Consider the following 144,179-nt stretch of genomic DNA (forward strand, 5'->3'; position numbering starts at 1 on the left):
TTTGTAATAAAATTTGAATAAGTTGTAAAACTAACTAGATTTATGGTTTGTAATAACATTTGGTTTGTATTAGTGCCTGTTTCATACTATAACCTGTGATCGATCCAGTGCATGCAAGGGGTCATATTTATTATATTATTCCGCTATGATTATTTTATTATAATTTAGTGGCAAGTGACCCCCAAATATAGACCCCGGGTTTGGAGGGCGTCACAATTTTGACAGGAAATTTGCTGATAGTATAGTTGCTAAGGAGCATTATGAGCTTAAACGCGAGTATGCTGCGTTAGATCATGCGACGCAGGATTCCTCTGTCCGGGCAGCTTTTCAGTTAGATCCCCGGATTGAGTGGAGGTGGGCGGAGCCGGATGAGAGGATTTATCACAGACCTGCCGACGTATTCATTCCTGTGTGGTTGGAGCATCTCCGATCCGGGTGGAATCCGCACTGGCACTTGTTTCTCAAACATTTGTGCAAATATGAGTATAAGATATCTCCGATGCAGATAACTCCGAACGGGATCAAGTGGATGAGTTGGTTCATTGCTAGCTGTAATCAGTTTAAAGTGCAGCCCACCTTTAAGTTATGACATCATATTTTCCATCTTGTCCGGTCTAGCCAGTTTCCTCTGTAAGAACTCCGGTTCCGGGCCCCGGAGTGCGGGTATGGTGGTTCCTACAGGCCCGTGATTCAGCAGTCTTCGTTGAAGTATTGGAACGGGGAGTTGATCATGCTGAGGGGGTTGGACTTGTATTATCTTCCCCACATTGCTTCGGAGGGAGTCCGGACTCGGTTCCGTAGGATGTACTTCGGGGAGATGCTATCCGGTTAATGTTTGCGTTTTGTGAATGTCCGGGTTTCCAAATGACCCGGGACACTTTCATGATTCATAGAACTATGCATAGGCTAGGCTGTAAGTAGTTTTCCTTTTTACCCGGACTCCGTATATGTTTTCTTGTCCGTACTCGTAGTATGTTTCCTTCTGCTATGATTCTTCCTTAGTTTTGACTTGTGTTTTTGTTATTTTTTAGGTTTGCCGCATTTTAATCCGGACATGTCGTCTTCGGCCTATAGTGATGCATTGAAGGGTCTTGGGAAAGCTTTTAAGTTGCCAAAGAAAGCTGCTGCTACTGGGTCCGGATCTAATGCTTCTGCGGAGGAAGGATCCCAGAGCAATGCCGTTTCGAGGCCAGAGCCCGAAGTTGATGTGAATCAGTCTGCTCCGGAGCAGGATGCTGAGATTGATATTGGAGATGAGCTTGCTAATCTTGAGGACCTCGGTCCTATAGGTGAAGCTCCGGATGGTGATTCTGAAAGGAGGAAGAAGAGGCTCCGGACCCTGGGGACAAAGCCTCCCCGGGCTGAAAATTTTGAAACTGGTTCCGGGTCCGGGGCTGGTAAAGGAAAGGCTGTCGATGATGAAGATCCGGATGCTGGTAGTCCGGAGCTTGAGGAGAAAGTTGCCCATTTCATGGCTGGGATTCCTACTCAAGTTGAATGGAGGAAGATGAATCAGTCCGGATTCGATGCAACTATGAAAGAGTGCTCCCGGCTCTGGGGTCAGGTATGTTTTCCTCATGTTCTTGTTTCTTGTGTTGATTTGCCTTAAAATATTTTTGTATGTTTCTCTATTTTTTGCAGCTTGGTGGGTATATGGCTGGATCAGCTTCTCTGGCATACAATGAGCTTAAAGGTTTCCGGACTGCCATTGCTGATAAGGACTCTGAGATTAGTCAGCTCCGGGACCAGATAATTGTAAAGGACAATTCTCTGTCCGGATTGAACAAGCACCTGAATGAAGTGACCATCCGGGCTAAAAATGCTGAAAAGGAGGTTTCTGACTTGAAGTCTGAGTTGGATGAGCTCCGGAGGCAGATGTCTACTGTGCGTCCTGAAGCTGAAGTCATTGAAGAGTTCAAGAGGTCTGAGGAGTATGACAAAGCTCTTGCTAATGCTGGTGCTCCAGAGATAGCTCGTTGCTGGTTGAATACTGAAAGGCACATTAAGACTGATCCAGAGGCCAGTTGGGACAGCTTCATTACTGAGTTCATTAAGGAAAAGGAAGATATTGAGCTCGGACTAGGGGAGCCGGAGCCGTTCGACGACCCTTGCCCCAGTTTACTGCCTCCTAGTGCTCTGGAGTCCTGATTTTTCTTTGATTTGTAACTTTGCTACTGATTTAAGACTTTTGGTAACTTCAATTTTTGTAATATTCGTATTTTGCTCCGGACTTTGTTAGTCCGGATACTTTTTCCAATATTTGCTTTTATTGCTGTTATTTTGCTTTGCCGTTGTTGGTTGTTTTTGCCTTAGAAAAATTTTCCTAAGTAGAAATTGTTGTACTAGTCCTGACTGATAATTGTCCGGACTAGTGGTTAGCTTCATCACTTGGAAGTTAGTTCCAGGTGGAATGGTTTCACTAGTCCGGACTAGTAGATTGTCCGGATTAGTGGTTAGCTTTTTCACTTAGCAAATTAATTCTAAGTAAAATGGTTGCACTTGTCCGGACTAATAGATTGTCCGGAGTAGTGGTTAGCTTTTTAGTTAAAATTTGTTTTCTAAGTAAAAGTGGTTGCTCTAGTCTTGACTTAATAGCTTGTCCGGACTAGTGTTGGCTTTTTAGTTAGAAAATTAATTCTAAGTAAAAGTGGTTTCTCTAGTCCTGACTTAATAGCTTGTCCGGACTAGTGTTGGCTTTTTAGTTAGAAAATTAATTCTAAGTAGAAATGGTTGCACAAGTCCTGACTAAATGGCTTGTCCGGACTAGTGGTTAGCTTTTTCACTCAAAAAATCAATTCTAAGTAAAATGGTTGCACTTGTCCGGACTAATAGATTGTCCGGAGTAGTAGTTAGCTTTTTAGTTAGAAAATTTTTTCTAAGTAAAAGTGGTTGCTCTAGTCTTGACTTAATAGCTTGTCCGGACTAGTGTTGGCTTTTTAGTTAGAAAATTAATTTTAAGTAAAATTGGCTGCTCTAGTCCTGACTTAATAGCTTGTCCGGACTAGTGTTGGCTTTTTAGTTAGAAAATTAATTCTAAGTAGAAATGGTTGCACTAGTCCTGACTAAATGGCTTGTCCGGACTAGTGGTTAGCTTTGATAAGTATATAAAGGAAAAAAGCTTTTCATTAATCATTCATACAAAAGATAAGGAGAAATAAATTGGTTGCTTGCCATATTGGCTACAAGATTTTTGGTTGCTTTATTTGTTCTCCTACTGGTAGAATTTTCTTAGCCTTAGTCCATGCCAAGTATTTGGGACTTCTGAGCCATCCATGTTCAGGAGCTTGTAGGTTCCTGGCCTAAGGACTTCTTCGATCTTGTATGGTCCTTCCCATTTGGGCATTAGCTTCCCGGTGTTTGTGGGATCTGATGCTTCAGTGTCTCGAAGGACTAAGTCTCCAACTTGGAAGTTTTTGACTCTTGGCTTCTTACTGAATTGCTCTCTTGTTTTCTCCTTGTACTTCTCCATCTTTTATACAGCTTTGTCCCGGACCTCATCAATTAGCTCCATGTTTGTTCTGAGTCCTTCTTCATTTGCTTCTTCTTTAAATTTTATTGCTCTGTGGGAAGGAGAGCCCACTTCAATAGGAAGCATTGCTTCTGTTTCATAAGCTAGCTTGAATGGAGTTTCTCCGGTGCTTGTCCTGGGGCTTGTCCTGTTGGACCAAAGTACACTTGGTAGTTCTTCTGGCTATTTGCTTTTGCTTTCTTTGAGTCTTTTTTCGATACCTCGGAGCAGGATTCTGTTGGTTACTTCTACTTGGCCATTTCCTTGGGGATATGCCACTGCTGATTTTTTGTGCTTGATCCAATAAATTGGGGCCCATTGTCTGATACTAGGACTCGCGGTATTCCGAACCTCATCAAAATGTTGTCCATAAACTTTAGGCAGTCTTGTTGATTGATTGTCCTCATTGCTTTCGCCTCAACCCATTTTGTCATGTAATCAATAGAGACTAGCAGGTATCTGAGATCTCCTTTGGCCCGGGGGAAGGGTCCCATGATGTCAATACCCCAGACGGCGAAGGGGATAGGTGACAGGACTGAGGATGGTAGGATTGGACTGATCCGGGACACATTGCTGAAAAGCTGACATTCCTTGCACTTCTTGACGAACTCTATTGCTTCCTGATGAATAGTCGGCCAGTAGTAGCCTTGTCTTATAATCTTATGAGCTAGGGCCTTTGCAGACATGTGGTCTCCGTATATTCCTTCATGCACTTCTGACAAACAGTACTTTGCTTCTTCTGGGCTAATACATTTCAGGATAGGAGATGAGAAGGTCCTGCGGTAGAGTACTCCTTCTTCGAGGAAGAACTTGGCTGCTTTTGCTTTCAGACTTTGAGCTTTTCCTTTATCTTCTGGGAGCTCTCCTTTCTCCAAGTAGTTGATGAAGGGAGTCATCCAGTTGTGGTTACTTTCAATCTCCAAGACCTCTTCGGATTCAATAGATGGTTTGTGGAGTTCTTCGAAGTAAACTGAGCAGTCCAGATCTGATGAGTTCCGGACTAATTTGGATAGAATATCCGCTTCTTCATTTTCTTCTCTACATATCTGAAGGACTTGATGTTTCGGTATTGAGGCTAAGTAACTTTGAACCAGTGCTTGGTACTTAGCCAAGATAGGGTCTTTTGCTATATATTCTCCATTTGTTTGCTTGACCATTATCTGGGAGTCGCTGTAGATTTTTAAGTCCTGGACCCTTAGAGTCCTGGAGAGCTTTAGTCCTGTGATCAACGCCTCATATTCTACTTGGTTATTTATTGCGGGAAAGCTGAAACATATAGCTGTTTGAATTGTGAATCCTTCAGGACTCTTGAGTATGAGTCCGGCTCCCGACCTCTCGCTTGTTGAAGAACCATCTACTTTCAATGTCCAGGCTCCCGGACTTGTATCCTTTTCTGGCTCCTGATCCATGTCCATAGGTTCTGGCTCTTCTTCTGGAAAGTTGCATTCGATTATGAAATCTGCAAGTGCTTGAGCTTTGATGGCAGTCCTGGGAATGAAGCTCAAATTGAACTGGTTCAATTCCACTGCCCAATTGACAAGTCTTCCCGAGACATCCGGCTTGTGAATTATTTTTCTTAAGGGCTGATTTGTCACCACTTTGATCTCTCTTCCTTGGAAGTAGTGCCTGAGTTTTCTTGAAGTTGTGACTAAGGCAAAGGCAAACTTCTCCAATCTTGGGTATCTTATTTCTGCATCTTTGAGTTCTTGGCTTACATAGTAAACTGGTTACTATTTTTCGTTTTCTTCCCTGATTAGGGTAGCTCCTACGGCTTGTGCTCCTGCTGACAAGTACAAGTAGAGAGGCTCTCCTGGTTGAGGTTTAGTTAGGACTGGTGGCTGAGATCAGGTAGGACTTGATTTCCTCGAATGCCTTTTGGCACTCCGGAATCCAGTTTACCTCTTTCTTGTTGATTGCTCCTTTGTATAGATCAAAGAATGGTAGGCACCTCTCTGCTAGTTTTGAGACAAATCTCCTGAGTGCTGCTAGGGATCCTGCTAGCTTCTGCACATCTTTTTGGGTCCTGGGAGCTTTCATCTCCTGGATTGCTTTTATTTTCTCCGGATTGGCTTCTATGCCTCTGTTGCTGATCATGAATCCTAGGAACTTGCCTGCTCCTACTCCGAAGGTGCATTTTTCCGGATTCGGCTTGAGTTGGTTCTTCCTTAGTTTGTCAAAGCATTCCTTCAGATCTTCCACATGCCCTGGTATGGTTGTTGATTTGGAAATCATGTCATCGATATAACACTCCAAGTTCCTCCCAATCTGGGACTTGAATATCTTGTTCATGGCTCTTTGGTAAGTGGATCCTGCACTTGTAAGTCCGAAGGGTAGCATCACATAAGCATTGACTGCTCTGTGAGTTATGAATGCTGTCTTAGGAATGTCCTTCGGGTTCATCTTTATCTGGTTATATCCGGAGAAGGCGTCCATAAAACTTAGCATGATATGTCCGGAGGTGGCATCTATCAGTTGATCAATATTTGGGAGAGGGTACGGGTCCTTCGGGCATGCATCATTCAGATCAGTGTAGTCCACACATATTCTCCATTTGCCATTGGACTTCTTTACCATAACAACATTAGCTAGCCACTCCGGATATTTGATTTCTTTGATGATTCCTGCTTTGAGTAGCTTTTCTACTTCTTCATCAATGGCTTTTTGCCTCTTCGGGGCAAAATTTCTTCTCTTCTGTTTGACTGGTTTTCTGTTGGGGTTGACATCCAAGCTGTGCATTGCTATGGACTCATGCAGTCCTGGCATGTCTCTTGGACTCCAGGAAAAAACATCTCTGTACTCCCGGAGTAGGGACACTAATCTTTTCTTGAAGGACTCTTCGAGTCCCAACCCGACTTTCACCTTTTTGCTAGAATTTCTTTCATCTACCCGGACTTCTTCTGTTTCTACTGCAGCTTCAATTTTTTCTTGTTCTTTATTTGAAACAATCTGATGAATTCGGGCTTCAGAGTTCTTCTTCAGATAGAAGTTTGCTTGTTCAGATTTTTTGGTTGCTTGCATGGTAGGCCTAGCTTGGTCTGGGAGCTGATTTGCTTTGTCGACTACCATGACTTGGTTGCTTGCCGGTCCCTCCGGACTTGTTACATTTCTTTCTTGCTCCGGATCTGATTCAATGAGTTGTACTTCTTTTGTTGCTTCTTCCCTTGTCCGTAATCGGTGCTTCTTCATGCTTTGTTGCTTGTGAAAAACTGTTGCCTTCCTTTTGTTATCTTGATGGGTTTCTGCCATGACTAACCCCTGGGTGTAGCATGTTTCAGCAACTCCATAATCTCCTTTTATCTCCCCGACTCCTGTCGGGGTTGGGAACTTGATTTTGAGATGGGAGATTGAAGTTATTGCTTGCATCATTGTTAGAGCTGATTTGCCAATGATCCCGTTGTATGATGAAGGAGCGTTGATCACATAAAACTTGATTACATGGGTTACCTGGTTAGGAGTAGTTCCAAAAATGACTGGAAGATATAAAGTTCCTTGGATCGGGACTAAGTTATGTCCGAATCCATAGAGTGGGTCCTCCCGGTACTCGTTTGAGCGGACGCTTCCTAACTGCATACGATCCACTGTGTGCTTGAAGAGAATATTTACTGAGGAACCATTGTCTATGAGCATTCTCCTTACTTCATTATCAAAGATGTCCAGAGTGACAACCAAAGCTGCACTGTGATGTGGGTTGACTCCCTCGTAGTCCTTGCTGCTGAAAGATATCACTAGGTCTGGGAGTGATTGGATTGAGAGCACTTCTTCGCCAAAGTCCGGGCTCCGGGGTGGGGAGTAGGATCCACCTAGAACGACATTAACTACATCCTTTCCTCTCTTCTGCGCTTCCCCTCTGCTGTTGTCCCGGGCTAAGTACTTGTTCATGTTTCCCTTCTTCACTTGGTCCTCAATAAAGTACTTGAGTGATAAGCAGTTCTCAGTTTTATGGCCATAAGTCTCATGATAATCACACTGCCTATTGTAAGCCCTGCTCTCCGGAGGAGTTTGCATTGGTTTCGGAGGATAATAAAAAAGCTTGTCTTTTACCTCTTTCAAGATTTCCTCCCGGATCATGTTTAGAGGAGTCCAGTCCGGCTCCTGCTTCGGCTCCCGGGGTTGCATCGCAGGTTCTGGATCGCTGTTTGACTCCTTCTTAGGACCAAGTCTCTGAAAAACTGGAGTAGTTTGTTTTTCTTAGCTTTGGTTGCTTTGCTTGAACTTCTTATCCTGATGGTAACCCCCTTTCGGTCGGTCATCAGTGTTTTTACCCCTGGACCCCCTATTCCAGGTCATCCTCATTTCGTGGAGCACATCTGTTTCCTTAATGAATCTGGTAGCCATGGAATAAGCTGCTGCCAGACTTTGTGGCTCCTTATTGATTAGCTCCACTATATATCTTTCATTATGCTCTGGGTCCAGGTTTCTCCTGAAAATGCTCAAAGCTTCCCTCTCATCCAAACTTGAAACTTTATTGATTGCTTCCTGGAACCGGCGCATGTATGCAGAGAAGGACTCATTGTCATGCTGCCGGATTGTTTCCAGGTGACACATGTGCATTTCGTGCATTTTATTTACCCGAAATCTCCGAAGGAAGGAGGCTCGGAATTCCTTCCAAGAGTGAATGCTGCGGGAGGGGATTCTGCTGAACCATCTCTGGGCCCTGCCTTTAAGAGTTAAAGCGAAGAACCTTGATTTCGTTAAGTCGTTGTAGTAATATATCTGCGCTATCTGCTCAAAGTAGTTCAGGTGCTCCTACGGGTCTCCTAATCCATCGAAGGAGTCGAAGTTGTAATGCTTCAAGTTCCGCTGCCGGCGAATGACTTCCAAGGAGTGGCTGAATGGAGTTAATGTTTCTCCAATTTCCACTCCTGAATCTCTGTCCATCTTTCTCTGTAATTCATAGATCATGTATTTCAGGTCCTTCTGCCTTTCTTCTTCTTCATCATCAGAAATCAGCTCCGGAGTAGGGTCTCTCCAGGTTCTCTTACTTCTGGACTTAGCCAGTAGCTTTTCTTCTTCTAGCTGCATTCTCTTTTGGATCTTCAGCTCAAGCTTTTCTTCTTCTTCTTTCCTAATTTGCTCCCTGACTTCTTCCAACTTTCTCTGCTTAGCAGCTTCTGCTTCTTTCTTGCTTTGATCCTTTTTGCTTTTCTTCCCCTTGGCTCCAATTCGGTAAAACACAGAACTCTTCGATTGCTAGGAGTCCCCATACTCCTCCGATTCCTCCTCGAGTTCAGCTTCTTCTTGGAGCCGGGTCTGCTCCTGCCTGTATAGTCTGATTGCTTCTACTAGTTCATCGCTTGTAAGGTTGGCCATGTGCTCTTCGGCTACTGGAACATTCGTGTACTTGTACTGATTGAGTTCTATGAGGGTCCTGGCATCTCTGGTGTTTACAATTCTCTCCACTACGGGAGTGTGTAATGATTTCTCCTGGAATGTTTCTCTCTCGGCTCCTGGGTCAAGGGCTTGGGAGTGGTCCGGCTCCTGGACCTGAGCACTAGCAGATGGTCTTCCATAAGTATATTTACCTGGTCTTTCCATTTCTCAACAATACCAACAACAACTAACAACAATATGCTACACAAAGTATCGATCTAGGGTTGCTTTATGAAACTTGCAAAAACTACCCAGAATAACAACAAATACCAACAAATAGCTTCCTGGGAGCAGTTTAAACAGTTTCCTGGGACTACTCAACAATGTTGTAGAACGCAAATGCCATATTCAAGCTATAGCAAAAATGATTAAAACTAACGATAGCTCACACAAACGTGGCTTAAATAAACAACATTCATGCTTATGGAAGAGGTTGGTTGCTTGGGTTCTTACAAGTTTGAATAAATGAACTCTTTGAAGAGCTTGTTGATGAAGGTGAATCCAGGGGCACCGAGACCCAAGGATGGAGAGCCCCTCCTTCTAGCGCCAAATGATAACTCCTGGTGGTAGGGCCGCTCCTTCGATACCGTCCTGGATCCTTCGCCGCTGTAGCGGTGTAGCTGTGGTGGGGTTCCTACAAAGCAACACCGGAAGGGGGTTTGGGATCCCGCGGCGCCTCCTGCGTGAGAGTAAGAACTCGCTTTTGGGGAAGATGAAGGTAGATATGAATGCAGGGTGACTGTGTGTGTATATGAGCGTGAGAGAGTGATTAACCCCAAAACCTCACCTTCCTGGGCTATTTATAGCCCAAGGGTAGGGTTTTGGGGTTGGTACCTTTAAATCGTAGCCATTGGTTCTGGGAGTGGAGGACATCTGGCTGGAGTGGATGCTTTACACGTGTCAGTGCGGGACTGACTGAGGAATGTTCTGAGGATCCTCTGACACGTGCCCTGATTATTCACATGATTGATGTGTGACAGTTGTCCCCATCATGTGCTTGGGCCAACGTCTCACGTGATGGGATTTACCAAGGTTAGGCTTGCGGGACTAAGCTGGTTAGGACTCCTTCCAGGAGCTGCGTGGAGTTAAGAGTCTAGGAGTGGTCCTCCCAGGAGCTATATGGAGTTAGGAGCCTAGGAGTAGTCCTTCCAGGAGCTATATGGAGTTAGGAGCTTAGGAGTAGTCCTTCCAGGAGCTATATGCACTATCACGAACATTTCTGTCTCTCTCCGGAACAAAATTCAGTAAATATAATATTTATCGGTTTTATAACTGAAATCGAGCCGATTATAATTGAACCGGGGTTTTTAAATCAAAACCGAAACTGAATCTGAACCAGCGATTACGGTTTACGATTTTAGAAACTGGAGATATATGATTACGGTTCTGATTTTATCCGGAAATCGAACTACACCGGCCTCTCCCCTAGTAAAAATATATGTAAGGGATACGGTAGTTTGGTTGATCGGAGATTCATTCATGACTTTGTTTTGCCTATTTTTAAAATTTTTCATTTCATTTTTTTTAATATTTCATTAAAATAGTAATTTTTTTTTCTGAATAAAAATATATAACTAGTAATATATTTAAAAATAGAAAATGTAAAAATAATAATTCTAAAAAATTAAAAATCAATACAAATCTAATGACAAATTAACGAGCACAAAGCATAATATTAACAATGATATGAGTGCAAGGAATGATATGCTAGAATCAAGTTCTTGATTAAAAAAAGAAGGCTTCGTCTCAGCTTTTACACACAAACATATATTGTTCAACCTGCTATCTATTCTGCCTTATCATTGGTATATATTCCCAATGATAATATTGATTGAGAGAATATTCTAACTATCCTTAACAAAGTCTAAAATGCCCCTTATTATAGACTGGCACATGGTGCACATAAAGGATAACCACTTGGACAGAAACAAAAACACATAAGACAAAGTTTGTGTGCTAACTGTGATGAGCTGATACTGCATTACTCCCTCTCAAGATGAGCAAATGGAGAACCAGATGCTCCGAGCTTGCCAAATAGTTTGATGTGCTGCTTAACAGACAAGGTCTTTGTCATGATATCTGCAAGCTGAGAGTGTGAAGGAACATGATGAGTGATAATGGAGCCTGAGCTGACCTTATCCCTGATGAAGTGACAGTCAATTTCAATGTATTTTGTTCTCTCGTGTAACACAAGATTGGCAGCTATCGAGATTGCTGCCATATTATCACAGTGAAGGACGGTTGGAGTGATGGTGTCAATTCCCATGTCTTTGAGCAATGCAGCAAGACAAGTTATCTCACAAGTTGTTAAAGCCACGGAACGATATTCTGCTTCTGCCGTCGACCTTGTAACTACAGTTTGCTTCTTAGATTTCCATGAGATAGGTGAGTTTTCGAGGAGTATGCAGAAGCCTGATATGGATTTCCTAGTTGTGGGACAACTTGCCCAATCACTGTCACAGAAAGCTTGAAGCTGTATAGCAGATGAGTTAGCTAGAAGGATTCCTTGTGCTGGGTTGTTGAGCAAGTATCTGAGAACACACTTGGCCGCTTGTATATGAATTATTGTAGGCATGTGCATAAATTGGCTGAGGACATGAACTGGAAATGTCATATCAGGTCTGGGCACTATAAGGTATATCGGTTTACCCAATAGTCATTGGTATGGTTGCGGATCAAGTTATGCATCTCCTTTGTATGGATAAAGCTTCAAGTGGATGTTCATTGGTATCTTGACGGGTGTGGCATTTGACATTCCAAATTCCTGCAACAGGATACTTTTGCTGAGATATAAAGTAACCTGCATTAGTTTTGTCTATCTCTAAGCCCAAGAAATATCTGACATTGCCAAGGTCTTTCATGTGGAATGAGTTTGAGGGGAGCTTCCTGAGAGTGGTTAATTCAGACTGGGAGTTATCAGAGATGAGCATATCATCAACAAACATTAGTACAAGAGTGATAGTAGTGTCTTCTATATTTGTGAACAAGCTATAATCAGTTTTTGATTGTGTGAATCCAAGTTCCAATAACTTTTAGGATAATTTAGTGAACCACAACCTGGGGATTTGTTTAAGACCATATAAAGATTTCAGTAGCTTGCATACTAAATTTCAGGAGGCATGGTTTTGATTTGGGTCTTTGTTAACAATGATTCCACTTCCTAGGCCTGAGTATCCTTGGGGAAGCTTCATATAAACAATGTCATGGAGGTCACCATGCAAGAAAGCATTGGTGACATCCATCTGGACAGTGATCCTGTCCTGGATATCAGCCACTGCTAGAAGTGTCCTCACAGTGGTTAATTTGGCTACATGGGCAAAAGTATACATATAATCAATACCATACACTTGCTTGCATCCAAGCACAACAAGTCCGGCTTTGTGTCTCTCTACTGATCCATCTGAGTTGTACTTTGTTTTAAACAACCATTTGGACCCAATGGCCTTCTTATTGGGTGGAAGTGTTGTAATTTCCCAGGTTATGTTTTTTTTCAGGGCAACAAGTTCTCTGTTCATGGCCTTTACCCAGTGATAAGATTTAACTACTTGGTTGTATGTTGTCGGATCATTAGCATTGCTAAGGGAGGCTAAGAAGCAATTGAATTTATAATTTATGGGATGGTCTGCCACCTGAGCTATGTTGGCACATGGAGGAAGTGTATGAACATAGTCAGCTAGCAAGTTAGGTTATTTTGTGATTCTAGATGATTTTCTTAAAGTAGGCGGTTCTGGTGAATTTTCAGGTGAGGAAGGTTCTTGTGATGTACTGGGAGGTGAGTTTGTAGGGTGAGGTGTGTAGGAATGATCAGGTTCAATGTCACTCAACAAGAATTCATCATCAATAATGACTTGGTTTGGCTATATAGATGGGGAAGGCATTACACATGGAGTTGGCTGTATGTAAGGTTTAGGTGATGAAGGATTTAGTGGAAATATAGACTCATGGAAAATTGCATCTCTAGTGACAAATGTCTGCAAGTTAGATAGGTTTAACAGTTTGTAGCCTTTTTGGTTTGGTGGGTACCCAAGCATAACATAATGTACAGACTTGGCTTGAAATTTATCTAAGGTGTGGTTAGGATTGGCAACGAGGGTTAAACATCCAAAAGTTCTTAGATCATCATAGCTCACAGGTTCATTGTGTAATATTTCATAGGGTATTTTATGGTTGAGAGCTTGGGTAGGTAATCTGTTTATTAGGTAGGTGGCTGTCATAATTAATTCCCCCAAGAAAGACAAGGATATGCTAGACTGGAATTTTAAGCATCTTGCTATCTCTAACACCTGCCTGTGTTTTCTTTCAACCCTGGCATTTTGCTGGGGTCTATTAACACATGATTTCTGGTGAACAATTCCATGAGAAGCATAAAACTAAGTACAAAAGGAATCAGCAAACTCCGGAGCATTGTCTGACCTAATACACTTAATGGATTTGTTGAAGTGTGTTTTAACATAATTATAGTGTGTTTTAAGGCAAGAGAGGTAGTCAGACTTATTTTTCATCAGGAATAACCTGGTATATCTAGAGTTGTCAACCACCACTGTTAAGAAGTATTTAAACTGACCTCTAGTGTATACTCTATAGGGTCCCCAAGTATCAATATGCAGCAAATCAAAAGGCAATTTGGCATGTGAATCACTAAGTGTATATGGTAATTTTGCAAATTTTCCCATAGGACAAGTTAGGAATACCTCAAATTTGTTCGAGTAATTCTTGAGAGCAGGAATGTGTTTCATTTTTGAAGGAAAGGTGTGTCCAAGCCTCAGGCGCCACTTTGTAAACTCAGTAGTTTTAGCATATTTATTATTAGCTTGCACCATCTTCCCCTTGTTGCAACTACCAGCAGTATGTGATTGGTCTTGTAGATATTAAAGACCATTAGACAGTACCCCTGTGGCTAGCACTTGATTTGTTGTAGACTAAATAATGTCACAACCTGCAGCATGGAACTTGACTTTGCATTTGTTGTCATAAGCTAGCTTGTATATAGAGAGGAGATTGTGTTTGAATTTAGGAACCACCAGCACATTTTTTAGCACCATACCATTCTGCAGCACATCATCTCCCATATGAGTAATCTTTGAAGCGTCCTCTATTGGAAAATTGATAGTCATTGCAGTGTCAATAGCCCTAACATTGGAAAGGTTATGCACAATAGATGTCATATGATCACTTGCACTTGAGTCTATTATCCAAGCATTTGAGAAGACATTATTAGCCAAGTTGCAAGTGGCCATTCCAGAGAAACATGCTTCTAACTCTTCATCCGTTTCAGACCCTCTCAGGTGTTGTACTGCATTTCTGGAATCAACTTCAAGGTGTGGTCTAATTGTTGAGCTGTAAAATGTACTTCCGAGGGTGCTGAGTTTGATTGCACTGCGTTAATTGCTGTGGCTCTTGGCTGAGTTCTGTTATTTGACCACCTTGGTGGAGTTGCAGTTGTTACATTCTTTGGAGGAGGCTTCCTGTGCTTGAGATGCCACCTTGGGTACCCAACCACAGTCCAACACCTTTCACTGCCATGGCCCCTTCCACCACAAGCATTACTAGAGAGTGGTTTCTGATCTGCAGCTTTGCTATACATAGTTGCATATTCAACATCTGGTAGGCATAAAACATCTCTTTGAGATTCTTCCTGTTGAATGGAAGCACACGCAACCTCAATTATTGGTAAAGGTACATGCATTAACAGTTGACTCCTCATGGGGCCATACACTTCATCCAGTCCATTTAAGAATACAAAATGCCTCGACTCCTCTTTCTGGATTTTAGTAGCCTTCAACAGGGCCTTAACATCATCTCCAACATTAGTGACTCCTGGAAACAAGTTCATAGAGTCTATCTCTTCCCAAAGACTACTTAAACCAGTAAAATAATCATTAACTTTCATTTTGCCTTGTTTTAGGTGAAGCAAATCTTCGTTTAATTTGTATTTTCTAGATCCATTACTTAGTTGAAACCATTTTCCTAGTTGTGTCCAGATCTCATGTGCAGTGGTGACAAATTCAATGGACTTTTTAATTTCATCTAAGACATTATTATGTAACCAAGAGATTACCAGGTCATTGCAGGTGTCCCACTGTTGTTTAAGAGCCTCATCTATGGTGCTTCTTTCCACTGTTCCATTGAGAAATCCAAGTTTTCTTTTTGCTGAGAGTTGTATTTCAAACAGCCTTTTTCAAGTTCTAAAATCACCTGCACCCTGCAATTTTTCAACACTGATTGACAAGGGACCATCAAATGGATGTAAGAAAAGGGGGTTTTGCATGTCCGCATATGAAAGACGACCTCCATTTTCCATAACAGATGTTTAAAGCAAAGAATAGTTGTGAAAATAAAAGTAGATTTGGAAAGTAACATAGGAAGAAAGTGTGTGATATGCTGGACCTTTATAAACAAGAATCGAAATACTGCACTCAATAGTCTAATACCATATTAACAATGATATGCGTGCAATGAATGCTATGCTAGAATCAAGTTCTTGATTAAAAGAAGAAGGCTTAGTCTCAGCTTTTACACACAAACATATATTGTTCAACCTGCTGTCTATTCTGCCTTATCATTGGTATATATCTCCAATGATAAGATTGATTGAGAGAATATTCTAACTATCCTTAAGAAAGTCTAAAATAACCCTTATTATAGACTGGAACATGGTGCACATAAAGGATAATTACTGGGACAGAAACAAAAACATAAGACAAAGTTTGGGTGCTGATTGTGATGAGCTGATACTGCACTACATAATCAACTACCACGCTTCTATTCAGTACAGGTAACTAACTATCTTTTTGAGACCACAGCCTGCTCGACTTTCTCGGGTTCTGAGATTCTCGGCCAACAACTTGCTTTTAGGACACTCAAATGACAAATACTTTTTTAGAGAAAAAATTGTAGTACGAAATGAAGCTTGGATAAATTTACACTCAAATGATGTGCACAAGTATTTAGAAAAAAATGTTTGAACTGAATACAAGCAACATGGAATATAGCACTGGAGAGCTTGTATATTCAAACACTATAGAGTTATTCCACTAGTGAGCTCAATATGAAGACTTATGGATACTTTTTCTGCGTTCTGCGACCTAATTTGTTATTCAATATGATGACAATATAGTTTCTGTTTCTTATTTATATGCAGTGGAAGAAGATGAATGTACAAGAGCAAGGGCATGTTTGGGCACAACTTAAACCCGCAAAAACTTGTTAACGAGTGTTTTTCGACCTAACTTATAAGTTAAAATTTTAAATAATAAACTGATAAGTTGAATATCAGCATCGACGTATTTTTTCTAAACTTATTTTAATTTTTCGCTTTTTTATTAACTTAAATTTTAAAATATATATTTCTAAATGAATCTAATCTAAAATTTATGAATTAATATAATTATATTTAAAAATTAATTATTTTAATTTATTTTAGTAAAAAACCTGATTTATGAATGAAATTATCCAAACACTTATCTATTACTATTATATAAAAGACGAAATATTGAAAATTTTGTTACGGTACCTGTTTTTTGGTACACGCTAAATTTACCTAATTTCCCTTATATATATTTTTTAAAAACCTTATGAAAATAATTTTTGTAAATAATAGCTTTCGCCAAGAAAAATATGAAGATAATCGATAGCCATGTTAGAAAATTAGGATTTTAGAGCTTAATTTAATTATATTCTTGATGTTAATCCTAAAATCAAATGATTGGAAATTGTTCAATGATATTTGAACTTAAATTTTCATGTATGGTTTTAAGAATTTTCTTAATAAAATCCATAAGAATTGAGAGTTGAAAGTAGCTTGGAAAAGCTTGGAATTTTGAGAATGTTTTTCCCACATTGAAATAAATAAAGAGGGTTGTGTGCTTTATATGGTATTACCCACATGAGTAGTATACAACTACTAAGGTGTGTGATAGTCCATTGTGTTGTTGTGTGCTTCACGTGCGCATACAAACACGCGCGCGCCGCCGCCCCGCCACGCCACGCTACGCCACGCACCGGACCGGGTCGGGTCGAAGGGCAATTTGGGCGAATGTCTCGGCGTCTCGCGTACGCGAGGCGACCTGGGCGAGGATTTTATTTATTTGAGAATTAGTTTTAATTCGAATTTATTTATCGGTGACTGGATTATTATTATTATAATAAATTGTTGGGCTGGGTTTGATACTGAATTGGGCTAAGTCACTTTGTTAGTGGGCTTAGTCTAAATTCATTGAACCTGGACATGAATAAATAATCTGATCTGTAACTGATATATTGAATTAAAATTAAATCTGATAATAATATGGGTGTTAAGTGAAAAAACTGTTACAAATAATTTAAATTCAAAATCTGATCAGTTTTGATTTTTTAAATTAATGGTGCAGTTTAATTCAGACATTAAAGTGTGTCGAACAGTTTCATTTTTCCTCTCCTATAAATAGAGGCTAAAGTGAATGTATTTTTTACACCACACAACATTCTCTTCTCTTCTCCCTCTCTGCGTTTCTCTCCCAAAAACACAAGTTCGAAGTGCTGTTATTTTCTGGCGACAGAGGTGCTAGTCGAGGTGGAGGTTTTGTTGCTGTTGTTAACATAAACTCCGAGCTGTTTTATACTGGTGGAGATATTGCACGCATCCCAAATGCAGCAGGTAGGGGGCAATATTCTCTTCAAGAACAGCTAGGGCTTCGAGCAAGCCCTGGTGACTCAGCTGTGATCGTATTTTCTTGGCATTTTATATCTGTGTACCATTATTTTTTCAGACACGTTTGAAAGCTATGGTTTTGGGTACATCTTCGTTTTTCTCTTCGTTATTTCAGTTACTAATTTTATTTACATGTAGGCTTTGTTTTGTTAACTGTGGTCTTGGCCTGGACTTGCTAAATTTTATATATACTTGCCTCTATGTTGCAATATTTGTTAGTGAAATTTACAACATTCTTGAAGAGAATATTAGTTATTTAGAATTTAGCATAATGGTTAACGAAAGTGAGGTTATCGTTGGTGGTGGTAGCGGTTTGGGTGCAACTGCTGGGGCCATTGATTGGACCACCTATAGTTTCCCACAAGCTGTTGAACTAACCGGTTTACCGGAGAAATTTAACAGTGGCATTGGCTTTTCTCGCTGGCAGAAAAGGATGAAGTTGTGGCTGAGTATAAAGGGTCAGTGGCCGGTTGTGGAATATGAGAAACAAGTAGTGGATCAAGAGAAGGCTGACACAGTTAAGGCTTTTGCGAAGTGGGCTGAGAAGGATGGAGTGGCTAGGGCGGCCATTCTGGCAGCACTAACAAACACTTTGTTTGATGTCTATTCTTCTGATGCCTACTCCGCAAAACTCTTATGGGAGAAGCTGGACCAGAGACATAATACTGACTCACAAGGTCTAGAAAAGTATTCTGTGGTAAGGTTCCTCGAGTTCAAGCTGGTGGACAATAAGTCCATGACTGAGCAGGTGCATGAGTTCGAGATGATAGTGCATGCTTTGTAGGAGTCTGGAATGAACCTCCCGGAGAAGTTCAAGGTGATGAGTGTGATTGAAAAGATCCCGAAGTCTTGGGAAGCGTTCTCTCTCTCCCTGAAAAGACAGAAAGGAGAGATCACCTGGACCAACCTTATGCTGGACATCTCGGTGCAAGAACAACACAAGTCCAAACAGGGACATGTGATGCCAACTGAACATGGTACCTCGAAGGTAAACATAGCAACTGTAGAACAGAAGAGGAATGCTCTTGCTAAGATAACTAATAGTAATAAACCTAAGAGTGACAACGACAAGGCCAAGAAACCCAAGGCAAACAAACCATGCTGGTCTTGTGGGCAGGTTGGACACTGGAGTAAGGACTGCCCTACGAAGAAAGCGAAGAAAACCGAGGTAGCGCAAGCGAATGTTGTGCTTGGAATCGCAAGTGGGCCTGTAGTGAACATGATCGTTGGTGAGGCTACGACTTCTGAACCGACGTTGACCGGTATGTATCCTACAACCCTATGATATTTTCTACCTATCTGTCAAATTAATGGTTGATAGATAATGGAGCTAATGTACATATTTGTGCTGATATTAGTTTATTTGTATCTTATCAACAGAGTCATAGCCTGACTGTGAAGATGGGGAATGCTAGTGCTGCTCAAGTACATGGAGTTGGAAACGTGGATCTGAAGTTCCTTTCAGGACGTATTCAATCTCTGACGAGAGTGCATCATGTTCCCGACATGCATATAAATATAATAAGTGGAAGCTGTTTAGTTTCTAGTGGTTTTTAAATTTCGTTCAAATGTAATAAAGTAGTTCTTATTCACACTGGTACATTCTTTGGCAAGGGTTACTTGTCAAATGGTTTATTTGTTATTAATGCGGATCCTGTTTTGGGAAATTTGAATAATAATGTTATTCCTTATGTTAACTGTATTGAATCCTCGAATATATGTCATGCTAGACTAGGTCATTTAAACTTTGGTGCTCTTAAGAACATGATGAACTTAGAGTTGATTCCAAAACATACCATATAAAAGAATTCTAAATGTCAAGTATGTGTGTCTGCTAAACAAATAAGGAAACCTTTTCATAACGTTGTTAGGGATTCAGACTTGTTAGATTTAGTGCACACTGATATTTGTGAATTTGGTGGTGTGTTGACCAAGGACCAGTTTAGATACTTCATTACTTTTATAGATAATAGTAGTAGATACTGTTATGTTTATTTACTTAGACATAAGGATGAAGCACTTAGTAAATTTATTATATATAAAACTGAAGTAGAAAAATAAACTAGTAAGTTACTTAAAAGGTTGAGATTTGATAGAGGTGGTGAGTATACGAGTAATGCTTTTAATGAATTTTGTGCAAACAATGGTATAGTTCATGAAGTTACTCCACCATACACACCTGAGTCTAATGGGGTTGTTGAGCGAAAGAACAGAACATTTAAAGATATGATTAATAGTATGCTTATTAACTCTGGGTTGCCTAAATACATGTGGGGAGAGGCTCTAAATACGGCTTTCCATATTTTGAATAGAGTCCCTCTGAAAGACATGGATAAAACACCCTTGGAGTTATGGAAAGGCAGGATGACTAGTCTTAAGTATCTTCGTGTGTGGGGGTGCCTTGCTAAGGTAATTGTTCCTGAACACAAGAGAAAGAAACTAGGCCCAAAGACTGTTGACTGTATCTTTCTGGGCTATCTTGAAACCACTACAGCTATGAGATTTTTAGTGTTAAAATCTGACATAGATGGTATAGTGGCAAACACGATAGTTGAATTTCGAGATGCGACATTCTTTGAGGATGTCTACCCTATAAAGACTGGAATACCTGAAACGACTTCTGAGGAAGATCCTACTCACACATCAAGTTCTATTCCTGATCATGTGGAAAAGATGACAAATGTGGGGGCGGAACCTAGTAGTAGCTCTATTCCTAAGGAACTAGAGGAACCAAGGAGAAGTAAGCGTGCAAAGGTAGTCAAGGATTTTGGAGGTGATTTCATCACTTACAATATCGAGGATGAACCTTTAACTTTTCAACAAGCTATGGATTCTTCTGAGTCAAGGCACTGGAAGGGCGCTGTAAAGAGTGAAATTGACTCTATTGTTTCTAATGGAACATGGGAGTTGGTTGATCTCCCTCCTCGATGTTCTACTATTGGGTGTAAATGGGTCTTTAAACGGAAGTTGAACCCTGACGGATCAATAGACAAGTACAAAGCTAGACTGGTAGCTAAGGGTTTTAAGCAAAAGGAAGGAATTGATTACTTTGATACATACTCTCCGGTTGCAAGAATGGTAACAATCCGAATGCTTATAGCATTGGCTTTAGTCCATGGTCTTATCATCCATCAGATGGATGTAAAGACGGCTTTTCTTCATGGTGAACTTGAAGAAGAGATTTATATGGATCAGCCTGAGGGATTTGTTGCATCAGGCAATGAAAGGAAAGTATGTAAGTTGATCAAGTCCATCTATGGCTTGAAACAAGCTCTCAGAGATTGGCATATAAAGTTTGATGAAACTATATTGCCTTTCAGTTATAAGATTAATGAAAGTGATAAGTGTGTCTACACTAAAGTTAAAGGTAATGGGTGTGTTATTTTGTGCCTATATGTGGATGAAATTTTACTATTTGGAACCAATATTGAGATTATTAATGAGACTAAAGAATTCTTGAAAAGGCATTTTGAAATGAAGGATATGGGTGATGCAAGTGTGATTCTTGGAATCAAACTGATTCAGTCCACTGAAGGAATAACCTTGACTCAATCTCATTATATAGAGAAATCTATACTTTAGAAATATGGTTATTCACAGTGTAGAATTGCTAGTACACCCTATGATTCGAAAGTTGCCCTTGTCAAGAATACTTCAGGAGTGCCTGTGTCTCAGTTAAGGTATTCTCAGATTATTGGGAGCTTGCTGTATCTTGCTAACTGTATTAGACCAGATATTTCATATTCTGTGTCTAAATTGGCTAGATATACAAGCTGTCCAAACAGAACTCATTGGGATGCTCTTGATAGAGTACTTAGATATCTAAAAGGCACAATGTACCTTAGTTTACACTATAGGAGATTTCCTGGTGTGCTTGAAGGGTACAGTGATGCAAGTTGGATAGCTAAGAAGTCTGGTTCCAATGGAGTGACTGGATACGTGTTCATCTTGGCTGGTGGAGCAATATCCGGGAAGTCAAGCAGACATACTATAATTACTCGGTCTACTTTTGAGGCTGAGTTGTGTGCACTTGATGCCATAGGGACGGAGGTTTAATGGTTACACGAACTTATGTTTGCAATACCTGTAGTAAGCAGACCACTTCCTGCTATTGCTATTCACTTTGATAGTCGAACAACTATCGACTAGATTAGCAGTAAAAAGCATAATGCTAAAACCAAGAGACACATCCAAGTTAGACTCAAGTCTATAAGGGGTTTAGTGACTGATAGGATCATAGCTATAGAGTTCATAGGAACTCAGAATAATATAGCTGATCCTCTTACTAAAGGACTGGAACCTGTAGTGGTCCTTAAGTCAAGGTTAGGGATGGGACTGTCAACCCATCATAATTCATCAACAGTGGGAACCCAATACACATGAGAGGAGATCCCTCGAAGTGTATTCAATGGGTAATAACAAGCTGTAAGGATGAATTGGTAGTACCTTTGCTACATAGATGATACTATAGTATCTGAGTCTATCCCCTGTAAACCTAGAAGGTACTGACACTGCTAGAAAAGCAAGAGTGTTAAAACTCTGAATGGGGTCAAGTCATTTGACGAGATAGAGGCAGTATATCTCTGGAGATGCCCAGCTAAGTGAATGTAATTGTGTGGTCGCAATTAGAGGGTAGGGTTAATCCTTGAAGCATTCGACGAACAGGATCGAGACATGACCATTAATGTCTCAAAGCCGTAGATTGGCACCATAGCCTTTGACTTATCGTCGTCTATGGAATATGGTTATACTAAATGGATTAAGATTCAAGGTGAAACATTCCATCTGAATCCGATAGCCATTGAAGTAGAGGAATTAGGAGGGTTCAAACGCGGAAGGGTACCGACTCTGGAAAATAAGTCATGATGGGAAATTAATCGCATTTCTGTATAGATTTGTGGGGGATTGTTAGAAAATTAGGATTTTAGAGCTTAATTTAATTATGTTCTTGATGTTAATCCTAAAATCTAATGATTGGAAATTTTTCAATGATATTTGAACTTAAATTTTCATGTATAGTTTTAAGAATTTTCTTAATGAAATCCATATGCATTGAGAGCTGAAAGTAGCTTGGAAAAGCTTGGAATTTTGAGAATTTTTGTCCCACATTGAAATAAATAAAGGGGGTTGTGTGCTTTATATGGTATTACCCACATGAGTAGTATATAACTACTAAGGTATGTGATGGTCCATTATGTTGTTGTGTGCTTCACGCGCGCACACACACACGCGCGTGCCGCCGCCTCGCCACGCCATGCACTGGACCGGGTCGTGTCGAAAGGTGATTTGGGCGAATGTCTCGGCATCTCGCGTACGCGAGGTGACCTGGGCGAGGATTTTATTTATTTGAGAATTAATTTTAATTCGAATTTATTTATCGGTGACTGGATTATTATTATTAAATAAATTGTTGGGCTGGGTTTGATACTGAATTGGGCTAAGTCACTTTGTTAGTGGGCTTAGTCTAAATTCATTGAACCTGGACATGAATAAATAATCTGATCTATAACTGATATATTGAATTAAAATTAAATCTGATAATAATGTGGGTGTTAAGTGAAAAAACTATTACAAATAATTTAAATTCAAAATCTGACCAGTTTTGATTTTTTAAATTAATGGTGCAGTTTAATTCAGACATTAAAGTGTGTCGAACAGTTTCATTTTTCCTCTTCTATAAATAGAGGCTAAAGTGAATGTATTTTTTACACCACACAACATTCTCTTCTCTTCTCCCTCTCTGCATTTCTCTCCCAAAAACACAAGTTTGAAGTGCTGTTATTTTCCGGCGACGGAGGTGCTGGTCGAGGTGGAGGTTTTGTTGCTGCTGTTAACATAAACTCCGAGCTGTTTTATCCTGGTGGAGATATTGCACGCATCCCAAATGCAGCAGGTAGGGGGAAATATTCTCTTCAAGAACAGCTAGGGCTTCGAGCTAGGCCTGGTGACTCAGCTGTGATCGTATTTTCTTGGCATTTTGTATCTGTGTACCATTATTTTTTTAAACACGTTTGAAAGCTATGGTTTCGGGTACATCTTCGTTTTTCTATTCGTTATTTCAGTTACTAATTTTGTTTACATGCAGGCTTTGTTTTGTTAACTGTGGTCTTGACCTGGACTTGCTAAATTTTATATATATTTGCCTCTATGTTGCAATATTTGTTAGTTAAATTTACAACATTCTTGAAGAGAATATTAGTTATTTAGAATTTAGCATAATGGTTAACGAAAGTGAGGTTATCGTTGGTGGTAGTAGCGGTTCGGGTGCAGCTGCTGGTGCCATTGATTGGACCACCTATAGTTTCCCACAAGCTGTTGAACTAACCGGTTTACCGGAGAAATTCAATGGTGGCATTGGCTTTTCTCGCTGGAAGAAAAGGATGAAGTTGTGGCTGACTATAAAGGGTCTGTGGCCGGTTGTGGAATATGAGAAACCAGTAGTGGATCAAGAGAAGGCTGACACAGTTAAGGCTTTTGCGAAGTGGGCTGAGAAGGATGGAGTGGCTAGGGCGGCCATTCTGGCGGCACTAACAAACACTTTGTTTGATGTCTATTCTTCGGATGCCTACTCCGCAAAACTCTTATGGGAGAAGCTGGACCAGACAAATAATACTGACTCACAAGGTCTAGAAAAGTATTCTGTGGCAAGGTTCCTCGAGTTCAAGCTGGTGGACAATAAGTCCATGACTGAGCAGGTGCATGAGTTAGAGATGATAGTGCATGCTTTGAAGGAGTCTGGAATGAACCTCCCGGAGAAGTTCAAGGTGATGAGTGTGATTGAAAAGCTCCCGAAATCTTGGGAAGAGTTCTCTCTCTCCCTGAAAAGACAGAAAGGAGAGATCACCTGGACCAACCTTATGCTGGACATCTCTGTGCAAGAACAACACAAGTCCAAACAGGGACATATGATGCCAACTGAACAAGGTACCTCGAAGGTAAACATAGAAACTGTAGGACAGAAGAGGAAGGCTCTTGCTAAGAAAGCTAAAAGTAATAAACCTAAGAGTGACAAGGACAAGGCCAAGAAACCCAAGGAAAACAAACCTTGCTGGTCTTGTGGGAAGGTTGGGCACTGGAGTAAGGACTGCCCTACGAAGAAAGCGAAGAAAACCGAGGTAGCGCAAGCGAATGTTGTGCTTGGAACCGCAAGTGGGCCTGTAGTGAACATGGTCGTTGGTGAGGCTACGGCTTCTGAAACCGACGTTGACCGGTATGTATCCTACAACCCTGTGATATTTTCTACCTATCTGTCAAATGAATGGTTGATAGATACTGGAGCTAATGTACATATTTATGCTGATATTAGTTTATTTGTATCTTATCAACATAGTCATAGCCTGACTGTGAAGATGGGGAATGCTAGTGCTGCTCAAGTACATGGAGTTGGAAACGTGGATCTGAAGTTCCCTTCAGGACGTATTCTATCTCTGACGAGAGTGCATCATGTTCCCGACATGCGTAAAAATATAATAAGTGGAAGCTGTTTAGTTTCTAGTGGTTTTGAAATTTCGTTCAAATGTAATAAAGTAGTTCTTATTCACACTGGTACATTCTTTGGAAAGGGTTACTTGTCAAATGGTTTATTTGTTATTAATGCGGATCCCGTTTTGGGAAATTTGAATAATAATGTTATTCCTTCTGTTAACTGTATTGAATCCTCGAATATACTTGCCTTTATGTTGCAATATTTGTTAGTAAAATTTACAACATGCTCCTATCTTTTCAAAGCAAAGAAACAAAAACATGAAGTAAAACAACTACTCGGGGTTTAACTTGCATCTTTTGTGTTGTTTGCAAATTGATATAAATATTGTGTTAATAAAACTTAACATGGTGAACTTAGAAAAGGTTTTTTGTCTAAAGTATTGACGATATTGTCACTTGCAATCTTTAAAATTGAACTGAAAGTTCAGGTCTTAGAATAGCCAACTAAATAATATACATGGTACTAAAATTGGATGGTGAAAATTGCCGAATTATAATCAAGAGATTTGAACATTGTTGTTGGTGCCAGATTTTATTAGTTAATTGTCAATTAATTCTTCGTAAGGCACATAATTGATTTGATTTGTCAAATTCGATTAATTTTTGACGATCGCAGTTTGGTTGATCGGCCGATCATTCTAATTCTAATTGATATCAAAGTTAACTTCCTCTAATTCATATTGAATTCTGTATTATTATATTTAATATTCAAATCAAGTTTTCTAGAAATTTAAATTCTAATTAATATTGATATCTTTGTTATTCTAATTGGTACCAAAGTCAACTTATTCTACTAATTTAATTTTTATTTAATAATTTCAATAACAAACTTTACTAATAAATAATTTAATTATTATATAGATATTATAGATATTTATATCTAATACTATCAAAGTTAAATTATCAAAATAGAATTCAACTAGCTAAAACAAAATTATATATACTATCTGTCTGAGTTAAAACAAAATTATCATATTGAACCGGACTTTAAAAATATTTAAATAAAAATATGTCGTTCATTAGTATAATTGTCTTTTTCTAATATCTCTTATCAAAAAATCATGAACATATACCAGTATTAATATATTTATCATGAAATCATATTATTTAAAAAATTTAAAAGAGCAAATTTAAGATTTCAATTCAAATTAAATTTTTAAAAATTATATAATATTAAAAAAGATCTGTGCTTCACACGGGTTTTAAACTATTATAACTTATATGTATTTATCTACTTATCGTACTTATAAGTCGATTATCATTTTAAGTTATAAGTTATTTTAAATCCTGCAACTCTGCATTTTGTCAATGTAGAGTATAAAATCCAGATTAAGGGCCCATTGATAATAGCGGAACAAAATCTGAATGGGTTTTTGCTGGACCAATCAATTATTCAGACCATTTGGGTAGGTTTTTCTCCCGCCACATGATTCAAAATTACTGAACGACACTCTAAAATCAGCTGGACGAGTCGTGATAAAATTCTTCTTGGAATCATTCATATAATCTATTTTACCTATAACCAGACACTCTCGATACACACCAACTACTATTCTCGCGCAATTTTCTGGTTATCTCTCCTCCACTATCTATCATTTTTTTTCAAAATAAGAACATGTACTATTCGTTAATTCTGGGTAATAAAAACTGCTTTGTTGTATCATTCTTGTTACAATATAAAATTGTTATCTTGTGATGATTGAAATAAGTTTATTATATGGCTATTTAGATATTCAGCGCTTGGTTTGTAAAATACATGGTATTACAAAAGTAATTAATTTTTATAAGATTGATACAATTTGTTACTTTTATTTGGCTTTCTTGTTTTTGTCATTTAAAAAGTCCTACTTGTAGCTAGTAGTATAGCAGTATAGCACGGACCCACTTGTAATTACACAAGTAGAATATTACTATTATGTAATTTATTAAGGTCACTTGCAGGATTCTTGAATTAATTTTTTTATAATTATCTAATTAGACTCGGTGAGGAGTATATAACTTATAAACCGAGTTAGATGAAAGTTAATGTTGGTAAATATTTGTTTCCAGTATGCTTATTTTACAGTTTTGCTACATGTATTATGTATATCTCTTCTGCACTATTTTTTATTTGAGTCATAGGCTTGAACTAACTACCTATAAATGCTTCATGTACATTTTTATTCTTTTTTGACATTTAGGTATGGACAAATCGAACAAAATACAAATAATTCCAATGAAACCTAAAATAAAGGAAAATTACATTGGAGGAGTGAACTCATAACAAAAATATTTTTTGAAGCGTGTATTGAGAAAGTTATAACTAATGGTAGGTTGGGTAGTAATCTAAAACCACATTCTTGAGTAAAAGTTGGAGAAATTTTGAAGAAAACTCATGACTTAAAAATTGGTGCGAGACATATGAGGAATCGATATGATTACCTAAGAAATCGATATGTTGCTTGGTGTTAGCTCAAATCCAAGACTGGAAACTATTATAATCCGGTAACTAACTCATTCAACTTCACTGAAGAAGAACGGGATCAGTTTTCAAAGGTAATTTTAATAAATATAAAATTAATTTAATTCAAGTAATTACATTAAGAAAAACTTATACTATACTTTTGTCTACAGGGAAATAGGTTTATTTTGTAATATCCCATATTTTCAGATATTATTATTATTATTATTTGAAATTATTTATGTGATTTTTATGTGAATTTTAGTGAATTATCTGATAATTGGAGTTGATATTCTTTGAGTATTCTACTTTTTTTATATGTACAGAATAGAATATAGATAATTGTGACATTTTCTTGTAATTTATGGACTATTATATGAATTTATAATGTTTTGTGGATTTATTAATTATTTTCTGAATAATTACAAAACTATTTTTGTAAAGCCGGTAATCGTAAACTTCAACCATTTCTGCGTTTTTATAATCTGAAACTCTTCAGAAAACTACTTCCTAACCAAATCTAGATATTCTGAACATTTTCCGTGTTGTAACTTTTTCAATCCGGATTATAGTTTGACCCGTACGCGTCCCGGCGTACAATTTTTGATACGATAATCGTTTTGATAAATAAACAAAACCCGTATTCACGAAAGGCAGGATATTTTCATATAAAGTGTTTTATAAGAAGCCCGTTTTTAATAATTATTCAAATCGGGTTGGTAATTATCCAAAACAGATCATTTTTACAGTTACTTAGCGGCTAAGTAATCTATTTTCGGATCCGATATGATCCAATATGATAATCGTTACGTGTTTATACTGTATTTATATGAATCGATCCGTAATTTTGACGCGTGTTTATTTGTGTCTTTATCGAGTTACTCGTTTTATCTCGTTTTATGCATTGGAATGTATTTTATGTGTTTTCGGGATTATCTGTTAATTTAGGAATCATTTCTGTTTTTCAAAATAAACGGACATTCGTGTTTTTATTTTTATAAAATCATTCGTATTTTAAATACCCAGTATTTCTGCATTTTTGAATTATTCGCAATTTTTGGGAAATTTTGACATTAATTTTGTATTTTATTGCTTTTAAAATTATTTCCCGTAATTATTATTTTGGGGCTTAATTATTTGAATTTTAGGAATAAAAACACCGTTAATTTATTTTGGGGATATAATTTTTGTAAATATAAATGACTGTGTTATTTTTTATTTTATTCATTAAATTCATTAAAAATTCAGAAAATAAATCAAAAATCAAGAACACACTTTGGGGGTGAGATTCTTGAACCAACCTTTAATCACTGATTTTGATTGATTCCGGGAACCAAATCATGCATTCTACATATCAAATTAAATTTTTGTTTCAAGCTCTATCTATCCATACCAATTTCATGATCTGAGGGCAAGTATAATGAAATATCGATTTTTAGTTTATGTTCTTGAATTTCGATTCTGAAATATGATGATTGTTGATTGATTTTGATGCTATTGATAGCTTTAAAATGATCTGGAGAGTCGATTTGAGTACTTGGTTGAGTTGTTTTAGTTCGAAATTTATTAATCCGAGTTTTGGTTTTTTTGAAATTTTTGAATCGATTTTCCAGGTTAAACTGATGTTTTTGATTGTTCTTGAGGTCAGTATTAGATTGTACTTGTTGTAAGCTTCAGTTTGGTACCAAGGCCATGATTTTTGGTGTAGAAATGAGAGTTTTCGATGTTTATCGGGACCTCGCCGGATTTTGGTTCGTTGTTGGTCGGGAAATAAATTCCCGAGATTGTTTGGAGATGAGAACAGTAGAATCACGCTCCTGGAAGTTCAAGGAATGTTTTCGTATAGAAAAACAAAAGTTTTGATGTGTTTTGGAGGGGTTTAGGCCCGCCAGACCGTTGAACGGCGCCGACCGTTTTCTGGGCAATCCAAAATCCGGCAGGCCTGTTATTTAGCTCCCGCCCATTCAACCACCGACCACACCCTCGTTTGATCGGGTGGGGAAGAAGACCCCCAACTCAGAAATGTTTCTGAGTTTTTAAAAATTTTAAAAATCAAAATTTTATTTTAAAAATTTCCTAAAAATCCCTTTTAAATTCCAAAAATAATTTGGTTAATTATTTAATAATTAACTGAATTCTTTTAAATTCCCAAAAATTATTTCTTTTATTATTTTAAAAAATCCATATTTATTTTAATTATTTATAATTTATTTTAATTAATTATTTAAAGATTCAATTAATTGGTTAATTCATTTAATCAATTAATTTTATTTATAAGTAGTTAAATAGAATACAATTATTTATAATTAATTCAAATAAATCCTAAAAATTGTTTTTAAGCTTTTAAAAATTATATTTTTGCATTTAGAAATCAATTAATATAATTAATATTATTATTAGTTGATTTATTTCTATTTAATTCTTATTTTGTTCGTAATAAATAAACCGTTCGTCCGTTTAATACGAAACAATCGCGTCTAGACTCAGAAAAATATTTCCCTTTCATTAAAAATAAATTCGAAACCCAAACTATTTTGTTTCGAAAGGTCACTTGTTTTACAAGTCAGTTCTGAATCGCTTATTTATCTAAAAGTCGTATTTTTGACCCGATTTCAGTTTTAAACGTACCGAGTCGAACCTTTTGACGAACCAAGATATGTGTAAGATGAATTATGTGATACATGAATTATATGTTTACATGATATGTGAATTATGTGCGTATGTGAGTGAAAATTCTTGTGTTTGACTGTTATAATTATGTGCGGGCTATCATAGGGGTAGACGATAGAGTTTTGACGCGCAGTTCTTCGAGTAATTACCGTTTAGACGATTAAAATTGTATCTTTTAATTATAGATATGAGTCTTTCAAGACGATCAAGTCCAGATGGAATGTATGAAGACTAGAGTTGAATAGTATGGAATAATGGGTTGCAGCACTGCAAGAGCAGCATATCAGAGATTTAGTGAAGTAAAAGACGGTAGTGCCTTGAGATGCCAGACTGAGATAATTGCGTTTCTACGAGTGTGACTAACTGCTAAAAACCCAAAGGCAAGTATCCCTATCATCACTTATTATTCAAGTGATATTCATTTTGAATCCTATTATGCAAGTATTGCTTTCCTATTCTCAGTTCAATATAGATAAATGTTTTACATATCGCTGAATTCAATGCTTGTTATGTAAGAACTTTCTGCTATTCTATGTTCAGAATAGTTAAATGTTTTTACTCATCAAATTACTGGATTTATAAATATTTTGGATTTTGAGAAAAGTGATTTGGTTGCGAGTATTCCTGCCCAAGTGAATGGGGGAATAAAATTATTACGTGTGTCAATTATTATGACCCCTTTTCAATAAAAGGTTTTAAGATTGGATCAATACGTAAGTGACCGGGGCAGACGGTCCAGGGGAGGGCTATTTCTAAGTGTCATATGAAATGTTATGACACAATTTGTTCCACAGGCTGATATATTGCCTTTTTTTAGTACTCGTATTTTTGGGGACATATTTCTATGAATCATGACCTTTTGCTATCACATGGGCTGATCAACATGTGATAGTACGTCCGTCGGTGAATGATCCCAATCTAAATTATTATATTATTTTTGATAATCATAGAATAAATGATTTATCAACTATTGTGTTTTGGAATAATGGTGAAATGTAGTTTTGATTCAGTTTTTGATTTATGCTGATACTTACTTTGTTGTTAAATATCAAATATGGTATTAGTACAAATGATTGATGTTGACTTCAGTATGGGATGTTATCAGCACCAAAGTTCGTATTGATATCTAATTTGATATGACAAAAAAATAAGTATTAATTTCACGAGTTCGGTTTTGAATAATGTTTATGATTCAATCCATAATCATTGTTTCATGTTATTGTTGTTTACGATATTTCCGTAAACACTGTTTTACGAGTTTTATTCTCGTCAAGATTCAAAGTATTGCTGAAGCATTTCGCTCGAAAATATCAAAAAGAGTTTTGAATACAATGAGAAATAATTATCCTATTCTTTATTAAATTTATGTTTCAGCAATTATGATTTAAAATGTTCTGCGCTATTGCAGATGTCAATTTTATATCAAAACGACCCTATATATATATGCTATAATGCAGCTGAGCATTTCTTTCGCTCATACTTGCCTATTTTAAAATTTAACCTCCAGTGAGGATTAACTTGCGCTGTTTAGCCGCGTAATTCAAGGAAACAAAGAAGAAGCTTTTGGAAGGTGGTTGGTCCAGGGTTTGCGAACTAGTGTAAGTTTTATTGTAGAATGTTGTTTATATTATATTATATTATAGTTGTGTATTGTATTTGGGACTAGTATACTTCTTTTCGAAGTTATACTAGCGGGTTAAGTTTTAAGGTTTGGAATTATTGAAAAGAGTTTTAAAAGAAAGAGAAAATTTATTTGTGGAATTTGGATATCTTGTTTCTAGAACTGTAACCTTAAGAGATCTTGGATTAGTTTGGGGTCATAAATGATAAATATCTTCCGCTGGCATTTGTAAATTGATTAAATAGGTTATTTTGGGTTGAGGTTTTATAGTGATGACCAAATCTTCTGACCCCGAATTTGGGGGTGTGACAGGTTGGTATCAGAGCTGAGGTTATAGTAAACTAGAAACGAGAGTGTGTTGGAGTGTGTATAGCTATGTGAGGACGTTTGAGCTCATATTGAGTTCCTGTTTGACTATTGGATATAATATCAACGAGTAACTTAAGATAGGTGCATTCGTTTGAGATGGTTGTGCTGAGCTGGATGGAACTCCTGGCAGTTGCAAACTTCTATGGTGGAATCTTCCGAGGCTACTACGATTTGATGACGATGAAGATTATCGATATCCTTGGAATATGAAGAAGTGTCTAGAATAAGATGGCGAGTCAACTGAAGAGTTCAAACAGAAGATAAGTATTAAGACCTTGGCAATACCTTCTTTTTTTATAATTTCTTTTGACATCTCTCAAAAAGAAGTATCAGTTACATGATATATTCCCTAACACCCATTTATTCAATTTGTGCCAGAATTTTGTTCTCTGTATTCATTTCCTTCAAAAATATCAGCTTTGAAATCTTTTCAGTTTTATTCATTTGATTTTGGATTCCTTTGATATTCTTTTATTCTGACTGAGATGAACAACCCTAACTATAGAGGACACAAGGTATACCTGTCTGTGCGAAAGGAGTTGGATGGGACACCATCACTTGTGTGTGTTGTGACTACAAGGAGGTTAACAACCTTTAGTAGTGTCCTAGTTTGGGCACGCAATACCAAGTTCATTTGATCATATTGATCTCTCAATTATTCTTTTATTTCAACACTACTTTTTCTCAAATTTAGATTTTGGTCCCGTTCTGGTATCAAATTCTTTTCTTTTTGAAATTTCATGATTTTTATCATCCCAAAAATTCGAAGGTATTCCAATCAAGTTAAGCTGAGTTATCCTGGTCAAGTCAAAGCAGGGTTATGTGATGGAATTACCAAGAGCAACAGTGGACTGCGATGCGGTTATAATATCAGTGGCATATACCGAAGTTAATATGTTTCTTTACTTCTCTCTCTATCTATCTCTTTCTTTTATTTCTCTCTATCTTCCTCTCTATTCTTCTTTCTCGCAATCAGTAATAGTGATTCTATTGAGGAATTCGTCAAAGGATGTGGATGGAACATCAATGTAGAGTGAAGCTTTCGTGATAACTGTTCAGTGTTATTGGAAATTTTGGGAAAAGTTGCGTATTCAAGATTGAGAAGTTGGTAACAAGACCCTTAATGCTTTCTTCTGCTGATTCCGGGGACGGAATCCTTATAAGGGGGGTAGATTGTAATATCATATATTTTCAGATATTATTATTATTATTTGAAATTGTTATGTGATTTTTATGTGAATTTTAGTGAATTATCTGGTAATTGGAGTTGATGTTTTGGATGTTTATATATCATATTCTTTGAGTATTCTATTTTTTTTATATGTGCAAAATAGAATATAGATAATTGTGATATTTTCTGGTAATTTTTGGACTATTATATGAATTTATAATATTTTATGGATTTATTAATTATTTTCTGAATAATTACAAAACTATTTTTTGTAAAGCCGGGAATCGTCCAACTTCAACCGTTTCTTCATTTTTATAATCCGACACTCTTCAGAAAACTCCTTTCTAACCTAATCCTGATATTCTGAACATTTTCCGTGTTGTAACTTTTTCAATCTGGATTACGGTTTGAAAGGCATATGTCATAGCCTATTTGTTTATTCGAGGATTTAACTCAACTCAAATAAAGATGTAACAAGTAAATAGTGGTTCTATCGTCAGAGAGATCTCTCATAGTAACATATGTCAAAGGATTAAGTAACATTGTTCGTCTACAGACTTGATGACTTAATTCACTGGAAGAAGCTCAAGAAATTGATCAAGCCTCAGTGATATAAATCAAGATTGTGGATTTAATCAAGTGACAGAGATCTCGTCAGGGTATCAATTAATTACAAGGATTTAGTCTGAAGAAAATCAAGAGTATCAAAGTCAAGGCATGAAGAAACGTCACGGAAGTTAGTCACTCATGAACCAGACAGTACATCGAGTGTCAACATTGAAGTGATGGAATTGATTCGTAATTGACAGAGATTTTCAGAAGAATGGCTGCTGCTCAAGATTAGTATTAATTCTCTATTAATTAATTAAGTCATATAATTTAATTAAGAAAATAAATTATATCTGTAAAGATTAATTTATTGATTAATTGAATTAATTTATTAATTAATTCAGAATTAATATTAAGGTTTTTCAGAATTTAAATTGGATTAAAATCTATTTAAATTCAACAAGTCAATCTGAATGTACTAATATGACAATCGGTATGACAATTGATAGTCATATCGAAAGTCATGCTAGTACAAATAATTGTCTTGCCGAAAGTTACATTGGGAGGAGGATAGTCTTGCTAGTTCATTTGATAGTCCTACCGAAAGTCTTACCAGTTAAAAGGATTGTCATGCTGAGCCAAAAGAATTGTCTTGCCAAAAGTCTTACTGATTCAATAGAAGTGTTTTGTTGACAAAACCAACAGAAGCAGATCATTCAACAAAAAAAATAGAGTATTGAATATCATTCAGCAGAACACAGAACAAAAGAAACCTGCAGAGAATTTATTGCAAATTCACAGATCATTTATTTCTAGTATTTATTGTTAAATCCAATCCACTAGAAATACCTTTCTTCTTCTTGTGTAACTATCTAGCGGATCGAAATCCCTAGAACTTAATCTCAAATTGCTTTTAGCATTTGATATTTTTATTGCAAAAATAGAAAAAGTTCATGTCGAATTTATTCTAGATTTGTGATAATTGATTTGAGATTAATCCCTTGTAAACGATACCGTTGTTGTAACACCTTTCAAGTTTAATAATAATTTATTTAACTTAAATTTTGTTTCATTTTTTTATTCCGCATTTTATTCGATTAAACGGTATTGTTTGTATTCAACCCCCCTTCTACAAATATATTGAGACCTAACAATTGATATCAGAGCCTTCTGATTAACGTACAAATCAAGATCCTAGACTTTTGTGTTTCTTTCACTCTTTGAATTTTTATTTACTCAAAAATTCATAATGACTACACAAAAAGTTGGAACCGTTAAAATTCCACTATTCGATAAAGAAAATTATGTTATGTGGAAGAAGAAGATGCTATTGTTTTTACAAGTTGCAAATTCCAAATATCTGGAAGTGTTAAAGAAGGGTCCAAAAATTCCGATGGTTATTGAACCAGAGGTAATAGAAAATGATGTGGTGATTACCAAAGCAAGAACTTATGTGAAAGATCCTGAGGATTTTTCTCCTGCTGAAAAAGAAGAAGCCTCCCTGGATGCTAGCCTTCAATTAATTTTAGTAGATTCCCTTGATCCCTTGATGAATAGACATGTGATGAACTGTAAAGATTCCAAACACATCTGGGAAACTATTGAGGTTATTAATGAAGGCACAGAGGAAGTTAGGGAGAACAAGTTAGAAATCCTAACCTCTGAGTATGAATACTTTAAATCCAATCCAGGAGAAGGAATCACTGAAGTGTTTGAGAGGTACAATGCATTGATCAACAACCTGAACGTTAATGGTAAATACTATTCCATCAGGGAGGTCAACAAAAAGTTCCTTTTAACACTGCCAACTCATCTCGAACATAGAATCACTGCCATAAGAGAAGCAAGAGATCTGAGTGAGATTTCTTTGGAAAGGCTCTATGGTGTGTTAAAGACTTATGAGTTGGAGCAGATTCAGCAGAAGGAAGTTTACGGGAAAGGAAGAGTGGTCAGCATGTCTACTGCTCTAGTAGCAGATGAACAACAACAACAACCACAATATCAACAACAATCTCAACAGTCAGAAAGAATGGTACAGTCTTCTAAGGTTGAAGAAAATGTGATAGTAGAAGAATTTGATCCTCCTACTACAAATCAATCAGGAGATGATTTTTATTCCTTAGAAGAACTGGAGCAATTGGAGGATGAGTCAATTGCCCTGATTGTCAAGAGATTCTCAAATGTCAGATTCAAAAGAAATCCCAAGTTCAAGTACAAGTCCAACTACAACAGATTCCAGAAAGGTGGATCTTCATCCTCTAACACCAGCAGTGGTGGGTACAAAACAGGGATGGTTGATCGAAGATTCAACTGCAATGAGTTGGGACACTTTGCCACAGAATGCAGGAAGCTAAAACAAGGTAGGAAGAACTCTTATGATTCTAATCAGAAGAGTAAATCTGAAAGGGCTTACCTGGCAAAGGGAAGAAGCTGGGATGATTCTGACAGTGAAGATGAAGAAGTTGGGAATCTTGCTCTCATGGCTAGTGATGCAAACACCTCATCGTCAAGAAAAGAGGTAAAATTTACTGATGCTGAATTAGTTTATCATCTAGGAGGTTCCTTAGATTGTGCTCGTCGTGATAATGAAATGTTAAATCAACAAATCAAAGACCTTGAGAAAGAGGTCAATGAATTAAGACTTGTGCACATTAATCAAGATAAATTAAAAGAACAAGTATCTTTTCTAGAGAATAGAGTTGACTGTTATAGACAACTCGAAACTATTCTCAAAGACAAGATCACCGGCCTTGAGGCTAAGGTTAAAGCTTACTTTAATTCTTGTTCGAAGTCCAAAGAGTTTTACAATAAGCAAGCTGTTAATCAAACATCTGGAATAGGTTATGATTACAATGTTGCTATTGGAAAATTAGGCATAAACTCCCCTCCTCATGTATGTGCTAAAGGCAGGGAAGTACCACATGTGCTTAAGGGTGTTGATGAACCCCTCTATAAAGAATCAATTGCTGAACCATTTGATGAGACCTCATTTATTATTCAAGAAGAAATCCGTGCTGAAGATCATGCTAATGAGAAAGCTGTTTCCAAGTCAAGTGTGTCAAAGGTTCCAGTCAAAGTTGTGAAAGCAACTGAGACTAACTCAGACACACATGAGTTGGATAACACAAATGCCATGTCTATTATGCATAAGTTGCCTATTTTTAATTCCTCTCATAAAGCATGTGGTGTTCCTGATTGTATGTCTTGTGCTTTTAATTTGATGTATGCTTATTTTAATGGTAAGCATGTTTCTAATGATAAGACTACTCCTCGTCAGCATGTGAATAATAGGAAGCATGATAGGTCTAAGACTGATAGTCCTCCTAAAGCTAGAAAGGAGACATTTGTGCCTAAGCCTAAACAGAAATTTGTCAAGGCTGTTCACAAGGTCAAATGTCCAGTCATTGAGAAAGTTGAGAACATTAAAATTAAGAATGTTGTTTTGCCTGATAAAGGCCAATTTTACAAGTATGCCGGACCCAGCCAAGCTTGGGTTCCGAAGAAGGTCTAATCCATTTGTATTGCAGGGCATTAAACAGGTACAACCGGTAGTGTGGATTCTTGATAGCGGATCGTCAAGACATATGACCGGAGATAGAGCCCTGCTATCAAATGTGGTTGAGAAAGCTGGCCCAGTGGTTACCTTTGGAGATAACAGCAAAGGTTTAACGGAGGGATATGGCTGTTTGCTAGCTGGAAATGTTATCATTGAAAATGTGTATGTTGTGCAAGGACTTGAACACAATCTGCTTAGCATTAGTCAGTTCTGTGACAACGGCTACAATGTTTTATTCGACAAGCTGAAGTGTCAGATTCTGCACAAGAAAAGTGAAAAACCCTCCTTGATGGGAATCCGGAAAGGAAATCTGTTCGTAGCTGACATGAACTCTGGAAGCAATCCTGAAGTCAATTGTTTCTATACAAAGGCATCGTCAGATGAGAGTTGGCTATGGCACAAGAGACTTTCTCATCTCAATTTCAAAACAATGAATTCTCTTGTCAAAAGAGAATTGGTCAGAGGTCTGCCTCAGCTGGAATTCTCCCCAGAATGACTATGTGAGGCTTGCTAGAAAGGAAAGTCAAAGAAAGCAAGTCACAGAGGCACTGACACATCTTCCATAACCGGTGTTCTGCAATTATTGCACATGGATTTATTTGGACCAGTTAATGTCCTTTCGATGTCAAAGAAGTGTTACTGTCTTGTGATAGTTGATGACTATTCCAAGTATACGTGGGTTTTATTCCTTCGGTCTAAGGATGAAACACCACAAGTTGTGATTGATCATATCAAGTTGATCGAGTTAGATTCTAATGTCCCTGTTAGAGCAATAAGGTCAGATAATGGAACAGAATTCAAGAATTCACTTTTCAATGGATTTTGTACAGACAAAGGGATTACCAGACAATTTTCAGCTCCTAGAACCCCTCAGCAAAATGGAGTGGTAGAAACAAAGAATCGTACATTGATTGAAGCTACAAGAACGATGTTAAGTGAATCAGGTCTTCCAATGTACTTTTAGGCTGAAGCTGTCAATACTGCCTGTTATACTCAGAATCGAACTCTAATCAACAAAGACTTCATGAAAACTCCTTATGAGATTTTGAATGAACAGAAACCTTCTATCAAATATTTTCATGTGTTTGGTGTCAGATGCTTCGTGCTCAAGGATGGAGATGATCGTCGTGGTAAATTCGAGACAAAGGCATATGAGGATATTTTTGTTGGATATGGAAGAAGATCATACAGAGTGTATATCATTGATCAATAAAAAGTAACTGAAAGTGTCAATGTTACATTTGATGACACTAAACTCCCTAGTATCCAAACTGAAGATCCTTCTGAGAAACTGAAGTTTGATGATATGTCAGATTCAGAATCAGAACATGGTCAAGAACCTGAGGTTGTTGCTGGTGAAGAACCTGTTAATCATGATGATACTCAAGGTAATGGTGATGGAAACTTTGGCAACAATGGAGATACCACTGCTACTGACGGAGAATCTTCAAGTCAACATGGCAACAACTCAGGGGGAGATGCTGAAAGATCAACTAGTAGGACACAACATCCCAATGAATTTCAAAGCGATTCATCAAGATCAAATCTTCCAAGACAGACTGTCTGGAATAAAGCTCATCCTTTTGAGTTGATTATTGGTGATCCAGATGTTGGAGTCAGAACTAGACGTGCTACTCAAAATGAGTGTCTGTTCTTAGGATTTCTTTCTAAGATGGAACCTAAGAAGATTGAGGAAGCACTGACTGATCCAGATTGGGTGATTTCTATGCAAGATGAACTCAATCAGTTTGAACATCAACAAGTCTGGAAACTGGTACCTAGACCTACACACAAGAAAGCTGTTGGTACTCGGTGGGTATTCAGGAATAAACTAGATGAAGATGGTGTGGTTACAAGAAATAAAGCAAGACTGGTAGCTAAAGGGTATTCTCAAGCTGAAGGCATTGATTATGATGAAACCTATGCTCCAGTGGCTAGACTAGAGGCAATTGGTCAAGGAAGTTTTTCTGATGGTATGCCCATCAGGATATTTCTGGCATTTGCAGCATTCTCTAACTTTAAAGTTTATCAAATGGATGTCAAGAGTGCCTTTCTGAATGGAAAGCTGGATGAAGAGGTATATATAGAGCAACCTCCTGGTTTTGAAGATCCAGATCATTTGGATTTTGTCTACTTTCTTTTCAAGGCTATCTATGGACTCAAACAGTCTCCGAGAAAATGGTATGACACTCTCTCTGAATTTCTTATTGAAAATAGCTTTATTAGAGGTGTCATAGACAAAACTCTCTTTTCTAAAAAGCATAAGAATGATACAATATTAGTCCAAGTCTATGTGGATGATATAATATTTGGGTCTACTAATGATAATCTCTGTAAGAGATTTGCTAAGTTAATGTACAGTAAATTTGAAATGAGCATGATGGGAGAACTGAAGTTCTTTCTTGGATTACAAGTAAATCAAAGGTTAGATGGAACTTTTATTTGTCAATCCAAGTATCTCAGGAACTCCTCAAAAAGTACAATCTATAGGATTCTGCATCAGCAAGGACTCCGTCAACTACAGCTGTCAAGCTTGGACCATGTGAAAACTCCATTAAGGTAGATCTCACAAGCTACAGAGGTATGATTGGATCGTTACTCTATCTTACTGCAAGTAGACCAGATATTATGTATGCTACATTCCTATGTGCAAGGTTCCAAGCGGATCCTAGAGATATTCATCTCGTTGCTGTTAAACGAATCTTAAGATATCTTAAGGGAACACCAAATCTAGGTATTTGGTACCCTAAAGAATCTGGTTTTAACCTTATTGGATATACAGATTCAGATTACGCAGGAAGTGTTGTTGATAGGAAAAGCACCTCAGGGAATTGTCAATTCCTAGGTAGCAGACTAGTCTCATGGTACAGCAAGAAATAACAAACAGTTTCAAATTCAACGGTCGAGGCTGAATATATTGCTGCAGGAAGCTGCTGTGCTCAGATCTTGTGGATTAGGAATCAGCTACGGGACTATGGCTCTGTATTGAACAAAATACCTATTCTATGTGACAATACAAGTGCAATAGCCATCACCAACAACCCTGTGCAGCATACAAGGACCAAGCACATTGACATCGGGTATCATTTTATTAGAGAGCACGTCATGAATGGTACTGTTGAACTATTTTTTGTTCCAACAGAAGAACAAATAGCAGATATTTTCACTAAACCTCTTGATGAATCCACATTTACCAAATTAGTTGGTAAATTGGGTATGTTGAATAGCTTTAGTGATTAAACTTGTGAATATCTGAAATCTGTTCTTGAGTGAATTTACAAATGAATTTTTCATAAATGAAAAATTCATTTGCAAATTTATTTTATCATTTTCCAAAATTTCTTGCTTATTTCTATAAAATTTTTATTATCTTATCTTATTTATTTAATCAACTTGTTAATTTTAATGTCTCAGAATATTTTATTTTCTCTAAAAATATTTTTTTATGAATTTTATTTGCTAAAATTCAAAAGAAATCTATTTTTGGACTGAAAATATAATTATCTCTGAAATATTTTAATTGTGTAAATATTTTCTGCCATATCTATATTAGTATTTATTGTAGTTTTCTGTAATTTTGTTTATATATATGTTCTATTTTTGTTAAAAACTGTTTGTATTTGTTTTTGTTAAAAACAGTTTTTTTTTATTTTAATTATTAAATATATATTTGTTTGTTTGTTTGTGTTAAGTTTATACTTGAATGACAATCGGCAAGACAATTGAAATTGACTTGCTGAAAGTCATTTCAGTATATTTATATAAATATGTAATTTAGTTTATACTAGAATGACAATCGGCAAGACAATTGAAATTGTCTTGTTGAAAGTCATTCCATCACAAATACGTGTTTATTTTTAAATACAGTTTACTTTTATAACTGGCAAGATAATCGGTATGACTATTGATTGTCATGCCAGTAATAAAATTAATATCAGATATTTTATGATTTATTTTGTACTGGTATGACAATCGGTATGACTATCAGATTGTCATACCAGTTATATATTATTACTATTTTTTGTTTTGTCTTCTCAAAATGCATGGCATGACAATCGGGAAGACAATCTGTATGACTTTCCTCGATTGTCATACCAGTTGTCTTCTTAAACGTTTTTTTGTTTTGTAAATCATTCAGTTCAGTTTTTCTTCAAAATTACAACAGTCTTCATTTTCTCTCTTATTTCTCTCTCTCTCTATTCGATCAAAATCAAAACCCATCTCCATTGTCTTCCTTGCTCGAGTTTTTACTCAGCAAACTAAAACATCACTTCTGTTATATATATACACGTATATACATACAGAAGTGCTGCGATTTTTTTTTTTAAAAAATTCGATTTTTCCCTAAAAATCAGTTTGTGTTTGTTTGATTTTGGGTAATTCTATTTAATTTTGTTTGGTGTCTTGTGCGTTTTTCAAATCTGCTTTTGTGAGTTAAGAACTTTAACGAGATACATTTCTTTCCAAATTCTTCGAATATAATTGATTTAATTCGAATTATTTAATTAATTTAATTAATTCAAATTTTCTTAATATTATTCTTAAAATTCTGAAAGTGTGTATTTTATTATTTTTAAATGGCTCTCAATTTCCAAATTGTCGCACATAATCTTGTTGGTTATTTTAATCCAGATAAATGTGATGTTGAAAAATTTAAGCCGTGGATTAGATTTTTAAATGACCATTCGATTGTTAGCTCTGCTATTAAATCAAATGTGATTTTAAATGTTGATCTGCTCAGACTGATTTGCACAACCTCTACTGTGGCCGGTGATTTTAAATCTTTTTCATTCACCGTGGCAAACATACAATATGTGGTTGATGAAACAGTCGTCAATCGAGCGTTAAATTTTCCTATGGACAATTTCTGTAATTTGCCCTCTGAAAATGATATTTCAAACTTTTTCCATGCTATTCACTATCAGGGGGTGATTAATTTAACCAAGTTGTCTAAATCCAATTTGGTTTCTGAATGGGATATTTTCTTCGATACACTTTCTAAAGTGTTTGCCAACTGTACTAAATCCAACTTTCACAACATCACTTCCACTCTGCAGTATATTGGTCTTGCGGTTGTTTTCAATCAAAGGATCAATTTTGGCAAACTACTTTTACCCATTCTTTTGAGACGTCTCACTACTGCTTTACGTGATCATTCTACAAATCGTAGGGTCTCGTGCTACTAGGCTCGTTTTCTCATGCTCATAGCAGAACATATTCTCTCACCTGAGCATAAAGCCCTTTTTGCTAACTCCTCAGTAACCGAACCCCCTCCAGTAAGCAAAAAGATTTACACCCGCCAAGACACAACTTTCAAATTCATGCAAGTTCCAGTACTTGTATCTGCTTTCATGGCCACTTATATTCCTTTACCTATCTTCAATCTTCCCGGTCATGAACAACAAGCTCAACCTCCAGTGGTTCAAACCACCCAGGCTCAAACATCAGATGCTGTTCCTCTGCAGGTAATAATCCTCAAACTCAACCTATTCCTACTTCTGTTGAAAGACCCCCAGTGGTTGATAGGACTGACCATGAAGTTGTAGAACCACATCTTCAATCCCAGGTCATAGAGCCAAACACAGAGTCACAACCTATCTCAACCTCTCCCCCACTGTCTAAAATGTTGCCTAGAAGGTTAGTAGGAAGTAGTTTGTTAGTGGATGTGAATGAACCCTCAGCTCTGCCTTCACCCAAGAAAAGGAGAACATTTACTGAGGCATCTGAAAGCCCATCCTTGTCCTCCCAACATGACATGGACTTTGAAATGGCCACTGAATAGTTACTAGAAACATTCTCTCAACAGGATGAATCTATTGAAATTCGCCATAGGGCCATGGCATCCTGTACTGAGTCAAGCACAATTCCATAACTCATAATGGAAGCATACAGACCAGTAGATGATACTCAGGACACGGAGCGAGGAGTGCACATATAGTCGGTTACAGTGCCTGCCATAGTTACGGCAGAAGAGCAGTCACATGCTTCTGAGGGAAAATCTGACTCTCAGCCACCTTTATTAGAGTCATTTTCTCCCCTCCCAGATCCAACACCTCTGGCTCCCTCACGGGATTCTCCACTCGCAGATTTATCTGGAGAAAGTGGAGGGCAACTCGGTCAATCTATCCCTGAAGCAATTCAGACATCTATTTCACATGAAATGATAGGTTTGACTGAGGATCGGGACTTGCGAATTCCCATTGCACCACCATGACCTGTCTTGAAGAGGCTAGGGTGATTTTAAATGCAGGTACAGAAGATCAGCATCAGGAAGACTCCTCACGAGCAATTATATTGAGAGATACACATGCACGTGAGTTGAGTGAATCAAACAGGAGAGATATTCAGGTGAGCGCACACACAGACACAAACACTGAAAATCTGTTAGCTCAAATTGCTGATCTCAAGGAACAACTTGCAAAAAGTCAGGCTGAAGCTAAATTATTCAAAGCACAAGTAGTTGAACGGTCTTCTTCTTCCACCTCTATCAATAATCAGCTGGCTCTTATCAGGACTGAAATATCAGATTTGAAGACATCTGTTGTACCAAAGCTAAACTCAATCCAGGCATCTCCAACGTTATCAGCTGACGACATTTCAAACTTCTGCTCTCTACATACAAGAATGACTTCTCTTGAAGACTTGGTTGAAATGAATCATTCACTGGATTCCTCCAGATTTCTGAAGATAGAGACGGGTATGGAACATCTGAATGAAGGGATGAAGCACTTGTACTTCATGATCAAAAATTCTCACTGTCCCAATGAAGAACAAAAAACTTTCTTTGAAGGGCCGTCTGGTGGAGGCTCAGGCTCGGGAGGTGATGGAGGTCATGGAGGATCTAAGGGAAAGTCTGTAGAGGATTCCTCAACTAAGGGGGAGAAGAAAGGGAGAAGTGAAAAGGGAAAAGAAAAAGATTCGTCTGTTGGAGGCACAGGAAAGCCTGATGATATCTACTATAGTGGAGAACATGATGACTTTGATATTTGTGACGTTCCCACGGAACCAGTCTTGGAAGATAAAGATGGTTTCTTTGAAGCTGAGAAGGAAAGTGATTTTGGAGAATGGGAAGAGGAAGCTCCAATGGATCCTCTGTTTGAGAAAGAGTTTCAGCAGCAGCAGTCAGAGATGAAAAGAAAAGAAGCTGAACTCAAAAAGGTATCCCAGATCATTGACATGAGGAAAGACATACAAAGAACAGAAACTCTTCAAAAGCAACATCTTCATGACATTAAGGCTCAAGAAAGGAGAAGAGATGTCAGACTGAAGATTGGTGAAAAATGGGATGAAGCTAAGAGAGTACTTGATATGCCTCAGCTGAGCACAAACAATGATAGACAGTTTCTACATCTTCTGGACAAGCTGGAGATCTCTAATCCAAACAATGACATGTACATGAATGCTATAAAGACTATAGTCTCAAGGATCATAGCTGCCTTTGACAGATCCCTAAATGAGATGAGCATATTTGTATATTGTCAGAGCGAAGGATCTTTCAAGGTGTCACTTCATCTGTTTGAGAATCGTTCTTTGTCAGAGATTTGGGTTCTTCTCAACAAAGTCAAAAGAAGCTCAGAGTTGAATGAAGTTCTTCTAGAAAGGCTCAAAGAGTTTGCCAGCAGGGCTAGTCCTCAAGTGGTCAACAATCCTCATCAGGTAAGATTCTTTAAGTCTGACTGTCTTCAAATCTGCCAGCTCGATTCACAATCTCTTAAAGACTACTCAGCTAAGCATCTGGTCTGGATGGAACATCACTTAAGAACTGCTGGATATTCATCCATGTTGAAAACTCAAGCAGCTGATCTGATTTAAGCTTATTGTGAAAAGAATATTAAAAGGTACAATCAACTCAAGAATAAGCTAAAGACAGTTAGAGTTCAACCAGTTAGACTAGACAGCTTCACTTCAGAAAAGGATCGTGTCTTTGACAAGGAGTTGCTTTAAGATTTGGAAGAAGGTGAAGTCGGAAGAGAAGACAACTAAATTCAATTAGCTCAAAACTCAATGTAATATGATTAGAGATTTATGAATCAAGATAGACTAATGTAGTTATATGTTCAGGCTAGAGGAACATCTATCTTGTATTCACTTGTAAATTTCGTTTGGAATCTAGAAAATGTTAAATATAATCCAGAACTTTTCTGCTATTTACTTTGCATTACTATTTATATCTTTTTCTTATTTGTTAGTTGAGTTATCCTCTAGGTATTTGTTGTTATTGTCTAACAAACAAATAGGGGGAGATTGAAAGGCATATGTTATAGCATATTTGTTTATTCGAGGATTTAACTCAACTCAAATAAGGATGTAACAAGTAAATAGTGGTTCTATCGTCAGAGAGATCTCTCATAGTAACATATGTCAAAGGATTAAGTAACATTGTTCGTCTACAGACTTGATGACTTAATTCACTGGAAGAAGCTCAAGAAATTGATCAAGCCTCAGTGATATAAATCAAGATTGTGGATTTAATCAAGTGACAGAGATCTCGTCAGGGTATCAATTAATTACAAGGATTTAGTCTGAAGAAAATCAAGAGTATCAAAGTCAAGGCATGAAGAAACGTCACGGAAGTTAGTCACTCATGAACCAGAGAGTATATCGAGTGTCAACATTAAAGTGATGGAATTGATTCGTAATTGACAGAGATTTTCAGAAGAATGGTTGCTGCTCAAGATTAGTATTAATTCTCTATTAATTAATTAAGTCATATAATTTAATTAAGAAAATAAATTATATCTGCAAAGATTAATTTATTGATTAATTGAATTAATTGATTAATTAATTCAGAATTAATATTAAGGTTTTTCAGAATTTAAATTGGATTAAAATCTATTTAAATTCAACAAGTCAATCTGATTGTACTAATATGACAATCGGTATGACAATTGATAGTCATACCGAAAGTCATGCTAGTACAAATAATTGTCTTGCCGAAAGTTACACTGGGAGGAGGATAGTCTTGCTAGTTCATTTGATAGTCCTACCGAAAGTCTTACCAGTTAAAAGGATTGTCATTCTGAGCCAAAAGAATTGTCTTGCCGAAAGTCTTACTGATTCAATAGAAGTGTTTTGTTTACAAAACCAACAGAAGCAGATCATCCAACAAAAAAAATAGAGTATTGAATATCATTCAGCAGAACACAGAACAAAAGAAACCTGCAGAGAATTTATTGTAAATTCACAGATCATTTATTTCTAGTATTTATTGTTAAATCCAATCCACTAGAAATACCTTTCTTGTTCTTGTGTAACTATCTAGCGGATCGAAATCCCTAGAACTTAATCTCAAATCACTTTTAGCATTTGATCTTTTTATTGCAAAAATAGAAAAAGTTCATGTCGAATTTATTCTAGATTTGTGATAATTGATTTGAGATTAATCCCTTGTAAACGATACCGTTGTTGTAACACCTTTCAAGTTTAATAATAATTTATTTAACTTGAATTTTGTTTCACTTTTTTATTCCGCATTTTATTCGATTAAACGGTATTGTTTGTATCCAACCCCCCTTCTATAAACATATTGAGACCTAACATGGTTTGACCCGTACACGTCCTGACGTACAATTTTCGATACGATAATCATTTTGATAAATTAACAAAACCCGTATTCTCGAAAGGCAAGATATTTTCGTATAAAGTGTTTTATAAGAAGCCCGGTTTTAATAATTATTCAAATCAGGTTGATAATTATCCAAAACGGATCATTTTTACAGTTACTTAGCGGCTAAGTAATCTATTTTTGGATCCGATATGATCCAATGGGATACTCGTTACGTGTTTAAACTGTATTTATATGAATCGATACGTAACTTGGATACGTGTTTATTTGCGTCTTTATTAAGTTACTCGTTTTATCTCGTTTTATGTGCGTTGGAATGTATTTATGTGTTTTTGGGGTTTTCTGTTAATTTAGGAATCGTTTCTGTTTTTCAAAATTATAGGACCGGGACCCCACCGGGACGTCAAAGCCCACAAAATTCGTGTTTTTATTTTTATAAAATCGTTCGTATTTTAAATACCCAGTATTTCTGGATTTTTGAATTATTCGCAATTTTTGGGAAATTTTGATATTAATTTTGTATTTTATTGCTTTTAAAATTATTCCCCGTAATTATTATTTTGGGGCTTAATTATTTTAATTTTGGGAATAAAAACACCCTTAATTTATTTTGGGGATATAATTTCTGTAAATATAAATAGTTGTGTTATTTTTTATTTTATTCATTAAATTCATTAAAATTCAGAAAATAAATCAAAAATCAAGAACACACTTTGGGGGTGAGATTCTTGAACCGACCTTTAATAACTGATTTTGATTGATTCTGGGAATTAAATCAAGCATTCTACATATCAAATTAATCCTTGTTTCAAGCTCTATCCATCTATACCAATTTCATGATCTCAGGGTAAGTATAATGAAAAATCGATTTTTAGTTCATGTTCTTGAATTTCGATTCTGAATTATGATGATTGTTAATTGATTTTGATGCTATAGATAGCTTTAAAATGATCGGGAGAGTCGTTTTGAGTACTTGGTTGAGTTGTTTTAGTTTGAAATTGATTAATCTAAGTTTTGGTTTTTTTGAAAATTTTGAATCGATTAAACTGATGTTTTTGATTGTTTTTAAGGTCAGGATTAGATTGTACTTGTTGTAAGCTTCATTTTGGTACCAAGGCCATGATTTTTGGTGTAGAAATGAGAGTTTTCGATGTTTATCGGGACCTCGCCGAATTTTGGTTCGTTGTTGGCCGAGAAACAAATTCCCAGGATTGTTTAGAGATGAGGACAGTTGAATCACGCTCCTGGAAGTTCAAGGAATGTTTTTGTATAGAAAAACAAAAGTTTTGATGTGTTTTGGAGGGGTTTAAGCCCGTCGGACCGTCAAGCAGCGCCGGCTGTGTTCTGGGCAACCCAGAATCCGGCGGCCTGTTCTTCAGCTCCCGGCCATTCGACCACCGCCCACACCCCTGTTTGATCGGGTGGGGAAGAAGACCCCCAACTCAGAAATGTTTCTGAGTTTTTAAAATTTTAAAAATCAAAATTTTATTTTGAAAATTTCCTAAAAATCCTTTTTGAATTCCAAAAACAATTTGGTTAATTATTTAATAATTAACTGAATTCTTTTAAATTCCAAAAAATTATTTCTTTTATTATTTTCAAAAATCCATATTTGTTTTAATTATTTATAATATATTTTAATTAATTATTTATAGATTCAGTTAATTGGCTAATTCATCTAATCAATTAATTTTATTTACAAATAGTTAAATAAAATACAATTATTTATAATTAATTCAAATAAATCCTAAAAATTGTTATAAGCTTTTAAAAATTATATTTTGGTATTTAGAAATCAATCAATATTATTATTAATTGATTTATTTTCATTTAATTCTTATTTTGTTCATAATAAATAAACCGTCGTCCGTTTAATACGAAACAAACGCGTTTAGACTCAGAAAAATATTCCGCTTTCATTAAAAATACTTTCGAGACCCAAACTCTTTTGTTTAGAAAGGTCGCTTGTTTTGCAAGTCAATTGTGAGTCGCTTATTTATCTAAAAGTCGTATTTTTGACCCGATTTCAGTTTTAAACGTACCGAGTCGAACCTTTTGACGAACCGAGTTATATGTAAGATGAATTATGTGATACATGAATTATGTGTTTACGTGCTATGTGAATTATATGCGTATGTGAGTCAGAATGCTTGTGTTTGACTGTTATAATTATGTGCGGGCTATCGTAGGGGTAGACGATAGGGTTTTGACGCGCAGTTCTTCGAGTAATTACCGTTTAGACGATTAAAGTTGTATCTTTTAATTATAGATACGAGTCTTTCAAGACGATCAGGACCATATGGAATGGATGAAGACTAGAGTTGGATAAAATGGAATAATGGCTTGCAGCATTGCATGAGCAGCAGATCAGAGATTTAGCGAAGTAAAAGACGGTGGTGCCTTGAGATGCCAGACTGAGATAATTGCGTTTCTACGAGTGTGACTAACTGCTAGAAAACCCAAAGGCAAGTATCCCTATCATCACTTATTGTTCAAGTGATATTCATTTTGAATCATATTATGCAAGTATTGCTTTCCTATTCTCAGTTTAACATAGATAAATGTTTTACATATCGCTGAATTCAATACTTGTTATGCAAGAACTTTCTGCTATTCTATGTTTTGAATAGTTAAATGTTTTTACTCATCAAATTAATGTATTTATAAATGTTTTAGATTTTGAGAAAAATGATTTGGTTACGAGTATTCCTGCCAAAGTGAATGGGGGAATAAAATTATTTCGGGTGTCAGTTATTATGACCCCTTTTCAATAAAAGGTTTTAAGATTGGATCAATGCGTAAGTGACCGGGGTGGACGATCCAGCGGAGGGCTATTTCTAAGTGTCATATAAAATATTATGACATAATTTGTGCCACATGCAGATATATCGCCTTTTTATTTCAGTACTTGTATTTTTGGGGACATGTTTCTATGAATCATGATCTTGTGCTATCACACGGGATGATCAGCATGTGATTGTATGTCCGTCTGTGAATGATCCCAATCTAAATTATTATATTGTTTTTGATAATCATAGAATAAATGATTTATCAACTGTTCTGTTTTGGAATAATGGTGAAATGTAGTTTTGATTCAGTTTCTGATTTATGCTGATACTTAATTTGTTGTTAAATATCAAATGTGGTATTAGTATAGATGATTGATGTTCACTTCAGTATGGGATATTGTGAGCATCAAAATTTGTATTGATATCTAATTTGATATGACAACAATGTCACGCCCCAAACATTTAAAAAAGATAATATACAAGTAATTATATTAGTTAACAAAAGGAAGTAAATACATCTGATCCAAGATCTTACAGTTTAGGGTTTGAAACAGCCCAATACTATTAACTATTACAACCTGATTTTTAATATCGAGTCCTCACATAAAACGATCACTAACTACCTGAGCTCAAACATACGAATCGGCATCACAAGTCTTACGCGCTGTCTGCTTGAATCTAACCATATCTGCTAGCTGAAATATCAGGGTAAGCAAGTAATGAGCCAAATGCTCAACAAGCGCTATAATATACATAAACAAGAATAAAACATTAACAATGGAATTGAAAGATTCAACAATATAGTATCAAGGGATAAACTTTCAGGGTGATGGCATCTTTTCTTGTAATAAAACCATTCAAAATCATTTCCTTATCAAAAACCATTTTATGACGCTACGGATTACAGCCGGTGATCAGCCGCGAAGTAATAGCGAACCTCACTGGGTTCTAGAACATTAATGGGATCCCTAGGAAACTTTTAAGCCTACAAATTAAGAGCGGAAAGGACTTGCGTCTCAATCCAGATCCACTATTTAAAGAAAGTATTTGTCCCCCTTTGGGACTGAAAATCCACTTTTTCACTTTTTATTTTAAAAACTGATGCAAAGTGACGGTTAATTTCTTAAAAAGTGAGCATCTTATCAAGTGTTCTAGATCAACTTTGAAGCGCAGCGAATAGGTCCACTAAATTTCAAGGCCATGATCAACTAGACTATACTTTATCAAGGGAATTGTAAGGTTTCTATTCACAAGGAATTTGACAATGAGATTTAGCAGGGTTATCGGATAGTATGAAGGAACTAAGTCAAACTAGGTTCAAGGTAATGATTCCAGATAAGACATAGGTATTGAAATATAAAGAAGGTGAACATCAAGTATAACAGGGTATCATGTTTTAAGAGTAAGAATTGGGTTATCAAGTAATCATGAACGACTTTTAAGGGATAACTGACTTTTAAGTATCAAGATAAGGTTACTGAGTATAACTTGCACAGGGTTCCAAATCACAATTACTTGGTATATTAGCATGGTACGACTTTTAAATTACTTGCATAGAAATCTCCAAGCAAAGTTAAACTACTTGCAATAGATACTTGAAGGTTCATCACATTTGCATATAATACGAAAGATAGATTTGAAAACACTTGGATCATATATATAAAGGTGAATTAGAATACTCGCATCATATATAAAAGCTGGGCTAACACTATCTTGCAGTATAAATAAAAAGGTAGGTTGAAACACTTGCCTTGAGAAAGGCTTGACTTGACTGGCAGGTGGGAGCAACTGGAGCTTCACTCGACTTTAATGGAAAGTTTACCCTCGTCTCGAGAGCCTACACAAAATAATAATATCCTCATTATAATATATACTCACTAACTCAACCTAATTATAAACCGAAATTACGCACATTGGCACTTAGGCCTATATATACACATAAACGCTTATAATTACCTTATAAGCATAATTGTTCACATAGACACTCATGTTCACATAGCACATTTAAGTACATAATAATATATCATACACATTATATTGCATCACTAGGCTTAGATGATCTCACTCCACTTACTCAAGTCACTTAGTTATGCAAAACTAGCCAAAACTCTTAATATCGTCCTCATAACTCGAAGTGCCTTTTCTAAACCATCAAGTTCTTATGGACCCTGACTTAGGCCTTACACTCTAATGACCTCATAATATCTTACAACTATGGTGGTCAACCTAGGCCTCACTCATAAGTGCCCTAAAACTAAAGGTTAAGTGATTTTTCTCATTATAGTGATTCTAGGGTGACACCAATGGGTTTTTGAGTACAATTGACACCCTTACACTTCAAGTTTACCTATCAAACTTCTACAATAGAATCTTCTGACCATGAGGAAACTCTCAAACATGGTGTGGCTCAAGGGCCTAGCTTGGGCCTACATGGGCCTAAGTTTAAAGTCCAATGTTCCCCTATTTTTTGGACAGAAAAGTGTCCTGTTTTGCACTAACTTATGACACATGATTCTAACTCATTTCCTTTGAAATATGGATGGAAAAAATCCTCTGAAACTCCCTATAACTAGGGCTAATGAAGGCCTAGTAAGGGCCTACCCATGACATGGTCAAAACTCCTCATTTCTAAGTTGCAACAAAACTGTCCCCTGTTGGACAAATTCTAAATTTTGGTGTGTGCACCTCACTAAATGTTTTGGTTTCTCTAATTTGTGACTTCTAGACTCAATTATACCCCAAGTCTTAACTCCCCATGGCTTGGGCCTAACAATGCCTAAGAAATTCCCATTCAAAATCAACACAAAACTCACATGCAAATCTGGAAAATTTTTTAGGATCTATCCTAGCCTTTCCACCTTAACTCCCACTTTAAAACCACGAATTAAATGTCAACCAAGGCAAATTTACTATTATAAGACTCTAAACTAAGGACTCAACCAATAATGGAGATCATCCATTCCCTATAGTACTAACATGCAAAATAAAACTTAACATGCAACTCAAGATGATCACTAAATCAAGTTCGACTAAATAAGAGGGTTATTAGCTCGTAAATTCGACTTAAAATACTTAACTACTTCAAAAGATCATGCACACTACCTTTTAACAACTAAGATCAAGCATAATATCAAGGAAACAATTCATTTTAAGCACATATAAGGTCAAATTTAACACAAACTAAGCATGCATGTACATTTTCGAAAAGAAAAGCATATATAACATGATTATACTTGAAAATAATGCCCTATCTCTAACATGAAAAGTAGAATATGGCTTTAAAACTAAAGATCAGTAGCATGCAAAGGGTTTAAAAGAGTTTTATTCATGGAAATACTTAGTTTATGCACATAAAAGTATATCTCATAGAGAACTCTTTAATCCACATGAATTAAGAGTTTCTCTTTGGAGATCACATAAAATCAAGACATGCAATCATTAAACTTCATCTCCTAAGCATGGAACTTCTTGTAAAGTGTATATTAGATTAATGGGTAATGGAATTACACTAGAATGACAATGATTTGATGAAGAAAAATTGAAGGGAATGGGGGAAGGGGCTTCGGCCGAATGAAGAAAAAGAGAGGGGAAGGAAAGAAAATTTGAGAGTGAAAATGATGAGCTTGAGTGGAGTGTGGTTTTGGGTTAACTCCTCTCTTTATGGTTCATCATACACTAATTTAATAGTGAAATTTGGAATGTACTAAAGTGCCCTTCTCCAATAACCAAGCAAAAGTGCATGTAAGGGTAGTTTAGTCTTTTGGTGGATAGAAGAAGTTTAGTAGGGTATGAATTGTCTCTTATGCCCTTTTAAATTGAATTGGAGGGTATTTGCATGCATGGGCATTTAAGTAATTTGCAATTTAAAAATCAACTAATTTATATAAAATAATTTTTATAAATATAAATGCACCTCCATAAATCAGAAAATAAATATCATAAAATAGCTTATGATTTTAGAAATTTAATGATATAAAATTTGAAAGTTTATTATTAAAAGATTTTTTAAAATCGATTTTTCATATAAAATGAAGTACTTTTGATTATCATTTAAAAATACTAAATGATAAGATTTTCTTTTCAATTTTTTTTATATAAACTAATACATTAAACACTTATTTTATAAGCACTCAGTCATATAGATCATCCACATTTATAATTCCACAAAATTTAAATTTTAATTATATACACACAATTATATATAGATATGGTTTAGAAATACCGGTCGTAATATCTTCTCCCCCTTTAAGGATTCTGTCCTCAGAATCTAGGAGAATAAGTGAGGATACCGGCTATGCATATCTGACTCTAGTTCCCACGTTGACTCTTCAACCTTGGAATTTCTCCAAAGTACTCTTACCAACTTGACCAACTTATTTCTAAGACTCTTCTCTTGCCATTCGAGTATTTTGACAGGTTGCTCCACAAATGACAGGTCTGCCTGAATCTCTATAGGTTCATATTCTATCACGTTATTGGCATCAGGATTATACTTCTTAAGTAATGACACATGAAACACGTTATGCACATGTTGATACCGAGGCGGCAAAGCTAATTAATAGGCCACCTTCCCTACTTGACTCAAAACTTTAAAAGGACCAATATATCTAGGTGCTAACTTCCCTTTCTTGCAAATCGAGACAATCCTTTCCTCGGTGATACTTTCAGCAATACGGCTTCACTACTTGGAATATGATATCCTTAAGTGTCGGGTCTGTATACTTTCTTTGCCTATCTTGAGCAGCAAGTATTCTCTTCTGAATTAATTTGACTGTCTCATGCATTTGTTGCACAAATTCCGGGCCTAAAATATTTCTTTCTCCCACTTCATCCCAGCTGCTGGGTGATCTGCATTTCCGTCCGTATAAAGCTTTGTATGGTGGCTTGCCAATACTGGTGAGATAGCTGTTGTTATAGGAGAATTCTACCAATGGCAGGTGGTCGTCCCAACTTCCCGCAAAATCAATCGCACAGCTGCGCAACATGTCTTCAATTGTTTGAATAATCCTCTCGCTTTAACCATCAGTCTACGGATGATACGTCGTACTCATATTCAACTTGGTGCCAAGACTTTCTTGAAATTGCTTCCAGAATCCTGAGTTAAATCGTGGATCTCTGTCCAAAACTATTGATACAGGTACGCCATGTCGTAATACGATTTCACGCACATACAGGCGGACTAATTTGTCCAATGGAGACCTCTTGTTAATCGGAAGAAAATGTGCCGACTTTGTAAGGCGATCAACTATAACCCATATAGCGTCATGTCTGAATTTCATTCGTGGTAATCCTACTATAAAGTCCATGGCAATGTTTTCCCACTTCCATTCTGGAATCTTTAAAGGCTGAATTAATCCACTTGGTCTTTGATGTTCTTCCTTGACTTTCTGACAAGTATAGAACCTCGCAACCCATTCTGCTACTTCTCGCTTCATATTTGGCCACCAAAAGTTCTGCTTCAAGTCCTGGTACATCTTGGTGCTTCCCGGATGGATTGAAAATCTAGAATTATGAGCTTCTTGCAATATCTCATTCTTCAGTTCAGTCACATGAGGAATCCAAATTCTTGAGGAAAACCTTAGTATACCTTGTTCGTCCCTTTGAGTACAAATCTCTTCTCCCATTACTTGATTATTCTCCTGTTTCATCACTTCTTCCTGACATTTCTTTATCTTTTCCAACAATAATGGTTGAAAAGACATAGTACGACAAATCTCCTCAACTTTTCCGTAAACACATAGTTCTAATTCAAATCTCCTGATTTCTTAAGATAATTCCTTTGATACCGCTGCCATATTCAACCTCTCTTTCCTACTCAAAGCATCAGCTACCACATTTGCCTTTCCCGGATGATAATTTATCGAGCAATCATAGTCCTTAATTAATTCCAACCATCTTCTTTGCCTCATATTGAGCTCCTTCTGAGTGAAAATATACTTCAAACTCTTGTGATCCTTGTAGATCTCACACCTTTCTCCGTAAAGGTAATGTCTCCAGATCTTAAGTGCAAATACTATAGCTGCTAATTCCAAGTCATGTGTAGGATACTTCAATTCATGTGGTTTTAACTGTCTTGACGCATATGCAATCACCTTGTTGTGTTGTATTAGCACGCAACCCTGGCCCTTATGTGAAGCATCACTGAAAATCACAAAGTCTCCTTGATCGTCTGGTAATACTAGTACCGGAGCTATAACCAACCTCTATTTTAATTCTTGAAAACTATCTTCACATTCTACATTCCATTCAAATTTTTGATTCTTCCTAGTTAACTTAGTCAATGGCATGGCGATATTCGAGAAATCTTTAACAAACCTTCTATAATATCCTGCCAATCCTAGAAAACTTCGCACTTCCGTAGGTGTCTTTGGTCTCTCCCAACTCATAATTGCCTCAATCTTTGCCGGATCCACTTTGAATCCTTCATTTCCAATAACATGTCCCAAAAGTTGAACTTCCTTTAACCATAACTCACACATAGAAAACTTGGCATACAACTTCTCTTGTCGGAGTATCTCCAATGCTAACCATAGATGCTGCATATGTTCTTCTTCTGACTTTGAATATATAAGAATATCATCAATGAATACCACTACAAAATTTTCCAAATACTTTTTAAATACCCGAGATCCATAAATGCTGCAGGAGCATTAGTCAACCCAAAAGGCATTACTAAGAATTCATAATGTCCGTATCTTATCCTGAATGCTGTCTTCGGGATGTCGTCTTCTTTGATCTTCAATTGATGGTATCCTGATCTTAAACCAATCTTGGAAAAACACTTAGCTCCTTTCAGCTGATCAAATAAATCATCTATCCTTGGTAGCGGGTAACGGTTCTTAATCGTCATCTTATTCAACTCCCGATAGTCTATACATAACCTTAAGCTTCCATCCTTCTTCTTTACGAATAGAACAGGTGCTCCCCATGGTGACGTACTTGGCCGTATAACTCCTTTGTCTAAAAATTCCTGTAGCTGGCTCGCCAACTCTTTCATTTCTGCTGGTGCCATTCTATAAGGTGCCTCCGAAACTGGTTCCGTGCCTGGAACAAGGTTGATCTCAAACTCAATATATCGATCGGGCGGTAAACCTGGTAGTTCATTTGGAAATACATCTGGAAATATTTTGACTACGGGGATATCTTCCATGCAGAGGCTCTCTCTTTCTGAATCCACTACATAGGCTAGGAACGATTCACAACCTCTCCTAAGCAATTTCTCACCCTGGACGGTTGTAAGAAACAGTCGCTCTTGCCTCTGACCCTTAAATACCATTTTTTCTCCAATATCTGTCTTTAAATATACTTTCTTAGATTTACAATCTATCTAGGCATTATCCTTCCTTAACCAGTCCATGCCTAAGATTATGTCAAACTCCCCTAACTTGAAAAGTATCAAGTCTGCTAAAAATTTATGCCCCGAAATATCAATCTCACACTTAGGACAGAATTGACTCAATCTTCTCTTGGTTCACAATTACCACATCTATTACCTCGTTCAGGGTCATTTTATCACATTTAAGTTTATAAACGGAAGTTTCTGATATAAAGATCTAGTAGCTCTAGAATCAATCAATACCTTAGCTTTAACATTATTCATTAAAAGTTTACCTTCTATCACCTTAAAATTCTGAACAACGTCCTTCATCTTTAAATCAAATGTCTTTGCTGCCACTTGCGGAGTTGCGGTAGATGGTGGAAGTAATGCCAATACCTCAGCTGGCATGCTTGTACTAGTACTTGCCACGTTCATCAAAGCCTTAACTGGTCCGGTTGACTTGCATTCCCTAGCTATATGTCCAGTCTTTCCACACTTATAGCATGTAACTCCCGGCTTCGGTATCTTACACTCGTTAGCCAAGTGTCCCTTCTGATTGCATCTATAGCATGTCATGTTCAACTTATTACACACTCCTGGATGTCTTTTTCCATAATGGTTGCACTTTGGTCTCTGAAATCTATTTTCTCCAACTTGTCCTTGGCTTGACTGGTTGTTTCCCTTAGGATCTTGTCTCTTGTTTAAATTTCCCTTTTTCTGAAAATATCCGCCTTTGTGGAATCCAATCCTTTTCACACTCCTGTCTTGTGAGCTTCCGGCTTCAGACTTCTCTCCATAAAATGGAACCTTTCTCTTCTTGTTATCCTTTTCTTTCCTTGACTGTATCCCATTACTCTCAATCAGAGCAGCCTTCTGTACTACTCCAACATAAGTATCAAGCTCAAACATAGCCACTCTATCTCTGATCCAAGGCTCTAATCCTTGTTGGAATCTCTTTGCTTTCTCTTTCTCAGTGTTGGTATACTTCGCCACAAACCTTGACAGCTCCGTAAACTTCTTCTCGTACTCCAATACAGACATACTTCCTTGCTTCAATTCAAGAAATTTAAGCTCCATCTGATTCTGCATATATTTAGGGTAATACTTTTCCTAGAATAACCTCTTAAACCTTTCCCAAGAAACCGAATGATTTGTCTCCATAGCTTTCACTGAATCCCACCAATAGATGACTTCCCCTTTCAGAAAATAAGTAGCATTTGACGTCTTCTGATCTTCTCCTAACTGGACCAATTCAAAAGCTCTTTTCATTTTCTTAATCCATGTATTGGCTCTTACCAGATCAGTGGTATCATGAAATGTAGGTGGATTCACATTCTGAAAAGCTTTGAAAGTAACAATTTGTCGAGGTGGTACTGTTGGATCAAGTGGTTGGTGTGGTTAACGATTATCTTGGTTTTCGAATTATTGTTGAAGAGTTAGTTGTTGTTGAGCTATAACGTTTGTTTGCTGTTATAAGGTTTCCAGAAGTTGAAGAATATTATGATCTGTGGTAGAAGTTGTTGTCGGGTTTTTCTTTTTAGATGGCATGATCCTGAAATAAAAGTTATATCAAAATAGGTATGAACAATACAAAAAATTTCATGGTTACGGTGTCATAAGTCATTTCATTCAATCGGGTTTCAAATTAAAAAATAAGGGTGATGCATATAAAAGCATAAGAACAATTGAAAGCAAATAGAACGATAGTGCATAATTATCGAAATTAGGGTCAATATACATCAAGATTGTAATAGAGTCTGAATGTAGGGATAACATGCTTAATTAAAGGAAACAATAGGAAATTCTACAAAGTCCAACAATACAATGACATGAATAGTAGATAATGGAAAGAACTAAGGCTCCACTCCATCAGAACGGGGTCCGGTAGTCTTCTCTTCACGTAGTGTCTTCACAATGCACTGGAGCCCGTCCACAATCATCTGGATAATATACTGGCTGGTACGGTCTCGGTGCGATGGCATCTCATCAAGCTTAGTATTAACGTACTGAACCAAGGTCTCAAGTCTCGCAGTCATCTGCTCCTTAGGATTTCCTTCATAATTTCGTCTGTCCGGATACACGTTCTTCAATCGCTCTAACATTCGATCGTACTTGCCCTAAAGCCTGTCAAACTCACGCCTCAACTCAGCATACACGGAGAAAGCAATTGTGTCCGACGGTTCAAAAGATGACGAGGAATGCGCCCTTTGCTGCCAAAAAATGCATAGATATATATATACATACTAGGGAATTAGTAGCGAACGACTCGAATATCCTATACCTACACTCTCGTATAGTATTCTATAAACCTATATACATATATAACCTATTTGGGTTATCCAGGGACTCTAAACTGTAGCTCTGATACCAAAACCTGTCACGCCCCAAACATTTACAAAAGACAATATACGAGTAATTGTATTAGTTAACAAAAGGAAGTAAATACATCTGAATCCAAGATCTTACAGTTTAGGGTTTGGAACAGCCCAATACTATTAACTATTACAACCTGATTTTTAATATCGAGTCCTCACACAAAACGATCACTAACTACCTGAGCTTGAATATACGAATCGGCATCACAAGTTTTACGCGCTGTCTGCTTGAATCTAACCATATCTGCTAGCTGAAATATCAGGGTAAGCAAGTAGTGAGCCAAATGCTTAATAAGCGCTATAATATACATAAACAAGAATAAAACATTAACAATGGAATTGAAAGATTCAACAATATAGTATCAAGAGATAAACTTTCAGGGTGATGGCATCTCTTCTTGTAATAAAACCATTCAAAACCATTTCCTTATCAAAAACCATTTTATGACGCTACGAATTACAGCCGGTGATCAGCCGCGAAGTAAGCCCAAACCTCGCTGGGTTCTAGAACATTAATGGGATCCCTAGGTAACTTTTAAGCCTACAAATTAAGAGCGGAAAGGACTTGCGTCTCAGTCCAGATCCACTATTTAAAGAAAGTATTTGTCCCCCTTTGGGACTGAAAATCCACTTTTTAACTTTTTATTTTAAATACTGATGCCAAGTGACGGTTAATTTCTTAAACAGTGAGCATCTTATCAAGGGTTCTAGATCAAATTTGAAGCACAGGGAATAGGTCCACTAAATTTCAAGGCCATGATCAACTAGACTATACTTTATCAAGGGAATTGCAAGGTTTCTATTCACAAGGAATTTGACAATGAGATTTAGCAGGGTTATCGGATAGTATGAAGGAACTAAGTCAAACTAGGTTCAAGGTAATGGTTCCAGATAAGACATTGGTATTGAAATATAAAGAAGGTGAGCATCAGTTCAAAGTATAACAGGGTATCATGTTTTAGGAGTAAGAATAGGGTTATCAAGCAATCATGAACGACTTTTAATGGATAAATGACTTTTAGGTATCAAGATAAGGTTACTGAGTATAACTTGCACAGGGTTCCAAATCACAATTACTTGGTATATTAGCATGGTACGACTTTTGAATTACTTGCATAGAAATCTCCAAGCAAAGTTAAACTACTTACAATAGATACTTGAGGGTTCATGGAATTTGCATATAATACGAAAGATAGATTTAAAACCACTTGGATCATATATATCAAGGTGAATTAGAATACTCACATTATATATAAAAGATGGGCTAACACTATCTTGCAGTATAAACAAAAAGGTAGGTTGAAACACTTGCCTTGAGAAAGGCTTGACTTGACTGGCAGGTGGGAGCAACTGGAGCTTCACTCGAATTTAATGGAAAGTTTACCCTCGTCTCGAGAGCCTACATAAAATAATAATATCCTCATTATAATATATACTCACTAACTCAACCTAATTATAAACCGAAATTCCGCACATTGGCACTTAGGCCTATATACACATAAACACTTATAATTACCTTATAAGCATAATAGTTCACATAGCCACTCATGTTCATATAGCACATTTAAGTACATAATAATATATCCATGCACACAATATTGCATCACTAGGCTTGGATGATCTCACTCCACTTACTCAAGTCACTTAGTTATGCAAAACTAGCCAAAACTCTTAATATCGTCCTCATAACTCGAAGTGCCTTTTCTAAACCATCAAGTTCTTATGGACCCTGACTTAGACCTTACACTCTAATGACCTCATACTATCTTAAAACTATGGTGGTCAACCTAGGCCTCACTCATAAGTGCCCTAAAACTAAAGGTTAAGTGATTTTGCTCATTATAGTGATTTCAGGGTGACACCAATGGGTTTATGAGTACAATTGACATCCTTACACTTCAATTTTACCTCTCAAACTTCTACACTAGACTCTTCTGACCATGAGGCAACTCTCAAACTTGGTGTGGCTCAAGGGCCTAGCTTGAGCCTACCTGGGCCTAAGCTTAAAGTCCAATGTTCCCCTATTTTCTGGACAGAAAAGTGTCCTATTTTGCACTAACTTATGACACATGATTCTAACTCAATTCCTATGAAATATGGCTGGAACAATTCCTCTGACACTCCCTCTAACTAGGGTTAACAAAGGCCTAGTGAGGGCCTACCCATGACATGGTAAAAATTCCTCATTTCTAAGTTGCAACAAAACTGTCCCCTGCTGGACATATTCTAAATTTTGGTGTGTGCACATCACTAAATGGTTGGGTTTCTCTAATTTGTGACTTTTAGACTCAATTACACCACAACTATTAACTCCCCGTGGCTTGGGCCTAACAATGCGTAAGAAATGCCCATTCAAAATCAACACAAAACTCACATGCAAATCTGGAAAATTTTTCATGATTTTATCCTAGCCTTTCCACCTTAACTCCTACTTTAAAACCACGAATTAAATCTCAACCAAGGCAAATTTACTACTATAAGACTCTAAACTAAGGCCTCAACCAATAATGGAGATCATCCATGCCATATAGTACCAACATGCAAAATAAAACTTAACATGCAACCCAAGATGATCACTAAATCAAGTTCGACTAAACAAGAGGGTTATTAGCTCATAAATTCAACTTAAAATACTTAACTACTTCAAAATATCATGCATATTATCTTTTAACAACTAATATCAAGCATAATATCAAGGAAACAAATCGTTTTAAGCACATATAAGGTTGAATTTAACACAAACTAAGCATGCATGTACATTTTCGAAAAGAAGAGCATATATAACATGATTATACTTGAAAATAATGCCCTATCTCTAACATGCAAAGTAGAATATGACTTAACAACTAAATATCAGTAGCATGCAAAGGTTTTAAAAGAGATTTATTCATGGAAACACTTAGTTTATGCACATAAAAAGTATATCTCATAGAGAACTCTTTAATACACATGAATTAAGAGTTTCTCTTTGGAGATCAAATAAAATCAAGACATGCAAGCATTAAACTTCATCTCTTAAGCCTGGAACTTCTTGTAAAGTGTATATTATATGAATGGGTAATGGAATTACACTAGAATGACAAGGATTTGATGAAGAAAAATTGAAGGTAATGGGGGAAGGGGCTTCGGCCGAAAGAAGAAAAAGAGAGGGGAAGGAGAGAAAATTTGAAAGTGAAAATGATGAGCTTGAGTGGAGTGTGGTTTTGGGTTAACTCCTCTCGTTATGGTTCATCATACACTAATTCAATAGTGGAATTTGGAATGTACTAAAGTGCCCTTCTCCAATAACCAAGCAAAAGTGCATGCAAGGGTAATTTAGTCTTTTGGTGGATAAAAGAAGGTTAATGGGGGTATGAATTGTCTCTTAAGCCCTTTTAAATTGAATTGGAGGGTATTTGCATGCATGGGCAACTAAGTAATTTGCAATTTGTAAATCAACTAATTTATATAAAATAATTTTTATAAATATAAATGCACCACCATAAATCACAAAATAAATATCATAAAATAGCTTATAATTTTAGAAATTTAATGATATGAAATTTGAAATTTTATTGTTAAAAGATTTTTTAAAATCAATTTTTCATATAAAATGAAGTACTTTTGGTTATCATTTAAAAATACTAAATGATAAGATTTACTTTTCAATTTTTTTTATATAAACTAATACATTAAACACTTAGTTTATAGGCACACAGTCTTATAGATCATACACATTTATAATTCCACACAATTTAAATTTTAATTATATACACACAATTATATATAGATATGGTTTAGAAATACCGGTCATAACAAAAAAAATAATTATTAATTTCAAGAGTTCGGTTTTGAATAAAGTTTATGATTCAATCCATAATCATTGTTTCATGTTATTGTTGTTTACGATATTTCCATAAACACTGTTTTACGAGTTTTATTCTCATCAAGATTCAAAGTATTGCTGAAGCATTTTGCTCGAAAATACGAAAAGTGTTTTGAATACAGTGAGAAACAATTATCCGATTCTTTAATAAATTTCTGTTTTAGCAATTATGATTTTAAAATGTTCTGCGCTATTGCAGATGTCAGTTTTATATCAAAAGACCTTATATATATGCTATAATGAACTTGCTGAGCATTTCTTTCGCTCATACTTGCATGTTTTCAAATTTAACCTCCGGTGAGGATTAAATTGCGCTGTTTAGCCGCGTAATTCAAGGAAGCAAAGAAGAAGCTTTTGGAAGGTGGTTGGTCCAGGATTTGCGAATTAGTGTAAGTTCTATTATGTAAAGTTGTTTATATTATATTATATTATAGTTGTGTATTTTACTTGGGCCTAGTATACTTCTTTTCAAAGTTATTTTAGCGGGTTAAGTTTTAAGGTTTGAAATTATTGAAAAGAGTTTTAAAAGAAAGAGAAAATTTATTTGTGGAATTTGGATATCTTATTTCTAGAACTGTAAACTTAAAAGATCTTGGATTAGTTTGGGGTCATAAATGATAAATATCTTCCACTATCATTTGTAAATTGATTAAACAGGTTATTTTGGGTTGAGGTTTTATAGTGACGACCAAATCTTCTGACCCCGGATTTGGGGGCGTTACATGTTGAAACTTTGAAGTCAACACCTTTGAGTTATCCTGATCTTTGCACCAATCTGTATGATGCTGTTGCTACCACGAGTGTTAGTGGTTGGGGGCCTAGCTCTAAAAGGAGCATGACAATTGACATAAGTGATGACAAAGAGATTTCTGATCTAGAAGAAATTCAATCAAATGCGTCAAATATTTCAAAAGCTTCAAATCTAGATGACGAGAAACTTCAAAGAAAAAAGTTAAAGTCTCACCAAAACTTACAAAAATCACAGAATTTGAAATTGAGATGACTAAGAGCAAGTCCAATGCAATGCTATCTTTGGTGCTATTGCTATATTATAGCACCAAATGCAAAAATACTCAACTCCAAAGGGGTGCCATACTTAGATGCTAATATGCATATATGCATCATTGGTTCTATATTTGAAACCAAGGATGCATATATGCATCCTTGCCATATCATCTATTACTATAAATGGAGGGGAAAAGTTAAATAATTATTGTCTTGTACATCTTAAAGTATCAAAATAATATTAAATTAAGTAGAAGTTAAAAGATTTATGAAAATTTGAAACTAGTTATGAAACTAGCATTGGAGTGCAACTTTTATTTTAGCACCAAAAAACACTTTTTGGTGCCAAATTATAGCAATGGATATAGCCATTTTGCATCTACCATTGGACTTGCTCTAATGCACTGAAACTTATGGTTTAAACCAATAGTGGACCAAAGTGAGAATTTAAATAGAATAATGGTGTTTGCGAAAGAAATTATAGTGCCCACAACAAATTCAAATGTTTCAAGGAGATAAAAAGAGCTAGTAAATTTTTTTCCAGTAAGTATTGATTTTTTTAAGTTTCTGTATTACATTTTTTATAATTAAATATGGGATTCTTCATTACTTTTTTGTTACACGTCTAACATGTAAATTTCTTTATAAGGGGGTAATTGGAGCACTTGATGTTACACTTATTCATGCTATTATTCCAGCTGACCAACAAGCTCGATATAGCGGTCGAGGAAGAGGTGAATGTTATCAAAATATTTTAGGTGTATGTGATTTTAATATGATATTTACAGTTATTTGGGCTGAATGGGAGGGAGTAGCACATGATTCCATAATATCAACAGAGGTTTCACTTGACCATTATTCCGGGTTTCCAGTTCCTCCTCCAAGTATGCAATTATTTATATTTTTATTCACGATTGATTTAATATTTTTTTATTTATATAATAAATAACTAATAGACTTCATATTGCAAATAAATATTATCTTTATGATGCAGCATATACAAATACTCGTGGTTATTTGACCCCATATTTTAATATAAGATATTGGTTAACATAATTTCATCTTTAGCGTGCTTTAAGTAAGAAGAAAAAATTTAACCATGCACATGCAAAATTAAGAAATATTATTGAGCGTGCTTATGGGTTATTAGAAGAAAGATTTCTAATCCTCAAACAAATGGCTCCATACTGATTCTCTACGTAGCGAGATATCATGATAACTTGTATTGCAGTTCACAATTTCAGAAGGAAGCAAAAACTAGAAGATGAATTATTTGAACGATGTGATCAAACTTCACATAGTGATGAATAAGAAGATGAAGAAGATTTGGAATGACCAATGAATGATATACATTGGGGATCTCAAGCCACACAATATATGAATGATCTTCGTGATCAAGTTGCTTTAAAACTTTAAGAAAGTTCTTGAAAATCATAGTATTATATTTAAATCATTTATGAAGTTCTTGAAAATCAATATCGTTCTGTTTAAGGTTGAATAATTTTATATTTGTGTTAACATTCTTAAGTTTATTTTTTATTTTTCATAGCTATATCGAAAAACAATTATTTGGCATCATTCAAGTATTCATAATGCATAATACAAAATAGCCAATGGCATTTTGGTATCATGACATGTTGATAGGGGTATTATAGTCGTTTACTCAGATGATTCCGTTGGGATTAAAAGCTCAGCTGATGTAAGTTGCAAATCAATCTGTAATAAACTTGATTTAATTGTGCACATTAATGTCGTCATCTTCTAGCTTCATTTCTTCATTTACGTTTGTCATCGTGGTACCAGAGCTTGTAAATGTGTAATAGTTTGTTAGATTTGATTTTAGATTTCGTACTTTCATCATATAGCTTGTGTGTATCTATCTTGTATATCGATTGTTCATCGATCTGAGATCTTGATACTCCATTAATGGCGTCTGGAAGTCGATTCTCTTTTGCGGATAGACCTCTTTCAGTTTCAGTAACTAATCTTCAAAGTGCAAGTGATCATCGATCGTGGAAATGAACAATGGAGATTCAATTGGCAGCAAAGTGGAAGCTAGGGTTTATAATAGCTTCAGAATTGCGAAGTACTACAAATGCAACTGAAGGAATTTAATGGGATATGTGCAATAATCTGGTAATATTCTGGATCCATAACAATATATCTGATAATATAAAGAAATTTATTCTTTTTATCACTTCTTCCTATGAGATTTGGAATTATTTAGAAAGAAGGTTCACTTAACTAACAGATCAAAAAAATTTAAGTTGAGCAGGGATCTATTTGACCTAAAATATAATGGATTGAATCTAGTTGAAACTATACTGCTTTAAGTAGTTTGTGTGAAGAATTAGATTCAATGAATGTTTTTCCTGGTGTAACAGTTACTAATCAAGAAATAAGTGCTTTGTTGAAGTCTATAGAGACTCAAAAGGAAGAGTTGAAATTATTTCAGTTCTTAAATGGATTAGATGAGAAATATGCACTTTAGAGGAGTCAATTGCTCATGATGAGTCCAGTATAAAGTGTTGAGATTGCGTGTTCAGTTATTCAGCCGGAAGAATCTCAACAAGATGTGTTAAAGTCTGTTAGGTAATGAATACAACACAGAGGGGGCGGGTGAATATGTTTTACATATTTTTAAGGATTTTTGAATGTTTGTTACTTGGTTGACAAAGCAGATTAGAAATGCAGTAGTATTATGTTAGCTAAAATAAAATAGTGCACACAATATTTCAAAACTCACTTAATTTTATATTAAAATCAAGCTAGTATTTTGCTATAAATCCTGGGTTCTTTGTAAGTAAATAACTCAGCTTCTTCCTTGAGAGAGTTACTTAAAAAACTAGATCTGTTTGATACATCTTAAAAGTAAAGGACCGGTGTTTAATTTATAGATTAGTAAACACAGGTTTACACAGCTGGGAGTAAAAGCTACTCCAAAGGGAAAGCCATGATTGCTAAGTCAGATACTGAATCATCAAATTTTGATGATGACTCAAATCCTGATACTGAATCAGATACTGATAGTGATCATAACAAAAATAAAGATATGGATCAAATGGCTGCCCTACTGGTTAAAAGTTTCAAGAAGATGGTCTACAGAAACTTCAGAAAAGGGAGAAGATTTTCCAGAAAAGGTTCCAGTTCCTCAAACTCTGATGATAGGAACAATATAAGAGATATTGATCGAAAGGAAGATAGATCTGGAAAACCTGGCAAGTCATAAGAGAGATGTTACAACTGTGATGGACTTGGATACTTTGCAGCTAACTGCGGAAAATCCAGAGCTGAGAAGAAACAAGCTTTGATCTCAAAGAAGAGAAACTGGGATGATTCATCAGACTCAGATGATAGGATCAATTATGCTATCATGGCAAATGCTAATATTGAGGCCAACAATGCTGAATTAAAGGTACCTTATTCTACTTTTGCATTTAATATTGATGATATTCATGTATTAAGATTATTTCTTAAGACTCTGCATGTTAGTTATAGGGATCAAACCATAGAGACCAATAAAATCAAGAGTGAAAACTCTGTGCTTAAGAAAAAGGAATGATTACCTAGAAACTGAGCTGCTTTCCATGCTAAAATTTCAAAAAGAAAGAGATAATGTTGTTTATGTTAAAGAAAAATTGTTAGAAAAACATGCTTATCTAGAAAATGAGTTAGCTAATGAGAGAGAAGTCATTAAACTTTGGATTAAGTCTGGAAAGACAACTCAGGAAATCTTAGAAAAGGATTGTTGGGGATCAAGATTATGATATTCAGCTAGATATAATTCTGATAAGAAAAGTGGCGAAGAAACTGAGAAAACATAACCAATAAAAACTGATAGTCCGATCAAATTTGAACAAAGTTCAAATAAAGACCATTAAGTTTAATCCTAATGCTAATTCTGTTAAGTCAATTCATGAGGAAGGTACTACCTCAGCACCTAGATCAAAATTAATTACTGAAAAGACTGAACGAGTTCACACAATCTCAGTAAATATTGGTTCAATGACTCAGAAACAGCTTAAGCATAAGCTGAAGGATTTACACATGAAAGACAAGAGGAAAAGTCGAGGAAAAATAGGAATGGCAAGGTAGGTGTTAATAAGAATGGAAACTATGTAACGCCACCTAATACACCTAGAAAGACTTGTTCAAACTGTGGTAGAACTAATGATCTTGCTAATTCTTGTTGAAAGAATAAAGAGATAAAAGTCATTCCCTCTAAATCAGAGTTTAGGAGTAAAACAACTAGATATAAACCACAAAATCCTTGTTTTCATTTTGGTAGTGTTTGACACTCTATTTATACATGTAAAGAGTATCACAGTTTGTATTATGATTTTTATAAACTGAAACCCTCTTTAGTTAAAGCAAAATCTGTTTCTGCATGTATAAATACTGATATTAAGAATGTTAACATAAACTCTGATATAAAGTCTTTTGCTGCATATGTTAACAAACTTAAAAAGGCTAAAGGATCCAAGAAAGTCTGGGTCTTTTAAAAACACTAACTGATTCAAATGACTGATTATAGGGTCACAGGAGGAATGCTCTAGACTTGGACAGTGGATGCTTAAGACATATGACTGGTTATAAATCCCTGCTATCAGAATTTGAGAAGAAGAATGGCCCAAGCGTTTCTTATGGAGATGGCAACTTCGAAAAAACCTTGGGATATGGCAAAATCAAATTTGGAAATGTCAATGTAGCTCTGGTTGTAGGACTCAAGCATAATCTGATCAGTGTGAGTCAAATCTGTGACAAAGATTATCATGTCAATTTTTATAAGGAGCATTGTGAAATTGTCAGAAAGTCCAATGGCAAGATCACATTGAATGGTGTGAGACATGGAAGTTTGTATGAAGCCAGGGTCTCGACAAGAACTGATAACTCAGAATTTTGTCTACAAAGTAGACCATTAGTGGAAGACAACTAGAACTGGCATAGAAGACTTTCTCACCTCAACTTCAACAATATTAATGAACTTGTGAGGAAAGATCTTGTAAGAGGATTACCCAATGCAGTATTTACTCCTGATGTCTTATGAGATTCATGCTAGAAAGACAAGCAAAAGAAGACATCTTTCAAGAGTAAAACTGAATCCTCAATTCTTGAACCATATCATTTACTTCATGTTGATCTCTTTGGTCTAGTAAATGTTATGACTATTGCCAATAAGAGGTATGCACTTGTGATTGTTGATGAATTTACAAGATACACATGGGTGTATTTTCTGCACACCAAGGATGAGTCTCCATCCATTCTTCTTGATCATGTGAGGGAGCTGGAGAAAGGATTAACATACAAAGTGAAGATCATCAGAAATGATAATGGAACTGAATTCAAGAATAGCTCTATGGAAGAGTTCTGCAAACTCAAGGGGATAAAACAAGAGTTTTCTGCTCCTGGAACTCCACAACAAAATGGAGTTGTTGAAAGAAATAATAGAACTCTGATGGAAGCTGCAAGAACCATGCTTGAAGAATCAAAATTGCCCATCTACTTCTGGGCAAAGGCTGTGCAAACTGCTTGCTTTACAAAAAATGCAACATTGATCAACAAGCATGGAAAGACACCATTTGAGATGGTGAAAGGAAAGAAGCCAAATTTGAAATACTTTCATATATTTTGTTGTAAGTGTTTTGTTCTCAAAACTCATCCGGAGCAGCTTACCAAGTTTGATCTAAAAGCTGATGAAAGAATATTTGTAGGATATCCGTTGAATACAAAAGCCTTCAGAGTTTATAATTTGAGAACAAGAACAGTCATGGAGTTTATACATGTATCTTTTGATGACAAGAAGATAACAGGTCTAGAAGATGCATATGACCATGGCAAGTTGAGATTTGAAAATGAAGAACCTTATGCTGAACTTTTAAATCCTGACTCTGATACTGTAAATCCTGATATCACTCAAAGCTCTAAAGTTCCACAGAATAATGAAAATTTTTCTGACACTGAAGTATATGTTGAGGGGGAGCAACATGATACGAATCCAGAGACTACTGCAAGTGATTCAACTCAAGAAACATCAGTAAAAAGATCATTAGATTCATCTTCCTCAAACTCTGATGAGTCAAATGCTGATAACTATGGGAAAACTGATTCAGGGGGTGCATCAGGAAACAACAGTGGTACTACTTAAAGGAATAACAGATAATTCATGGATCAAGGGGAGGTTCTTCTTCTAGGAGTCAAGTTTCATCAACAAGAAAATGGTCTAAGTCACACACACCTGACTTGATTATTTGAAACCCTGACAGTGGTGTAAGAACAAAAAAAGCCACTCAAAATGAATGTCTATACCATTCTTTTCTCTCTCAAACTGAACCTAAAAAGGTTGAAGAAGCTCTACAAGATGCTGACTGGATCATAATAATGCAAGAAAAGCTTATTTAATTTGAAAGGAATAAAGTCTAGACTCTTTTGCCAAGACCAAAGAACAGATCTATAGTTTGCACAAAGTGGGTGTTCAGAAACAAAACTGACAGTGAGGGCATTGTTACAAGGAACAATGCAAGACTGGTTGCAAAGGGTTACTCATAACGAGAAAGCATTGATTATGATGAGACATTTGCTCTAGTTTCTAGGCTAGAGGCAATAAGGATCTTTCTTGCATATGCTGCTCACAAGAAGTTTAAGGTGTTCCAGATGGATGTGAAGAGTGTATTCTTAAATGGAGAACTCGAAGAGGAAGTTTATGTTGAACATCCTCCAGGGCTCATTGATTCAAAGTATCCATATCATGTCTACTTACTGGATAAAGCACTCTATGGATTGAAGTAAGCTCCAAGGGCCTGGTATGAAACCCTTACTCTATTTATGCTAGAGAGTGGTTTCACAAGAGGTACAATTGATAAAACTCTCTTTTATAAATACCATGGTAAGGAATTTTTATTACTACATATATATGTTGATGATATCATTTTTGGATCTACTAATGATAAACTCTGTGAGAGATTTGCAAAGCTAATGCAGTCCAGGTATCAAATGAGTATGATGGGAGAATTGAGTTACATTCTGGGGTTACAAGTTAAACAGACTGATAAAAGGATCTTCATAAATCAATCCAAATACACCAGGAACTTACTCAAAAGATTCGGAATGTAAGACTGCTCAACTGCATCAACTCCTATGGCCATTGCAACCAAGTTAGATTTAAATACTGGTTCTTCAGTAGACATAACTAACTACAGAGATATAATTGGCTCACTCCTATATCTGACATCTAGTAAACCTGATATCATGTATGGTACCTGTCTCTATGCAAGGTTCCAAGTTGACCCTAGAGAACCTCATCTATTAGCTGTAAAGAGAATCTTCAAGTATCTCAAAGGCACTATGAATCTGGGATTATGGTATCCTAGAGATTCAGACTTTAAGCTAATTGGATATTCAGATGCTGATTTTGCAGGATGCAAAATAGACAGGAAAAGTACTTCTGGAAGCTGCCAATTTCTTGGAGGCAGATTGGTTTCTTGGTAAAACAAGAAACAAAAGTCAATTTCCACTTCAACTGCAGAAGCATAATATATTGCTGCAGGAAGCTGTTGTTCTCAGATTCTATGGATGAAGAATCAATTACTGGATTATGGGTTAGAATATTCTTCTATTCCTATATATTGTGATAATCAAAGTGCTATTGCAATGATAGGAAATTCAGTGCAACATTCTATGACTAAGCACATCAGTATCAGATACCATTATATAAGGGAACATGTGGAAGCTGGAACTGTGAAATTGATCTTTGTTCCAACAGATCAGCAAGTAGCAGATATATTCACCAAGCCTCTCTGTGAAGTCACATTCACAAGATTGGTGAATCAATTGGGAGTGATTTCAGGGCAGTTCTCAAACTCTGATAATTAAGTCTGCTGATATTTATTGAAGCATGGTATCATATTATTTGACAGTACTTGTTAGATACTGATTCTTATGCTAAATGCTTGATACCATGATAACATGCAAACTGTGCTAAATGTTCTCATGTGAAAATTGCATGATGAACTACTGATTAGCTTATAAACTCTATTTTTAGTTAAACTTGTTTTGACTAATAGTTTATATCAGTTTTGTTATATCCTGATAATTATGATTATATACTGTTAATGATCAAACCTTGATTGATTATTTTTATGAGAATGATGTTTTAATCAGGATTGTAATTACAAGGTTGAAGTTTACCTCAAATGGGACATTTTTCATGGTTACAGGTGTTTACTGTTGAGTAAGATTTGGAACATGTTTGTTTAATGCTTAACCTTATTCATGGGAACTGTGCATACAGTAACACACGTTTACATGATTATATTTTAAGTCAATCGTATGTTGCCACATGTTCTATTAAACTGAACGTGACTAAATAAGTAGAGAAAAGTATTGTATAAAATCAAATTTTGTAACTAGATGATACTTTGCTTATCTGTGTTATTATCTCTCCGCTACTTTACCTTTCTCAAAATCGTAAACTCTGAAACCCTAACTACTGTTCGTAAATTCTTCTTGGAAAATTAATCATGACTTCACCTGCTGCTTCTAAACCATTTAATTATGGTGGTACCAAGTTTGTGCCTAACAACTATTCAACTATCTTATCTAACAACAGCGTGAAAGTTGATTTTCACATATTTCAGGACTTTCTTAGATCCAGTGAGATTGGGTTTGCTCTCACAGCTCCACCATAATCTATGGTGACCAGGTTCTTGCTATCTGGAGAACTGGCATATTTGACGATGGAGGAGCTAATGGATCTCCAAGCCTTATTTTTGAATTTGACTATACAACACGGATGATAACTCCTCAAAGTGTACGAGATACATTGCAATTGCCTACTCTTACTTCCTATTCAAGTTTTGTAGGAGATATTGAGATGAGGAGATTCTTTACTGAGATTGGTTATGTCAAGGATTTGAAGAATCTTGGTCAGTTAAAAAGGAATGGGCTAAGGAAGGAATGAAATTTCTTCTTTGATTGCATCACAAATGCGTTCAACAACAAATCCTCAAATTTTGATGCCTTGCCCATTATGACACAACAGATAGGGTACTCTCTAATTTATGGTTCACATAATGATTATGGTAGAGTAGTGCTATCTTTTATTGGTGATAGGATAAATGCTGATAGAAATATAATATACTATGCTAGATTCTATCAGTAATTTTCAATGCTTGTTTTCCTAATACCCCTATCCCCTCTAATCAAATAGTGTTTGTGTTTAAGTTGACAAAAAGGGCTTTCTCTGACTTCATTTCATAAAATGAAAAGCAGTCGCATTTAGCTCCTTTGAAGTTACCTTTAGTTGCAAGAAACTTTCTCTTAGCAAGACTTCCTGAAACTTATGATTTGCTTAACAGTCAAAGTGCTAAGCTGCAGGAAATAACCATTGGAAACCCCCCTATAGCTCACCTCAGCATAACAACTCAAACACTAAAACCATCTCAAATAGAAGCCACCTCAAATGTCTCTCAAAGACATTTGTTGTAAAAAGACAGAAAGACTTGATATAAAAAGCTAAAAATTCTGTTGTAGCTAAGTCAACATTCGAAGCATCTCAAGTTCCTCATTTTTCAAAACCTTCAAAAATTGTAAAGAGATAACTAGTACTTGCTGGATTAGAATCAGACTCAGATGAGGATAATATTACTTTATCTTCCAGATTTCTAAACCTTTTGTCTGATTCTTCTCCAAAACTAGTTGTTTCATCAACTGGAAAAGACACAACTGCTGATTCTCATACAACTTCAAGACCAAAAAGAAGAAGATTGGTCAAAGCTTATTACAACTAGCACTTCCTCAAGCTTAAACAGGAAATTGTTGAGGAGAATCAGAATGCATCAAATCTAAATCCTGATATTCAGTCTACTGCTGAGGTGCTTATAGAATTATCTGGAACTCTAGTCATGCAATAGTATAAGAGAAAAAGGGAAGTCTCTCATGAGCAAGTACAAGCTAGTGTCAAGAGGCTACAAGGAAAAGGACTTTTTCACACAAGAACCTGCACCTCGAAGTGGTGTAGCAGATACTGAAGCATAAGAGCCTCTAATTGAATCTACTCAGGAGTCTATTATTTTAATTATGAAGAAGAGTACACAAGAACCTGGTTTTCAAAGTCATCCAACAAATCCTAATTCTCCAGCTACACAAGAACCATTGCATAAAAGTTGCAATGCAAGCCTTACTCCTGCTGTAGTGCCTCTTATTACTGATGCTGAATGCAGAGTTCATCCGTCTTAACAGTCTACTGATATTCTATCAGTACCACAGCTGAATGTTCGCACGGACTCTACATCTTCAGATTCATAAGGTATAAATACTGGTGTTACTTTATCAGCATTTAATTTAAATATTGATTTAGTTCTTTTAACATTTATAGTATACTTTTCATGATATAAATCCCATTGAAATGATTACATCTAGACCGCATTTAAGGACTACTCTAGTTTTATGATCACATATCACCCTTCTTTAGCCACCTCTTATTTCTGTAGGACAATCTTTCTGATCCTTTTTCTGTGAGATGTGTGAAAATATTGAGAGAAAAATAGAATTTAAGAGAGGCAGGATCCTTCCTAGAAAAAGGAGAGGTAGATGAAAGATAGGATTTAGTAATCCTTGTGAGGAAGTTCTGACTATTAAAAGTCATGAGATGTGTGGTGTGAGGAGTAGTGAGACTACTTTAAAAGAAAAGAGAGATTAAGTTTAATTTTCTACATGTTTGCAGATGCTCAGAGTACTCAAGGAACATATGCTAAACAGCAGTCTGTTGCATCTCAGGAACACTATGATGTATCAAAGGCTATTGATCTCCCTACAAGTCTAAGTACTGATACTTTCTTGCAGTCCATACATTCTATTATTCCACCACATGAGATAATCCCCATTTTTGTTGAAAAATAGTCCATTCATTCTTCTATTCCATCAAATGAGATAATCCCTGTTGTTGCTGAAGATGTAGTAGCACAACAGTCCATTCATAAAGATTCATCCATTTCAGAATCACCACAGCATGTTACAGGAACTGAAGTTCTGGAAGAAAATTTTGAAGCTCTAATTCATTTATCTACAATACTTGAAGATGTGGAGATAACTGCTGAAGGTGTTGAAGCTTCTGAAGCCACTGGATCAATTTCTCATTCTATTCTGCATAATAAAACTGAAGATAAAATTCAAATATTGGTGCAAGATCCAGATGCTATTGAAGAATGTAATGATGGTAAAGAAACTCAAATATCTAATGCTATGTTAGATCTTAAGAATGATATTTTCTTTCCTGAAGATATGCCTATGCAAGTTAGACAACAGAAAATGAAAGAGTTAGATGCTAAGAAGAAGCAGGATTATTCTAATAATCTCAGGAATGCTTATTGGAAAGATTATACATATCATATTTCTAGAATATGTGCAGTTGAACATCTGGAAACAACAGAATAGAAGATTACAAATCCTGATGTGCTGAATCATCTGAAAGCATCTACTTTAGTTGTCAGATCCTTACACACAGCTCATGAAGCAACAACTACTCAAATCAATCTGATTAAAGAATCATTGATTGCTTCAAAGCTGCTTACTCATCAGGAAATTCAGAAATAAATTTCACCAATAGTTACCAGACAAACTGCAATTGAAGCCAGTCAAGCTAGATTGGAAGCTAATCAAGCTCAAATGTCTGATCAAATTACTGAAGTACATAATTCAATGGAGCTGATTCTTTCTCTACTACTTGGTGATGATGCTGAAAAGGGGGAGAAAATTGTTAAATCTAAATGTAAATAGCTACATTAACAAGTACTAATGATGAAAATTTTGATGGAGGTAATAAGGAAGAACAGAAGGAGATTAAATGAGGAAGCAAGAAGAATTGAAAGAAGAGTTGAAGAATTGACTGTGACTACTAAAATGCAAAAATCTTCACAAGTCACAACTGTTGCTAATGAAGACCAAGGTATTCTGGAGAAAGAAGCTGGTGCTGAAGCAGATCAATATCTTCAAACTCAGAAAGTTCAAAGATTTTAAAGTCAAAAGCCAAAACGGAAGACAATATCTAAGAAATCTAAATCTTAAACTCTGATAGATTTAATCTATACAGTAGTTAAAGCTCTCAATACTGAAGAAAATCTAATTGAAGCAGAAATCATCCAAGCTGGTTTAAGAAGGAAGATTTCTGGAAGCATTCTGAGCTGAGGTAGTAAAGTTAACCTCTGACATTGCTCAAGTTAAAGAAGCAGTTCAGGATGAAGAGTTAAAGTCTGATATTCACTAAAGCAACATTGAATATGCATACTTGGTTCCGACATTTAGATAGTTTTGACATCATCAATTAGAACTTGTCCATAATTCCATAATGAACAAGTAGGGGGAGATTTTTAGGAGCAATTGATGATCTCAAACAGAAACTATCAAAAGCATCAACGGATGATGATGATATCGACGGATGTTGATATTTGATGGATAATGGTATAACGGATGATGATGTCAATGAATGATGAAATCAGTCACATTAGTTGATCTTTGAAGAGGAAAAGGAAACATGAATTTCAAGTGGTTGGAGGACTTTATCTCAGAAGCAATAGTATTGGTTTCCTTGTTGTTAATAGAATAGGATTCCATATATATTGGTAGCTGTGCTCTATAAAAGCATAGTTTAGGTTCATGCTATAAGCATCGCGATATTATTATATCCTTCGTATAACCTAGCAGCTCTCAAGTATATTTGTTCATCCTTTTGAGAGAGTACTTGTATAATAAGCTTTTATAAGATTGATATAAAAACTGTTGATTCTATTGAAGTTTTGTCTAGTTGATCATATTAACTGTATTAACCCCCTCTCTACAGTTATTAAGTGCCTAACACTTTTCTCAAACATTTCTATCTCTTCAGCATATTTTATTTCCCTCTCCTCTCTTTCAACCTTTTCTTTTTCCCTTCTTTCTTCCCTTACTATCAACCATACACCCAATACAGATCTCCATGCCAATGTACATGTATCCTTATCCATTAGTAAGCTAATCACCCTCTTAATCTCTATGGTTGAAAATGTATCCATTAAATTTCTGCCAAGTAAGATATAGGAATCATCCTGATAATATATTCTGACTTCCCTCAATGATACAACCCAAACTTTGACTATTTCTTTAAATAATTATTGATAGTAGTCATCATCTGTGATGCACCAATTTAGAGGTAAAAAATTATTTTGATTGAAACAGTTCCAGATAGCCCTTTCAGTAACTTGCAGTTTCTTTGGTTTTCTTCCAATAGACTTGTAATGAGTTTTGATTGGTGGCTTAAAAGAAGGTAGGTTTGAGATTTTCTTTAGAGTGGTTTGGCTGGAGGTGATTGGTATTTTTAGTATGGTGTTTGAATTATGTTAGTACAAGAACTTAGGCTTAGAGGTTAGAGGTGGTAATGTGTTTGAGTTTATTGGATTTGGATCGGTAGGGCATTTTTCTTTGTTCCTGAAACATCATTCTTCTTCTTTCATCATCCTTCTTCCCATCATTTCCCCTTTTCTTAGCATCTCTTTTCTTCTCATCTTCTTTGCTGCCAGTTTCCTTAAAGGATTGACTTGGATTTGAGCCCGAAGGTTATTTATCATCTTTCTTCTGCTCATCTTCATCCAATTCATCCTTATTTATTTATGTTTTGGGAAACTTGACTTCAGGATCTCTAAAATATCTCCCCAGCAGCTTGATCATGTCTTCATCTTCAACAGTCTTGTACTGCTTTGTTTTCAAGTCTGTCTCCAAAGTCATAATCAGATTTTTATTTGGCATGACACATTGCTTAGGAATTTGGAAGTGTTTTCAATGTTTGGTGGTTGGAAAGATGTATACTACTCCCTTACTTGGCTGTAAATATGCTTCTGTAAAAGCAGCTACTTGAGCCTTCTTCAATTCAGTTAGCAAGAGAGTGTCTTCTTGAATCACTCTATTGACTTTATTTATCAGAATGTTCAACTCAGATGCCCTTCTTGTTATGAGGTAGTTAAGGGACACCTGTATACACCTGTCTACCCCATAGTCATTAATATTGACCACAATTCTTTTCTCCTGAAAATTATTCATTATCGCCGAGATCACCCTTATGAAATTTTTTATCTTGTCCAAGGCCTTTTTGTATGTGAAGAAGTTGTTGTTTAGAGAAGACCTAAGAGCCTTTAGCAATTCATCAAATTCCCTACTTAGACTAGGTCCCTCAGCTGTTTTTATAAGCCTCTCCATTCCAACATCAACTTCTGTGGATTTACCTTTTTGAACAGTTTGAACAACTTGGGTAGATGATCTGAATAACCTAGCCTCAATCTCCCTCTTAGGCTTGTTAGCAGGAAAGATAAGAGGTGTAGGGATTTTAGGCCTCACAGCTTCTGGAAGTGCAGGCAGTAGAATATTGAGTGCACCCATGATGGCTCCCAAAGACACAAAATTTTGTATTTGTAGATGCTTATGGGATTCTACCAAGGTTTGAATATCAACCTGTTGACTTTGAACCATAGATGTAAGTTGTGATACTTGAGTTGTCAATGACTCATTGGATGACTGCAAGAGGGAGACTTGATATTGGAGAGCTTGAATTTCCAAATTGGTTGAAGTTGATAGTTGTTGGTGAAAGCTTGAAGGTAGAGAAGTGCCAAATGTGGCTTGCACAGCTTCCTTGATTCCTTCCATCAAAAGAGTAGATGGCTCATATCTAGCCTGATGGAGTTGATCCAACTTGACCCTAATGTCATTAGTATTGGTGATTTGTTGCTGAACAACTTTATGAAGATCTAGGAATGACTACCTTAGATTCTTGATGCTCTTGTATATAGATGATAAATCAAACTTGACCATTTGATCAGTAAATCTAGAGAATTTTTGTTTAATTTCTACCTGAGAAGGAATTATCTCATCTAGCTTGTCCTCGACCAGTTTCCTTATTTTATCTTGATGATCAGTCAATTGTAGTTTCAGAGCTTTACCAAAGAGATGGAAAGCTTTCAGTTCAGCTTTGTAGACCTCAGTAACTGCATCATAGACTTTTTGGGGAGTTAAAGATTTGGCATTGCTCCCAAGAATGGTCAAGTACTCCGCCCTGAACCTTGATAATACTTCATCCATCTCTAGACTAAAGTTTTTTTCCAGCCAGGCATCATAATTTCCATCTTGTTCAGCTTCATTTACAATTTTGGCCTGCTATTCTTAAACCTCTATATGGTAGGAAAGCAAGATAGCTTGGTAATCTTGATTAGACATGTTTGACGTGAGAAGCTGCTGTGAGATTTGAGCAAGTCCAGATAATTGATCAACTAACAAATCATTGATAGTTGTAAATTGAGCTTCTGTCTCTTATAGCCATTAAGACATCAAGTGAGGTTGTGGTTGAGAAGGGTTAGAAGTGGATGGTTGATCTGTTGGGTTTAAAGTGAAGGGTAGATCTTCAATAGAACCATATATGACAAATGTCACAGTTTGACTCACAGGTTGAACTGTGGTTATGACAGTTTATTGTTCTCCACTTGTGGTGGGAACCTTCATTGGAATTGGAGGGGAGTTGACTAGGTTACTGTCATGTACTCTAGCCTCAAACCCTTGTACTTCTTTCAAAGTACTGTCACTTGAATGTGATGTACTTGCCTCCCCCATAGTAGATAGTAGGATCATTGGCAATTGAACTCCTAGCTTTAATTGTGAGTGCAATCTCAGCTAGGGTTTTGAGGGGAGTTGTTCCTGCAAGAGGAACCTCCAATTTAATTGGAGAGGATTTAGATAGCTCCCCTCAGGAGTACTACCCTCAAACCTTACAACCTATGAATGTTGATTTGCACATGAAGGTGCATTGGAAATTATCACAGGGTCTTTAGTAAAAACTGATGAAACCCCTGTGTTTGTGTTGGTGTCATCAAGGTCTATCCCATCATGTAGCCTCTCACCAACTAAATTTGGGTCTTGGGTGGTGAGCACAGTTTCTTGAACCATGTCACATGATGTTGGCAACACTTGAGAATTAGATTCAAGTGTTTGATTAAATGAAGAAGAAATATTAGAAAATAGATTTTGAATTTCAGAGTTGAGTGTTGGCAGCTTCCCCTGAGTAGAAGAGGGAGCTTCAAAAGATGTGCTCTCTTTGTTTGTACCATCCTTATTTTTTCTTTCATATACTTGAATTTGTTCGAGTGTTGGTGCACACTCTTTACATGATGCATTTGGGTGGATGCTTTGTTCAATAGAGACATCCTGTAGAGAGAATGCCTCTAGTGTCTGTTTAGTTCCATGTTTTATAACTGAATCCTGTTGGGAGGGTGCAGAGGTAGCTTGAGTAGTCAACTCAGTTTGTTTTTCCTTCTTTGGTTTTCTGAATAGGTGAGACTCAGGTTCTATATTATCTTCACGACTATCAGTAACTACTTTCAAGGGTGCCTGCTTCCTCTTCTTTTTACTCATTTCAGCCTTTTGAGAAGATGAAGTGGTTGGTTTCCTAGCTTCTAGTGGTACAGAAGGAAAGGTCTTAGCTTGGGAGGGCCCCTATTGGTTGTTCTGTGTTTGTACTTCTATAGGGACATGAGCCATTGCTGCACTAGATTCAATATTAGACCTCATGTCTGGAATAGGGTAAGGGTAAGTCATGAATCTCTCCATCATAAATGGAGTGATTTTAAGACTTACAGGTACCTTATTTTTAGTAATAAGTGTACCAAATAGAACTTTGGACACTTGCTTACAGTTTCCTATTTTAGTTCTATCCATACCATTAGGCATATGAATGCCATGCACTTTATGATTTAACGAAGATGTTATAAATCTAGGAAGAAAAATTTCTTTACCTCTTGATGTCAAAGGCATGGTTTGCCTGGTGCTTAGCTCCTCCATGATGAGATGACCTATATTGAGATATCTGTTGTGGGCCATTGAGAACACCAGCTTCTGGACAACACTTGAGATGTTGTCATACCCTGTCTTTCTGCAAGTGAAGGCCCTCACAATAGAATCAAACAAGAAAGACCATTCCCTCTTGAGGTACTTCTTGTTCAGGCTAGCCACGTTGATTCTTTCACTATAGTTAATGAAGTCCATGAACTCAGCTAGCTCATCCTGTGTTGGAACCTCCAACAAATTTTCAGTTGGGATATCTAAAGCTATATTGACATCATCTTCAGAAAATTCCACTTGTTGGCCTCTAATGGAGCAATTAACCACAATAGATACATCCTAGTTTTCATGCACCACCGTCCTTACCACAACCGTGTTCCAAAAATCCCCTAGAACATCCAAGTACATAACTGGATCTGCTGTTAGAGCACCTGCAAAATAAGTTTCAAAAAGAAACTTGACAAAGCTTTTGAAACTGTCAGGAGCTTGATTGACATCAGTAAAAGCAAGATAATTGGTTCCCTCTTTTGGGATGAAAGGTGTAACTGTGTTTGATGCCATTGGAACAGTTTGAATTATAGTGGGTAAGAAAAAATAGAGATAAAGAGCTTGAAATGAGAGAAAACGGTTTGGATTTGAAAAAAATTGGTCACTTAGAGATCTCGAAGGCGTAAAGAGGTGTATGTCGAGATGTCTGGGTATTTATAGTAAAAGGTAAATGACTTATCAAGAACTAAAAATGGAGGTTTGAAATTTGCTTATCGAGAAGTCATATTGAGAGAATAGATACATATCGATATGTCATTTTCCTGACTCTTATCGAGAACTAGAAAATAACTTGTCGAGATGTCAAATAAATAACAAGTTTGTCCTGAATGGACTGAATTATTTCCTATTTTTATTTTAATAAATCAAAATAAAATCAGAATAATTTTGTCAAAAGTATTTTACCAAAATAATTTATTAAATTAAATTATCTCAGTTTTAAGTTGTGGATAAGTCTAAGAATTATACTTTTAGAGAACTCTGTGAGTTAACACTTATAGAGAACTCTACAATGACTTATCGATAAGTCGTAATAAAGCTTGTCGAGAAGTCCTTCGAGAGGTCAGAAAAATGACTTATCAAGAACTCACTTGAGATGTCTTAAAATGGCTTGTCGAGACGTTAATTAGACTTATCGAGAACGCAGTTCTCTATATACTTTTGATCTTTTTGATTCTCCCTTGTGTTAATTTTACACATTGAAAATGCAAATCAACATTTTGACAATTTTCTTAGAATTGAAAAATTCCAAGCTAAATTTTGAATTTTGAAAAATATATATACATAGATTTCTGAAATATTTATAACTCATTTTTCAGTTAATTTCCAATTAAATTAAATTAATTTTAATGTATTAGAAATCAATCTACTGCAAAGCATTAGCTGAGTTCTTGCCTTTAGGATGAAGAATTTAGCATTCCAATTTCACCTATAAGTCTAGAGAAAGTTACTTCCAAATGTTTAGTAAAAATGTCAGCTAATTGTTTTTCTGTTGTAACAAAAATAAGCTCAATGGTACCATTTACAGCATGCTCTCTAAGAAAATTGCACATTACATTAATGCGCTTTGTTCTAGATAACTGGATTAGCCACAATAGATATAGCACTAGTATTGTCACACATAATTGGAATTTTGTGTAACACTAGGCCATAATCCATTAGATGATTTCAAATCCAAAGCACTTGAGCACAACAATTTCCAGCAGCTAAGTATTCAGCCTCGTCTATGGAAGTTGACACAGATTGTTGTTTCTTGCTATACCAGGATACAAGTCTTTGTCCAAGAAACTTACAGCTTCCACTAGTACTCTTTCTGTCAACCCTGCATCCAGAATAATCTGCATCTGTGTATCCAACAGCTTCAAAACCTATTCCCTTAGGATACCATTATTAGGAATATGTTGTGTACTTGATGATAAGCTAAACAAAACACCTTAGTAGATTTAACTTAGTGAATTTTGTAGCACCCGACGGATGATCAATTATAGTCCCGACGGATGACTAATTGATATCCATCGGGTCAGTAGCTTATATAACAATAAGTAATGTAGCACATTTCTGCAAACAACTTTGTGTAGATTCTGTACTAGCATATGAGTCATGTTGACTACTAGTAGATATGCTGAATAGGTTGATTAATTGTAAATATTAGATGTTTTGTAATTCTGCATAAATGAAATGGAGTCAAGTGTCAAATAGCTACCCGACGGATGATCAACAAAGCTACCCGACAGATGATCAACAAGGCTACCCGACGGATAACTAGCATGTACCCGACGAACGATCAATTCAAATATCTGTTGACACTGACAACACATTCATATGCGTTGGGTGTTTGCAAAAGGAATGTGGTAGCCTGTTTAGGAGGGTTTTGAGAACAAAGAAGCATTACCATTTCCATGCAAGTTATGAAGATTTTCAAAGATGCTGGAATAGAGTAGTGAAGCAGCATGTAGTTAGACTTGATAGGTTTTGTTTTATTATCCTGTCTTATTACCATGTAAACTTGGTGATATATAAACCGAGTGTAGCTAGTAGAAAAAATAACTAAGCAAACACATTTTAGAAGAGAAATAGAAAAAGCTATAACTGTTAAGAATTTCTCTGTAGTTTGTTTGTTCATTTGTAAAAAGCAGCTGTGAGCTATTCAAGCTTCACAGGGTTCTCTCGATATATATATATATAATATATATATATGGTGGATACATTCAAATCCACCAGAAAGTTTTAAAGACTTGTGTTTTTATTACTAGTGTTTTGATTTATATAATTCTTTCATTCCGCACTTTGCAAATCAAACACTTATATATTATTGAGTTAGAACAGTTTTAAAAATCTAAAAAAGAAGCCAGAATTACATTCAACCCCCTTCTGTAATTCTTATTGTATTATTAGGGAATAACAATCATAATCCCAAGTTTGGAGTCCCCTTTGGGTATCTGAAAATTCTCTTCACAGCCATAAAATGTGATTCCTTTGGATTGGATATAATGTCTGGTTTACTAGCAGTTAAATACAACAAAGGTGAGGTCCAATCATTCCTCTATAACCTGAAATATCTATACTTTTTCTTTTCTTATCTTCATCCAACTTAGTAGCTATAGACATAGGTGTAGTTGCAGGTTAACAATCAACCATACCAAACTTCTTCAATAAATCCTTGACATACTGAGTTTGGCTGATGAAGTTTCCATCACTTCTTTGACTGATTTGAAGTCCAAGAAAGTAACTTAACTCTCCCATCATACTTATTTCATATTCACTCTGCATGAGCTTTGAGAATCTTTGACATAGGTTTTTATTAGTAGAACCAAAGATGATATCATCCACATAGCTTTTTATTAGTAGAACCCAAGTTTGAGCCTGTTGATTATAAACAAAAGTATTTTGAGTTGCTCAAGCAAAAGGAAAGGGCTTTCATTACACAAGAAAATGATTGGGCAGATGATGATTTGGATGTAGATGAAGATGTGAGCTATGTCAATCTAGCCCTGATGGCCAAGTCAGATGAAACAGATACAAGTTCTTTAAGTAATCAGGTAATCACCACTAACCTAGCAAATTTATCTAAAGCCGAGTGTAATGATGCCATAAATGACATGTCCACAAAATTATATCATTTGCGTGTTACACTTAAGTCTCTCACCAAAGAAAATGCTAAAATCAAAGAAAACAATTTGTTTTTAAGTGAAAGGAATGATGTGCTAGAGTCTCAGTTTATTGAATTTGAGAAATTGAGAATAGAATGTAAGATTGCTAAGGATGAATTAACCGAACCCTTGAAGAAAGAAGAGATTTTGAAGAAGCAACTTGAACGAGAACAAGAGGTGATTAAGGCATGGAAATCATCCAGAGATGTTCATACTCAAATCACTAAAGTTCAAGGTATTGAGTCCTTTTGTGATGCAGCCTGGAAAAAGAGTAAGGAGAAGCTGGAATCCAATTTGGTTGAAGGATTGCTAACAGATGTGGACTCGATGGATGATGAGAGTCATCCGTTGGATAATCAAAAGGATTATCCGTCGAGTGACACAAATCCTCATTCGTCGGCTGTAAGCAAACCTGTGAGCAAAGCCAAACTTGCCAAGCTGAATGAGAAATATGGATCATTTTCTAAAAACTTTGTTCTAGGAGAATCAAGTCAAGTAAAGAAAGAGAAGAAAGTTAATGTTGGTCATATGTCTATCAAGCAATTGAATGACAGATTGGAGAATATTGAGATTAAAACAGAAGCTAAAAGGAAAAACAATAAAAATGGGAAAGTAGGGATTAACAAACATAACAACTACACACCTGATAAATATGCTCCAAGAAAAATCCGTGTTAAATGTGGTAGTGCTAATCACTTGGCTGTTAATTGCAAAATTTCGATGCCTACTTCTATGTCTGTACCCTATTCTTTTCCCAACATGACTGCCATGCCTTCTATGCCTATGAATGCTATGTCTGCTCAGAATATAAATGCACAATTTGCTAATATGCCATTTGCACCTAATCCTTATTATGCTGCATTTAGTATGCCTCAAACGCCAATTAGCATGCCTTACTGGAATAACATGTTTGCAAATAGCATGTCTTTCCCTGTTAATCAAAGTGTGCATGATAATTCTATTTTAATGATTGGTTTCAAAGGTCCAACTCAAATGACTAAGGATGAATCAGAAATTCCCAAGTCAAATGAGATCAAACCTAAGAAACCAAAGAAGAAAGCTAACAAGGCAAGACCCAAGGGGTACCAAAATCAACTTGATTTGATTTTGATGTGTGCAAGGAAACAGAAAGAATCTTTAGTACCTGGAAAGGGGTTATTCAAGGTACATGCCTGGAGATTCTACCCTGCTCACAGAGTTTAAAGAGAGAGCTGGCCCAAGTATTAGTTTTGGAGATGACAACAAGGGTTATACTGTGGGATATGGCTTCATTTCAAAAGATAATGTCATCATTGAGGAGGTTTCCCTAGTGGATGGTCTCAAGCATAATTTTTTGAGTATCAACCAGCTTTGTGATAAGGGCAATTCAGTAACCTTCAACTCAGAAGCCTGTGTTATGACAAACAAAAGGAGCAACAAAGTGGTTCTCACTGGTGTGAGAAGAGGAAATGTGTATCTAGCTGACTTGAAATCATCAAATGCAGAATCTGTTACTTGTCTTCTCAATAAAGCAAGTCAAGATGAAAGTTGGTTATGGCACAAGAAGCTATCACATCTAAACTTCATGACCATGAATAAGCTTGTCAAGAAAGAACCGGTTAAAGGCATTCCTCAAGTACAGTTTTCTAAGAATGAGCTGTGTAATGCCTGCCAAAAGGGAAAGCAGAATAAAGCATTATTCAGAAAGAAGCTTGATTCAACAATAGAAGAACCTTTGTAATTGCTACACATGGATTTGTTTGGACCAGTCAATGTGTTGTCCATCTCAAGGAAAAGATTTTTCTTAGTAATTGTAGATAATTTCTCAAAGTTCTCTTGGACATATTTCCTAAAGTCTAAAGATGAGGCTAGTGAAATCATTATCAATCACATAAGGCAAGTCAACAATCATCCTGATTTTAAAGTAAGAAGAATCAGGAGTGACAATGGAACTGAGTTCAAGAATTCTGTGATAAGATTATTTTGTGAAGAGAATGGGATAATGTATGAGTTTTCCAGCAGCAAGAACTTCACAACAAAATAGAGTAGTGGAAAGAAAGAACAGATCTCTTATTGAAGCTTCAAGGACAATGCTTGAAGAATCAAAGTTACCAACATATTTCTGGACTGAAGGTGTGAATACTGTCTGCTACACTTAGAACATTTCTTTGATTAATCAAGCAAAGTGTATGACACCCTACCAATTGTTCAAGAACAAGAAACCAACTCTAAATTCTCTTCATGTCTTTGGCTGCAAATGTTATATCTTGAGAAATCAAACTGATCAACATGGGAAGTTTGATGCTAAAGTAGATGAATGAATTTTTGTTGGATATGTTGTGGGAAAAGCATATAGAGCCTACAATCTAAGAACCAATATTGTTATGGAATCAATACATGTTGTGTTTAATGATAAAAAAATTGAAGGACTGCAAGATGAAGATTCTCATGAGAGTCTCAAATTTGATAATGTGGAGATGATTAGTGATGATAGTGATGATGAAAGTGATCAGGAAACATTGGCAAAGGATAATGCAGAAAAATCTACTACAAATGAAGCACAAAATTCAACATATGTCGAGTTGCAAAATGCTTCATCCATCGGGAGACAATCTGCTTTTTCCTTCGGGAGACAATCAGCCTCATCCGTCGGAACACAAAGTGCACCATCCGTCGGGTCATCAAAAGAAGCCGAAATTCAGAATATATCACTTATAGAAAATTCTCCTTTCTCAAATCAAAGATTCACAAACTCAGGGGGAGTTTTTAATAATCAAAACTCAGTCACACATCAAGACAACAATGAGACCTCTATATCTAGAGCTAATATACCTCAACAAAGAAAATGGACAAAAGATCACCCCTTTGAGCTCATCATCGGTGATATGTCTTCTAGAGTTCAAACAAGGAGAGCAACTCAAGAAGAATGTCTATATAACAGCTTTCTATCTAAGGGTGAACCAAAGAAGGTAGAAGAAGCTTTGTTGGATCCTGATTGGATTTTAGCTATGCAGGAGGAACTAAACCAATTTGAAAGGAATAAAGTATGGAAGCTGGTATCCAAGCCTAAAGGAAAGAATCCAATTTACACCAAATGGGTATTCAGAAACAAGATGGATGAAAATGGCATAGTAGTAAGAAACAAAGCTAGATTAGTTGCTAAGGGCTATTGTCAACAAAAAGGAATAGATTTTGATAAAACTTTTGCTCCTGTTGCAAGACTTGAAGCCATCAGAATTTTCTTGGCCCATGCAGCTCATGCCAATTTCAAGGTCTATCAAATGGATGTCAAAAGTGCATTTCTGAATGGAGATTTGGAGGAGGAAGTCTATGTTAGTCAGCCTCCTGGTTTTGAAGATCCAAATTTCCCAAATCATGTCTACTATCTTTTGAAAGCACTTTATGGACTGAAGCAAGCACCTAGAGCATGGTATGACACTTTATCAAAGATTCTTTTGTAAAATCACTTCACAAGAGGTACTGTTGATAAAACTTTATTCTTTAGAAATGTTAATGGCTCTAGTATACTTGTTCAGATTTATGTAGATGATATTATATTTGGCTCTACAGATGAAAAACTTTGCAAAAAGTTTACCAAATTGATGCAAAGTAAGTATGAAATGAGCATGATGGGAGAACAAACTTACTTTCTTGGTTTGTTAGTTAAGAAAGTTAGTGATGGAATATTCATTAGTCAAACTAAATACATTCATGATCTTTTAAAGAAGTTTGAACTAATGGATTGCTCATCTGCAAAAACTCTCATGACCACTGCAACTAAGCTTGAATTAAACACTACTGAAAAGTCTGTGGATATTTCAAGCTATGGGGGCATGGTTGGCTCACTTCTGTACTTAACAGCTAGTAGGCCAAATATAATGTTTGCTACTTGTCTTTGTGCTAGATTTCAGGCTGAACCTAGATAATCTCACTTAGTAGCTATTAAGAGAATTTTCAGATATCTCAAGGGAACACCAAAACTTGGCATTTGGTACCCTAGAGATTTTGGTTTTGATCTAACTGGTTATTCAGATGCAGATTATGCAGGTTGTAAAATAGACAGAAAAAGTATAACAGGAACCTGTCAATTTCTAGGGAACAAGCTTATGTCCTGGTTCAGTAAAAAGCAAAATTCAGTTTCTACTTCTACAGCTGAAGCTGAATATATTACTGCTGGTAGTTGCCGAGCACAAATATTGTGGATGAAAAACCAATTGTTGGACTATGGTCTACAAGTGGATAGGATTCCTATTTTCTGTGATAACACAAGTGCAATTGCCATCACTGAAAATCTAGTACAACATTCAAGAACAAAGCACATAGACATCAAGTACCACTTCATAAGGGAACATGTGATGAATGGTACTGTGGAACTGCATTTTGTTCCAAGTGAAAAGCAGCTTGCAGACATATTTACTAAGTCACTTGATGAATCCACCTTTTCAAGGTTGGTAAGTGAGTTAAGTATGCTCAATTATTCTTGAACCATTTCAGATATTTTGCAAGTTGCAATGCAGCCAGAAATTTAATTGATCTTCCTATTTTGATGAAATTCTGGCTAAGTCAAAATTTACATCCCGACGGATGCTCATTATCCATCGAGTTTGATCAATCGTTGGAATATAATTTGTCTATAAAAATCAATCATTTTTCTGGAATATTTTCTAACTTGATAGATAACTAATTTATCCTCACCCGTCGAATTGTCTCAATCTTAGCCGTTAAAACTCTGAACATTATCCATTGAGTACACTTACAGCTTGTAAGCATGACACGAAGGATAAGTGACAAAATTTTTAAAGTTTATTTATTTGTAAATGGCTATTTTGGGCAATTTTTATTGGTCACTTTATTTTGCTTTAATATTTTTGTCAGTTTATTTCTTAAATTGTATAAAAGCTAAATTCATTTTCAATCTTTTCTTTTATCATTTTAAAATTCAATTGCTCTAACTTCTTTCTTCACAAAAGCAAATTCTCTCTCTGTAAACTTTCAAATCTTTAGCAGAGGCACCTGCAGTGAAAATCATGTCTCAAACCGGTTACATCTATGAGAAAAACAACTTCTCAGCTTTAGTAAACAAGGAGATTCAACAGTCTAGTGACTAACACAAAATGATGGATTTTATGAAGAACTGCAAACTCAATTATGCCATGCTTGAATCACCCACCATTTACTGTGAGGTTGTAGAGGAGATATGGACAACTGCAGTGTACAACTCAACAGACAAGACCATCACTTTCACTCTAAAAGGTAAGCAATTTTGCATAAATAGTGATATTGCCAAAGCATGCTTTAAAATCCTTGATAACAATGTTACTACTCCGCACACAGACACTGATATTGTTAACATGCTTAACTCTATGGGCTATGCACTCACTACCTCTAAATTAAGTGAAATTAGAAGGCCGGGTCTTAGAAAAGAATGGAGTTATCAGTGTGATGTAGTAACTAAAGTGTTTTCTGGAAAGGTTAGAAATTTTGATTCTATCAATATTTCCATGCTTAACATGCTTTACATGCTAGTTACTAATAAGTATTTCAATTTCAGTGACTTGGTTTTGTTTGAGTTAGGCTTTAAGTTAGGAGAACTTAATAAGAGAGGTAAAAGTGTCTATTATGCTAGATTCCTTATGATGCTTGCTAATCATCTTATTGAGAATATTGTGATTGAGAACCCAACCAACAAGCTGAATTGTTGGGTTCAAGAAAGAAGGATTGTTGCAGATTTAAATAGAGAAAATCATCACAAGGAGGTGCCCTTATTCTATTTTTCGGTAATGGAGAAACCTCAGGTAAGTGAGGTAATTTCTTCTATCTCTACTCTTTCAACTTCACACATTTCTTTGCCTTCTAGTGTAGCTATGGTATCTGTGTCAATGACCACACAGATGCCTACCCAAGATGCCAAAACAAAAATTCCAAAATCCAAAGCTAAGAAAGCCCCCTCTGATTTCTTTCAAAAGAAATCAGTTGTAAAATCTACTAAACCTAAAGAGGGGAGTGTGAAGGAGGGTAAGAAAGGTGAGGGATAGGGTGAAAATCAAAGAAGCCCTAAGAATAAGGTTGGAGAGGTGAGTGTTTCCCAGCCTAGCCACACTGCAGTTTCTCAATAAACTGCAGTGCTTAAAAGGATTTAAGCTCATTACTAGTTGCATCCTCTCAAAAGAATGTGACTATTGAACAAAGCTCTCAGCCAAGAGCACATGCTAAAAGGGTAAGGGACACAAGCTCACCCCAAACCTATATCAGAAAGAAGAAACCAAAAACCCTTGGGATGCACAGGGCACATACTTAGTGCAAACTGGTGCTAAAGACCCAGTCACTGCACCTTCTCAAAGTCAGGTTGATGTGGCTCCAATAAATGTGGAGTCACAACCAAAATCTCTCATAATTGAAGCACCTGATATACCAAATTCTCCCACACACTCACTGGATGTTGACATGATCAATATATCACTTCTAAATTCTCCATCTTTAACTCTCTTGGAGAAGCCAAAAATCCAAGTAAGTGAGCATCATCTTTTAGATAATTTATTGGCTCATTTACCATTCCTTTCTGAGACTGTTGAGACATCTGTGCCAAAATTTTCATCAATCTGCACAAAGTCTATAATAGTCTCCACTCCAAACTCTTTCATTTATACTACCCTGATGGATATTCATCATCCATCGAGTAGTGATTATATCCCGATGGATAAGCCTAACAGCAGTCATCCTTCGGATAGCCATACTACTAACCCGATGGATATTCATCATCCGTCGGGTGTCTCTGCACAACTTCAAATTTTTTCAATTCTTACAAGTGCAGAAGACTTGGTAGTAGTACAATCACTCTTAGGACTGAGGGAAGGGAGTGATTTGAGTGAGAGTCTGGGTTGCTCCAAGGAAAAAGGAGAGAAAAAGAGTGAACAAATGCAGTCCATTTCTTTAGGACTAGAAAAAGTGAGTGAGAGGAGTCCCACCTTAGATGGTGAAGGTGAGGGTGTAAGGGTGGGGAGCCAAGGGGAGCCTTGATGCAAAAAGAGAGAAAAATTGAGAGAAATGCAGGTACAGGAGGAATAAGGGTGGATATCATTGCTAGTGAGTCAATGAATGCTAATGATGTAGACATTGGGAGACTATCTCAGCATAATCACGTTGTTATAAGTTCCATCTCTTTGGATGCTGAGGCATTTACTCATCCTATTCCAGCATATCAAATTTTGGCTGGACAGGGCAATGAACATGCAGAAAGAATACCGAACTTGGTGCACACCATCCAGTCAATGCAAATAGCTAAGGATGCCATCATAGCTATGGCACCTAGAGCTGATGATGATGTTAACTATGAGACTGGGGAATCTGCTGATTTCTTTGGTGATGCAAGTGAAGAGGGGTCACTGGACATAGGGGAGAAGTAGGCCCCAGTTCCAGATCTGGTATGCCATCTTGGGCATTTTCAAAGCAATGTGATGACCACTATTTCAAGACCACCCTCATTCAACTTATAAGTCAGACACACTCTGCTCTTCAATCCACAACAAATGCCAGCACCAAGAAGCTCCTACAAACACACCTTGCTTCTCTTCAATTACAACAAATCCAAGGTTTTCAACACACTCAGGATGTCACTTCTATCAAAGGTGAAATTGATCAAATGAAAAAGGACATTTCTGAAAGGTTGGATTCTAAACTTCCAGAAGCTACAATGCTTGATATTAAGAGACAACTCAGGAAAAATTCTGATCTTTCCACAAAGATAGATTCCTTGGATACCAGAATGACTGTAATGAAAGTTTCTTTAACATCTATACATCTCCATCAAGCTCAGCAAACTCAACTGCTACAACAACTAATGGTGCACAATCTTCATCCTCCACTCTACTTGATGATAACAAAAAGGGGGAGAAAGGCTCAAGTAAGGGGGAACTACAGCTAAACATACAAGTCAGCAAAGTGATTGTGCCAACAATTGCTTTCCCAAAGCCACCAGTGTTGGATAACATTGATCTAATCCAAATAGCAGCTGAAAAGCTTGATTCAAAGTCAAATCCTAAGATGTTTGATGTTACAGCTGTAGAGAAGGAACTTGAAGAAAAATGGAGAAAGATAAATGCAAATATACAACAAAAGTTTGGGATAATTCAGAAACCAGATAAAGTCTTCAGTCATCACTCTCAAGTCATGAAAATCTCTGTGAATGACATAAGTATGAACTATCCGGAAAAGGGTCAAACTTCCTGCATAAAATCTCCAAAAGCAAATTTCATCATGAAGCCTAAAAGAAACTACTCCAAGTTCTCAGACAAAAATCCTATGGATACTGTGTATGAGACACCTAGGCCAGATGAGAAGAAGCTGTTGGCTAGGTCAATTGCATTTTACAAGGATCCAGCAGATTCAGCACTTAAAAAGAGAATTGCAAAGATCTACAGAAATGGTAAAGAGATATGTGTGGTGGCTGGACACCCTCAGTTTGTAGAAGCCAAAAAGGAAGAAAAATAGATAATAAGGCAAGAAAAGAAGCAAGCTGCCTTATATGCTAAGTAGCTCAAACAAAAGAATGAGCAAGCTGCTATCTTAGCCAAACTTCAAGCTGTGAAGATTACAACTGAGATCTCTGCACAACCATCTGTGATTGCTGAACCTCAAAATCAGAAAGTGCAAGATGAACCTTAACATACAAAGAAACCAAGGTACAAGCAAAGAATCAAGAGAAAATTGGACTTTAGTGATGAGGAAAAGGAAGACTCTATTCCCAAGAAGCCTACAACTACAACTCAAACATCAAAACCCTATGTGGTATTTGAAGAATTCAAAGTGGTGGATCCAACAAGGAATATTCATGGTGAGCCCATAATTCCTAAGGATGAGCTAGAAGACTGGGATAGTTTGCCAATTCCTGAACTAAACTTTCCAATCTTCAACAAGCCAAAGAAGACAAAGACTAGAGCAATCAAGAAAGTGAAGCCTGTGACTCTCAAATCCAAGACACCAATCAAAGCCAAATCTACAATCAACAAGGGAGACATGTTGTACATCTGTGACATCAAGGAGTATTCTGACATAAACCTTTACTTAGATGAATTGGAAGAAGTTAGAGGAATTGATGCTCACAGACATCTCCCTAAAAGGCTGGTATTCAAATACAAGAGAGGAAGAGAGATCATATGGCCACTTCACAAGATTCTTCTAGAAAGCCAATATATGCTAATAAAGGTCTACTCTTCATTCAAAAAGAATTTTGGTTATAATGTGACTGCAAGAAGACTAGTTCTAAAGAAGATTGAGGAGCTGAGGAGTACTAGAGCCAAAGATGCACTTCCAAAAACTCTATTTATTCCCTTTACAGGAAAGAGAGTGCATCTGAGGCCCTATTGGCTGATGAAATTCAGGGATGAAAAAGGAGTTAGAAGATTCTTCAGATTGGAGGACCAATTGAGTATCTCTAGCAATGAGACTCTTTTGGAAATGCAGGAAATGCTAAATCTCTCAGAAGCTGATGAACTTGAATTCCACAGACAACTCCAGAATCAAATTGAAGAAAATAACAGAAGGCTTTGAAAGAAATCAAGACAATCAAGGAAATAGATCTATCTGCTCAGACTAGAGGAGCACCTTGATAATTATTGTGAGCAATTTCTTTGTGTACTTTGCATTGTTCAATTTTCAGTAATTTGTAGCACTTATAAGTTTTATCTACTATTTTTCAATCTGTATTTTTAGGATGTTTTGTTATCATCAAGTTTCTCTTAATTTATGGATACAATTCCAGTAGACATAAATTGGGGGAGATTGTTAGGAATATGTTGTGTAGTTGATGATAAGCTAAACAAAACACCTTAGTAGATTTAAATTATTGAATTTTGTAGCACCCGGCGGATGATCAATTATAGTCTCGACAGATGATTCAATATAGTCCCGACGGATGACTAATTGATATCCATCGGGTGACTAGCTTATGTAACAATAAGTAATGTAGCACATTTCTGCAAATAACTTTGTGTAGATTCTGTAGTAGCATATGAGTCATGTTGACTACTAGTAGATATGAAAAATAGGTTGATTAATTATAAATATTAGATGTCTTGTAATTCTGCATAAATGAAATGGAGTCAGGTGTCAAATAGCTACCCGACGGATGATCAACAAAGCTGAAGGATTTTTAGCACATAAACGCAACGAAAATGTAAATTTAAATCTTAAAAAAAAAACCAAAACCCTCCGCAGGATCCATGCGAAAAATAATATTTAATTCGTAGTTCAGTATGTTTACCTTAAGAAGCTTTATGTTAATGGAAAGATGAAGGTCTTTAATGGCGATCCAAAAACGATGAACGGAGATCCTTAGCAGCTGCTCCTCAAGTATGAAGCACTCCACCGGTATTCACCAAGAAAACGATGTAATGGAGAAGGAGGAGGTTGAGAGAATTAGGGTTTTGTAAAATTTTTAGGTTGAGGCAAAAATAGGGTCTATAATAGTATATTTATAGGCAAAATTTTCAGCTGAAAATTTTCCCATAAAATATTATTATTATTAACCCTTTATTATTCTCACTAATAATTAAAACACCTTTTAATTATTAATCCTTTTTCTAAACTCTTTAGAAATAATTCTCTCACTTGATTTAATTTCCAAAACTAAAATTCTTAATTAATAATATTAAGAACGTTTTCTTAATTAATTTATAATCAATTAAATCTCATTTAATCAATTATTAAATATGCCAATTAATTATTTATTTCATAAATAAATAATTATCAGCCATTATTAATTAATTCCTCCACCTTGAAATCATTCTCTTTTATGGTGTGACCCTGTAGGTTCAATATTAAGCCGGTAGTAGAAATAAATAATAATAAAACTATTTTATCATTATATATATATATAAATTCTCTAATTCATTAAATATGATTAATTAATTAATCATATTTATTCTACATTGTGAGGGATACTTCTCAGCATATCGCGACTATCCGGATAATACAAATTCACTGCTTAGAATACCAAGAACATATTCAGTGAGTAGTTACCGTACAATTAATTCCTTCTACCCTGCAATGTCACGATTAAATATAAGGCATGGAACTTGTGTCAAGCCTATCTTATTTAATCATTTGCTTTCCCATTCACTATGCTTAGTTCTATTTAATGTAAATTAGAAACTCCTTTCTAATTTCATTCACTCTGGCCATAGATTCCTGAACTAACATAAGTGGATCAGCATTGAACATTCTCTTCCTTCACTGGAAGGGGTAGATCCTTTATTGATCATACACTATCTTCGTGTACAAATTCCTATACCCAGTAGAGCCCTTATATTTGTCCCTTGAGACTAAAAACTAAACCAAAGCATAGTTCAGTGTACACAAGATGACTATGATGACCTCAAGTCTAAGGATACTTGTACAACTATCACTATGTGAACAACTGCTGACACATGAGTGAACTCCATCAGTTGTTCAGCTGTGTGATTCATGTTCAGTGAACTTATTCAATAATAAGCACCTACATACTAGCTATAGTGTCACCACACAAATGTCTATGAGAACAGACATCCTTCATAATGAAGCAAGCATAGTATGTACCAATCTTTGCGAATTATTAATTACCAGTTAGTAATCATACGACCAGGAACTATTTAAGCTTAGAGTTATCATCTTTTAGGTCTCATTATTATGATCTCATCACAATCCATAAAAAGCTTTACTCTAAACTGTGGTATATCTTATTTAAACATTTAAATAGATAGAGCCCGCAATAAAAACAAAACAAGTCTTTTATTAATATCAATGAAATGAAAATAGATTACATAAAAGTTATTCCTAAATCCTCATACATGATTGGACTTAGGACATATCTCTTTCAAAAGCTACCCGATGGATGATCCACAAGGCTACCCGACGGATAAGAAGCATGTACCCGACGGATGATCAATTCAAATATCTGTTGACAGTGACAACACAGTCAGATGCATTGGGTGTTTGCAAAAGGAATATGGCAGCCTGTTTAGCAGGGTTTTGAGAACAAAGAAGCATTACCATTTCCATGCAAGTTATGAAGATTTTCAAAGATGCTAGAATAGAATAGTGAAGCGGCATGAAGTTAGACTTGATAGGTTTTGTTTTATTATCCTGTCTTATTACCATGTAAAATTGGTGATATATAAACCAAGTATAGCTAGTAGAACAAATAACTAAGCAAACACATTTTAGAAGAGAAATAGAAAAAGCTGTAACTGTTAAGAATTTCTCTATAGTTTGTTTGTTCACTTGTAAAAAGCAGCTGTGAGCTATTCAAGCTTCACAGGGTTCTCTCGATATATATATATATATATATATATATATATATATATATATATATCTGGTGGATACATTCAAATCCACCAGAAAGTTTTAAAGACTTGTGTTTTTATTACTAGTGTTTTGATTTATATAATTCTTTCATTTTGCACTTTGTAAATCAAACACTTATATATTATTGAGTTAGAACAGTCTTTAAAATCTCAAAAAGAAGCCAGAATTACATTCAACCCCCCTTCTGTAATTCTTGTTGTATTGTTAGGGAATAACAACCATAATCCCAAGTTTGGAGTCTCCTTTAGGTATCTGAAAATTCTCTTCACAGCCATAAAATGTGATTCCTTTGGATTGGCATGAAATCTTGCACACTTACATGTTGCAAACATAATGTCTGGTTTACTAGCAGTTAAATACAACAAAGATCCAATCATTCCTCTATAACCTGAAAAATCTACACTTTTTCCTTTCTTATCTTCATCCAACTTAGTAGCTATAGACATAGGTGTAGTTTCAAGTGAACAATCAACCATACCAAACTTCTTCAATAAATACTTGACATACCGAGTTTGGTTGATGAAGATTCCATCACTTCTTTGACTGACTTGAAGTCCAAGAAAGTAACTTAAATTTCCCATCATACTCATTTCATATTCACTTTGTATGAGCTTTGAGAATCTTTGACATAGTTTTTTATTAGTAGAACCAAAGATGATATCATCCACATAGATCTGAACTAGGATCATATCATAACCATCCTTCTTTAGAAGTGAGTCTTGTCAATTTTACCTCCAGTGAATCCATATTTAAGCAACAAATTTGACAGTGTGTCATACCAAGCTCTAGGTGCTTACTTTATTCCATAGAGAGTCTTGAGTAGTTTGTACATAAAGTTTGGAAATTCTGGATCTTCAAAGCCATGTGGCTGTTACACATAAAATTCTTCTTCCAACTCACCATTAAGGAATGCACTCTTTACATCTATTTGATACACCTTAAAATTTGAGTGTGCAACAAATGCAAGAAAGATCCTTATTGCTTCAAGTCTTGTAACTGGAGCAAATATTTCATCATAATCAATTCCTTCCTCCTATGAATAGCCTTTTACAACCAACCTTGCTTTGTTTCTGGTGATAATTCCATTCTCATCCATTTTGTTCCTGAACACCCACTTTGTTCCAATTATACTTCTATTCTTTGGCGCAGGAACCAACTCCCAAACTTTATTTCTTTCAAACTGATTTAGCTCCTCTTGCATAGCAGATATCCAATCAGGATCAAGTAGAGCTTTCTCAGTTTTCTTAGGCTCAACTTGTGAAAGAAAACATGCATGAAGACATTCATTTGAAGTTGCACTTTTAGTCCTCACTCCAACAGTTGGATCACCAATAATTGCTTCTCTTGTGTGACTCTTATCCCATTTCCCGGTGTGAGTTTGTTGACTTGAGTTTTCTGTATTTTCTTCACCATTGGCATGACTTGTAGAACCTTCTCCTCTTTCTCCCCCTGAGTTTGTGCTATCAAATTCAGGTGTTTGAGATGAGCTTCCATTTTCATGGTTCATCGTTCAATTGACTCTTCATTCATTCTGTGATTTGTGTTGAACTCAACTTCATCCTCAGACTCCCTATCAATATTGAGATTTTCAAATTTCAGGGCCTCAACTTTATTTTCATCAAGGCATTCCAAGCCTGGGCACTTGTCATCATCAAAAGTTACATCCGTGCTTTCAATAATTTTCTTTTATTCAAGCATATAGACTTTGTAGGCAGTTTTCTCCAATAAATATCCTGAAAAAATTACTTCAAAAACTTTAGAGTCAAAGTTTCCCACATATTCAGAGTTGTCTTTCAAAACATAACACTTGCTTTCAAACACATGAAGATGCTTTATAATAGGCTTTCTTTTAGATAAGATTGAGTAGGGTGATTTGCCAAGATTCTTGTTAATGAGATATCTGTTTTCAGTGTAGCAAGCAGCGTTGACAACTTCTTCCCAAAAACTTTTTGGCAGTTTTGCATCCTGTAGCATTGTTCTAGCAGCCTCTACTAGTGTTCTGTTCTTTCTCTCACTACCCCATTTTATTAAAGAGTTCTAGCAGCTGAGAATTCTTGAACAATGTCCTTGTCTTTGCAAAATTCTGTTAAAGTTGCATTTCTGAATTCTGTGTCATTGTCATTCCTCAATCTTTTCACACATTCCTGATCTTCAGTCTGCTTCTCAATCTTCTTAATGTATTCAATATGATATGTAGAGTCTCATCCTTAGAATGCATAAATTTTACCAATGTGTACCTTGAGTAGTCATCCACCATCACAAGTGCATATTTCCTCCTTGAAATTGATAAGACATTTACTGGTCCAAATAAGTCCATGTGAATAAGTTGCAAAAGTGCACTTATATAATTCACAGTTTTACTCTTGTGACTTGATTTCTTCATTTTTCCATTTTGACAAGCCTCACATACCTCATTTTGAGCAAATTCCATATTTGGCATGTGTCTCACTAACTCTTTTTTGACTAGAGTATTGATTGCCTTGTAATTCAAGTGAGAGAGCTTTTTATGCTACAACTTGTGTTAGGTCACACACACTGTAGAGGGGGTGAATACAGTGTAAAGTACAATCAAATCGAACTTTAATCTCACAATTAACAGAAAACAAACTTTATTGAAACAATAAACTCTGTTACAGTATGGAACTGTTACCTCTCAGTGATGAACAAATATCACGAGAGCTGCTAGGGTTAATACGCATAATCTTCTCGAATATGATAACACTTATAGTGTAAACCCTATGTCTGTATTTATATACTACACAGTTACAAGATAATCGCTAATTGATATGGAATATAATTCTGCTTCCTAAAATATATCAATCAGATATCTTTTCTTCCAAGTATTCTATTCTTCATAGAATTCATTCTTCATGCATATCTCTTCTTATGTTTATCTCGATCTTCTTTCCTTTAATCAGCTACTATCCTTATCGTGAACGTCCTTCAGCACTTAAGTTCCGATATCCATCTTCTGATGATTATCTCCTGATAATATAAGTACTGATATCCTTAAGTCCTGACTTCCAATAAGTACTGATTTATCCTGTTTAAGTAAGATCTGAAAACTAAACATAAATCATATTAGCCATGACATTATCAAATATATCTAACAATCTCCCCCAACTTGTAAATTAGCAAAATATACAAGTTTAACAGATATTTGATGATGTTAAAAACATTAAGTACAAATGCATGAGAATTAGACTAGATAACTACAACTTACAGTCCTTAAAGCTTTACCAACATTTAACTTCTGATAACAGCTTCAGTCTGTACAAATATCAGAATTTAATCAGTTGCAGATCTTGACTTGGCTTCATCTTCTGATCTCTCTGATGTCAGGAGTTGATCTGAGATAGTTCTTCAACAAACATCTCTCAGCATATCTAAGTTCATCAATCATTCTCCTTTTAGCATCTTTAAGCTCTGTATTATCTTCACCAATTTGAAAGATTGCAGCCCTGAGATCATTAATCTTTGCTTTTCTTATATCCTGATCCAGTCTGATCAAATAAGCTTTATCAGACTCAAGATTAAATTCCACAGCCCTGTAACCCAGAAAGGTAGTTATAATTTTAGCAGTATTGGGCTTCATTTCAACTATATCACCCTTGTGATCTCTGTACTTTGGAAGATATGTGCTGTCAGACTTAACAGAATAAAGCCTTTTCTGTCTCTGAATCTGATCGTTCAAATAGTTTGCAACACTTTCTGTTAATCTGTCATTCACTTGAAGTAAGAATAGTACATGCTCCAGTTCTTCAAAATACTTCAATGGAATGGCATTTTGCCTTATATGATAAACCCTACCATCTGTCATGAAGTACAGCAAGGTGTGTTCTTTCAAGTAGGTATGGTAAACCATTTGTACAGATTCCAGTTGATTCAATCTCTCAGGAGTTGCTCCAATACCTGGTTCACTCAAGGAAGTTGGATCATTGGTAGTGTTCTGTATTCTTCTTTCATCAACACTTCCCAATCCAGTTTTATCTCTTGCTTCCTTTCCAGTAACTACTCTTGCTTCAAAACCACTTGCGGCAGTCTTCAAAGGTTGAGTCTGTTTTGCTTTAGTGAATCCTGATAGGAGTGTCTTTGATTTATCTTCTGATATCAAGTTAACTTGAGCTATGTCAGAGGTTACTTGCTTCTTTGGAATATAAGAACTTACTGTCTCTTGACTCTGAACAACTTGAGCCATGTCAGAGGTTGTCTTAGAAACTTTTCTTGAAGTCAGAGCAAGATCATCCTTTTCATCAGTGATTTCTTCATTTTCAGGAGGCACATAAACCTTGATAGGTTCACCAACTTTTTCTTTACCCTTGGATCTTGGATCTATCTGCGGTTGTGATTTAGCCAATATTGCTTCAGTATTTGTCCTTTCTTTTATCACAATGCCTTTGAGTTTAGGAAGTGTCTTTTTACCAGAAGCTTCAGATTTATATGTGACTTTTTCTGATTTAAGTCTGGCTTCTTCTTCCATTAAACTCTCCAAGTCCATTCCTGGATTTTCCTGAAGAAATAACTGTCTTGACATTTCTTCATCAAGATCTAAAAGTTCATCAGAACTTATCCTTTTACCAGTAGCAGAACTAATTCTTTTTTCCAGCATCAAAACTTGTCCTGTGACTTGTGATTTCAACTTTTCTTGATGAGAAACCTCTACCTTGACTATGACCTCTACCCATTCCAGAGTTTCCTTGGTCATCCTTTTCATCATCCTTCCCTTTCAGTGTCTTATCAGTTTTGCATTTGTACTTAATTACTTTCTCCCCCTTTTTGGCATCAGCAGGTAATATAAGAGCGACAAGCAATTCCACTGAGGCTTGGATTTCACTAAGTTGAGATTGCTGAGAAGCTTGATTTTTCAGAATTTCATCAATCTGAGCTTGTTGTTTCTCTTGAGTCTTCTCAATATAAGCAATCATGTCAAAGGTAGGTTGGAAGAACTTTTTCTTATCAATCTTTTGAACTTGTTCCTGTTTGATGAATTCTTTCTGAATCTTGTGTAGCTCTGCATGAGTAGTTGAATGGAGACCTTGAAGATGTTTAGTACTCAATCCAGTGACTCTAAGCTGGGTTTTGAAATCATCAGTATTTAACATCTCATCAGCTTTTGTCAAGTGCTCAGCCAGATTCTTTGCAGATGGAACACAAGTAATTTAGTTTCATTCCTTAGTCCACTCCTGACCAGCAGGAGTTTCACTCCAAGGCACTGGTGCTTCTCTGGTAACAAACTTCTTAACAAGTTCAGATTTAAGAACTGTTTGTTGAGGGACATGTCCTGAAGGACCTGCTTCATCAGTATCTGCTTGTAGAGCAGCATCACCAGTATCGCCAGCATTTGCAGCATCAGAACTTACAAAATCAGTATCTTCTGATAGAACAATAGTGTGAGTAGCAATGGAGGCTTCAGCATCCTCTAATTGCTGATCTGGTTCCAAGTTCTGATCACAGCCATATCCTGATGCTCACCTATATTCTAATCATCAGCATCTAGATGCAGAGAAGGTGTAGTAGATAATTCTGGAGCATCAGTAACAGGTGTTGGTGATGGATTAGTTGCTGTTGGAGCTTCTAAGTAAAGTACTTCAGGCACAACCAAGGTCTGAATATCTATATCAGCACTTGTGCCTGTATTAACAGGAGATACAGACTTTTGAACAGGAGACACAGATGGTGTGTTGGCCTTTTCAGTAACAGCTTCCTGAGGTGGAGTTGATGGAGAAGCAGTGGCTTTAGCAGATTCTGGTTCTTGTGAGATCAGAGATTCATGATCTCCTTCCTTAGCTGCTGCTTCCTCATCATCTGTAACTGGCCTTTTTGCCCTCTGTTTTTTGTATCTCTTTGAAGATATGGATTCCTTGGGAGTTTCATCAACAGTCATTCGTCTAAGCCTTTTGAGAAGCCTAGATCCCCCAATTGCAGAATCCTTCTGAGAAGGAACTTTCTCAGCTTCTTTGACAACAGGTTCTGATGTAGAAACATGTTCCTCACTGTCAGATTTATCTCTCAAAACAATCCTCCTTCTCTTCTGAGGTGTTTGAGGAACAGTTTTTATCTTCTTAGGCTTGGAAGATGAAGGCCTCACAGTGTTCGGAACCACGGACTTAGGGTGTTACTACGTTTTACGATAAAGATTACGAAAAGAGGATTACCTTGTTAATGGTTGATTCCACGCTCTTTTATTGTATTCCCAAATTCCCTTGAGCGAAGTGTGGCCTCCGTCTTCTCAAGTTATCCTCTCTTCTTGCTCCTTGGTGGCTACAATATGTTTTCACACAATTGCCAAGCAAGAAGAGAATAAGAATATATATAGGCTACAATAGGGACCATGGATAATTAGGTTGGACCTTCTAATTACATCTTGAGCCTAGCCCAATGTAATTAAATATTAATTCAATCCACTAAAGAATTAATATTTGCACTACCTTTCCTAATACCGTAATTTAATTAATTTGGTTCCAATATTATTTGCTTACTAAATTCCCCATGTTTAAAATATCGTATGTCAATTAATGAAATAAATTACTGATAATTTATTTAATTAATATCTTTTATCCTTGATCATCCACTCAACCTTTATTTAATTATGCCAGAATAAATTCCACCTGCAGGGTTTCACATAATTAAATCTTTTTGAGCTTTCAAGGGGACATCATTAACCCGAATATTATCAGGACATGGATTCCTTCAATAAATAATATCCACCATGTATATAATTCCATCACCCAAAATATAATGATATAATTCAAAAAAATTATTTCATATATAAATCAAAGCATGTAAATAATATACACGTGTCAATTACTATTTCCGGATTAAGAACCTAAGCATTAATAATAACATAGAATCTTAGTTCTCCTTCTTAATCAATATTAAGGGAACAATTCTAAATTTGATCCTGTTCAATATACACAAAGTATACTAGTATTATTTATTAGTCAATATAAACTAATCTAAATAATACTACAGCCATACCAGTGGATTGTCCAACACCACCTGTGCTGTGAACCTTATTATATTATATAACCGTATTTAACAATCTAATATTCTGTATCCCATTTGATACTAGATTGTTCACAATATATAATATTAGACAACATGTAAACATTCAAATGATTCTCAAATAAACTGGCCAGAAATAAATGTACATACTTCAAATAAATATTTTCAGTATACACTAACACACAGGAGGTTCTGAGGATGAGGGTTGAACTGTCTGTGAAGTGGAGAGATAGGATTTGATATATTTCCTAAGGGTTGGTTGAGTAGTATGGGTGGTATGTTCTGATGGTTGTTTTGGTGTTTGGGAGGTGTTTGTTGGTTGGACATCAAGATAAACAGATCTATAAGTATCAGGATCAGCATTTACTAAGATCTGCTTCACAGACTGAGGAATCTGTAAAGGTCTAACCACTGGTTTCTTAGTGTCAGCTTGTACCAAGTCATTAAAGTATCATTTTGCAACTTTAAAATGTGGAGTTGAGGTACTGGTTAGTTGAGGTTTATCAGTACAAAAAGTATATATAAGTTGACAGAATCTAGCAAAGTAGACAACATTCCTATCCTCTGTCATCCTATCCCCAATAAAACCAATTATAGCCGTTGAAAAATCAAAATGAGTTTGGTTTATAATGGCATACCCGATGTGCTGACTCATTATGGGGATGGCATCAAAATTCGAACACTTGTTCCCAAAAGCTTTAGTGATGCAGTCGAAGAAGAAGCTCCATTCCCTTCTGATATGAGCCCGTTTCAACTGCCCAAGCTTTGCCAAACTCTGTTCATACCCCAAACTGGCCATTAACTCCTGAAGAGCCGATTCCTCTGGAATTGAAAAAGTACATCCTTCTGGGAGATGTAGAGCCTTACGTATTATACCAGGAGTGACTGCATATTGAGAATCACCCACTTCGAAAACAATACTAAAAGTACCATTTGGACCACCATTATCAAAGTTTCCAGTCCTCCAAAGTGTCAGAACTTGTTGGCTTGAGAAGACGGAAGGTTGGGTCAATGCATACCCGATTTCACTGTGTGCAAGAAGGTCTTGCACAAAATGCAATTCAGACGGAGCTTCAGCATTATCAAGAATTACAGCATAGTTGTTTGGAACAAATTTAGCTCCATCTATGATTAAATCCTTAGGTGCCATGAAATTAATCGAGATGTGTAAGTGCCTGTTAGGTGTTTGATAGAATGTCTATATGAAAAACCAACGTTAGAAGAAGAAAGAGAGTAAAAGCAAATAGAGAGAAAAAGTGTGAAAGGAAATAAAAGATTAAAAAAAAATCCTCTCTCTATCTTACTTATACTTTTAAAAAAAATGTAACCGTTGGACACCTGTCAGACATGCAGTAAAAACGAATAGTTAATGGGCACGAGAAAACAGTAATCATTACTTACCCACTTGCAGTTTTTCAAGGAAAAAACCGTTCCACTTACCAAGTTATTCCATTAATCAAGGTGAAACAGTTTTAATTCAAAATTGAAACTGTTCCCACTTATTTAATTATTTTTCACTGCAACATCAATATTCTGAAAAAAAATCCGAGTGAAAATGACCATAATAAATCAGATGAGCAAGTACTGATAAAATAAAATCAGAACTTAAGTTAAAACAAAATTTATATGGTCATCAGAATATGAATATGTATCAGGATTTATCAATGCATTACAAAATATCTCAGAGACAAGATCTTAAAACAAAAACAAATTTTATTAATATATCAAGAGAATACATTCATGAAATTTAAATTACATCAGAACTTGTACAAGATTTCCCTAAGCTGCTAAACCTAACGTCAACAGCCTTTGTCCTAGCTCAAGAAGCAAGGCAAGGCTGATGATGAAGAAAAACAGGAAGAAGAAAATAAATCATTTCTTCTTCCTACTCTCGACAAATAGAATAGCGAGTCGTATGATTCGCTCTTGCTGGCGGAGAGCTTCCAGCCTTTCCTCCTCCAATCGCTCCAGATGGCGATGGTAGTCCATGTAGAAGAACAGGAGGTGGGTAAGTACCTCCTGGGGAACGGAGTCCCATATCTCATCAGGAATGGCTGATGTGAAGTGGTTGTTTATATAGGCAAGAGAATGCTAGGAGACGCAAGGAAATTTAATGCTTACAGGTAGAATTAATTCTACCTCGTCTCCCCAGACTTGGAAAAAGAAAAACATTCATTGGAAAGAGAAAACATGGTTTAATGCGCACAAGAAGCAAGTAAAAGTTGACTGTTCATGTACGAGTACCACTATCCCTAACTATAGTGACTATTAATCTTCCACTTCAACATATTCTGGTTTAAACTGAGACTGTTGTCAAATTTTATTCACAAATAAGTCAAGTAAAGAATCAAACTGTAATATCAGAACTTAGACTTATATCAGAACTTAACAGTCATCAGAACATAATTTCTTAACTCGAAAAATGAATGCCTATCTTAGTAAGTCCTCACACAAATTCTGATTTATATTCTTCAGAACATAATCATCAGAATATGCAATCAGAACTTGTCCTCAGAATTTGTGCAATGTGACACAATGACTGTTCATCTAAAATAACATAGATCACCACGGTGATTTTCATAATTAATATGGAGTGTTTAGTGTGTGCATTAAGCTAAATGTCAGACAAAGAGTAAAGTCTGATTCACTTCAGTACATCTTAGAAATAAGGCATAACTAAAACTTTGCTAAAGAGCTGTCATTATTCTGAAACCTACTGTTGAATGAGTTCATGCTTGAGTCCACCTCAACTATTGTGTGCTAATTTTATGCATCTTTTTAAATTCCATTTTACAGTGGCTTCTCAGTGTAAGTGAGTCATGACTGCTTATAACAATTTATGTTATTATCAGAGTATTTCTCCAGTAATCATAGAGTGTGAAAAGTCACCAAGAAAATATTTTATTTGCTTTTCTGATGCATATTACTTAATACCAGCAATGCACTTGGGTCTTCCCTTCCACATTTTTACTCTAGATCTCAAAGGAGTACCTGATTTTTAATCCTTGTTTCGCTTTCTTTTTCTTTTGATAAGTGAGGTTTATCAGCACTTAGCCACACCAAACAGATTTACTAGCATCAGAACTTAACAGATGAGTAGCATTATTCTAGTTTGTGACTTAGTAATAAGATAGACAAAGTAAACTCAACTAAGCTCAATTATCAGAATTTGCTTGTGTCAATAGATTTCCACAGAAATAATTACTTCTTACATGGGATCCCTTGTTTATTGAAGACTACTAGGTCAGCATCTAGCACAGTTATCCTCATAGGATTGAATAGTTACCTAAACAGACATATCACTATCAGAGTTTAGAAACATTGATCAGACAACAGTCAGTACTTAAACATATTTTTCAATTAAGCACGGAATACACAAAGAGAATGAATTCTGTAAATACTAATCATAAAGTCTGATGCAACAGAACAAAACTAAGCAGATTTAGAGAAAGAACCTGAAACCATTCCAAGTTCATTTACCAATCTTGTAAAAGTAGCTTCACACAATGGTTTTGTGAAGATATCTGCTAGTTGTTGATCTGTTGGAACAAAGTGCAATTCCACTGTACCTTCATCTACATGTTCCCTGATGAAGTGTAACCTGATGCTGATGTGCTTTGTCATAGAGTGTTGAACTGGATTACCTGTCATAGCAATAGCACTTTGATTATCACAGTAAATAGGGATTTTGAAATATGTTAACCCATAATCCAGTAACTAATTCTTCATCCAAAGAATCTGTGCACAACAGCTTCCTGCAACAATATATTCTGCTTCTGCAGTTGATGTGGAAATTGACTTTTGTTTCTTTCTAAACCAAGAAACCAATCTGCCTCCAAGAAATTGGCAGCTTCCACTTGTGCTTTTCCTGTCAATTTTGCAACCTGCAAAATCTGCATCTGAGTAACCTATTAGTTTAAAATCTGATTTTCTGGGATACAATAATCCCAAATCAGCTGTACCATTAAGATATTGGAAAAAAAAATTCACAGCTGTTAAGTGAGGTTCTCTTGGATCTGCTTGAAATCTTGCACAAAGACAGGTAGCATACATGATATCAGGTCTACTAGCAGTTAGATAGAGTAGAGAGCCAATCATACCTCTGTAATCAGTAATATCTACTGATTTACCAGTATCCTTATCCAGTTTTGTTGCAGTGGCCATGGGAGTGGATGCACTTGAACAATCTTGCATTCCAAATTTCTTTAGCAAGTTTCTGGTGTACTTAGTTTGACAAATAAAAGTGCCTTCTTCATTCTGCTTGACTTGAAGGCCCAGAAAATAGCTAAGTTCCCCCATCATACTCATCTGATACCTTGACTGCATCAATTTGGCAAACTTCTTGCAAAGTCTGTCATTTGTAGACCCAAAAATGATATCATCAACATAAATCTGGACCAAAAGTAAGTCCTTTCCATGGTTGAGATAGAACAGTGTTTTGTCTATAGTTCCTCTGTTGAATCCACTTTCCAGAAGAAACTGAGCTAAGGTCTCATACCATGCTCTAGGAGCTTGCTTAAGTCCATAAAGTGCTTTATCAAGCCTGTAGACATAATCTAGATGTTTGGAATCTACAAAGCCTGGAGGTTGTTCAACATATACTTCCTCCTCCTCCAATTCTCCATTGAGAAAAACACTTTTCACATCCATTTGAAAGACAGTAAACTTTTTGTGAGCAGCATAAGACAAAAATATCCTTATGGCTTCTAACCTAGAAACTGGTGCAAATGTTTCATCGTAATCAATTTCCTCTTGTTGAGAATATCCTTTTGCAACCAGCCTTGCCTTATTCCTTGTAATTATGCAATCACTGTCAGTTTTGTTTCTGAACACCCATTTTGTACCAACAACAGATCTATTCTTTGGTCTTGGCACTAGGGTCCAGACTTTGTTTCTTTCAAATTCATTTAACTCTTCATGAATTGCTTGCACCCAATCAGCATCTTGAAAAGCTTCTTCCACTTTCTTTGGCTCAGTCTGAGAGAGAAAAGAATTGTAAAGACATTCGTTTGAAGTACCTGTTCTAGTTCTGACACCTGCATCAGGATTTCCAATTATCAAATCAGGTGTATGTGATTTAGTCCACTTCCTTGCAGATGGAAGGTTTTCTCTAGAACTGGATGCTCCCCCATGATCCATGTTGTCTTCATTTTCATTTTCTGATGCTCCCCCTGAAACTATGCTCTCTGAGTTGGATTCTTCGGAATTTAGATTTTCAGAACTATCAGAACTTGGCTTATCAGAACTTCACGAATCAGAATTTGAAGAGCCAGATGTATGTTTTGATGCTTCTTGAGATGTGGTATGTTCTTGAGTATGCTCCCCCTGCATAGGTGCATCTTCCTTTGGCGTAGTCACCACAGTTTCAATAACATCAGGGTTTAATCCATCAGAGTTTACAATATCAGGACTTAGACTGTCAGGATTTTCAGTATCAGAATTTGAGTCTTCATTTTCAAATCTCAGTTGATCATGATCAATAAAATCTTCAAGACCAGTAATATTCTTGTCATCAAAAGAGACATTGATAGATTCCATGACCACTCTTGTTCTCAAATTATAGACTCTGAAGGCTTTTATGGAAAGTGGATATCCAACAAAGATTCCTTCATCAGCTTTTAGATCAAATTTAGATAGCTGTTCAGGATGAGTCTTGAGAACAAAACACTTGCATCCAAATACATGAAAGTACTTCAGATTTGGCTTCTTTTTCTTCACCATCTCATATGGCGTTTTTCCTTGCTTGTTAATGAGTGTTGCATTTTGAGTAAAACAAGCAGTCTGCACAGCTTCAGCCCAGAAATAGGTTGGAAGCTTTGCTTCTTCAAGCATTGTACATGCAGCTTCAATGAGAGTTCTTTCTTCCTTTCAACAACTCCATTTTGCTGTGGAGTTCCAGGAGCAGAAAATTCCTGCTTAATTCTATGGTTTTTGCAGAACTCTTCCATTATCAAATTCTTAAACTCAGTGCCATTATCACTCCTTATGGTTTTCATAGAATCTTTGACCAATTTATCTAGATGTTTGACATGATCAATAAAGATAGATGCAGTTTCACTTTTTGTGTGCAAGAAATACACCCATGTGTATCTGGTGAACTCATCCACTATGACCAACGCATATTTCTTCTTTGCAATAGACATGACATTCACTGGACCAAATAGATCAACATGTAGTAGATGATAAGGCCCAAGAATTGATGATTTAGTCTTGCTCTTGAATGAAGATTTTCTTTGTTTGGCCTTCTGAAAAGAATCACAAAGGCCATCAGGAGCAAATACTGACTTTGGCAGTCCTCTCACAAGATCTTTCTTGACTAGTTCATTTATATTGTTGAAATTTAAATGAGAGAGTTTCTTGTGCCAATTCCAGCTTTCTTCAATTGATGCTCTACTCATCAGACAGATTGCAAAACCATCAGTACTTGTTGAAAGTTTAGCTTCATAAATGTTACCACGCCTGTATCCTTTTAGAACAACTTTGCCTTTGGATTTACTCACAACTTCACAGTGTTCTTCAAAGAAATCAACATGATAACCTCTGTCACAGATTTGACTTATACTCAGCAGATTGTGTTTAAGTCCTGAGACCAGAGCTACTTCTATAATGATGACATTCCCAAGATTAATATTGCCATATCCCAATGTTTTTCCAATGTTGCCATCTCCATAAGAAACACTTGGGCCAGCTTTCTCTACAAAGTCTGATAGCAGGGCTTTATTTCTGTCACACCCCCAACTTAAACAGCAAAATAAAAATAGCTATTACAACATTTTAAGGGAAGAATACACAACCAACTCCAAGATCTTACAGTTTAGGGTTTGGAACAGCCCAACACTACCAACTATTACATCTGATTACAATTACCGAGTCCTCACACAAACTATTATTACTTATTCTACCTGAGCTCGAACATAAACATCAGCATCACAGGTCTTACGGGCAGTCTGCTTGAATCTAACCATAGCTGCTAGCTGTAATATCAGGGTAAAGCAAGAAGTGAGCCAAATGCTCAACAAGTGCTAAAAGTACGATACAAACATAAATCGAGATATACCTTTAAGAATGACAATGGAAAGACATAACCAATGATAACGAGATATAAATCTATGTGACATGGCATCATTTTGCTTGTATCAAACAATTTTAAAATCATGTCTTAATCAAAATCATTTTATGACGCTACGGATTACAGCCGGTGATCAGCCGCGAAGTAATCCCGAACCTCGCTGGGTTCTAAAACATTAACGGGAATACCTAGGCAACTTTTAAGCTTAATATAAGTGCGGAAAGGACTCGCGTCTCAGTCCAGATCCACTATTCAAGGAAAACATTTATCCCTCTTTGGGACTGAAAACCCATATTTTATTTATTTCAAAAACTGATGCCGAATTATAACAAAATCTCTTTTAACAGTAAACATTTTTTTTTATTATGGGATTATAGATCAACTCGAAACACGTGAAATATGGTACTAAATCTCAGGGCCATGATTCACAAAACTATACTCTATTAGGGTATCTGAATGGTTTTCATGTATCAAGGTTTGGACAAGGGAATTTAGTGAGGCTATTGAATATTATGAAAGGAAGTGCCAAATTGGGCTTAAAGCAATGGATTCTCGTCAAGGTACAGGTGTTGGATCATTAAGAAGATAAGCTTCATGAATACTATGGGTGTTAAGGTATGAAGAAATGATTCTTTAGCTCAGGATATATCAGAGTTGTCAAGCTTTAGGATAAGAAAGAGGGGTATCAATCAATGAGGGATCACTTTGATAAGTTTCTAACTTTCAGGGTTCAATGTAAGGTTCTATAGGGATTCAAGTATCAGGATGAGATATCAATACTTAGGAATCATCAACATGTTAATCAAGAGGATCAATCAAGTAATGTATCAACTCTTCATTTTATCATGGCATTTAACTATCATAAAAGACTTTTGAACTACTTGCAATACATACTCGAGGGTTCATGGCATTTCTATATAATTCAAAGATAAACGAAAGATACGCTTGATTTAAAACATATCAAATGACTCAGGACATTTGCATCGATATATATGAACTGTTTACAGTAAATACGAAGGTCAAGTTGAATCACTTGCCTTGAGAAAGGCTGGTCTGGTCTGACTGGTAGGAGCAACAACTGGAGCTTCACTCGACCTTTATGGCAAGTTTTCCCTCGTCTCGAGGTCCTACATAAATAATAATCCTCATTATAATATATTCTCACTAACTTAACCTATTTACAACCCGAAATTAAACACGGATGGCACTTAGGCCTATACACACTTAATTTTATATTCACTTTTAAATTACAAAAGTACACACATAGTCACACATTCACATATCATATATTAACACCAAATAACACCATATATACCATAATGCAACACGAGGCTTGGATGATCTCGACTCACATCTTAAGTCACTTGGTCGCTAAACTAGACAAGGTCTTCTAATTTTGGCTTCCTAACTCGATGTGTCTTTCCTAAATTATCCAAAAACTATTGACCCTCACTTGTGCCTTTTGCTCTACTGACCTTATACTATCTTACAACTATGGTGGTTGACCTAATACTCACTTCTAAGTGTTCTAAAACTATGTGATAAGTGAAAGTGTTCACTGGTGCAAATTTCAGAATGACAACTATAGTTTCTTGAGTGCATTAGACACTCTTAAACTACAAGTTTTCCTTCAAAACTTTTACACAAAACTATCCTGACCTAAGGGCATCTCAAAAACTTGAGGTGGCTCAAGGGCCTGGTTTGGGCCTTCTTGGGCCTAAGCTAAAAGTCGAAGGTTCCCCTGTTTTTCTGGGCAGAAAACGCCCTGACTTGAATTAACTTGTGACACATGGTTCTAACTCATATCCTATGAACTATGGTTGGAAAAACTTCTCTGACAATCCCTCTAACTAAGGCCCAATAGGGCCTAATGAGGGCCTACCCTAGATATGATCAAATCTTCCTATTTCTAAGTTGCAACAAAATTGTCTCCTAGTGGACAGATTTTGTTATTCTACTTGTGCACCTAACCAAATGACATGAAAACCTCCAACCAACTCCTAAAACCTTTTATATACTCCCAATACTAACTTCTGGTAGCTTGGGCCTCAAAGTGCACATCAATGACATGGTCAAAACTCACTCTAAACCTCAGGGTACTAAACTGATTTTCTGCAGAAACTATAACTCTCATTTTCCAAGGTTTTTGACTTGACAAACTCAACTAACAACAACTCAATACTTAAACCTAGACTTATACATGGTAATCTACTGAACTAACTCCCTTATTCTCAAAATACCCTTGGGTGAGATCATCCTTACCTAAGGTACAATTATGGCTAAACAAAAGAAACTACACTTCACAACTCACAAATCTTCATGTTTTTTAAACAACAAGGTATATATTTTTTTTATAAAAGATAACCACGAATTATTACCATGCAACAAGAAGCATAAATTAATATTAACACATTATTCCTACTGAAATTAAGGCTCTCTAACAAAATCTTTCCAAATGATCAAAATCTTACAATAAACTAAGAGAAATCCACATGCATGCATGCCTTCGGGTTTTTCAATCCAAAACAACACATTTTCTATATATGTTCTATCATAAAATTGACATGCAAGCGTAGCATAAGATATACCTAGATGATCACTTAGCATGCAAGGAGTTTTATCAAATTTTCACCACAAAATTCAAGTCATTATCACATAAACATGCAAAAATTGAGCAAAACAACAAGAATGATCTCAAGGACCATTCATTCGGCTCCCATATGGTCATGGCCGAATGAATTGGAAGGAAATGTCCATTTAATCATCAAGAGTTTCCTTCTCAAGACTTGGCACTTATTCATTCCTTGTAGTCTTCTCAAAAACAACCTTAACTCCATAAGAATCAAGATTGTATTTTGAGTTTCACTAAACCTTTACATGCAACCTTTTAAACTTAAACTTTCTACTCAAAACTCTTTGAAATATGAGTGATCATGGTATGGGAAGTAACATTTACTTGTGTAAAGAGTGGAAGCTTGGTTGAGGATTGAAGAAAAAAAATGGGGAGGGGGTTTCGGCTTTTAGCCGAGAGTGAGAGGGGAGAGCCGAGAGGAGGGGAAAAAGAAGGAGGGAGGTGTGGAATGGTGGAGTGAAAAATGAAGTGGTGATCATTTTTGACTGGTTTTTATACTTTTGATTTGACCCCAAGTGAGTGGATTTAAGAAATGATACAAGTATCCTTCTAGCTAAAGTTAAGTAGATTTGCATGCAAGGACAAAGTGGTAACTTGGTTAGTAGAATGAAAGTGAGTGGGGTTGGAAATGTCTTCCTTGTCCCTTAGATAAATGGAAGAGTATTTGCATGCAAGGATAGCTATGTAATTTGCTAATTATAACAAATAAAATTTGTAAAGATTTATTTTTATAAAATAAAATACATGTTCAAAAATTATAAAATTTATACCATAAAATAACTTGGATTTTTAGAGACTTTTTAAAATCATTTTCACAATTTGTGAACAAAATACTTTTTAAAAGAAAATTTTCCAAGGCTTAGAATATTCCTTATAAATCAAAAATAAAGAAATTAAATAAATTCTTGCTTTGAAAAAAATCATATACTACATAAAGCAAATTTATAGTGCAGAAATTTTCACTCACACAAACGTACAATCATTGAATATATTTTATTCGGCTTTATTATTATACCAAATCCACAAATAATATTACACGAAAGTACCGGTCGTAACGTCCTCTCCCCCTTAAGGGATTCTGTCCCCAGAATCTAAGAGAACAGATGAGGATACCGGAAACGCATATCAGGCTCTAACTCCCAAGTCGACTCTTCGACCTTAGGGTTCCTCCAAAGTACTTTCACTAACTTTACTGACTTATTCCTAAGACTCTTTACTTGCCAGTCGAGTATTGAAACCGGTTGCTCCACAAATGACAGGTCTGCCTGAATTTCTACAGGTTCATATTCTAACACATGGCTAGCGTCAGGATTGTACTTCTTAAGCAACGACACATGGAACACATTATGCACATGCTGATACTGAGGTGGTAAGGCCAACTCATAGGCCACCTTTCCCACTTGGCTCAATATTTCAAAAGGACCTATGTATCTAGGTGCTAACTTCCCTTTCTTGCTAAATCTCATCAACCCTTTTCTAGGTGACACCTTTATCAACACAGCTTCGCCAATTTGGAATTGAACATCCTTACGCGCTGGATCCGCATACTTCCTCTGTCTATCTTGAGCAGCAAGCAACCTTTTCTGAATTAACTTGACCGAGTCATGCAACTGTTGTACCAATTCCGAGCTGAGAATTCTTCCTTCTCCTATTTCATCCCAACTTGTTGGTGATCTACATTTTCGCCCGTACAAAGCTTCGTATGGTGGCATGCCGATACTGGAATGATAGCTGTTGTTGTAAGAGAATTCAATCAACGACAAATGATCGTCCCAACTTCCTGTAAAATCAATTGCACAACTGCGCAACATATCTTCAATTGTTTGAATTGTCCTTTCACTCTGGCCATCAGTCTGCGGGTGGTACGCCGTGCTCATATTCAACTTCATGCCAAGACATTCCAGAAATTGCTTCCAAAATCTCAAATTAAATCGGGGATCTCTGTCTGAAACTATTGATACGGGTACTCCATGCCTTAGTACGATTTCGCGCACATACAGATGAACCAACTTATCCAGTGACGACTTCTCATTTATTGGAAGGAAATGCGCCGTCTTCGTAAGACGATCAACTATAACCCATATTGCGTCATGTCCGGATTTCGTTCGCGGTAGTCCTACTATAAAGTCCATAGCGATATTTTCCCATTTCCATTCTGGAATCTTCAGGGGCTGAATTAATCCGCTTGGTCGTTGATGTTCTGCCTTCACTTTCTGACAAGTATAACACTTCGCAACCCATTCTGCCACGTCTCGCTTCATATTTGGCCACCAAAAGTTCTTCTTTAAGTCTCGATACATCTTGGTGCTTCCCGGGTGGATTGAAAATTTTGAATTGTGGGCTTCATGGAGGATCTCATTCTTTAATTCAAGTACATGAGGAATCCATATTCTGGATGAAAACTTTAGTATCCCTTGCTCATCCCTTTGAGTATTAATCTCCTCTCCAGATAACTGATTCTTCTCTTTCTCCATTACTTCTTCTTGACACTTCTTTATCTTTTCCACTAGTATTGGCCGAAAGGTCATTGCACGACAAGCTTCCTCGACTTTTCCATAAGCACAAAGTTCCAATTCCAATCTTTCGATTTCTTCAGATAACTCTTTTGATGTTATCATCATGTTCAGTCTCTCCTTCCTACTCAGAGCATCGGCCACTACATTCGCCTTTCCAGGATGGTAATTTATCGAACAGTCATAGTCCTTGATCAATTCCAGCCATCTCCTCTGCCTCATATTGAGCTCTTTCTGAGTAAAAATATACTTTAAACTCTTGTGATCTGTGTAGATTTCACACTTCTCTCCATAGAGGTAGTGTCTCCAAATCTTGAGTGCGAACACTATGGCGGCTAGTTCCAGGTCATGCGTCGGGTACTTTAACTCATGCGGTTTCAACTGTCTTGACGCGTATGCGATCACTTTACTGTGTTGCATCAACACACAACCCAAACCCTTATGTGAAGCGTCGTTGAATATTACAAAGTTGCCTTGATCATCTGGAAGTACCAACACCGAAGCTGTTACCAACTTCTGCTTCAAATCTTGAAAGCTATCTTCACATTCTGCACTCCATTCAAACTTTTGATTCTTTCTGGTTAACTTGGTCAATGGCGTGGCGATCTTCGAGAAATCCTTGACGAATCTTCTATAGTATCCGGCCAATCCTAGAAAACTTCGTACTTCTGTAGGAGTCTTTGGCCTCTCCCAACTCATAACTGCCTCAATCTTTGCCGGATCCACTTTAACTCCCTCATTTCCAATGACATGTCCCAAAAATTGAACTTCCTTTAACCAAAACTCATATTTGGTAAACTTGGCATACAACTTCTCTTGTCGGAGTATCTCCAATACTATCCAGAGGTGCTGCTTATGTTCTTCTTCCAATTTAGAATAAATAAGGATGTCATCAATGAATACCATGGCAAATTTGTCCAAATACTTCTTAAATACCCGATTCATCAGATCCATAAATGTGGCCGGAGTGTTGGTCAATCCAAATGGCATTACTAGGAATTCATAATGCCCATATATGGTCCTGAATGCGGTCTTGGGAACATCTTCTTCTTTGATCTTTAATTGATGGTATCCTGATCTCAAATCAATCTTCGAAAAGCATTTTGCTCAACAGTAATGGCTTGACTTGCTTCTTTACCACTCGAGTCCTGATTGGTTTCATATTCCTTCTTAACTGAAAACAATAAGGTAAATAACAACAAAAGGGGTGAGCCAAAAGTTGCTCAACAAGTCCACAAACATATAAACAGTGTTAAAGCATTTTAAATGAATCCGCCATCCCAGGTATATCTGTCAAGATATAACCTCACGAGAATAGAAAGAAGGCCATTACTGGCGAGTACAAATAAACTAAACTGGACACAAGTTCGCATCTATATTCTGCTGATCAGTCAGAATATAATGCAGATCCATATCTCAGTATATAGATCCAGTCGGGTACCCAGGCACTACGGCCCACGTCGAGGCACCAGTCATCCCGGTCCTCAGGATTAAGACACACTCAATCCCAAAATATCATTATCCAGTCCATCGCTTAGCAACCGGGATAATCGGTATGCTTTGATATATTCCAAACACTAGAATATATCAATCTCCATGTGTTACCAACAGAATATGAATCAAGAATCCAAAGAAACGGAAAAATTAAGAATTGAAATGAAATATGAATAAAGGAATAGGGATTGTATATTAGTGATCAAGAACAACACTCAAGAGAAGGTAAATGTGATAAATATTTGAATCCATATCACTATTCTGAAAGTAGAATAGAGGAATAACTTGCCTTCTGCGCGACTTACTGCAATTGAATCACTTATGTCTATCACTTTGGACTATTACCGACTCAGCTGGCCTGGCTGGCTTAGCTTCTGTTGGCAAAACAGACTGGTTAAGTCACGTCGTACTTCATTTGCATCTTGAATCGACTTCAAACTGATCTTAACATCTACCCATGCGCTTATGACTGATTCATGTATTACATATATGCAAGTAAGACTCGATTAACCACGTAATACACATAAGCACATAAGCACATAAGCACATAATCATTTTTATGGTTAAAATAATTTTTAAAACCAAAATCGACTCGCTGATCGCTCAACTGATCGTTATCTGACTCGTTTTCCATTTTTCCGGAATTTTTCGGACTCGTCTCGGCACGTAACTTGACTGATAATCAAACAAGTCACAGAATCAACTAACTTCTAAATGACATTAAGCTTTGATATTATTTTTAATGAAAAGGATTCATTTTTCTGAGTTAACAGGCTTTCGTTTTACGCAAAACGGACTAACGGTTGAATTATTATTAATTAAATACTGAAAATTCCATTTATTAATTATTATAAATAATTATTACTAATTTTTAAAACCCAAAAATAATTTTTAAATCATTATTTAAGAAAAATCAGAATTAAAAATAATTTTTTTCTATAATTTTTGAAATTAAAAATGAATTTATTATGATTTACTGAAAATTATTTGATTAATTATCAAAATAATTAATCACTTTTAAATAATTAATAAGTAATAAATAAATAATAAATAATTAAGAAAATAATTCAATCTGATTTTTAGAAAATAATTCAGAATTATTTATAATATAAATCAATTAATTAAACAATTATTTAATCAATTTATAAAATAAATAAATCTGATTTTTAGAATTAAAATAAAAATAAAAATAAAATAAATTACAGAAATATTTGTCAGAAACCAGAATCTGTCAGAAACGGATCAAAGGCGGGTTAAAATTGGGTCAGAAACCGGGTTGCCAAGAACAATCCGGGTCGGGATGAACACACCGGAAATTTTCCAGATTCCGGTGGGTTCCCCGGACTCCGGCAACCACGATTCAGGCCAAAATTAGTACCGTTTATACTGATTTTTACAGGGTTTCAACTCAAAACAACTTCCCCAATCTGACTCAGGCCAAAACAAACCACAAACATCACGGAATCACCATCTCCGGTCAAAACCGACTTCAACTCCGGCCAAAATATGAATTCATTCATTTGTACATGAAACTTAACGTTTAATAGTGCAAATTAAAGCTATGAATACATACAAGCAAAGCCCTAAACTTTCAGGAACCAAAGATTCACAGAAATCATCGAGTTGTGTTTTGAAAATTCGGTATAAACCCTAGAAATCGTACTTTGCTATCTGAGTATCGTCTGATCAATTAAATACCATGAATCGATTGTAAATCATCTAACAAAGCTATATCAATCATCAAAACATCATAATAACCCCAGAATCAAAAAGCCCTAATTCGAACATAAACCCTAGAAATCAAAAATCAAAAACGATGCAATAAAACGTGAAATTGATGCAAGAAACAGAAAGAACGGATCAAAACCTTCGATTTGAGTACTTGAATCACACGATTTGATGCTATAATCAGTGAGAAATCACGACTTGATTCTTCGACCCGAACCTGTTCTTCCCGACCCGATTTCAGAGAATTTTTGGTAATTTTGCAGATTTTAATGATTAATTATAATTAATTAAATAAAAATTAGGCTATTTATAGTAGTAAAAATAATACTCCTAATTAAAATTAAGGGGCTAATTATACATTAAATAAAAATATTGGGCCCTAATTTTTATAATTTTTGAGTATTAAAATTTAATTTATAAATATTTTATATATGCAATATATATGCCAAAAATTCCCAAAAATTGTGAATAATGCAAAAAAGCAAAGAAATAATATAAATGAAAGTCCTATAATTTTATAAAAATAAAAATGTGATTTTTGTGGGGTTTTTGACACCCAATAGGGCCCAGAAAAATCATTTTTCGCAAAACAAGAAAATTTATAAATTATCTAGATGTTCAGAACAAGGCGATTGTAAAAGCCATTTGATGAAAAATAAGGCCCATTATTTTATTTGAAATACTGGCTTTAAAATCATCATTTGGGTCATAAAACGTTTGAAATAAAACCTATAAATGCATAATAAAATATCTGAAAAATACCTTAAAATACAGAAATGACATGGAATACACGTATCACGTAACAGTTAGGGTTTATCAGATAATCACACATAAATGACACATTAATTCACATATTTTATTATAATCATGATATAATATACACATAAAGTTCCCAGTCGTTACATCCTCCCCCCCTTAAAAGGATTCTGTCCTCAGAATCTTTTATGAAAACAAATGAGGGTATTTTTCCAATATTTCACTTTCGAGTTCCCAGGTTGATTCTTCAACCATAGGATTTCTCCACAACACTCGCACTAAATATACAGACTTATTTCTCAACACTTTTTCTCGCCGATCTAAAATTCTTACTGGCTGTTCTATAAAAGACAAATCAGGTTGGATTTCTATCGGCTCATACTCGATTACATGCCTAGAATCAGGATTATATCGCTTAAGCATGGACACGTGAAACAAATTGTGAATATGCTGCATATGAGGCGGTAAAGCTAATTCGTATGCAACTTTTCCCACTTTCTTCAAAATTTCAAACGGTCCAACGTAACGTGGTTTCAATTTACCCTTATTGCTAAATCTGGTTAATCCTTCTGATATTTTGAGTAGTACGTTTTCTCCTTCCTGATAGTCTATATCTTTCCTGGCTTGATCTGCATATTTGCGTTGCCTGTTTTGCGCTGCATCGAGTCGTTTTCGAATGAGTTCAATCTTTTCTTTCATCTGTTGAATTAGTTCTGGACCCAAAATTTTGCGTTCTCCAACTTCATCCCAATATACTGGTGATCTGCATTTTCTCCCGTACAATGCTTCATACGGTGGCATTCCAATACTGGCGTGATAACTGTTATTATAAGAAAATTCCACTAGGGGTAGATGTTCATCCCAACTGCCTTCAAAATCGATCGCACAAACTCGTAGCATGTCTTCAATCGTTTGGATAGTTCTTTCACTTTGCCCGTCGGTTTGCGGATGATAAGCGTTACTCATGTTCAATTTAGTTCCAAGACATTCTTGAAATTGTCTCCAAAATCTTGAGTTGAAACGAGGATCTCGATCAGACACGATAGATACTGGAACTCCATGTCGCATCACAATTTCTTTGAGATATATGTGCACTAGCTTGTCGAGTGAAAATCTTTCATTGATTGGTAGAAAATGTGCCGACTTCGTGAGTCTGTCAATGATTACCCATATCGCATCATGATTTGCCTTTGTCCTTGGTAGTCCTACCACAAAATCCATCTCTAGATGTTCCCATTTCCATTCTGGAATGTCTAATGGTTGCAATAATCCACTCGGATGTTGATGTTCTGCTTTAACTCGCTGGCATGTGTAACACTTACTTATCTATTCAGCTATTTCCTTCATGTTCGGCCACCAGAAGTTTTCTTTCAGATCACGATACATTTTTGTACTTCCTGGATGAATGGAATACTTCGAATTGTGTGCATCTCGCATTATTTCTTCTTTTAATTCTACTACGTTAGGGATCCAGATTCTCGATGCAAAGCGTAAAATTCCTTTATTATCTTTCTGAGTTGTGATTTCTTCTCCCGTCAGGTCATCATATTGACTCATCACTTCATTTTGACAGCAGCGAATCTTTTCTAACAATTCCGGTTGGAAAGTCATAGTATAGATAGCTTTTGCAGATTCATTGGGAATACGAATTTCAATTTCCAATTTGTCGAATTCCTTGATTACGTTTTTACACGAAGTTAACCGATTCAATCTTTCTTTCCTGCTCAGCGCATCTGCTACAACATTTTCTTTCCCTGGATGATAACTAATCGTGACTTCGTAATCCTTTATCAATTCCAGCCATCGACGTTGTCGCGTGTTCAGCTCCTTTTGCGTAAAGATATACTTTAGACTTTTATGATCTGTGTAAATTTCACATTTTTCACTGTAGAGATAATGTCTCCAAAGTTTCAACGTAAATACGATCGCTTCCAATTCCAGATCATGAGTGGGATATTTTTGTTCATGAGGTTTAAGTTATCTCGAAGCATATGCAATGACGTTACCGTGCTGCATCAGTACACATCCTAACCCGCGATACGAAGTGTCGCTGAAAATGACGAAATTTCCTAGCTCGTCTGGCAATACAAGTACTGGTGCGGTTACTAACCGATTTTTCAGCTCTTGAAAACTTTCTTCACACTTATCACTCCATTCAAACTTTTCACTTTTTCGAGTTAACTTGGTCAGTGGCGTTGCTATTTTCGTAAAATCTTTGACAAACCTTCGATAATATCCTGCCAATCCCAAGAAACTTTGAACTTCTGTCGGCGTCCTCGGTCTTTCCCAATTTAACACAGCTTCAATCTTCGCTGGATCGACTTGGATGCCTTCTCTACTGATAATATGCCCTAGAAATTGTACTTCTCTTAACCAGAATTCACATTTCGAAAATTTTGCGTATAGTTACTCTTTCCTCAGAATTCCCAAAGTTATTCTCAAGTGTTCTGCATGCTCTTCTTCTGACTTGGAGTAAATCAAGATGTCATCAATGAATACAATCACGAATTTATCCAAATATTTCTTGAATACTCTGTTCATCAAATCCATGAATGCTGCTGACGCGTTTGTCAGACCGAATGCCATTACCAAAAACTCGTAATGTCCATATCTTGTACGAAACGCAGTCTTTGGAATATCTTCAGCTTTAATCTTCAATTGATGATAGCCTGATCGTAAATCTATCTTTGAAAACCATGCTGCTCCTTTTAGCTGATCGAACAAATCGTCGATTCTCGGTAAGGGATACTTGTTCTTGATAGTGAGTTTATTCAATTCCCTATAGTCAATGCATAATCGCATGTTGTCGTCCTTCTTCTTCACAAATAACACCGGTGCACCCCATGGGGATACACTAGGTCGTATGATGCCTCGGTCTAGAAGATCTTGCAGTTGCATTGACAATTCCTTCATTTCGACTGGAGCCATCCGATATGGAGCTTTCGAAACTGGTTTTGTACCTGATGCTAGATCAATTGTAAACTCAATTTCTCGATCTGGTGGTAACCCTGGAAGCTCGTCTGGAAAGACGTCTGGAAACTCGCACACAATTGGAATGTCTTCTATTCTAGGACTTCTTCTTTCAGTATCTAACACGTAAGCTATGTACGCCTAACATCCTTGTCGAAGCAATCGTTTAGTCTACATCACAGTAAGAAATTTCTTCTGCTATTTTTCGCCTTTGAATATTACTGTTGCATTCTCCGCAATTCGCAATTTGACTCTCTTATTCGCGCAATCTATCTGAGCGTTATGATATGCTAACCAATCCATTCCCAAGATAATATCGAATTCTCCTAACTTAAAAGGAATTAAATCTACCGAAAAATGATGTCCGACTATTTCTATATCACACGCAGGACATACTCGATCTACCGGAACTTGGTCGTCATTCGCTAATTTAATAATTAACGTTTCGCCCAACCATTCAATTTCATAATGTAACTTATCAAGAAATTCTTCAGAAACAAATGAACGAGTAGCTCCAGAATCAATTAGTACTTTTGAAATTACAGAATTCACCAAAAGTGTACCTGCAATAACACTCGGACTCTGTACCGCTTCTTTCATGGTCATGTTAAAAGTTCTTGCTTTGGGTTGATTAGGCGGCGGCGGAGGTAATGCTAACATTCTCGGAACACTGGCTGCCATAGCTGATCCTTTGCAATTTCTGGCGATATGCACTTTCTTTCCACACTGGAAACAAGTCATTTCTGATGTTCTACCTGTTGGACATTCGTTAGAATAATGCCCTTTCTGCTTATACCGATAACACGTTACATCCCTTTTGATACATACACCAGTATGCCTTCGATTACATGTCTTGCAGTATGGCACTGAAACTCTGACCATTCCTTGCTGATTGGAGGTTTGGAAGCGATTACCTGCCTTCTGTGAACCTTGTCCTATCCTTTTAAAATTCAAATTTGCCCGGGCTTGGAATCCCGGCTTTCTGCTGGAGCGATCTGGGAAACTTCCCTGTCCCTTGTCTTGCTGAGATCTTTCACTTTCCCCTTCTATAATCAAAGCTTTCTGAACTACGGCGGTATACGTCGTTAATTCGAAAACTGCAACTTGGCCACGAATCCATGGTCGTAATCCTTCTTGAAATCTTTGAACTAGTTTTTCTTCAGTGTCAACCTGTTCTGGAAAAAACCTAGCCAACTCAGTAAATTTGGCTTCATATTCTGCCACGGACATATTTCCCTGCTTCAGTTCTAGAAACTTAATCTGCATTTGATTCTTCACATAGCGAGGAAAATGCTTTTCTAAAAACAACTCTTTAAACCTATCCCATGTAATAACCTCTTCACCCTCTAAGGCCTTTTTAGATTCCCACCAATAATTCGCCTCTCCTTTCAACAAGTAACTAGCAAAATCAGTTTTCTGGTCCTCACCTACCTTCACTAGTGTGAACGCTTTCTCTACTTCTTTTAACCAGGTGGTAGTTTAATAGGATCAGTAGTCCCTTCAAACTCTGGAGGTTTAACTGACTGAAACTGCTTAAAAGTAACAACAGGTAATACTGGTGGTAATTGAAGCTCAGGACGAGGTGGCTGTTGTAATATTTGTTGTTGTATCTGCTGTTGCTGATGCTGCATCTGCTGCTGCATCATTACCATCTGTTGTTGTATCAGATGGAACATTTGGTTCATGGTCTCATTAGTCTGATTTTCAGAATTGCTGTTAGAGGTCTCAGCCCTAGTCTTTCTTTTTGGTGCCATCTTCTTCTGATAATAAAACAGGTGATATTTATTTAACAGTTTAATAAACAATCGACAATAAGTATGGAAAACAATTTATCCTGTATTCATAACATGGTTTATTTAAAGAAAACAGTTACTGAGTATACAGACTGGAAATGTAAACAGTTAAATAAAATAATTTTTTTTTAACAGGAATTATAATATGAAAAACTGTAAAGTGAAAGTAAATGATATAAAACTGTAAAGACTGAAATTTAAATAATAAAAAAATTTGAAAAAGTTCATCTTATATATATGTGACACCAGCTTCAGGTGTAAATGCTTGATACAAAAAGTCTCGGGCTACTAGTCATCACTACGGCTACAAGTCACACTATCGCTACAAGTTAAACTACTACTACAAGTTAAACTAGTGATACACACATACACACTACTCACTAGGTTATACTATGCTGCCTCTATATACACATGCACTCTGGAGTCACCGTCTCAAACCCTCTCAGAACCCAGGCGGAGTACGCCTAAGCTCCTCTCTAAGTGCCTGGACCAAAGTCTGTGCCAAGCGAAAAACCCTGTAGAACTCTGCAAAAGAAGGAGGTCCATCATGAGTCAAATCATCCAGCTCCCAAGTAGCACTCATCAATACTGACTGTAATCGCTGTCTCATATAATAATCCGGCTGTAGGGCCGCTAACGGTCCTCTGTCCCTCTGATCAAACAGATGCATAATCTCCCGACACTGTGCCCGCCAATACTCCACATCATCCCTCATAACTCTATACTCATGGTATGGTACCATATGCGGCTGAGCAATCTGACCTACTGACTTCTGAGAAGGAACCCTCGGAATACCTGCACCCTGCTGGGGTAAACCTAACTGTAGATCCACATCATGCTCTCCCATCCCCTCTACTGGAATCATCTGAACTATGTCCGGCTCTGGGGCATGCACTGGTATAAGAGGTAATAAGGGTGGTGGTGGTAACTCCTGCTCAATACCTAGTATAAACTGGTGCTCAATAGGTAAAGGAACCATCGGCTCGAAGAACTCAAATGGATAAAACATCTCTATGGGGTCATGCACTATCCCCTGTACTGGTGGTACCGGCTCCTGTGGCAATGGTGGTGGAGGTGGTAGAGGAGGAAACATATGCTCAGATACTGGAGGTATGGCTGGTGCTACTGGCCCAGTGACTGTCCTCTCGGAAGATGCAGAATAACCAGAAGTTGCCATCTGATAATATACCAAAGAACAGAAAAGGTCATTAACAATCCTAAGATTATTTCCCTATTCTAATCTGATCAAAATCCTAACACTATTCATCCTAATTTAACTATCCCTATCTTATGTGATCTCCTTATCCTATCTTAATCCTAATGTTCTTGTTTTCAGGGACCAAACCTACAGCTCTGATACCAAACCTGAAACGCCCTCCAGAACCGGGGTATAAGTCTGGGGGTTACTAGCTAATCACCAAACCTGTACAATCTGATTAACAATTAATAAAGAAATGAAATTAAACCCCTTTTACACTAACCAGGATCTTTTTAGGTTGAAGTATGAAAACAAAAACCACTAACTACTCTTATTACAAACCAATATTCAAAGTCTCACAAACTCTCTTTATTACACACCATTGTCTAATTCATTTTAAGCTAAGTTCAACTTTTATTCAAACACACACAGCTACTATCTATCAACACTCCACCTGCTCGGGAAACTCAATGCTTTCTTCCTGGATTGGGATCAACACCTTGGGTATAAGAGGATCCCGAGGCTTGACTCGCTTCTTTACCACTCGAGTCCTGATTGGTTTCATATTCCTTCTTAACTGAAAACAATAAGGTGAATAACAACAAAAGGGGTGAGCCAAAAGTTGCTCAACAAGTCCACAAACATATAAACAGTGTTAAAGCATTTTAAATGAATCCGCCATCCCAGGTATATCTGTCAAGATATAACCTCATGAGAATAGAAAGAAGGCCATTACTGGCGAGTACAAATAAACTAAACTGGACACAAGTTCGCATCTATATTCTGCTGATCAGTCAGAATATAATGCAGATCCATATCTCAGTATATAGATCCAGTCGGGTACCCAGGCACTACGGCCCACGTCGAGGCACCAGTCATCCCGGTCCTCAGGATTAAGACACACTTAATCCCAAAATATCATTATCCAGTCCATCGCTTAGCAACCGGGACAATCGGTATGCTTTGATATATTCCAAACACTAGAATATATCAATCTCCATGTGTTACCAACAGAATATGAATCAAGAATCCAAAGAAATGGAGAAATCAAGAATTGAAATGAAATATGAACAAAGAAATACGGATTTTATATTAGTCATCAAGAACAACACTCAAGAGAAGGTAAATGTGATAAATATTTGAATCCATATCACTATTCTGAAAGTAGAATAGAGGAAAAACTTGCCTTCTGCGCGACTTACTGCAATTGAATCACTTATGTCTATCACCTTGGACTATTACTGACTCAGCTGGCCTGGCTGGCTTAGCTTCTGTTGGCAAAACAGACTGGTTAAGTCACGTCGTACTTCATTTGCATCTTGAATCGACTTCAAACTGATCCTAACATCTACCCATGCGCTTATGACTGATTCATGTATTACATATAAGCAAGTAAGACTCGATTAACCACGTAATACACATAAGCATATAAGCACATAATAATTTTTATGGTTAAAATAATTTTAAAACCAAAATCGACTCGCTGATCGCTCAACTGATCGTTATCTGACTCGTTTCCCATTTTTCCGGAATTTTTCGGACTCGTCTCGGCACGTAACTTGACTGATAATCAAACAAGTCACAGAATCAACTAACTTCTAAATGACATTAAGCTTTGATATTATTTTTAATGAAAATGATTCATTTTTCTGAGTTAACAGGCTTTCGTTTCACGTAAAACGGACTAACGGTTGAATTATTATTAATTAAATACTGAAAATTTCATTTATTAATCATTATAAATAATTATTACTAATTTTTAAAACCCATAAATAATTTTTAAATCATTATTTAAGAAAAAACAGAATTAAAAATAATTTTTTTCTATAATTTTTGAAATTAAAAATGAATTTATTATGATTTACTGAAAATTATTTGATTAATTATCAAAATAATTAATCACTTTTAAATAATTAATAAGTAATAAATAAATAATAAATAATTAAGAAAATAATTCAATCTGATTTTTAGAAAATAATTCAGAATTATTTATAATATAAATCAATTAATTAAACAATTATTTAATCAATTTATAAAATAAATAAATCTGATTTTTAGAATTAAAATAAAAATAAAATAAATTACAGAAATATTTGTCAGAAACCAGAATCTGTCAGAAACGGATCAAAGGCGGGTTAAAATTGGGTCAGAAACCGGGTTGCCAAGAACAATCCGGGTCGGGATGAACATACCGGAAATTTTCCAGATTCCGGTGGGTTCCCCGAACTCCGGCAACCACGATTCAGGCCAAAATCAGTACCGTTTGTACTGATTTTTACAGGGTTTCAACTCAAAACAACTTCCCCAATCTGACTCAGGCCAAAACAAACCACAAACATCACGGAATCACCATCTCCGGTCAAAACCGACTTCAACTCCGGCCAAAATATGAATTCATTCATTTGTACATGAAACTTAACGTTTAATAGTGCAAATTAAAGCTATGAATACATACAAGCAAAGCCCTAAACTTTCAGGAACCAAAGATTCACAGAAATCATCGAGTTGTGTTTTGAAAATTCGGTATAAACCCTAGAAATCGTACTTTGCTATCTGAGTATCGTCTGATCAATTAAATACCATGAATCGACTGTAAATCATCTAACAAAGCTATATCAATCATCAAAACATCATAATAACCCCAGAATCAAAAAGCCCTAATTCGAACATAAACCCTAGAAATCAAAAATCAAAAACGATGCAATAAAACGTGAAATTGATGCAAGAAATAGAAAGAACGGATCAAAACCTTCGATTTGAGTACTTGAATCACACAATTTGATGCTATAATCAGTGAGAAATCACGACTTGATTCTTCGACCCGAACTTGTTCTTCCCGACCCGATTTCAGAGAATTTTTGGTAATTTTGCAGATTTTAATGATTAATTATAATTAATTAAATAAAAATTAGGCTATTTATAGTAGTAAAAATAATACTCCTAATTAAAATTAAGGGGCTAATTATACATTAAATAAAAATATTGGGCCCTAATTTTTATAATTTTTGAGTATTAAAATTTAATTTATAAATATTTTATATATGCAATATATATGCCAAAAAATCCCAAAAATTGTGAATAATGCAAAAATGCAAAGAAATAATATAAATGAAAGTCCTATAATTTTATAAAAATAAAAATGTGATTTTTGTGGGGTTTTTGACACCCAATGGGGCCCGAAAAAATCATTTTTCGCAAAACGAGAAAATTTATAAATTATCTAGATGTTCAGAACAAGGCGATTGTAAAAGCCATTTGATGAAAAATAAGGCCCATTATTTTATTTGAAATACTGGCTTTAAAATCATCATTTGGGTCATAAAACGTTTGAAATAAAACCTATAAATGCATAATAAAATATCTGAAAAATACCTTAAAAATACAGAAATGACATGGAATACACGTATCACGTAACAGTTAGGGTTTATCAGATAATCACACATAAATGACACATTAATTCACATATTTTATTATAATTATGATATAATATACACGTAAAGTTCCCAGTCGTTACAGAATAGGTGCTCCCCATGGCGACGCACTTGGCCGTATCACTCCCTTATCCAATAATTCTTGTAGCTGGCTCGCCAACTCTTTCATTTCTGCTGGTGCCATCCTATATGGGGCCCTTGAAACTGGTTCCGTTCCTGGAGCAAGGTTGATTTCGAACTCGATTTGTCGATCTGGTGGTAAGCCTGGTAGTTCGTCGGGAAACACATCCGGGAACTCGTTAACTACAGGAATATCTTCCATGCTGGGGCTGCCTTTTTCTGAATCCACTACATAAGCTAGGAATGACTCACAACCTTTTCTAAGTAGCTTCTTAGCCTGAACAATTGTAAGAAATAGTTGCTCTTGCCTCTGCCCCTTAAATACTACCTTCTCTCCACTCTTCGTCTTTAAATACACTTTCTTGGTCTTACAATTAATCTGAGCGTTATTCTCTCCTAACCAATCCATTCCTAAAATTATGTCAAACTCTCCCAACTTGAAGAGTATCAAGTCGGCTGAAAACTTATACCCGAAATATCAATCTCACACTTTGGATAAAATTGATTCACAGAAATCTTCTCTTGGTTCGCAATTACCACATTTACTACCTCACTCATAACCATTTTATCACATTGGAGCTTATCAACAAAAGATTCTGATATGAAAGATCTTGTTGCTCCCGAATCAATCAATACTTTAGCTTTGACATTATTGAGTAAAAGTGTACCTGCTATCACCTCCGAATTCTGTACAGCATCCTTCATCTTCAAATCAAATGTCCTTGCTATTGCTTGCGGGGTTGGTGTAGGTGGTGGAGGTAATGCTAATACCTCAGATGGCACGCTCGCACTAGTACTTGCCACATTCATCAGAGCTTTGACTGGTCTAGTTGCCTTGCACTCCCTAGCTATGTGTCCAGTCTTCCCACACTTGTAACACGTAACTCCTGGCTTCGGCATCTTGCACTCATTCGCCAAATGTCCCTTCTGATTGCACCTGTAGCATGTCATGCTCAGCTTATTACACACTCCGGGGTGCCTTCTTCCGCAATGCTTGCATTCTGGCCTCTGGAACCTGTTTTCTCCAACTTGCCCTTGGCTTGCCTGATTGTTCCCCTTCGATTCTTGCCTTTTACCCAAATTTCCTTTCTTTTGAAAATTTCCGCCCTTCTGGAAACCAATCCTTTTTACATAAGGATCTTGTGAACTTCCGGCTTCAGACTTTTCTCCAATAAATGGAACCTTCCTCTTCTTGTTATCCCTCTCTTTCCTTGACTGCATCCCATTATTCTCAATCAGAGCAGCTTTCTGTACTACTCCCGCATAAGTTTCAAGCTCAAACATAGCCACCCTATCTCTGATCCAAGGCTCCAATCATTGCTGAAATTTCTTTGCTTTTTCCTCCTCAGTGCTGGTATACTTTGTCACAAACCTTGACAACTCAGTGAACTTCTTCTCATACTCCAATATAGTCATGTTCCATTGCTTCAACTCAAGAAATTTTAGCTCCATCTGATTCTGCATGTACTTAGGGTAATACTTGTCCAGAAATAACTTCTTAAATCTCTCCCAAGAAACCTGCTGAGTGACTTCCATAGCTTTTACTGATTCCCACCAATAGATGACTTCTCCCTTCAAGAAGTAAGTGGCATACGGCGTCTTCTGATCATCTCCTAATTGTACCAACTCAAAAGCCCTTTCCATCTCCTTGATCCATGTGTTAGCTATCACTGGATCAGTGGTATCATGAAATACAGGTGGATTCACATTCTGAAAAGCCTTGAAAGTGACAATTTGTCTAGGTGGTACTGGTGGTTCAGGTGGTTGGTGTGGCTCTCGGTTATCTTGGTTTTCAATTCGTTGTTGAAGAGTTAGTTGTTGTTGAGCTATAGCATTGGTCTGCTGTTGCAAGGTTTCCAGTAATCGAAGAATGTTTGGGTCTGTGGTGGATGTGGTTGTTGGGTTCTTCTTTTGGGAGGCATAATCCTGAAATAAGAGTTATGTCAAAACAGATATGAATGGTAAAATGATTCGAGGGTATCGCATGGCATTCTTATTTACATATGGGGTCAAGTTTCCAAATTAAGCAGACATGATGACACATTTAAAAACGTAATATAACAGTTGAGAGCAAATGGAACAATAGAACATAATTATTGAAATTTTAAGGGTCACAGTACACAGGATTGGGACATAGTCTGTTTCTAGGAATAACATGCTTATTTAAAGGAAAAACAGAAATAACTGGGGATTCCACAGAGTCTGACAGTACAACAACATGAAAGGTAAATGGAAAGAACTAAGGCTCCACTCCATCTGAATGGGGTGTGGTAGTCTTTTCCTCTCGAAGCGTCTTCACAATGCTCTGGAGCTCATCCGCCACCATCTGAATGACATACTGGCTGGTACGGTCCCGGTGCGCTGGCATCTCCTCAAGCTTAGTGTTGACGTACTGAACCAAGGTCTCAAGTCTCGCAGTCATCTGCTCCTTGGGCTTCCCTTCGTAGTTTCGGCTGTCCGGATACACATTCTTCAGTCGGTCTATCAGTCGGTCGTACTTTCCCTGAAGCATGTCGAACTCGCGCCTCAACTCGGCATACATTGTGAAAGCAATAGTGTCGTCCGTCCCGGAGGATGACGAGGAATGCGCCCTTTGCTGACAACCAATAAGAGGAGTATTAATAATAATTTACTTAACCTACTCTCTCACATATTATCTATAACCTACACACATATCCTATAACCTATTTGGGCTGTCCGGGGACTCTAAACCGTAGCTCTGATACCAAAACTTGTCACACCCCCAACTTAAACAGTAAAATAAAAATAGCTATTACAACATTTTAAGGGAAGAATACACAACCAACTCCAAGATCTTACAGTTTAGGGTTTGGAACAGCCCAACACTACCAACTATTATATCTGATTACAATTACCGAGTCCTCACACAAACTATTATTACTTATTCTACCTGAGCTCGAATATAAACATCAGCATCACAGGTCTTACGGGCAGTCTGCTTGAATCTAACCATAGTTGCTAGCTATAATATCAGGGTAAAGCAAAAAGTGAGCCAAATGCTCAACAAGTTCTAACAGTATGATACAAACATAAATCGAGATATACCTTTAAGAATGACAATGGAAAGACATAACCAATGATAACGAGAGATAAATCTATGTGAGATGGCATCATTTTTCTTGTATCAAACAATTTTAAAATTATGTCTTAATCAAAATCATTTTATGACGCTACGGATTACAGCCGGTGATCAGCCGTGAAGTAATCCCGAACCTCGCTGGGTTCTAAAACATTAACGGGAATCCCTAGGCAACTTTTAAGCCTAATATAAGTGTGAAAAGGACTCGCATCTCAGTCCAGATCCATTATTCAAGGAAAACATTTATCCCCCTTTGGGACTGAAAACCCATATTTTATTTATTTCAAAAACCGATGCCGAATTATAACAAAACCTCTTTTAACAGTAAACATTTTTTTTATTAAGGGATTATAGATCAACTCGAAACACGGGAAATATGGTACTAAATCTCAGGGCCATAATTCACAAAACTATACTCTATTAGGGTATCTGAATGGTTTTCATGCATCAAGGTTTGGACAAGGGAATTTAGTGAGGCTATTGAATATTATGAAAGGAAGTACCAAATTGGGCTTAAAGCAATGGATTCTCGTCAAGGTACAGGTGTTGGATCATTAAAAGGATAAGCTTCATGAATACTATGGGTGTTAAGGTATGAAGAAATGATTCTTTAGCTCAGGATATATCAGAGTTGTCAAGCTTTAGGATAAGAAAGAGGGGTATCAATCAATGAGGGATCACTTTGATAAGTTTCTGACTTTCAGGGCTCAAGGTAAGGTTCTATAGGGATTCAAGTATCAGGATGAGATATCAATACTTAGGAATCATCAGCATGTTAATCAAGAGGATCAATCAAGTAATATATCAACTCTTCATTTTATCATGGTATTTAACTATCATGAAAGACTTTTGAACTACTTGCAATACATACTCGAGGGTTCATGGCATTTCTATATAATTCAAAGATAAACGAAAGATACGCTTGATTTAAAACATATAAAATGACTCAGGATAATTGCATTGATATATATGAACTGTTTACAGTAAATACGAAGGTCAGGTTGAATCACTTGCCTTGAGAAAGGCTGGTCTGGTCTGACTGGTAGGAGCAACAACTGGAGCTTCACTCGACCTTTATGGCAATTTTTCCCTCGTCTCGAGGTTCTACATAAATAATAATCCTCATTATAATATATTCTCACTAACTTAACCTATTTACAACCCGAAATTAAACACGGATGGCACTTAGGCCTATACGCACTTAATTTTATATTCACTTTTAAATTACAAAAGTACACACATAGTCACATATTCACATATCATATATTAACACCAAATAACACCATATATACCATAATGCAACACTAGTCTTGGATGATCTCGTCTCACATCTTAAGTCACTTGGTCGCTAAACTAGACAAGGTCTTCTAATTTTGGCTTCCTAACTCGATGTGCCTTTCCTAAATTATCCAAAACCTATTGACCCTCACTTGTGCCTTTTGCTCTACTGACCTTATACTATCTTACAACTATATTGGTCGACCTAATACTCACTTCTAAGTGTTCTAAAACTATGTGATAAGTGAAAGTGCTCACTGGTGCAAATTTCAGAATGACAACTATAGTTTCTTGAGTGCATTAGACACTCTTAAACTACAAGTTTTCCTTCAAAAAATTTACACAAAACTCTCCTGACCTAAGGGCATCTTACAAACTTGAGGTGGCTCAAGGGCCTGGCTTGGGCCTTCTTGGGCCTAAGCTAAAAGTCCAAGGTTCCCCTGTTTTTCTGGGCAGAAAACGCCCTGACTTGAATTAACTTTTGACACATGGTTCTAACTCATATCCTATGAACTATGGTTGGAAAAACTTCTCTGACACTCCCTCTAACTAAGGCCCAATAGGGCCTACCCTAGACATGATCAAATCTTCCTATTTCTAAGTTGCAAGAAATATGTCCCCTGCTGGACAGATTTTGTTATTCTACTTGTGCACCTAATCAAATGACATGCAAACCTCCAACCAACTCCTAAAACCTTTTATATACTCCCAATACTAACTTCTGGTAGCTTGGGCCTCAAAGTGCACATCAATGACATGGTCAAAACTCACTCTAAACCTCAGGGTACTAAACTGATTTTCTGCAGAAACTATAACTCTCATTTTCCAAGGTTTTTGACTTGACAAACTCAACTAACAACAACTCAATACTTAAACCAAGACTTATACATGGTAATCTACTGAACTAACTCCCTTATTCTCAAAATACCCTTGGGTGAGATCATCCTTACCTAAGGTACAATTATGGCTAAACAAAAGAAACTACACTTCACAACTCACAAATCTTCATGTTTTTGAAACAACAAGGTATATATTTTTTTTTTATAAAAGATAACCACGAATTATTACCATGCAACAAGAAGCATGAATCAATATTAACACATTATTCCTACTGAAATTAAGGCTCTCTAACAAAATCTTTCCAAATGATCAAAATCTTACAACAAACTAAGAGAAATCCACATGCATGCATGCCTTCGGGTTTTTCAATCCAAAACAACACATTTTCTACATATCTTCTATCATAAAATTGACATGAAAGCCTAGCATAAGATATACCTAGATGATCACTTAGCTTGCAGAGAGTTTTATCAAATTTTCACCACAAAATTCAAGTCATTATCACATAAACATGCAAAAATTGAGCAAAACAACAAGAATGATCTCAAGGACCATTCATTCGGCTCCCATATGGTCATGGCCGAATGAATTGGAAGGAAATGTCCATTTAATCATCAAAAGTTTCCTTCTCAAGACTTGGCACTTATTCATTCCTTGTAGTCCTCTCAAAAACAACCTTAAATCCATAAGAATCAAGATTGTATTTTGAGTTTCACTAACCTTTACATGCAACCTTTTTAACTTAAACTTTCTACTCAAAACTCTTTGAAATATGAGTGATCATGGTATGGGAAGTAACATTTACTTTTGTAAAGAGTGGAAGCTTGGTTGAGGATTGAAGAAAAAAAATGGGGAGGGGGTTTCGGCTTTTAGCCGAGAGTGAGAGGGGAGAGCCGAGAGGAGGGGAAAAAGGAGGGAGGTGTGGAATGGTGGAGTGAAAAATGAAGTGGTGATCATATTTTTTTGGTTTTTATGCTTTTGATTTGACCCCAAGTGAGTGGATTTAAGAAATGACACAAGTATCCTTCTAGCTAAAGTTAGGTAGATTTGCATGCAAGGACAAAGTGGTAACTTGGTTAGTAGAATGAAAGTGAGTGGGGTTGGAAATGTCTTCCTTGCCCCTTAGATAAATGGAAGAGTATTTGCATGCAAGGATAGCTATGTAATTTGCTAATTATAACAAATAAAATTTGTAAAGATTTATTTTTATAAAATAAAATACAAGTTCAAAAATTATAAAATTTATACCATAAAATAACTTGGATTTTTAGAGACTTTTTAAAATCATTTTCACAATTTGTGAACAAAATACTTTTTAAAAGAGAATTTTCCAAGGCTTAGAATATTCCTTATAAATCAAAAATAAAGAAATTAAATAAACTCTTGCTTTGAAAAAAATCATATACTACATAGAGCAAATTTATACTGCAGAAATTTTCACTCACACAAACGTACAATCATTGAATATATTTTATTCGGCTTTATTATTATACCAAATCCACAAATAATATTACACGAAAGTACCGGTCGTAACAATTTCCAGTCATATGTCCTGAACATCCATTGTCCAGAACTAGAATATTTTTCCTGTTGTCGTGCAATCACAAAGACCACTAATGATTAGTTTTAAGGACCCAGACTTGCTTGGATCCTTTGGCCTTATTAAGTTTGTTAACATTTGCAGCGGATTTAGCATCTGAGTTTATGTTAACATTTTTCTTATCAGAATTTACACTATCAGACTTTGTATCAGAATTTACACTAGAAGGAACAATGGAAACTTTCTTTAAAGAATGTTTTATTTGATAATAATCATAATACAAACTATGATATTCCTTACAAGTATAAATGGAATGCCATAAACTACCACAATGAAAACAAGGATTTTGTGGTTTATATCTAACAGACTGACTCTTAACTCCTGATTTTGAAGGTAAGGAGTTTATGTTCTTATTCTTCCTGCAAAAAGAAGCCAGATGGTTAGAACTTCCACAGTTATGACATGTTTTCCTAGGAGCATTAGGAACAGGTTTATAATCATTTCTTTTATTCACACCTTCCTTTCCATTCCTATTTTTCCTAGGTGATTTTACCTTGTTTGCATTCTTAACATCTTTCAGCTTATGCTTAAGCTGCTTCTTTGTCATTAAGCCTATGTTTACTTCAGCTGTCTTTTCCTGTTTTAGTTTGTCAGAAGTTAATTCCTCTTTAACTTCTGATTTCTCATTATCAGACTTTACAGTTACAAACTTAACATGTTTTAACTTTGGCTTTTGCTTAACAACAGGCTTAATTTCTACAGTTCCTTTATCATTCTTATCCTCTCCATAACCTAAGCCCTCTTTCCAATTTTCACTACTTAGCAAATTTTGAGTTGTTCTGCCAGAGTTAGTCGAAGTCCTGATAATCTCTCTTTCCTTTTCTAACTTAGTTTTTAGAGATTCATTCATTTTTAGCACTTCATCCCTAACATAAAAAGCATCATCTCTATCCTTCTGAGTTTGATGGAACATAACTGTAATAACCCCAATTTTTGGAAATTTTTGAAACCCTTATGAATAGTGATTTTGCAGATTATGCTGAATAAGAAAACTTTTCATGCCTCACTATGTAGGGGTTCTGTTATTGATATTCTGAGATTTTATTAGTACTCTATATGATATATAAGTGTATGTAAAGATCGTCATAATCCAATTCCGAACACTTTGATTTTTCCCGGAAATCCACCAGCCACAGAAAGAAGTGAGTATAAGGTAACATGATAAATAGGATTTAAATTCAAGGATTTTAAGAGGGGATCATAAAAAGGAATATAATATTTTCAGAAAGGTTAAGGAAACCTAAGTAATAAGATCCCGGGTATGATCCCTCAAACGATAAACGAAAATGAAAGTTAAGCGAACCGTATAACAGATCAGCGGTCATTAGCCAAATAATTAAAAGCTAATCAAAGAGATTAGTGGTGATGATGTCATCAAACCAATGAGAAGAGGACAAAGGAGGGAGGGTGACATCACATGGTGACATAAGCATGACCAAGCAAGTGTGTTGTTGGATGATTGTGAGCCACACAATATTTACCATGGTAACAACCTAATTAACAAGCAAAACAAACACAAAAATCAAAAGCAACCAAAACAAAAACATTTTCTTCTTCCCCCACTCTTTGCTCTCGGCTTTTCCATGAAAAGCAAAGGAGAAAATTTCAAAAATCAAGCTACACACCTTCATAATTCAAGAGGTTTGTTTCTTTAGCTTCCATAATTCATAACTAAGATGAGCCATAAGTTTAAGCTCAAGATTCCATGTTTAACATAGCTAATCAATTCATCAAAGTTCTTGGTGAATAGTGTTTTCAAGAAACTAACTTTGTGTTTTCTTATGTTTTCTTCAAGATCCAAGCTTAGTAACGATAGATAGTGGTTATTTAAGGCTTCCTAAGTGATTCTCCACTCTCCAAGGAAGGTATAACCCCTCCAAACCCTAACTTTACTTTGATTATTAGGTTTGGTTTTGTTTGTTATAGTTCATGAGAGCATGATTCTTGTATATTTAGAGTTTGGATGGAATTATAATGATTTTGGGTTATAAATCTTGGTTGTTGGTTGATGAACCTTAAGTATAATTAGTAGCTCTTGTTTGAGATTGAATAAGTTGGAAAAATCATGAGGTTATGGACTGAGTTAGTAAGGTTTGGATGAAGTTTGGTGGTATTGGTGGTTATGGGTTGATTTGTGGTTGATTTGTGGTTGATTGGAGTAGTTTAAAATTTGGTAATCGCGTAAACATAGCCGTCGTAATGTCCGATTTACTTTAAGACTGTTTTGTTCTTAACAATCAGGACCCGTGAACTCACTGTTAGGTTTTGACCATTGCCATTATTAGATAGTTCATGTTACGAGCTTCGTTTTGATATGTGGTTCGTTTGAATCCGATGTACGGTTTAGGAGAAACGACCGTTTTAAGTAACGGCATTTCGCAACCGAACCATTACCCCTCGCCTTACTTTGAAACCTTGGTTAAGGACTTTAAATGACTAATTGGGGTATGAAACAATTATATTAAGTGGATTAGGCAGTTGGTAAGGTACTCGCGAAAGAATCACTTTAAAATTCTTAATGGTTAATTTATTAAAAATGGTGGAGCCGAGGGTACTCGAGCGACGTAAGTGAATCGTTAAGCGCAAAAGCAAGCGTTAGAGTCTAATTGGTTAAAGTCTAGTTTCTTAAGCAACCGGGGTTTAATTCCGACTTATGTTGTTGTTCATAGGTTGTCGGACCCACTCTAAGCTTAAGTCTATCCGGGAGCACTCAGGCAAGTTTTCTACCTGTATAACTGTTGTTGTGATATATATGTGTATATGCATGATCTTGTGATAAATGCATATTTGTTATTAGAAAATTATTGCGATATATTGTAGCATGTGATATGTTATATATGCATGCTTGTTTCGTATTCTTGATTTATATATCTGTTGGTACAAATGCTTATTAGTTGCATAATACCTATGCTAGAGATAAGAAGTAGTTGCGTATACCCTGAGGATAGGGGACCCAAAGGTGAACCCTTTTCTAAAACCGGGACTAGATGTTCCCGAGTATATGATATATATATAGTTATATATATATTGATATAGTTTTCAAAACTATTAATCGAATAAGGTTTATTCGATAACTTTATTTTATTTAATGAATATTACTTGAATATTCATTCGAGGACTTATGACTCAGTTTGTATTATTTAATGAATATTATTTCGAATATTCATTCGGGGATTATGACTCCGTTTATTTTATTAATGAATATTATTTTGAATATTCATTCTGGGGCTTATGACTCCGTTTATTTTTTTAATGAATATTATTTTGAATATTCATTCGAGGGCTTATGACTCCGTTTATTTTATTAATGAATATTATTTTGAATATTCATTCGAGGGCTTATGACTCCGTTTATTTTATTAATGAATATTATTTTGAATATTCATTCGAGGACTTATGACCCCGTTTATTTTATTAATGAATATTATTTTGAATATTCATTCGAGGACTTATGACTCCGATTATTTACTAAGTAATATTCTTTATTTTATTAAAGAATAATGTTTCAATAATCAAACTTATTTTTGATTATTCAAATAAAGATAGTACTTTCGTATAAGTATATCTTTGGTATATCTTTGGTTATTTAATACCCATTTCAAGTATGAGTTTAACACTTCTACTTCGATTATTTTATAGAGATTATCCTTTTTGGGAATATTATTATTTAAATAATAATATTCAGATATTTTCTAATATATTGGGACTGATTTATTTTAATAAATCAGCAGTACTCCAAACATTCTTAAAAATATTTTCGAGTCTTCAAATTGACTTTTAAAGTTTAGAGCGGATCCCAAAACTCGTTTTCAAATTTAAGATCTTCCTTTTGAAGGGGACTTGAATACTCGTTCAAAAATCTAAAGGATCCGGCTCTGTGGTGTATTTTATATGCGCAACGAGGTTGCTGTTTTGATAAATGAATTGATTACTTACCCAACGTTCGGGAAGTAAGTCCATCTATTTGAGTCGGCATAAGCAACATGGGCTCAGTGGGCGTCCATGAAAGTGTAAGTGGCTCAGTGGGAGTCCATCAAATGCGTAAGTGGCTGAGTGGCAGTCCAGCATAAGGTCCTATTGCGGCCAGGGTGATGACCAGTGGGGAATTCGTCCATCTACTAGTAGAAAAGGTTACTTATTGGTATCTTTGCCTGATCAGCAAGATATCAGGTTTATGCCAAGGTTTTCTCCTTTCCAAAATTCATTGGATATTGCAACTCTATTTATAATTTTCATAACAGAGGTTTTCAAGGAGTGTATGAAATGTATATATATATAGGTGTATATATATATCGGGACTTAATGAAGTATCTCGTAACTTCATTATTTATAATGATATTTCAAGGATTGAATCTATTCAAGTCTTATCTTGTAGTCTCATCTGGGTGATGAACTTTTGAAACTGATTATAACTTGAACGGTGGTAGTTCAAGTAGTATTCGGATATAAGTATATTGGAGTATCTTGTAACTTTATCTTTTAAACTTATATCTAGTAAATGATTATCTTGTGCATGTCAAAGATTTTCGGAAAAACGTTGAGACAAGGTTAGATATATGAGATCACCTTGCAACGATATTTTATACAGTTATAAACGGGAACTCTGTGTATATTATACATGTCAGAGGATTTCAAAGATTATGAAAAGTATATATGTATATATATACTGAATATTTTGCGACTTGGTCACGTTAAGATATCAGCTTGGTTCATTTCCTCTTGACCAAGACTTTAATGAGTACTATGAGAATGCTCATATATTGTTAATCATTATACATATTATTTTGGTGGGCTTGTTGCTCACCCTTGCTTTCTTCTTTCATCACACAACAACAGATAGAAAAGATGAACAGGACCAAGCTCCCGATTCGCAAGCGGTTAGGAAACGTTCCGCAGTTTCCTATAGGCGTTGATGCCGTTATAGCCGAGGTAGGATCTACCAATAGGCTAGGCTTTCAACTTCTGATGTACCAGATTTATGTATATTTATGAATTGTAATAATGGAAAAGAAATGTAAATCTATTCAGAAACCCTTTTAAGGTGTAATGGCATATAATTTTGGTATAATCTCCTTTATCAGGCTTTCCTCCTCTGCCCTCAGATCTTCTGAAACCTCACAGTACAGAGTAGTTGATTGGTTATTAAGATTGGGTGTTATTAAGGGTAATGGAACTCGTGACAACCCGGATCCCCGACCCCGGATTTGGGGGTGTTACAATAACTAACTCTTTTTCTAAGAAATCAATTCTTTTCTTAAAAGCAAGATTTTCAGAAGTTAATATTTCACATGTTAAAGTTTGATCTCTATAACTAACAAACATGGTTTTAAGATATCTTCTCAACTCATTAATATCATCAGTATGAAAAGCATAAGTAGTCTGAGGTACCTTTGTTTCAGCAGCTTCAGAACTGCTCTCAGCACTTTCTTTATCAGCATTTGCCATCAAAGCATAGTTCTCCTCACTTTCAGAGTCTGAGGTGTCTGTCCAGCTTTTCTTCTTTGTGACAAGAGCCTTGCCTTTGTCACCCTTCACTTTCTTACAATCAGGAGATATGTGGCCTTTCTCACCACAGTTATAACATTTGACATTGGTATAATCTCCTTTATCAGACTTTCCTCCTCTGCCCTCAGATCTTCTGAAATTCTTCTTATCAGAACTTGTGCCTTTCCTGGAAAACTTCTTTCCCTTCCTGAACTTCCTGTATGCAATCTTTGTGATCCCTTTCACCATAAGAGCACACAGCTTCATCATCTCCTCATCAGCATCAGTCTCAGGCAAGCTTTCAGAATCTGAGTCATCATCACTTTCAGAACTTGATGACTCAGTATCAGACTTTGTGAAAAGAGCTTTACCCTTGTCTTTCCTTAAGGTAGCTGCCTTGGGGGATTCTTCTTCAGCCTTAAGACCAACTGTCCTTGACTTTCCTCCTTTTCTCTTGCTTCTTTGATCCATCTCAAGTTCATGAGTCTTGAGCATTCCATAAATTTCATCAAGAGTTGTTTCATCAAGACTGTAGTTGTCTCTAATTGTTGTTGCCTTCAAATCCCAACATTCAGAAAGAGCTAACAGGAATTTAAGGTTTGAATCTTCAAGATCATACTCCTTATTAACCAGTGACAGATCATTCAAGAGTTTGACAAATCTATCATATAAATCAGTCAATGACTCATTAGCCTTTGAGTCAAAGTGTTCATACTCTTGAGTGAGTATTGTCTTCCTGTTCTTCTTAATTGTATCAGTTCCCTGACACCTTGTTTCCAGAGCATCCCATATCTCCTTAGCAGTCTTGCAGTTAATTACCCTGTTTGACATTACATTATCAATGGCACTATGCAGTAAGTGTCGTACCTTAGCATCCTTAGCAATTGATGCTATATCTTCAGCAGTATAATCACTCTTCTCCTTTGGTACGGTCTTTGCTGCTTCACCTGCAACTGCAACATCGAGCTTGGTTGGTTTGTGAGGCCCTTCCTTGATTCTATCAAGATATTCTGGATCTGTTGCTTCCAGGAACATGGTCATCCTCACCTTCCATATGGAATATTCAGATGGTCTCAGTATGGGAACTCTGATGGTCTCATACCGACTTTGAATTTGTGTCTTTGGTGGTTCTTCAGTTTTGGTAGGCTTAGTTGGAGTTTTTGTGTCAGACATGATTATGTTTGGATCTTTAACTGTTTGTGCGTTAATAGATAGGCTCTGATACCACTTGTTAGGTCACACACACTGTAGAGGGGGTGAATACAGTGTAAAGTACAATCAAATCAAACTTTAATCTCACAAGTAACAGAAAACAAACTTTATTGAAACAATAAACTCTGTTACAGTATGGAACTGTTACCTCTCAGTGATGAACAAATATCACGAGAGCTGCTAGGGTTAATACGAATAATCTTCTCGAATATGATAACACTTATAGTGTAAACCATATGTCTGTGTTTATATACTACAGAGTTACAAGATAATCGCTAATTGATATGGAATATAATTCTGCTTCCTAAAATATATCAATCAGATATCTTTTCTTCCAAGTATTCTATTCTTCATAGAATTCCTTCTTCATGCATATATCTTCTTATGTTTATCTCGATCTTCTTTCCTTTAATCAGCTACTATCCTTATCTTGAACGTCCTTCAGCACTTAAGTTCCGATTTCCATCTTCTGATGATTATCTCCTGATAATATAAGTACTGATATCCTTAAGTCCTGACTTCCAATAAGTACTGATTTATCCTGTTTAAGTAAGATCTGAAAACTAAACATAAATCATATTAGCCATGACATTATCAAATATATCTAACAACTTGCTTTGTTCTTCAGATGCCTTGGTGTAGAAGCAACAAATTTCATCCTCATTTGATGAGTCCAGGTCTGCAACATATAAGCTTCCTTTCCTTGCTCCTTTCAAAGCAGTTTTACCAGTCTTTTTGCTGATAATTTGGCAT

Source organism: Apium graveolens, chromosome 4 (genome assembly GCF_009905375.1).
Source record: "Apium graveolens cultivar Ventura chromosome 4, ASM990537v1, whole genome shotgun sequence".
Taxonomy (NCBI): Eukaryota; Viridiplantae; Streptophyta; class Magnoliopsida; order Apiales; family Apiaceae; genus Apium; species Apium graveolens.